The sequence below is a fragment of the Agelaius phoeniceus genome, chromosome 2 (assembly GCF_051311805.1).
Source record: "Agelaius phoeniceus isolate bAgePho1 chromosome 2, bAgePho1.hap1, whole genome shotgun sequence".
NCBI classification, from domain to species: domain Eukaryota; kingdom Metazoa; phylum Chordata; class Aves; order Passeriformes; family Icteridae; genus Agelaius; species Agelaius phoeniceus.
In genome coordinates, this window is record NC_135266.1 from 52,926,364 (window position 1) to 53,070,542 (window position 144,179).

The 144,179-nt window shown below is 34.6% G+C and overlaps 1 long non-coding RNA gene across 1 annotated transcript; it reads right to left on the reverse strand.

Moving 5' to 3' along the window:
* Positions 1 to 23,586: 23,586 nt before the first annotated feature.
* LOC143693462 (uncharacterized) lies at positions 23,587 to 91,537 on the reverse strand. Its single transcript, XR_013181157.1, has 3 exons — positions 91,520 to 91,537; positions 89,010 to 89,111; positions 23,587 to 23,640 (listed from the first exon to the last, which is right to left on the reverse strand). It is a non-coding gene; the product is annotated as an uncharacterized LOC143693462 (long non-coding RNA).
* Between the last annotated feature and the right edge of the window lie 52,642 nt (positions 91,538 to 144,179).

Below are 144,179 nucleotides of genomic sequence, written 5' to 3' on the forward strand. Positions count from 1 at the left end.
TGAAGCTCTATTGTTCTCTCGGGAAAAATGATTCTCACAGAAGTTAGGACATGATTCTTTTTTAGTTGTTAGGACACCTGCCTTGGAACTGTATACAAGAATTTAATTATTTTCTTCTTTTGTTTTTATACATTTTAAAAACAAATAATTTTGACTGCAAACCAGAAATACCCCTTCAAATTCAAAAGCATTCAAAGGAGACCAAAATATTTGGAAAAGTCTTTTTTACAAGGTGTATAAGCAATCTCCTGCCAGATTCAAAAGCATGGATAAGTAATGTACCTTTTGTGACACTTGAACTAATTTAAAAGACCATCTAGATCCTTTGCATTTACTATATGGTAGCTATTCAGTGTTAAATAGCATGGACTATTTTTCATATTTACTGTGAAACCATGAGATCCATACAGAACAAAAGACTTTTTTGTGGGATCACGCTCCCTAATTATTGCTTAATTATTGCTTATTTTTATTAATTATTTTTCTGTGTCTTCTGAGTACAGATCTTGCAAGTCCTTCAAATAAGCACAATCACATTAGAAATGCTTGGGCTGTATCAAAAGCCTGCAAAAGTAAATGCGAATATTCTTACTGATTTCAGTAGCTTTGTGTACAGTTAAAAGACATGCAAATTGAAGTCCATCATTCATTGATACAATCAATATGGGATATTTCTTTGAATGTGTAGACATATTCAGATATTTTAATGCCAGTGCTCCTGATAAATAAACCTCATCTCTTGTACATGTTACTAGACAATTTCATCAAGTCAAATCATATGTGCAGTCAGCACAAAGTGTTCTTCATTTTACTTATATAATATATTTAAGGCTAGACAATTGCTTTATGTCTTTTCAATTTTGTATGTCTCCTGTTGAACCACTGTTTGTCTTAATGCATATTGAGTCCAAAACTGCAGAATTGTCTCTGAGTCACTATAAACCAACAACTGTAAACTTGTCTCTTAAAACCCCAGCTTCTTTATTTTAGTAACACAGGAATAAGACCTGCATACCATCCCATTCTTGTCTCCTTGAGCAGCTGATTACACATGTGTAGGTTTGTTAAATTTTTAGAGAATGTATTTCAAAATAGAGTTAAAAGGTGGCTAAAACCCACAGCGAACATCTTTCTCTTATCCTTTGTGAAAACTAGTGCCATGCACTTGCATGCTCTGAAGAGCATTTTCAAATGGTACAAACTGAGTACTTTCAACTCTTGTGAACTGGTGCATCAATATTTTCCTAAGTGTTTTCTTCCCAATGTATACACTTTTTTTTTCTGGAAGTAGAGCTAAATCAAATTTTTAATCCATCAATAAATTGATTTTGTTCACACAGTTATATATTGTAAGCTTTTATTTTAGTTATTTGGTTATTATTCATTCTATTCATTCCATTAATGGGAATTCAGAAGAGGAAAAATATTCTTTCAACTCAAATCAACAGGAACACTTTTAAATATAATTTTTGCAACCCAACACCTGGCAGAATTTCTTTCAATAAATGTTTATCTAGTTCATCCTCGAGTGTTTAACATTCTAAAGTTTATTACATTTCTTCTTAAAAAGCATTTAAAATTTAAAATAAAATTTTGTGTTGCAAAAAAAAAAAAAAAGGAAAGAAAACTGAAGAAAACTGTACTTTACCAATGCCTTATTTCAAGAATTATAAAGTTTGTTTGAGGGTTGTTTTTCAGTTTTCAGAGGCTTATCTGTTTTTCACAGAATTTTGTAATATTCATATGATTAAAAGGAAACAGGTAACAGGTATATCTCTGAGAATTTTCACAAATACAGCACAGCCATAAAACTAATAAATTTCACCCAATACTTCCAGCATTACTATCTGTCTCTCTCATGCTGTATATAATGCCAGCTTCAAATTAATTTTGAACTGACTATCAAGGCATATTCATTGGCAATCTTAGTCTTAATCTGATCTACTGTTCTCATCTTTATTTCAGATTCCTACAATTTTTTCTCAATTAATCTATCAAAATTTCAGCATCATGTGGCCTTGAACATGCTATACTATTTCAATGTTTCCACGTTTCCTTTACTTTCTAATTAAAACCATATTGCTTGTTAAATTTTTCTTCATAAAGCACTTCTCTCCTCTTTCATTTTAGGAATACCGTTTTCATTATTTCCCTTTGTCTCATATAACAAAAAAAACTATTTAAATGCTCAACAGTTTCAGAATGAAAGACTTTTTAAAACTAAATATATTTCATGCCTCCTTTTTAGCTGGCTCTTGTTTTGGTTTTGTATGAAGGGTTAAGTGTTTTCTAAATGACTTACAATTATTCTCTTTGTGAGGTAACTGGCATCACCATCTCAAGGTAATTTCCTTAGTTCACAAGTACTCCAGTTAAAGTGCCACAACAATTACTCAAAATCAAGTACCAGGTCTGGCTATGGGTCCTCCTGAGAACAATTCATCTTCTCAAAAAATATGTTTGGGGGACATAAATATTCTTTTCAAGAGGCTCCCTCCCCTCTTTTTTTGTCGTTCTGTTCTGTTCTGTTGTGTTTTTGTTTTGTTTTGTTTTGTTTTGTTTTCTGCACAGAAAAGACTTGATACAATTGCTCACTCTTCAGCATGAATTGACATTTGAAATCACTGGAAAGGACTCAGTGTAGTCCTATGCTGTTCCCAGTCTTCTGTCATCTGATGCAAAAGTCTCAAACATTATTTCAATGACACTTGACACATACTTTAGGCTGTTCTATAAAGAACATAGTCCAAACACCAGCTCCAAATTGACATCTACCTCTGGTCAGGTTATTTGGCAATACTGAAATCTAGGCTCAGTTTCTGTTATCACTCCTTGATTTTTTTATTTTACAGTTCATTCTTAATTGTTCCCTTACTGCCAATATAGAGACAATATTCTTCCAATGTAGTTATAAACAACAAGAAGCTCTCACAAACTGGAAATAACATCCTGATATCATAAAAATAAATAGGGATGAGATTTATATTTCTTAAAGTTCAGCACAGAAATCAATTGCTTGAACAGAGATATCTGGTGAAGTGTGAGATAACTGAGGGTATCTAACCTGACTTGCAGTTCCTCACCAGAAGCACACAAGTTTCCCACAGATCCTGTGTGTTATATGCCAGCTGCATGCACAACACCTCAGATGTCATGTGTCATTTCAGATGGTTCTCACTATGTGTGCTTTGGAAACTTAATCACACCACTTCAGACGCGTAGGTAAAATCCACCTTCTGTGTATTTATTAAAATTCAGCCAAATCATACAAAATAAACATTAAAAATAATTCTAAGAAGTTTGTGTAAGATCTCTCTTAAAAGCAGGTACCCATAGTTCAATTATTTTTATATGCTGATGATACAAAGATTAGACTGGTCTGTGACAGAATTAAGTGATCGTGCTCTCACACTCTTCTTCCAAAGTCAGCTATTGTTAGATCTGAACATTTTGTTCTAAATCAGTACTTTTCTTATGCACTTAATCAGAGAGGAACTTGAAACAAGGGAAAGAAATTATGATTACCTTTTTTTTCAAATTTAATTAGAAATCCCATGGAGTCAGCATGTCCGTACCTTGAGGGAGGGACTCATTCATATCAGTTAGCAACAAGCCATCTGGTCTCTCTAGAAGAAATACTGATAGAGTTTCAAGTTTCCTTGGCCAGAGGAAGGGACTGTGGTCTTATTTATTTATTGAGAGGGATGCAAGTATCACTTTATCACCAGAATCATACTGTTTATGCAGCTTTTCTTAAGACTCCACTTTAAAGAAAGATTTATGAGCATTATGTATCCTAAGGTTATTCCAAGTCTGGGTATGGCCTGACAGGTGCATAAAAAGGGAAATTCACAGGAGGTAGGCCACCTCCCATACAAACACTGCCTCTGAGATTGTCACATCCACAAGGTTGTGACTGCCCCTTCACCATTCTCTGCAGGTTTGCGAGCTCTGGCAGCAAGGAGACCAGGAACCTGACTGGTGTGTGTCAAGGCAGAACTGGTGATACAGAGCTATGTCAGCTCACTGGTGCTAGCAGCCTTTGAGGCAAAGGAAAAAAAACAATTCCTTGTGATTTAATTGCTTCTATTTTTGTCTCAAGTAGAGAGAAAATTTAATTTTTTTCTCCCTAATACATCTGTGTTTATCAGGGTTTATGCATGTTATAGCATCACTGAACTCATAGGAAAAAGCAATAAAAAAAATTTGTAAATCTCATCTTTTTTTTTTTTTTTCAGAGCAAGCAAACAAATGAGCAAGAAAGATCTTATATTTTATGTAACCTGAGAAGAAAGAAGTTCTTAGAGGAACTCTGGTGACTAATCAAAGTCAGAACATTTATTGACTTTACATCTGTTAAGATATGAATTCTTAATATAACCCAGTAAAGTATTTGGTTGATGCAAAACTGAGTGCCAGATTCAAATTTCACCAAAGTCCAGGCTCCGTCCAATTTTATGGCTTAATATTGACCTCTATTTTTGTCAGAAGTAAAAGCTTCTTTTGTATGTTTAGATATTTATCCTCATGTATGACAGTATAAAATAACTATTTCACTTCATTTTTTTACTATTTCAGACTTAATTCTAGTTAAGAGAAAATTGCCAAATTTCTGCTGCAAAACCTTTTTGCCTGATGACAGTGATTATACAATAAATAATTAATCTCCTACATTCTAAGATTCTTTCCCAATATGGTAGAGGAATCAGCAATTATAAATTTTAAAAATGCAATTCTTGTGAATGCAGTGTTGGAAACAAAAGCACTTTTTAATATTTTCATGCAACTTGTTACAGAGAAGTGATCTACTGTCATACAATTAATTTGTTTTCAAACTTAGTGAATTTTTATGAAAATAGAATTTTAGTTAGCAAGGATAGATGTCGCTACAGTACGCAAAGTCATATGAATGTATTCCATGTGTCGAGCTATTAGAAAATAAGAGTGATGCAAATTCATTTTCTCATTCTATGTAATCACACAAAAAGAAAAGTAAATGCAAAATCGTTGGTGAGGGATGTCTATTTTGGAGGGTCATAAAGGTCTGTTCTTAGTGTAGTTTATGTGGAATTTCTCTTCTTGGTCCTGGCATATCAATAAATAAATATAATAATTACAAATAATAAATGCAGAAATTTTCAGGTAATTAAAAATTTATAAGTACTAAGCAGCAAAATAAAAAGTGCCAATTGTGTGGAGAAGACACGGATTTTTTGACAAAGAGGATCATATGAATAATGGATATTAAAGTGTGGTTTAACAAGTCATAAACACAGAAGTAAAGAATGCAGTCATATTCAACATTCAATTCTGAAATTTACTGAGTCTGAGGAGGATTTTGAAGTCACAGCAGAGGGCCACCTTAGCTACATATATAAGGTGCCCTTGGAAGCTGTAGTCAACAGAAATAGGATCCCAAAGGCTCTCAAATATGTACATGTTATTCAAAACAACACTAAAAATAACCTTAGAGATTTCTACTTTTAAAGTTTTTTTAAGAGGATGTGTAGAGATTGGCATACTTTAAAAAGATGTGTAGAGTGGCACACTGGAACAGTTTGGCCATACAGAAGAAGACCCCAAAGCATCTGGGCTGCATAGGGAGCCACTGCAAAGCTCTCTGGGCGTGTGCAGAAAGGATTACTAACCCACATGGGCACATTAAAACAAATAAAACCCCCAAAACAAAACAACACAACAACAACAAAAAACCCTCCAACAACAACAAAAAAACCCAAAACCCACAAAGAAAACCCAAAAAACCCCCAAAAAAACCCTAACAAAAACAAATAAATAACCCAAACAAACAAACAAACAAAACAACCCAAATAAACAAAAAAAAACCCTCATCTGTATACATCTAAGGCCCCTCAGGTCAAACACAATTTTACAGGAAGGCACACAGCCTCCGTGGGTAGACATAATCTCATTAACTAGATAGGGAACCCTTGAACAAACTAGACACACACAGTCCCATGGGCCTGTATGGATTACATCCACGAGTCCCACAAGAAGAGGCTAATGTAAGGTTCCTCTCAATTATCTTGGAATAATTATAAAAAACAGGAGAGATTCCAGAAGACTGGAAGTGAGACAACGTTACTCTTGAATTTGGTCGTGAAAAGAAAGTTCAGGATTACAGGCAGGTCTGTCTCACCGCTGTCCCTGGGAAAATGACTGGGAATATCTTTCTGGAAAGCATACAAATACAGGAAAGAAAAGCAGGGGGTAGTCAGCATAGGTTTAGAAAAGGACAATCGAGTTCAATCCACCTGATAGGCTTCTACAATGAAGTGAATAGGTTAGTGGGCACAGAGAAAACAATGGGTTAATGGGTTATACTTTCACAGCAGATGTGATATTTAACCTTCTCCACATTGTGAGGGAACCATAAGCATCACTAGTTATTTAAAGTGCTGCAATTCACTATGTAAATGTAACTTAAAATGTTGTGACTATAGATTTAGAGATAAATATTCAGAACTAAACAGTGTGTCTTTATTGCTGAGATGAAGACAATTTAATATGTGTCATATGAATGTTCCTATTTACACTCTGCTTTGAAAATTTAGGTCATTGTTGATACAACCATTGAGTGAATTACAGAAATGCTAGGATCTTACAGCAGTCCAGAGCAAAGAAAAGTCTCATATTCAAGAAAAACAAAATATCAAGAAAAATATTGAAGCTTTTCTTTACTTTGGGAGTCTGGAAATCAGAGCATTTCTCTCTAGAGTAGAAAAAATATAGAAAATATTAGAAGAAAGAGCAAACACACTGTCAGAAAATGCAAGTTGTGTCTCATAACTTCAGTTATCATTACAAGATATTAGCCTAGCAGAATTACCATAAAAATTTTAGAATTATTTGTGTTGGATGGACCGTAAAGATCATTTAGTTCCAACATCTCTGCCATAGGCAGGGACACCTTCCACTTCCAAGTTTCCCATCCAACCTGACATTTAACGCTTCCAGGAATGAGCCATCCACAACTTCTCTGGGCAACCTGTTTCAGTGTCTGACTATCCTCACCATAAAAAATTCTTCCTAATATCTAATCTCAACCTGCTGTCTTTTTCAGTGTAAAGCCATTCTTCCTTGTTCTGTCACTGCATGCCCTCATTAAAAGTCCCTCTCAGGATGTTTTGTAGGGCCTCTTTAGACACTGGAAGGTGCTCTAAGGTGTCCCCAGAGCCTTCTTTTCTCCAGGCTGAGCACTATTTAAATATTTCTGCCCTGTATGTGGGTTTCACTGCTAAATATCACAATTGTTGTTTACTTTTTCAATGTATTGCACTACAGAAATCTGAAGTATGAAAGAATATGACTTTATTAATAATCCTTAAATGGCATAAATTGTCTGTATTCTGTCTTTGCTGCATAAAGTCACAAGAAACTGTGATTGAAGATCCTCTTTGCTCCATTACAAAATTCTTCACTTGACAAGGATGAGTCCTTGCACCTGAGAGGTGTTAAGTTGCTTTGGAAGCTCACAAACACATTTGCTGTTGAATTAAGAAGCTTCATATGCTGAATACCTCAGATTAGAATCTCTCTCACAGTTAGTGCATTCAGCTTGCTGAGAAGCTTCATCACTTCCACAAATGAAAAGTAGATTCTTTACAGATTTGTTTTGTCATAATTTTTGTGGTATGATCCATACACTAAAAGGAGTACAAGGACATTTGGTTGGATAAGCAACTGAAACATTCTTTGTAGTGCATGTTACTTTTCATCAGGTAGGAGAGGATATTTCTGTTTCTTCTAACAGAGTGATAAAATAAAACACATTTGGGGGTTGAATTACATGGTCACAGACCTCACAAAAGTAATTGCCATTGAGTAGCTGTGCCACTGAGGGTCTACAGTGCTGAACAATGCAGTTTAAGAGTACACTTTTGTCTCTTGAGTTGGGCTTCTTCCATAAGCCATCAGAAGAAGATCTTTAAACAAGTTATCAAGGTCAGGGTTGTTTTGAATAATGTTCCAATGTTTCCCTGATAATTGCTTGGATTCTGCCTATCTATTCTTTAACCTAGTGACATGGCTAATAGAAAGTTATTTGTGTTTTGATGCAGAGTTGTTTCAGTAAGAGCTCCACTCATGCTTTTCTAACTCCAGGTTTATTCTACGCATGAGGGAATTGTGCTTAAAGCAAGCACCTATAAAATAAATAAAACTTCTTTTTCAGCCCATCAGACCTTTTCAATAAAGGCCTTTATGTTAGAGAATCTCTTGAATATAAAATGTTATTTAATCAGTAAATCCCAGCTTTTATTAAAGCTAGCAATTTTTGTATGATTCTTTTTTGTTGTGAATAGGTGTATTTTCTATGATAGGCAATATTTCATCTTGAAACTTGTTAGTAAAACTATGTATCAAAATAATGTCCCTTTTTCCCATTATGTTCAATATGGAGATGAAATATTTTATGAATTTTCTCTGCACCTGTCAAAATAAACAAAATATAATTTCCAGGATAATTTGTAATGAATTTTAAACTTTGTTTTTTTCTTGGCAAGTTACATTTTCATCTTTACAATGTGGAAATAAAGAAGATTCATGTATGTTTTTCTCTGGATATATAACATGTCACTTTGACTTGAAAAAATAAGTAAGCTTACAGCACTGTATATAACGTCTGCTAAGTAATGCAGAAATTATTATGATGCACATTTTGGAAATGAAATAACTTGCATATTAATTATACTCCCCCACTTATTTAAATGCTATTTTCAAAATATTTGGTTTTGTACAAAAAAAATTCCATGTAAAGCCTGTATTTTGATTTATGATGACAAAAAAGCAAAAAAAAAAAAGAATCACATGTTCCCCTCCACCTCTGACAGAAACAGCATTTTTATTCTTTATGTCAGTGTTAGAATTCTAGCTCCTTATTTGGAAGAAATCCCAGAGGTTTTTACGTGGAATGAAGATGGTATTCTATCTCTCTTGATATGAACATTTCCATTGAACTAGATGATCTGGAAAATTTCTTCCAATCTGGATGGTTCTATGATTCTGTGATTAAAAAAAAAACAACCCACAAAAAACCCAGAAAGTACAGAAAGAAAACACTTGTAATTGCAGAATTGTAGTATAAGTTCTAACTAAAATCCTTGTGGAAAACATGAAAAAGGGCATTAAAAGTGTTTGTAAAGCAGCTGAAAAAGTAAAGTTTTGGAAGACTTGTCCAAACCATAGTGATGCTAGCCAGAAATCGATGACAAATTAACAAAACCTTCTAAATATGAAACTGGGAGAGAGTTTACTGTTTGAAATACAGAGCCCAAATTAATCATTTGTGTAATTTGAATGAAGCAAGTTAGAATTATCTGAGGAATGAATATAGCCCAATTTGTTAAAGATATGGTACTGTAAATATTGCACTGTGTCAGATGTACATCTGTTCAACAACTGCCTCAGCTAAATAAATAACAGACTCTTTCCCCTTAGCTAAAAGCAACCTAAACACTCAGACTGTTCTGGTGTGCCAGGGTGCAGAAGTGGCCTTCAAACAAAGCATCTCCGTATTTTTCACTCAGAATCAAGCAGGCAGCTAAAAATGGTATAAAGAAAGAAAAGAAACAAAAATAAAAGAGAAGAAATTACCAAAGATCAGAAAGGAATAAAGGAAGGAGGGCAGCATGAAGGGGTATTCAGAATACAGCATTCAGTCACTAGCAGTCTGATCTTCAAAGGATTTCAACCAAGTCATTAAAATAGGAGGTTAGTTTTTAATGAGAAGGTATACAAGATGCCTAGTATAATTAGACAGTGGGCTCTGAGGATTTACAGGACTTCTTTTGAAAAAGAAAAAGCTGAGCAAACTACTGAGTTTAGCAAGTACTATCCCTAATATTTTGCAACCTGCACATCTGTAAATTGTTTTAATGTTATTGTTCTGCAACCCCAGCTGGCAACCAAGGCCCACACAGCCACTTGCTCACTCTCTCACCAGTGGGATGGGAGAGAGAGTGGAAAGAATAAAAGTGAGAAAACTCATGAGTTAATATAAAGATGGTTTAAGAGGCAAAGCAAGAGTTGTGTGCACACAAGCAAAGCAAGACAAGGAATTCATTCACCACTTCCCATGGGCAGGCAGGTGTTCAGCCAGGAGAGCAGGGCTCTGTCACATGTGGTTGTGACTTTGGAAGACAAACACTGCCACTTTGAGCAGTCCCCTCTCTCTTCCTCCTCCTTCCTTCCCCCTGCTTTATATGCTGAGTATTACATCATAAAATCTGGACTATCCCTTAGGTCAGCTGTCCTGGCTGTGTCCCCTCCCAGATTCTTGTGCACTCCCAGCCTTCTGCTAGTGTTGTGGAGTGAGAGACAGGAAAAACCTTGACTCTAAACCTGCTCAGCAACAGCTAAAAGATCCCTAAATTACCCACACTATTTTCAGCACAAATTCAAAACATAGCCCCATACAACTTACTGAAAAATAACTGTGCCCCAGCCAAAACCAGCACAAATACATATGCTTTGAACTTTGTGAGGCACTGTTAAAACAATTTCCTTCCTCACTAGCAGCTTAATTGGAAAATCCTACCATGGTTTGCACTGGATCCTCTCATCTTCCCTCCCCACCATTCTCACATAGTGAAAGCTATTCTTTTATTTACTAGATGATCCATCATGTGTACTTTACTTCTGTACAAAAGAGTTTAGTAGGGTCAGTAAGTGAGAGCAAGGCCGTGCTTTCATGAAGGATTTCTTTTCCCCCTTTGTTTATTGCTATGCAGTTAAAAGGCTCAAGTTTTACACAAATGCATCATTTACTTGAAATACTGATAAGTTCTCCTAATGATCAACACCTCTAAATTCTAGATAGTAACAAGCATTTAAGGTAGAGAAAAAAAGAAAAAAAGTAAGGGTTGTTATAGACAGAAAGAAACTTTAAGTTATATCTTACTCACACATATATGAAGCCTACAGAAGCATTGTTTAAAGTTATGTTTCTCTCTAGCCTAATCTAGTAAATCTAGTAGAGATGGTATTTTTTTTTCTGTCTCATGGTCCCTTTTCCTTTCCTTTGCTTTTGTTTTCCATGCCTGGTTGTGGTGGCCTCCTTCTTGAGCTCCCTACCTCTCTTTTTTTCCATATAAGAAGGCTTTTTGCATGTAAGCATTTACCAACCTTTTTTATTTTTAGGAAATAAAAGAGCTGAATGCACGTTTTAATACATTTTTAATGGCTGTTGCTGACAGACAAGAGACTTTGTTGGTATTGTCTTACATTGCTATTATGTTAAAAGACTTTTATTTTTATCAATATCTATTGTGCCGTCTGGTTAAAATGACAAAGACTCCCACGCTGAGCAAATTGAACAAGCTTTTCACTTCATTGAAGAAAAGGACCAGTTCGGGCTGCAATGGCTTTTTTTTTGGAGAGGGGGAGTTATTGTTCACATTCTATTGACTCTATAGTTCCTGTTAAATAATGTTCATGTATTATTAAGAGAATATTCATCTTTAGTGTACAAATAACTTTCTTTAAAACAGGGCTCCGTCTTGACTATTTCTTCATGAGATTTAATCTTCTGCTGCCACCTATAGCCAATATCAGGTATTGTTGCATGGAGTGTCAAATAATGCAAATCATAGGGGCAGGTTACACAGTTTCAGAGACATTCCTACAGTTTTATGTGTCAGCATAATTCCGTTTATAAAATACCTTGGAGAAAGTCATGTAGAAATACTGTAAGAGAAATCACAGAACTGGAAAAAACCATTCTCATTGACATACGGTCAAAAATGTTTTGCTGTTAGGATGAACATATCCTAACCTTTTTATTGTCTCTCTAAAAGTGAAAAGAGTTCCACGCTTTAACTACATACATCAGTTTTGTGTTTGTTCACTGTTTGTTGTGCCTCTTGTATTCAAGACAGCACTTAGTGATAACATTCTCTTGCATCTCACTCTAAGCTGGTGAAATACTCTTGTATGTCCTTCATGGTCATCATTCTTTTGCTGTATCAGATTGTCAGGAGAATTCGGGCTGGTGGTTCTCTTCTCTTCTCTTCTCTTCTCTTCTCTTCTCTTCTCTTCTCTTCTCTTCTCTTCTCTTCTCTTCTCTTCTCACAGTACAGATTAAATTCTGCCAGACTCCAGGCCTCCTGGAGCTGTAAATCTCACAACAGGCACTGCACAGATGTGTGTCAGAAGGAATACCAACCTTTGCCTCATTCTGCTGAACCTCTGTGGGCACTGTGAAAGAAACCTCTGCTAAGAAATTGTACAGCACAATGAAGTGTTAAAAAAGGTGCAAAAATGAGAAAACCTCAGTATATTGCCCTTTACTTAAACATGATGACCTAGGATCTACAGAGGCTTGAGATCAAAATTACGCTTCTTCACCTGTTCCATCACTGGGGTCTTGATCCAGCAGCAGAAACAAGTTCCTGATACACATTCAGACTGTGGTACATTGCAGCAACATAGCTGTAATGAAACCTGGAGCCAACTCTTTCCTATGCAGAAGAAAAACAATAGCTTAGGCTGCGAACACTGAAAGGCAACAAGTAGTTTTGTGTGTGTGTGTGTGTGTGTTTTGGGGAAAGGAAAGGATAAGTATCAAAACCTGATTTTTTGAATACTCAAGAGGAAGCTTGTTGTAGGCTAGTTAAGACTGGTAAAAGTTAGCTGGAATTTTCTTATTTGAATTTGACTATGCAAAAACATCACTTCCTGAATCCTCCAGTTATTAAAGAGGCACGAGACAGAACCACCAGCTGAGGCAGTAAGCAGACACTATGTTTCTGCATTTAAACTACTTAGGCTGGGAAAACTGGAGATGGAAGTTCAGGAAAAGTAAAGGAGAGGAGAAAAAAAAAAAGAGTAAGTGGCTTCAGAAACAGGAGGCAACTTGGAAAAAATAAGGTGAAAATCACTGCTGAGGACAAGTCTGAGAAGCAGCCAAAGATCCAAGTTGTCAGACAGATACATGGAGGAGGTGACATGGGAATGGTCAGAGGCCTTGTCTGATGTCCCCCAAGGTGGCTCACTGTCAGCAGCAGCATGGTGTGAAGAGGCACAACTTCATGCCTGATTTTCCCAGACCAGCCGGAACCCCAGAGTGGCACAGGGAAGTTGAAGCTGAACCTAGAGATTATAATATAGGAGAAAGTGAGCAGGTGTCATATGTGAGTGGAGTGGAAGCTCTAATACTGATTGTTCACTACTTTTGATGGTCCTTAAATAAACATCAGTTTACGTATCTACTATGGTTTTCACTCTCCCTGGTCTCCATCAGCATGACAGACCATCTCCTGTGAAGGAGTAAAAGTTACAAATACACAGAATCCCTGATAATGTCCCTACAAACTCAGTAGACCCCAGCTATGGCTTGTTCTGCTCTCTGTTTTTTTTGAAATAAAATTTAATCACAAACCAAGAAATAAATCCCTTAAGTATAAGTGTAATGCTTAAATTAAGCACTGCAAATTAAATTGGTCTCGTCACTGTGATGCTGGATCAGGGAGCTTCTGAGGAATTTAGACCTGAAGAATCTTAGGCTTAGATGTCTGTGCTTGGAGGGTACAGAGAAACTAAAAACTATTGTGAATTTACAAATATTTTAATAAAATAGAAGATGTTTTTTCCTTTTGAAAAAATAATTGGTGGTGACTCTTTTTCTATTAGACCAACATTGTTTTATTCATTAAATAGAGCTAAATTAAAAAAATAAATAAAAAATCACCCCTTACTCTCATCATAATTTTCTTTCTTGCTCACCTCCTCACTTTTATAAATTCCAAGGCCTGAAAGACCCATGAAATTTCTGATTGACCTTCTGCTTAGCACAATTTTCAACCCTGTTCAGTGCCTTCTCACAATAACACATTTGCATAACTATGTTTATCAGCTACAATGACCTTCCTCTTGCCTTCTACCAGTCATTGTAATTTAACACAAGAGGTACTTCATATACTACAGATTTTAATATGCCTTTTGCTGAAGAAGGTCTCATTTGTAAACATGGCCAGAATGTAAGTTTCATGGTTAAATTTACTCATAGATGTGCATCATGTCTATCAACTTCAATATATCCATTTGGTGATTTTTATTTCAAATGTTTTTAACTGCAGAGAAGTCAGTTTTATTTTTTTCATTTTTATTCTTAGTAGTAAAATATAAAAAAAAAGTTCAAAACCACCAATAACAGATTTGACATAGCAAACCCTTACAGGTACAGTACTGCTGTTTTCTGCTTTGTCTTACACTCAAAACCAGGAAATAGTATGCTCTCTCAAGAGTAGAAATAAATAACACCAAAGAGTTAATAGGGCAAGTATTTTCCAGATTATTTCTACATATTAAAATGCAAACTATGAAATAAAACATTGCCACATTTCATAAATCTATCCTTCGGCTTCTTTTTTTCACCCCCCAAAAAATTACACCAGTTGCTATTTATTCTCTCTCATTTTTATTAAGTGCTGATAGCAATTACAAGGGCTAATTGCTGCATACTTTCATAAACACATACACTACATATTTTGATGTTGCCATTTTGAAGTAAATTGAACTGCTAAATGAGAATGAGTAATGTGTATAAGAAGAGTCTGAACTTTTCATTTTGATGGAAAAAGCAAAACCAATGTTCCTTCCAGAGGAAATAATTATTTTGCAAATATGAAATAATTAATGTCCAGACCCTAGTTCTCTTTTCAGATAATTAATATTAATTTTTACAGACTCTTCAAAAAATATTGTGAAGTTCAACTCCAATATAATAAATACTATTTATTCCTGTGTGAATAGAGTAAATATATATTAAAAACTTTATTCCTTATGAGCCAAAATGCTCATTCATAACTCACCCCCCATTGTCTTCTTTGCCTGAGAACTTGTATCTTTATTCATCTTAATGAAGGAGCTAACAGTATTTCATTGGCATGGATTGCTACCATGAAAAAGAGTCTGAGAAATCAATCCTGGATTAAGCATTGAAGGATTTGGCCCAATCTCTATAAAGCATGAGAATATAATTCTTTTTCAAGGGAGAAGAATTATCATCATCTATTGTCTGTTGATGAACTCTGTGATGACTGCATTACATGGCACTCTTGGTAGCAGTAAATGACTATTGCACTTGAGAAGTCAGATTTATTTTGCACATGTAAGACATTATTTTCATTCTTGGTCTTCAAGGACTCTTTGTTCAGAATCTAAAATGTTTCATCAAACAATGTAGCATCTGTTAAAGTCATAATCACTTGCACCAAAATTCATATTTAAAAAATATATTGTACTTTACTTCCTTTGTATTTATTGTCCTTCCAAAATAGGTGTCTTAACAATTTGCGAGATATATAGCTGGTTTATGTGGTGGAAAAAAAGTGTTTCACTATATTTTTGGTTTTAGCTAACATTAGAAGTGCAGCAATGTTAATTTAGAGAAATAAATAGGCTTTAACTGTTTTTATGGGCCATGCAAAGACAAATGTAATAAAGCAAGCATGTGGGCTTTATTAATCTATCACGAATAGTGTTATTAGCATGATATATATTATGCAGGCTTTAGTCGATTTGCAGTGTGATTTGTAAGAAATTAAACCACAGCTTGTTAGTGTGAAGGTGAAGAGGAATCTCAAATTCTACCAGACCTTGCTGTTGAATCTTAACCGTAGGTAAAAGACTCAGGAATCCAAGAAGACATTAAAGAAAGGATCAAAGAATTTCAAAGATATCTACTGTGGCATGGTAAATGTCATTTTGGCGTACAGTAACCATTGTCTTTTTAAAACCACACTAAAGGCACGAAAATACAAATATTAGATTAATAGTAACAGCCTCATCTCTTTTGAAGTTCTGAGTCTCCTTTTTATTGTCTTTTATGTCTTTGTTCACTGTATCATTCTGTGCATATTTTTTTTTAACCCTGGGACATGCTAATAAATAACAAGGTAAGAAAGTAAAATCTGCTTTTTTTTTGTGCTATTTTCTGTTTTTCATATATATTTTCTTCTCATTTTCTCTAAGAGTCATGAAAATGCTTTAAGTTTCTGTTTCTTTATGGAGAATTAGCATAGCCTGAAAACATACTAATTTCCAAACTGGTTACTCCCTGTACATCAGGAAATATTGTCTTGAATAGTGGGAGAGACATGAGGGGAAATTTAGTCTTACAGAAAATCTTCAGGATTTGCACAGTCCCTTGATTTGACTAACAGAGCAATTTGAGACTTCTGTTTGAGAAACACCCAGTGATATCTAGGGTTGAAATCTTCTATTGTATAAACATAAGAGGGGACTTGTATGTACTTTAAAGTTCAAATTAAAGTAAAATGTTTAAGAATATTTAGTAGCCCAGTCAATCAGTACAGAAGCCATATTGTCTCTCTGGGATTTTTTTTTTCCTTAGAGGGAAAAATAAATTATTTATTGAAATGACTTTTTGAAAGAATGCTGTCATTTTGTTGGTAACCTGGGTAGGTAATAAGGCTTTTACACCTCCTAAAGAATAATCAAAAGCCTTGTTTAACAAAGATCCTGGGTTTCATTGAAGTATTATCAACAAGTGAGAGAAAATTAAGAAGAAAATGTGGGTTTGTGCCTGAACTTCAGTGCTTCATGGACATGGACAAACATGGACATGAAATACAAAACACCATTAAGGGCCTTTTGTCCTACTTGAGTATTACACAAGTGTAATTAGGCCACTCAGTTTAGAGCAAACCTAAGCATGGTACAACGAGGTTGTACATGACCCTATGAAGTGATGATCTTTTCTATTTATTTCATATTCAATTTGATTTTCAAAAATTGATGTAAATAATATTTTAAAAACTTAAGAAAAGCTTGAGTACATCAAAATCTCAAAAATAAAACATGATATAATTAAATGGTACATGTGTCATATTACAACAATTGCAAATGCATCCCAAGAGGACAAAAAAAAAATCACAAAAGATTAGGGACACGTTTCAAAATACATCACCGAAGCAATCAACAATCATTAAAATGAACAACATATCACCATAGGGAGTCCTAAATTAAAAATCCTTCATACTTCAGAAGTCAGTATAGTTAGTGTTGGCAATGGTACTCTTGGGATTATTTTAATATACTATAGGATCTAGCTGTTTGGTTGATATGCATAGTTACCCCTTTGATCAGTTATCATTTGTAATTTCCGTTTGATTTTTTTTGTTATTATTTTTCAGATAATGGTTTCAGCGATTTATCATCAGCCCTCTGTTTTAATGGAAGGGTTATTATTTATTACATGAAATAGTTTTACCTCTCAGATAGAGAGGGGATTACTTTGTAATTTTTTTTTGTAGGAAGAAGAAGAGGCAGTTTGCCATATTTCATTTTGTCCAACTTCTGTTTAATAGCGAGGACATTTACCTAAAGATACTCCTTGGTGGCTACACTTCGACTAGCCATACTGCAGAAGAAAACAAGTTTGATACAGCATTTTATTCTAGGATCTTTGAGTTCCAATATTTAGAAATATCAGCGTCATTCAGTCCTGGCTTTACCTACTTAAAAAAAATGGTTAGTGGATTCAGGATTTAATCTGTGTCTCTTTTGCAGATGTTTCAGGTGTTTCTATGACTTTCTTTTGTTTCACTTGAGCAAAGTTGAGGTAAAAAGAGGGAGGCATTTTCCACTTTATTCCCACCTGATAGAATCAGGTGAAATTTCAGGAGACTGAAATTATGTAGATATTCAGAAGAATAAATATCTACAGCATGGATAATAATGTATTTTAAAAAAAGGTGCAGATACAGACTTTATAATAAAGAGATGGTAACAGGAGAAAGATACTTTTATAAAAATAAAGTAAATGAAACTTGAGAAATATTCTGAAATTTTGTTTCCTTGTAGCCATAAATAGTGATGGAGAAGCTTTTTGAAAGGACTAAATTACATTAAAAATTATATGATTGACAGGAAATAGTTGATAATAATTTTAAGGGCTAAGATTTGGACAATTCGACCTACAGTTATTCAAGTCATCAGTGATATGTTGGTGTTGGGCCAGAAGGTTGTAGCACTCTATTTGCTGTTATAGTGCCATTAAATTTTACAGAAGAAATGCTGGAGCTGGAGGTAACTTCTGCTTGTGCTTCTGTTTTAATGTTATGAAATGCATTCCATGAAGAACAAGACTGATTGTACTAAAATAAGCATGGTGCTAGACTCTTCTGCAAAGAGCAACAATGATCTCTAGTGGCAGCAAGTTTTATTTCAAGTTTAGTGAAAATAGAAAGAATATATTCAACATCCTCATTTTATTTAGGTTGAGTGTGATGATAGTGAAAATGTTTTCTTTAAAAAAAAATTCTAGCAGCAGAAGTTAATGAAACTTGATTCAATTTATTCAATATTTCTCTCCTCTCAATATGTATTCAAGTTTTCAAATCTAGCAGCCCCTTTGAAAATAAGCCAGTTTTACACATGCAACTGCTGCATATTTTAATATCTGCTACATTTTTTCACAAATGAAAATATACTATTTTATCACAGATATACTATTTTATCACACTTTCAGCTGAGGCCTAACAATCTCTGAGTTGTTGGTATAACAACAGAAAAAAACTAATTGCTAAATTCACTCTCCCCTATACACAGAGTAGCTTTATACAGTCTATATCTTTGTAATTTATTTTCCTTCAAAAATATAAGATTTTGGCCACCCAAACCAGCAGCATTGCATTATCTAGGAACACATTGTTAACAGTATGATTAGGAATTCTTGAAAAATTTTTGTATTTAAAGGGGACTCAGGATTATAAGATATTAGGTTTCCCATTAGTTTTGAAGACAGAAAAAGAAAGGAAAAAACCCCAATCAAATATCAAAACTCTATTCTTTCCATATGCTGTTCTCATTTGGTTTTAAAAATATTCCTATGGGCCCACCTCTCAAGTTTGTCCAGGCCTCTGTGGGTGGCATCTTTTTCTTCGGGTGTGTCAACCACATTGCTCAGCTTGATGCCATCTGCAAATTTCTAAGCTATTGACCACTTCTGTCTGACTGCAACAGTCAAACCAATTCCTTATTCATCTAAGAGCCCACACATTGAACTCATCTCTCTCCAATAAATGAGAAGGATGGTGCCGGCAACTCTGCCAAAGGCTTTACAGGAGTCCAGGTGAATGACATCTGTCATCCTTCCCTTGTCCACTGATGTAGTCAGCCATTCATAGAAGGCCACTGGGTCGGTCAGGGCAGACTTGCAGGACTTGTCCCTGGTTAGGCCACACTGGCTGTCCCAAATCACCTCCGTGCTCTCCATGTGCCTTAGCAGAGCTTCTAGAAGGATCTGTTTAATGATCTTCCCACAGAACTGGACTGACAGGTCAGTAGTTCCCAGGGTCCTTGCTTCCACCTTTTGAAAGATGTGTCAAGAAAAGTAAGATATTATCTTTTCTCTCAGTACACTTATGTAGTGCAGGTATTTATGCTGGATGTATGATGGAAATCTTGACTTCTGTCAGGAACAGAGGATTCAGCTTTCTTACTCTACTTTAGTTTTCCTCTTTCTATATGCTTTTTTACTTGACTCCACTCTCCCCCTTGTTTGATTTTTGTTTGTTTATTGTGTTTGGTTTTTGGGGGGGGTTTGTTGCTTGAATTAGATTGGGTTGAGGGTTTTGCATGATACATAGATTATTATTATGTCTCAAGGAACTTAATAGTATCAGAAAGATGTTGTTGATTAATTGTTTACCTGTCTTTAAGAGCAAGGAACTCAGTGATCTAAAAGACACATGTGGTAAAACATATTAGTGAAATATATCAAATGAAATCCTACATCCTAAGACAGATATTAGGAATATGTACAATGATAGACAGAGCACTAAGTTTCCAAATTGCTTCCAAAGCAGCTTGTAATCTGAAAAATGTTTCCTAATGACATAGTCTGCTTGGAGTTAATCAGTGAAGAAGTGCTGAGAGTCAGAAAATCTTCAGTTACATTTCAAGATGAGTTCTTTTTCCTGTTTTGTGATGAGATGCTGTTCTGTAAAACCTAGAATCTTTCTCCAAAAGCAGAAATCCCTGTTTAGTTTATGACCCCTTGTTATATAGTAGAGAAATAGCCTTCTTGCCAGGATCCTGAAACAAAAACTTCTCAGGCTACAGTGCTGGAGCCTGTCTAAGCAGTTTTAATACACTATTTCCTTTCATCTTGTAAGATTTCCATAGTGCAAGCTATGTAAGAGAGAGTTTTACCTCTTACCTTTCAAAAATCCTAGTAGTTTGTTATCTTCTGAGAAAGAAAGAAAGAAAGAAAGAAAGAAAGAAAGAAAGAAAGAAAGAAAGAAAGAGAAAGAAAGAAAAAGAAAGAAAGACAGAAAGAAAGAAAGAAAGAAAGAAAGAAAGAAAGAAAGAAAGAAAGAAAGAAAGAAAGAAAGAAAGAAAGAAAGAAAGAAAGAAAGAAAGAAAGAAAGAAAGAAAGAATATGTGATAGAACGCTCTGCTATTTTAGCCTCAACAGCTTGTGACACTGTAGCAATGATGCTGTTTTGCTGCAAAAGTTTAAAAAAATAGTTTTTGTCTTGGTTATATTTTCCCTCACTGGCACTATTGGTAAGAGAAATTTGCTTCATGAAAGTTCTACTGGCTGACTGATGATTTTATTTAGATTTGTATTTATGTCACTTTGACACAAATTCTAGTAACTACTAAGTATATAAACTTGTACACAGACATCAAGATTTTCCTGGCTTTCCCACTGCATGTCCACACAATTTTTGCTACTTTGGAAAAGATGAGGAAAATATAGCCAGTTAAGAAGTTGTCTTCTTCCTTAGAAGAAGATGTAGTCAAAACTACCTCGTTCCTGCAGGGCTTCCAAGATATCACTATCTCCATATATGTGGGTACAATTCAAGGTGTTAATTTTTAATTGCTCCTTAGCATACTGCGTACTAAGAGTTTAGTTCCTTGGAAGCCTCTTTCTTTTCCTTTGTATTAATAGAACAATGGAGATCATTTAATGTAATATAATTTTAGGTCCCTGGATATACACATTTTGATGTAAAAGTAGACTTTTTCCAATAAAGATTGTTTGACTGCACATATATTTTACTGATGATCCTTCCAGCCAGGCATTTTCATTCAGTATTTAGCCTGAAGCAGACCTTGGTCTTTATCTACACAACATTTTATACTATGAGAGCAATTTGTAATACTTTTTTCTGCACGTTTCATTTTTCTTAAATAGTCTGTGCACACATAGGTTACACAAAAGGGCAACCAGAACAGAAAAGGTGTAAAGTACTTCCATTCACTCAGATAGCCTGAAGCTTCTTTTCCTTGTAATCCTTCCCTTTCACTCTAATCACCTCCTGTCACTGAAGTGGCAGGTGAATTCTTCTTTTACAGTAAAGATTTTCTCCTTTTGCTTCCTAGTGTTTCTCTCCACTCTAGCATCATCATTTCAGACTCAGTAAATTCCTTTCAGCCTTCCTCATCCACCACCTGTTTTGTCACCACTTCCTATATCACTGCAGAGCCTGGAGCTGGCTCTGCAAACAGCCTTTTGACAACAAAAATTTTATGTAAACTTCGTCATTCTTTCTAGCATAATTGCTGATCATAGCTGGTTGTGCAGGCATTAGGCACGTGTGTGCATGTATTTAATTACACATATTAGTCTAGTATTGCTTAGATCCCAAAAGAAAAATATTTGAACATGGACAACATGCTACTGTCTGGGATATAGCAAGATGGAACGTATGACATCTGTTTCCCACTGGAAGACAGTCTAACGGCCTAAAGAGTTGATAATACTTCAATTAAAATCTTTTCCTAATATAAAAAAAAAGACAGAGACCAAAAGTCAAAATTTACAGATGTTTATCCCTTTACCCTGCAGAATTCTAGAGCTACAAATCCCAGTTGGCTACATCCAAGAAAAGGCCTTCAGGTGTTGGGGAGAAGGCTCAGAGGAGAAATGGTGTGTCTCAGAGTGCTTTTGAAGTGCTTTTATTTATTTGCATGAACCATAAGATTGAGAATTTGATGTGCCTGATTTCATATGGGCTGATAAAAAGTTACTTGCAATAATCCAGCAAGAGCTCAAATCTCGGACAGTACCACAGCATCAGTCACCCTCAAGAAATTTCTTGACTTATTCAGTAACTGTATATGGTCAAATGATTTAGCTTCCATGTTAGTTTGTACAATGTTGAACCTCCTTAATTAAATAAATAATAATCAATTGCCCATGCTATGTAGACATGGAAAAGGCACTTAACTATGTCAATCATTTCTCACAAAATGCACCTGCAAGATCCAAATTAAAGTCTTTTTACTTTTGGGGAAGGGATTTAAAGACACATCTCCTAAGCTGCTCTATTATTTTAAGGTACTGTTTGTATAATCTTACAGCTGTTCCCCTCCATAAATCATAGTAATTGGGTCAATGAGACAGAAGAATGGTTCAAAATGATTTGGTGCTTCAATTCATACTTGATTATACAAAATAACCTGAATAAAACCGAGTGTACAGAGTACACTTGGGATGTGTTACAGGCATGTTCTGATAATTGCCAATCCCTATCGATAAACACATGGAGGCAAACAGAAAATGTATTTTAATTGTAAAAATATAAAATCCAGGTAGTAAATATAAATTTGATAATTCACCTCTAGTCAGGAGAAATATAGACAACTAGTGATTAAGGCATACACAGAATTAAGCAAAGTTGAGAGAGGGAGTTGTGAACTCTGTCTGGTGCCTTGTATTCAACTCAAAAGGAATTTGCCACTGAGGAAAAAATTATAAAATTATTCAGGACCTAAAGTGTACAAGCACTGTATCTCACCATAGTTTTATGAAATGCACTAAAGTTTGCAGTATCCAAGCAATATTAGAAGAAGAAAATTTATACATTAGGTGCAATAAAATCTGATCACTGCACATTAACAACTATCCTACAATTATAATTTTTTTAGTTCCTCTTGTTATTTCAGTTCATTTTAATTTTTTTGTGATGAAAGAACCCCTCTTCATGTTCTGAAATATTCTGAGATGTTATGACAATATGATCTTGTGGAAATATTTTCCAACCATATAAAGACAAATAATCTTGCAAAAGAAATATTGTAGAAAGCAACCATTTACGATGACAGTTAGTTCATGTACCTGTTTGACTAGGAAATAAAGAATATTATTGTTAATTTGGGCATTTTACTAAAATGGATAACCAGTATATCTTAACATGGGGAGCACACATTTTAAATAGGTTTTAGTAAATGAAACTTAATACAGCTTTAAATATTCCTAGCTAAGCAGCTGTTGCTATTTTTCTTGATTCTTTCCTCTAAATGCCAAAAATACACTATCATATTTGAAAAAGTGAGAAAATTATAGTCCTTTACTACTTTCTCCAACTTTGTGAAAGGCATCTTTAAAATTAAGAGATATATAAGTGAAGAAGCATGTAATTTTAGAAATTAGTATTTTCAAAAGCCATTAGATGTGTTTTGTCTGGTATCTATGGTAGCAGGTGAAAAACAGAAGAAAGAGATTCAGAGACAGACACCATATTTAGGTAGGAAAGAAGTATAAGAGAAAGCATAAATAAAAGAGAAACATGCCTTACCTGGGTTTCTAATCTGTGGATGTTGCTTAAAGTTGAACATGTGGATTGGACATATAGATTGGCTCTGCAACCAAAATGAAATTTCTTAGGTGGCAACAGGAGTGATGTGCTCTAAATTTTATATATATATATATATATATATATATTAAAATTCTTCTAAAACTTATAACAACTTAAATTATCCTATTTTCCAAAGTGCTGAGTATATGAACTTTCACTGAAGAATTTTCACTGAAGAATTTGACTGCATTGTCTTACCTTCCTTTTATTTGTCTTCTGAAAGAGGATGTCTGAAAGAAGAAATTAGGTTGATTGTTCATGTCAAGCTGATATCTATATTGGAAAATATCAATTCAACATTTACAACACAGACAGTGGAAGGTCCTCCATATATTTATATATATGTATATAAATATACAATAATAATATATAATTGTGGGAAAGTGAGTTGATCATTTATTCACCATGAAATTTGGGTTCTGGAATTATCTACTGAGAAGTCATACAGTTCTGATAATTAGAAGTAATCAGTAATTTAGTTGGAATTCAGTCTGGGTTTATGTCTACTTGGAATTGCACAGAGATGCCTGTACCTGAAATAGACATCAGCAAAAAAAAAGAAAAAACAAATTGCTAGATACTCAGAAGGGCTAAGAAGATGAGAATTAGTGTAGACAAAAGGAAACACATTCCTTTTAATCTCTGTGACCTATTTCATGATTGTTTTCATCCTGATTTTGCTAATGATATTTTTGTTGGGAAAGTATCATTATGTTAAATTTTGCAGTTCCAGTGTAGTGCAAATCACTGTCCCTGTGGAAAGTTTGTTCAGAATGTTTATGAGTGGCTTTTGACTATGCAGGAACTTCTATCTTACATTAGCTCAGAAAGCATAAACTTTCTGTTGAGAAGACAACAATATTTGTTAGGAATTTTTTAGCAAGTCACAAGCAGCAAGATCTATAGAGATACAGAAACCAGCATGCTGTCAGGTAACACTATGGCTGGGATGGCATCATAAGAATTTTTGGAAGATATGGAAGAACACTATTGAGGAACTTCCACTATTGGGACTGTGAATACTACTATAACACGTGAAACCTAATGAGTACAGGTGGAATAGAACCTCTCATAATTAAGCCAATGGAAAATATTTCAATCATCTTCATCATCAAATTGTAGAATAGTTTGGGTTGGAAGGACCTGAAAGATACCCTAGTTCAAACTCCCCTGCCATGAGCAGGCCTTCAAATATACCAGTTTTCTTTAAAGCCCACCCAAGTGTGAACAGAATAAACTAAACCCAATCCTCTAAATACTTTTGATGTGGCGTGCAGCAGAGGAATATGGATATGTAATTCCAATAAAACCATTGTGAAATTGGACATTAACTTAAACACCTGTAATGCTGGATAGAAAATTAAAGATTTTTATATATTAGTATTATTTTGTCACAGTTTGATTATTAAGAATGAAATTCACACATAAACAGAATTCATATTGTTTAAAAAAGCTGAAATATTAAGTGTTCCATTACCACGATCAATATTATGAAGTAAACAGATTAAAAATCACAAAGCTAGCCTACCACCAAAACCATGGGAAATCAAATAAAATCCCTCTTTATAACCTTGATTTATTCTTGATTATTCTTGCTGTCTTTTGTTGGTTCGTTTGCCTGAATATACTTGAATACAAGCAACTAACTGCTGGTAAATCCAGTGGTACTCAGAGAGGCAAAAAAGATTGGTTTCAGTCAACATGATTTACTTGATGTGTAAGTCTCTGAAAACCAAAACTGCCTGTAGTGGGTTGACTCTGGCTGAGTTCCAGGCCTCACCAAGACACCTTATCCCTGACCTCCTCAATTGAACAAAAAAATTATGATGGAAAGCTCATGAGTTATGGACAGGGAGTTCTTGCTCATCTATTACTATCATGGGCAAAACAGACTCACCCTGGGGAAGTTAATTTATTAGCCATCAGATTCAACAATCTAAGTGTCTGGGTTCCAGCTCCAGAGAACATGGCCTAACATTGTTTAATTTACTCATTTAGATCCATGTGTGCTAAAATGAATTCTAATGAATTTTACTATATATGTGAATGCTACATTGAGCTGAACTAGATAATTTATCTTCAAGCTTGGAAAATTCATGGCACAAAAATGTCAAAACAAGTACCAGTTACAAGGACCAAATTTGGTCCCTCTGCATCTAAAGGCTCTAGAAATACTGCTGATCAACAGAGATAAGTAGCAGATCACCAGCTTCTGAGCAGAAGCAAACAGGTAGATGACTTCTGGAAATATGGCCACAGGCATCCCCCTAGTACAATATCAACATGTTCACTGGAAATAAAGGAATACAGTTTGCATCACTTGTCAAATTTTTCCATAGTAGTGCAACAGGCAGAGCATGTCACCTTTCAGGATGCTTGTACAATTTTAGGCTCTTAAATTTTAAATATTTGGCATAAATTATTACAGATTAAGTCCATCCCATTGCAGCTATGCAATCAGAGGCACGCATCTGTTATATTATTTCTTTCTAAGACTTTCTTTCAAAGGTCTTTGTGAAGCCAAGATTAATAGGCTAAAAGAATCATGTTCTTCTCTTAGTACAGAAGTGCTCAAGGCAGTGACTCTGCAGTTCACAGTGTGAATGTTTGTTACTTACTCCAAAAAACATATAGAGCTACTGAATACATTTTTCTCAGAGACCAGTAATGTCTGAACACAAAGCTACTGTTTCTGAGTCTGGGCAGCTCATAAGAGAGAGTGTAGATACACATGTGTTTGAGTCTCTCGGGTCGGCTGTCTGTCTCTGCCCTGAGATGTGTGGGGTGGTTCTGCGGCAGCCCGCACTCTGAAGAATGAGTCTGGACTCTTCACTTTTTCAGTCTTCAGTTTGTTTATTATTTCTTATCTACAAAATTTTCTTTCTGCCCAGCTGAGGTCAGCTCAGCATGGCAGTCACAAGCACTCTCCACCACCCCCGAGGCCGTGTCGTCTTTTTATACTACAAACTACATATATGATATTTACTTTTAATTCCCAATACCTATCACCTATGTTAGACAGTGCACTTCTATTCTAAACCAATCCACAAGTGCCAACATCACAGCAGAAAATGGAGAACAAGAAGAAGAAAGAAGGACAAGACACGCCCTGATTCCTCCTTCTTGTCCCCATAACCCTTATACCAAAAATCCTAAAATCTACATAATCTACATTTTCACCCTGTGAACACCTTGTTATTACACCATTCAAACCTGTGTGGCTTTCACATCCCCATGCCAAGCTGGAAATTCACTGGAAGGATCAAAATCAAGCCACCAGCTGTTCCAGGCAGCATGACAGGGTCTCCGAGCCCCCCACGGGGTTCTCAGCAACTCTGGACGTCCAGAGGGATGTGCTGAGTTCCCACAGAGTCTAAATGAAAGAAGGCAAGGAATGACATGGAGAATTGGGCCTTAGATTATCCACGTTGCTTCGCTATCTTACTCACTAACTGCAAAATTCCTAACTGCAAAATAAGGCTCACACACAATTCCAGGACAATACTCCCTCAAGACAATATAGCCTATGTAAGGTCACCAAGACTCATTTTTTGGTTGCTGGGAAATGCAAAAGTACCATTTTATCACAATTGTCCATTAAAACACAGATCAATGTTTATTCCATTCAAATAGGCATGTGCATTACTGCATGACTAAGAAAGATGTGTTCCCTCATATGAAATATTTGAGCTCTGAAATTCACTTCCACTCATAATGTTTTACTGTCCACATTACTTCTATGATAGTTTTACTCTAGCATCTCTTCTGGAGTGAGAAACTTCTGCCCAGTGCAGCTCCAGAAATGGAGCTAAGGCAAGCTTTGACTGTATCTGTTGGATTTCCTTTCTTTTATGGTCTTATACTCTTACAGCAGCTTAGTACCCTCAAACGAATCTGTATGACCTAATGCAATATTCACCTTCAGAGCCTTACCACAAAAATGCCATTTTATGGCTTCAGTCCAAATGGGACTGACACATGTGTAGACTAAATACACTAAATACATGTAGCTGTATTTAGTACACAGGCCAGCAGTTACAATCATTTTTATTTAAAGTCACAGCCATGAATGATAGCCATTTTTTCATGAGATGTGAAAGGATTGACAAATATTTTTGGAACACTTTCCCAGACAGTGAAAAAGATGAATTCAAACCATTCCTCTTCATAAGGCTTTCCAAACCAACATCTTCCATCCCCATCTACTGAAATTGAGTCATTAGGGCAGTGTGGCAAAAATATGGGATCCATCAAGTCAGTGAGAGTACAAGAAATCCAGAATATGATTCTGTAATGTGGTAATCTGGAAAATTCCCAGTGAAAATTATTCTCAGAATTCTGGACAACTTCCAGAGCTCTACAAACATATTTTGAAATGTGTGTTTAACATGAAGTGGATGAATGCATGAAAAACCACACAAACAGAGATTAAAACATAAGATCTTTCAGTTACACAAGCCCATTGTCAGCAAGGCTATGGAATTAGGGACCTTTTCTTACTTTGTCCTAATCTTGCAGTTCTTACTATAGCTGGCAACACAGTGGCACAGCTTCAACAAGAAAGACAACAGGAAATATTCCAGGCCAGTTCTTTAAATAATACCTCATTGACAGTATGTTATTGAGGAACTGCTGTTCCTGTAAAAAAATACTGGTGTAGGTTTTTGTTTAGCTGGATTTTGTTGGTTTATTTTGTTTTCCTGGTAACAGGTTTTTTTTGTTTGGTTGGTTGATTGGAGTAAGGGGTTTTGTTTGGATTGTTGGATTTGAATCTGAGAATATTGCCTAGGTTTAGACATTTCACTCATCCAGCCACCTTGGCCTCTAGCTGTGAATTTGGGCACCACTAAAAATGTGGAAGAGAGATGAATAGGAAATGATGAAAAGAAAAACCATGAAGAAAGATGGTCACTGATAAGGAGACTGTGCTAATCAAGGTATGAGATTATAAACATTGTAGAAATACTTGATTTGGCAGCAGCTTATTCTTAAGTTTTCCTACTGGTAAATAAGGGGAAATAGCTGATTATGGAATTTTATTGAATCTCTGAAGTTGAAGGTCTTATAAAGGATACAGTAATAAAGCATAAAAATTGGTGTGCTGGATATAACTTGAAGGTTACTTTTCACAGATTCCTGCTACACACCATGACTAGGAGACCTACATTTGCTTCAGAGGACAGAAAGAAATACTGACTAAAACAATTCTCAGGAGGACTGTCACTTCAAAGTAGTGTTTACTGCCCAGTTAAGGTAGTTGTAAATTCTGAGGACATAGTTTAAAAAAACGAGTTAAAAAATAAAAACACCAAAGCATTATGGAAGCTGTTTTTGTTGTGGGAACTCAACTACACAAAATACACGATTTTTGTGCACTTTTGCTTTATTTCTTCATGCAACAGACAATTCTTTATCTACCCACAAGATGGCACCAGAAGATTGAATAAAATTTAGTCCTATGCGCATCTTCACACACCTTGACTTTTCTGTGTCTTTGCCTCCAAAGTGGCAGAAATATGCTATGTATGGCACAGACCCAGAAATTTGCACCTGCCAAACACTTTAAAATTATATATAGTTTTAATAAAGAGTAAATGCACTACTCCTCTTAGATTAATTCAAATAGGCATGTTAGATCAATACCTAAAAATATATACTTTGAAAAATACTTCAGTCATGGTGTAAAAAATAAAGGTTAATTCCTAGGTAAGAATATTTCTTCAGTAACATGATTTGCATATACTACTCAAAGTGCCTTTTAAAGGTAGATTAGCATACATTTTATTAAACAGCCCTAATTTTCATAGTATCAAAATACTTTTCAAATGTAATAGAAATTAACACAATTTTTAATAGGTTTCTGTTGAAAGGGGGAAAGGCAACCACTAGGTAACACAGAGCTGATGAAACTTTGGTTATTTTATGCATTTTTTATTCATTAAATCTTAATAAATGTTTTAGTTTCTGTACTAATAATAAGTCTATAATGAATGTTCAAATTACCCTCCTCTGGGAATCTTCAATATAAATATATGTTATTTGTAAATTGAAATAAGAATTTATTTATTCATTACTTCTGGTAACATTTTCAAAAGTGTTCTTCGAAATTTTTCAAGATGATTGAACCCTAAAACTTGCACAAAAATTGAGTTTTACAAAAGAAAATCCTCCATGTTTGTAATAACAAGACATATGATTAAGTTACAAAAATTATCTGATTTACTTCAAACTCAGGTGTGTTTCCTTTCTTCTTATTAAAGATACAGTTTACTTACATAATGAAAACATGTATAAAAGGTAATAAAAAAATGAGACTCCAAGAAGAAGAGAAAAGTAGCCAAGGAAATTTTAAACCTCATGTCACAGCAAACTGCAAATGCCAATAATGTGTAGATTATTTGCCACAGCTGCAGAAAGTAAAGAGAAGCATATAATAAATCAGAAATATATTCTAGTAAGGTCTATATGCTGAATGAGTAATTTGTCTTTTTTCTTCCCAAAACTCACAGGGAATTGGCTGATGTAGTTACCAAGTCACTCTCCACAGCAATTGTAGTCACTAGGGTGGAGTCCCTGGTCACTGGAAAAAGAGAAACACCCCACCCCATCTTTAAAAGGGTAGAATGGAGGCCACTGGGAGCTACTGACCTGTCAGCCTCACCTTGCACAGTCCCATACCTCACAAGATCCTCCTCTCTGAATCAGAGACATCCAGATTTGATGCAATTCTCTGTTCAGAGAATGGAGGATCAGTTGGATATTCCCAATCAGAAGGTAGTGGTCAATAACTGAATGTCCTAAAGGGCATCAGTGACAAGTGGTGCCCCTCAGTTGTCTGTACTGGGACCAGTACTGCTTCACATCTTCATTGATGACAGACAGAGGGAACAAGTGCACCCTCAGCAAGTTTGCAGATGACACCAAGCTGAGTGGTGTGGTTGACACACCTGACAGGATGCTACCCAGGGGGACCTGGAGAAGCTTGAGATGTGTGTCCATGGGGATGTCATGAGGTTTAACAAGGCCAAGCACAAGGTGCTGCACCTGGATCAGGGCAATCCCTGGTACCAACACAGGCTGGGGTATGAGCAGACAGAGAGCAGCCCTGCTGAGGACTTGGGGGTGCTGCTGGATGAAAGGCTGGACATGAGGCCATCAACATGCTTTGTGCAGCCCAGATGGTGTCCTGAGCTGCGTCAATAGAAGTGTGGCCTGTGGGAGAGAGTCCAGAGGAGTGCCACAAGAATGATCAGGGTGATAGAACACTTCTCATATGAGTGTAGGCTGTAAGAACTGGAGTTGTTCAACTGAGGTTGGAGAAGGCTTCTATTGAGGCCTTTCAATACTTTTTACAAGGGGCTGTTGTAATAGGATAAAGAGTAATGGCTTTAAATTACAAGAATAGACAAGTTAGAGTAGATATGAGGAAGACATTTTTTTACAGTGAAAATGGTGAAACACTGGAATAGGTTTCCCAGAAAGGTGCTAGATTGCCCAATTCAGGGTCAGATTGGGTGTCACTCTGAGCGTCCTTACCTAGCTGAAGATGACCCTGTCCATTCCAGGAAGGGTTGCACTAGAAGACATTTAAAGGTAACTTCCAACCCAACATCATTTTTTCTACATCATAGTTCATCAACATTAGATATCAGACTTCTTTTTTAATCTAAAATTGTTAAAATAGTTTTTCAGAATGAAAACAAGTCAGATACTAATCTGATTTTAACTCTGTGAATTGCAGATAATTTGACTAAACCTAGGGTAATGTGTAAATTGCACTCAGAATTAATACTAGCATAGCAGAAACCAGAAGAGAAACCTTAGAGTCAAAGTTCTCTTTTCAATATAATTTGAATGAGAATTTGAAATTGAAATTATTTAAATCCCTTTGTGAAGTCATAAAAATAATCTAACAAAATTTCCATTCTGTATTTTTGACACTCATAGTGTAGTAGTGAAGTCTGGTCTGAATATATCTTTTTTTTTAGATGAAAACATCAGCATATTTAGCAATCAAGAGAGTTCATGCATCTCAAATACGATCACTATGTAATTTACCCATGTATAATTTGCATGAATACATGCTGCTCAGCTTTTTTTTTTTTCTATTTACCACAAGATGTGTGGATTTCCCACATGGATGAGCAATCTGTGTCACCCTGTGCATGGGTGTTGTTAAAAGGTTAATTTCTGTTTCTGTGAAAGAGGGATTGGTTTTTACACCACTAACTACTTGTAGGAAATCTCAATCTTTTAATAGTTTAACTCAGCTATGAATTTCCTGAAATGTCCCACTGAAAGGGACATGTTTTAGAAAATGCTGCCACTTTTGTAGCACATTTTTAAGCAATGACATTGAATGTCTGCAGACTAATATCATAAAGAGTGTGTTTCTTAAGAGAATGCATAATTTTTTAGTTCATCAGTCTCCAGGGTCCATATAGACAAACCACAGCAAGAGCCACTTGACTCATTCTCTGTTGATATTTTAAAATAGAGGGTAATAATAATAATAATACTAAGAACAAAAGTGCTTTGACTTTCATAAACATTGTACATAACTTCAAATTCATAACCTGTATGACCTTGTGTATAAAACCTAGTGCTAAACAATGAGAATGCAAATTCAGGCATGCAAAAGCTAGGAAATAACAGAATGAAGGTTTCCTTTTGCCTTGGATGTTTCTGTTCAATAAGTGTATTAGGTGTATGCCTTTAACTGCATTCCATTTTCTTGCACTGTCCTTCCTTCCCATTTGGCACTCAGGATGGATGGCAATGACAGGCTGTCCCTATTTCCTCCTCTGTTTGAGATATACCACCATTATATAATTTCCACATTTTGTTCAAGATATATAATGAAACCAAAATGGCTTATATCCTGATATCCCCACTCATTCTTCCTGTTCTTATTGTGAGAGTATTTAAATGCTTCATATCTACTAAGAAGCAGAGTTATCCAACACCTCTCTGGTGCTTGAAGAAAAGGTTATCAACCTGCTTCAATGCTACACATACTGTACTCTAACCTCCTTTTAGAAATTTAATTTGGATGCAAAGTGCTGCAGGATTTGACACTCTGCTGTTGCTCATGATGGAAAACTTACATTTATTCTCTCTTTAAAACACAAAATAAAGTCACATTCAGAATATTTTGTTTGTGAAAAAACCTGAAATCCCAGTATTGTTTATATGTTTTTCATTTTTCAAACCTGAAATGGTTGCACCATCAGAGCTCTCTGAGCACAAGAAATTCACAAAATGTCCTTTTGTTTAAATAACAGGTACCAGATGTCACAGCAAGTAAACTATACCTCAGCTGGCTGTGGGTTAGCAAATTCCCTGTGTTCAATATTGCTTAGATTAATTAGCAGGACATTTGCTTTTGATGTGGTGCTATTTGCACTGCAGGACAGGGCACAGGCTCAACTATGTAATTACATCAAAGTCTACCAAAAAAAAACCACTTCAGCTTTAGCTACTATAGTAATTTTTAAAAAGCAACAGAAAAAGGCCCCACCAAAACAACATGCATATTTATATTCTTCAAAGATGTTTCTTCTGCATGTAGCTCATATAAATAAAAATGCCTTCAACAATTCTATCTGAAGATATTTAAAAAACTTAAACTGTTTTCAAAACTTCTGACTGTTCATTTATAAATCAGAATTGGTATTATGTAGTTTTATAGAACTTCCTGCCATCACTCAAGAGGAAAAAATGTATATGCAATAAAAATGTGAGCTGGGAATACCAATGGTAATCTGAATCAACTAGTAAAGTTTGATACCCATCTATTTATTTTGACTCAGGCTGTTCAAGGTCTAAAGGACTCAAGTAACCCTTTTTCTGCAGCATCAATCATAAAATAAGCAAGTAAAACTGTAATCCCTGTGTCCTACAAAGCATTAAATTGCTCTTCTACTGCATCCTCATGTTTGTTAGGCAGCATCACAGAGTAGAATAGCAATATTACTTTATTATTCTACAGAAATATAGGAAAATAAAAATTATATTTATTTTCAGACTCTGGATTGCATAATTTGAAGTGCAAATAACTTCAAATTTCAAGCACTGAAATACTGAACAAGCATTTAATATACTATGCTATCTCCACTCCTTTGAAACAGGGTGAAAAGGAGCATGAAACTGAAGAATTCAGTGGGGAAAAAAAGGCAGTAAACAAAGATCATTTTTTTTTCAGGAAGAAGGACCATGATTCTTTTTGAAAAATCTAAATTAATATTAATTTTTAGAATATGTATTGAAAACCAATCTGAAAATAATAATTCAGACTCCATCTCTAACAGTTTTTCTGGAAAAGTACATCTAAATGCTGTCTCCCCAACACTTCTTCATGATAAGCATGAGAAAAGACTCAGAAAAGCTTTGGAAAAGTTTTGTAGTCAGATGTTTGATAGCAGCAGCTGTCTCCAGGCTGTACAGTGCTGCAGCATGTGTTTTTCAAGCCCAATTGGGAGCTGAGGAATACAGACAATTTTGGTACAGGGGCAGCCTCACATAAGGCCAGTTCCACTCCATTGTCATGAAGCCTTCCCTCTGACTCCTCTATGCTGGGTTTGGTGCTCAGAAAGCCACACAGGAGGTGGGTGCTGGTGGTGATGTGCATCTCATGAGCCAGAGAAGCCCTGCATTCACAGGGCCTGTCAAGTGGCTGATGCTACAGTCTCTTTGCCTCTAGGCACTTGGGCTCTGGAGCTCTGATATGCCCACCAGGCCACCTGCATCTGCCCTGCCACTGACCAAAAGGAAGAAAGGAACAAGGCCTAGGACATACGCATCCCGATCAAAATCTCCCACTTCAATGCCTTTCAGAGATTCCTCTGTGATACAGGTACTAGAATGGCAAGAAGAATGCTGCTGTGTGTTCCTTCTGTCACCTCTGAGTGCTATATATACAGAGCATGGTTCATTGCATTATTCCTGATACACTGAGAAGAATGTTCCTAACCTGAGTCCTCTAGACTCAGTAAAATCCTTGTTCCACTACCACCCTCGACAGAGACATGTCCCAGAACAGAGACAAATATTCATCACATCCCTTCCCGCAACCTTGACGTGACTGTATCAAGCCCAGGGTTTGGCCAATGTGAACAGAGAAAATACATTGCCATCCTGATATGCTGACCTTTTATAGACCTCTATCATATTTCCACTAATGTTTTTAGATTAAAATTTCTTAGCATATTCAGTCATTTCTTCTACAGAAATTATTCTGTATTTCTCTGGACTGTTTCCAAGTGTATTGCATACTTTTTTAGAATCAGAGCTGCTTGCATTATTCAAGGTGTGGCAAAGTCAGATACAAGCATTATGATAGCTTGTGTCCTGTTCTGTCTCCTTCTCCTAATTGTCTCTAGCATTTTATTTGTTTTTCTGAACACTGGTATTACAAAACTGATAAAACTGGTATTTCAGGAAATGGTTTTTTACACCCCTAGATACCACTCTTGAGAGGTAATGGTTAGTTCAGAGCCTATAATTTTATATGTGAAATTAGGATTGTTTTTCTCCCATGTACATTGCCTTGTATTATTTACACTGAATTTCATTTGTCACTTTTTGCCCTTCAGTCTTACAGTCTTCTTTTAATTCCTCACAGTTAGCTTTCAAACTTACTATCTTGAATAATACAGTATTGTCAGCAGCTTTCTCTTTTCAGTAATCTCCTGCTTTCCAGGTCAGTGATGAATATGTTTTACAGCACAAGCCTCTGCTTACCAGCATTGATGACCTGTCTCCACTTCAAGGACTGACAACTTACTCCTATTTGTGTTTTCTTTCTCCTAACCAGTCATTTATCTATGCAACAAATGCCTTTGCTCGTGCCACCTAATTTACTTAAAAGCTTTGTGTGAGATACTTTGCCCAAAGGCCTTTGGAAATCTGTGAAAATGATAAATTCCCCCTCCTCTCCCACAATCACTCAGTTTCAGATAAGTCTCCTGCTGAGAGCAGCTCCCTAATGGGACTCTCCTCTCCCCTTTTTCTTCTGCAAGGTTCACCACTGAAACCTCTCAACAATGACCTTTTTCTGCTTCTTTGTTTTTACCATACCTTTTGTACTCTGATCATCAAATGGCTGTATAGACTTCGTGATCCTGATGTATGTAAAAAAAGAATATTAGTTTTGTTTCCCTTCACCACTCGCTTGTTCTTCTTAATTACTCTTTATGCATTCACATTTTATAATCCCTCCTAGTTTCATTTCACTGCAAATGTATGGCTTCAGCCTTTTTCTTAATTGTTTCTAGAAACCTCCCTTATATTGCTATTCAATTTTTGTTTTATATCTTATGTCTAACTTGTTTTACAGACATATTAAAAATATTGATTCTTTTTTATGAAACAAGTTGCATGTTGCTATATTTTTTCACCTTGGAAAACTGACTTTTCTGTTTAAAGTGGGAAATTAAGAGAAACAAAAATGACATTTACTCTCAAGTAATCCAGAGAACACTTTTCTTATGAAAACCGTCTATGCACACAATTGGAAATGGTCTTCTTACCAAGTTTATTCCTGTTTTTCTGGGGATGGCAAGGTGATAATTAGATAATTAGAATAGATTCGCTTAAGAGCATTGGTCAAATTTTTCTTGCAAAATTTAAAAAACCAACAGAGATTTGAAGTTGATAAGAGAATGAAAGCCTAGACAATAGAAATCAATCATGATTTGCATTTCTGAGCAAGTAGTTGGGGAGAAATGTTATCCCTTTGGTCATGTGCCAGGAAGTGTATATTAATTTTCTTCCTTGCTGTAGATGTTATGAGTGAAAGGCATAGACAAAATGATGTATTCTGAAAATTTCATAATCACGTCTGTGTGTTTAATATTCTTTCATGGGATCATTTTAACTACAACTTTCTTTGGATTACTTTAGTTTCCCCAGGCTTAAATTGAAGCAATTTACAGAAGATTCTGACATCTTTTTTAAAGGTTACAGAGTAAAGAGAAAAAGACCAAAAGATCAAATTCCACAAAGAACAATTAAGGAGTAAATCATGGGTGAGGAAAATAATTAAAAGTCAAGTTTTTTTCCCCAGGAAAGCCTGCATTTACAGCCTTTCATATAACAAGAACACTACCATTTTAGATCATAACTATTTATCTGAAATAATACTGTATTTAAGTATATACCACTGTAATTTTTGTCTTTTTTTGTTCTTTATTGTGCCGTTACTTCATTTTTTGAAAGTAAGCGTCACGTACATTTTTCTTGGAGTACGACTAGTGTGACAGAAAGGAAGCCATTTATTATTTCATCAGAAATTATGTATTTCTAGTGCCATGCACGTCAGCTGCTGGAAATGAGGCCCTTCCATTTGGGACCCTTTTATATTGCCACAACAAATAAAAAGAAGAAAGGAGACTGAGTAATAATGAACTACATAATGCAAGGATTAGTATTGTGTTTGTATAGTCTATATGATACACTTACTATTTTTGCACTTAGTTTTTACATTGTCCCATCAAGTATTTTACTTTACAATGTGTACGTAATAGAATAACCTTATAAGTTGTTAAAACTGTGTCAACACTTCCTCCACTCAAAAGGCTTTGACTTGAGCAGGGTCGAGGCTTTACCTGACAGGCAGGCTGGGCTCTGAATAAGCAGCTCATATAGTAGTAGAAAATGAAGTGAGATAATACAATTCTTCAGGGGCTAACAAAAGGGAATGAGTTTGGTCATCTTTCCCTCTGCTCAGAGGGGCATATTAGATGGAACCTTATTCATTGAATGCAGTTTGTTGGTCCATTCTGACACCTCTGCTCCAGTTAAAATGAGTTCAATTAACTAGAAATTCAGCTTTAAGGTCTTTCCTCACAGATAAAAAATGTTTGCAATTTGCCTCTGGCAATGTAGTGTGTCAGGGCCTCGGTAAACATTAAAAGTGAGACAATTCACATTTCTTAGTTTCTAAACCTCCAACTTGACTGCTAAGAGTTGCCACAGAGCCCTATCTTTACTCATCTACTGGTCAGGTATGTGACCTGAGATCAAAAGAACATGTCAGAATACTCCAGCCTCTCAAAGCTCTCTAAGTAAAAAAGTGTGTTGGAAAACAACAGGATTTTAAAATATTGTTTTCTCCTGTTGATATAAGTATCAATAGCAACAATAATATGAACTACTATGAGTAAAATAAAACGTAGCTTAAAATAATCAGAAAATAATTGCTAGCTTTTGTGGTGGATTAGCCTTGGCTAACACCCAGACACCCACACAACCACTCTCTTACTTCTCCTCAACACTAGGGAGAGGAAAATAGGCTGAGAAAACTCAAGGTCAAGATAAAGGTAGAGCATTTATTTACTAACTACTCTCATGGGCAAAACAGACTTGAACAGCAATTAAAAACATATAAAGAACCAGCCTTTCTGAAATTTCCAGGGCCGTTTAGAAATAGATAGATGGAACAGCCTTTTGTAAAATTTTATTTCTGTGTGTATTTGTTTGATATTTACAGACTGGTACTCAAGTAAAAAGAAAACTCCTAGATAACCAGTCAAACCTCAACACATGTACCCTTTAATCAAATTTCAAAATATTTTAGATTTTATTTTTCATTGCTAATTATTTTTTCAAATGAATAAGAAATGTTCAGAAATTTTGTGTAGAATGTCCTTAAAAATGAAGGTTCACCAGTCACTTAATAGCACTTGAAAAGAGCAGATGCATTGCACAACTCAGACTATAAAAAGCTTTTTTTTCCTCACAGGGAACAGCAAACAGTAATGCAATAAATATGTAGACAACAAAGTCTAACAAAAAGATAGTTTTGACAAATGTAATGGGAGGAATTCTAACACAAATCTATACACAATTCAATGGTTTTAATAGTGAATTCATCTTTTATTGCCCACAAATATTGAATAAGAGCATATTTAAATACAGTAAATTGTAGACTGATAGCAGGTGAAAAGAGAAACTAAAGACAACAAAGAAATCTTGTGTAACTTTTAATTTCAGCTTGTTAATCTATCTTGCTCACAATGCCCAAGAGGAAAGTCATATTCAAATTTATATTTCCTACAACATACTGGATATGAAATACAGTTCTGTGAGTTTAATTTAAATCCAATAAGAGGTCAATTATAGGGAAAAAGTTTTAGATTGACTAATTTGATATTTAGTTTTCATTTGATGCATACACTGCACTTAATTGCTTTCACATGCCCTTAGGAATGTAACAATGTAATATTTTAAATTTACTTACAATCTTATTATAATGTAGAAAGCATAATATTGAAATGGTTTAATTTATTTAATTTTCTTAAACTCCTTAATGATAAATTGAATAGGTCACTATTTATGGAAAACTGAACTCTTAAATTTGGGCTAGGCAATTTCAGGCAGGTAGAAGAAAACATTTATAAGCATTTGAGACTCTGATTAAGTTTTTCAATTCGCATATCAACTAAAGTGACAAGACTGATTTGAATTTTGAAATTTGTTTTGCACACTACTTTTAATTTGTTTACAGACAAAAATAGTTCACAAACAATATTTTCTGGACACTATAAAAGGATTAATACATTTGAGAGTGTTCTAATTTGCCCACAGAGAATTCAAGAACACAGAGAGGTGAAATTCAATGAATAAATTAGGAAAAAAAACTTTCTCAGCTTAAGTTAGAATGCAGCGATCAGCAAATTTTGTCATCTCTTTTCAGTGCTTACACTGATTAATATATCATCCCAGCATTTTTTAAACTTGCATAATCTTAGGGATGCTGTTTGTAGTTGTTAATGTGTGTCAGTCATTTCTATTGTATATTAATGGCTGTCAAACTAATTTTCTTTATTGAAATAAGGCATCACAATTAAATTTTAAGCTTATCTTGCTGATATTTTTTATATCATGAAATGTATTCTACATGTTATCTGGCTTTTTAGATATGGAACATAGAAATAATTGAAAAGAATGCTGATAAAAATAATTAGTGATCCTAATCAAGCAATTCTTGAGATTAAAGTAAAAAGCACATCTAAAAAATTGAACTGAAAAAAATAATGTAAGGAAAAAAGTAATTTTCATACCCAGATAATACTTGAAGTGTTCAATACAGGGTAGAAATCTCTTTATGCTGTGTGTAGCCAAGCACCAGTTAAGGCTCATTTTTAGGTGATAATTGGATCTTATGAAAATCCAGTGTTGAATTACTGCTCAGGTAATTATGCTTTTTAAAAGAAACAAATCTGTTTCTACTGAAACTTTTTTCAAACCCAACTAGTTCAGTGGCTTGAAATTGAGCAAATCTAAGCATAGCCACTCATTTGGGAGAAAGAACATGTCTGTTCTGTAAAAATGCAAATTTTATGAGAATGCACTACAGCTTGCAAGAATACAAGCAATTTGGGTCAACTAGCAAGCATAGATAAATAAGTTAAGAGCTAAAATGGAATTTTCCTCCTTGGTGCTATTCAAAGAGTGCTGGTGAGAACTGGTTTTTTTAATGTTTTTTCTTAGAACTCATTTTTTCATGGCTATAAACCTAGATGAAGGTGAAAAGATCTTGAGATGAAGAAATAATTTTAACAATCGAAAAAGTATTCCTCCCTAAATGCTAAGCAATGCAGCCCTTTCTTCATGATAGATGTTTAAATAATAGAAGCTATCTTTCTATGTGATTGGTAGGAGGGCCAATATCCAAATCTAATGTGAGAAATAGTTAAAATATTTGTATTAGTTTATGTATATATAAATATTGACTAATGGCAAATATTTGCTTGATTTAGCAAGATATCATACTTGTCAGATATTGCCTAGTCAGATATGAAATATGATTATGAAAGGAAACTTTATGATAAATGAAAAGATCCATTACTTGAAGAGTACATGTTATTAGAGTGAAAAAAATCATAAATTCATGGACCAAGATAGGTACTATTTTGCTTCAAATATTTATGGAAATACTGTGTTGTCTATATTTGATGATAAGTGGTTGTTGAAAAGCTGACATGTCATTCTATCCAGTTTTTGATGCAAGACTATATTAACCTTGAGTTCAGACTGATATTAATACTTCTTATACTCTCCTCACACAATACAGCAGAATGTCATCTGCAGCATGGATACTTTAAAAAATCAGCAGGAATTTTCAAGGATATTGACAAAAATGAGAAAATGAAAAAAAATTTTTGGTATTGAAATATTACAGTAAAGATGGCATGACTAGAAAATAAGCTAAAGGGTGAGATTAGATTCAATTAGTCTAATAAATAGAAATAGACTGGGTTTTGTTTTTCTGCACTTTTGTTTTTAAGAAAACAACAACTAAGGAAGACTCAGGGATATTGCTAATCATATTTTAGTTTTCATTTTAGTCAATTGAGGTCTGAATAGGACTTAATGATAAGTTCAGTTCTTATGAGCATACAATAAAAAGAAAAGATAAAAAAATCCCCCAATGCTCAAAATCAAACAAGTTGAATACTAGCTTACACGAACAGGTATTTCTTTCATTTAAACAAAAAAAGACAACTCATGAATAAAACATTTTAAATCAGAAAGTCTGTCACAACTGATCTACAGAAATTAATGAAAGTAACATGCAATTCCATTGTTGAAGAAAAAATTACAGCATGAAAATGTTGATGGACAGAAGTGGAGGGAGAGAAAGAAGGCAATATAAAGTTATATTAGAACTATTTCTAGGAGTATGTAATATAATCTCTTTTATTTTATGGACATTCTTTACAATATATGAAATTATTTTTCTGTGTTCCCTCGGAGATGTGTAAGAGTAGACAAAAGGAATTATTTAATATGAAAATGAATCTTTTTATATATGTTACTACTTTCTGGAATCAACATGTACAGGCTTCACCACAGTCCACAGACTCAATTTCATTCTACTTTTGATCATTTTGTGTTGTGCGTGGAAGATCACATCCAATGAGTTGAAGCCAACAGTTCTCTATCACACTGGACATCAGTGGTGTGTATCAAGGTTCCCTACTAGGACCAGTCCTGTCCAATGTCTTTATTAGTTACATAAACAGTGGGATTTCATATTCTCTCACCAAATTTGTGGATAACCAAGATGTGTGGTATGGCTGAATAGACGATGGATAGGATGCCATGCAGAAATGTTGTTGTTTTAAGTGCAGCAGGTAATTAAGCTTCACTCAGCCTCTCACACACTGGAGAGGAGAATCAGAAGAATAAAATTGAGAGGATTCATGGGTTGCTACAAAGACAGTTTAGCAGGCAAAGCAAAGCAGCCAAAAAAGCACCCAAAAAAGGCAAAACAAGGAATTAATTCACCACTTCTTATGGGCAGGCAGGTGTTCAGCCATCTCTGGGAAAGCAGGGCTCCATCCTGCATAGCAGTTATTTGGGAAGGCAAACACCATTAACCCCTTCCTTCTTCTTCTTCCCCCAGCTTTATATGCTGAGCACTGCGCCATATGCTATGGGATGTGACATCTGTGTGTCCTCACATCTTCTTGTGCACTCCCATCCTCCTTGCTCACAGATTGGGGTGAGAGGCAGAAAAGGCCCTGACTGTGCAAGCACTGCTCAGCAATAACAAAAATATCTCTGTATATCAACATTGTTTCCAGCCTAAAACCAATACACCTCCCCATACCAGCCAGTGTGAAGAAAATTAACCCTACTGCAGCCAAAAAAAGTACAAGAGGAATATTGGAATATTGACAGGCTTCAGAAGTGGGCAGATGTGAATCTTATGAAGCTCAGCAAGGAAAAGTGCAAAGTCCTGCATGTGGGTGGGGGTAATCCCCAACATTAATACAGGCTGGAGGCTGGTGAATAAAAAACTGGGCAGGAGCTAACAATGTTTTCTTTCAGCCCAAGACACCAATTGTGACCTGGGCTGCATAAAAAGAGCTGAATCTGCCTGTGTACTCTGCTCTGGTGAAAGCCAAATGGGAGTACTACATCTAGATTTAGGGCTTCCAGCCCAAAACATCGACTTGTTGGTGGAAGGGATTGAAAACCACTCCTGTGAAGACAGGCTAAGAGAAATGGGGCTGTTCAACCTGGAGAAGGCTTTAGGGAGACTTTATTGCAGCCTTTCAATATATAAAGGGGAGTTATGAGAGAGAAGGAGACACAGTTTTTACCAAAGTTCGTAGTGACAAGACAGAGCAATGATTTTAAACATAAAGAAGGTAGGTTTAGAGCTAAGAGGGTGGTGAGGCACAGGAACTGGTTGATCAGAGAAATGATGGATGGCCCACACCCAGCAGTGCTCAAGGCCAGGCTGGGCAGGGCTTAGAGTAACCCAATCAATTAGAAGATGTCCCATGTAGGTGAGGTTGGACAAAATGAATTTTTAAGGTCTCTTTCAACCCAAGGCATTCTATAATTCTATAATCACCATACAAAAAAGCATTGCTGTATCAGTAAAAAGCAAAAAATAGTCTATGGAGATATTAACAATAGAAGAAGAAGAATATGGTTGGCTTCAGAACCAAGGAGATGGCATTTCTTGTAGAATGTGTGTCTTAGAATCGTACAATCACGTAGTTGGGAAAGATCCTTAACGTCATTGAGCAGTTAACCTAACAGTGCCGAGCCCATCACTAAACCATGACCCTAAGCACCACATCCACACATTTAAATACCTCCAGGGGTGGTGGCACAACCACTTCCCTGGGCAGGCTGCTCCACTGCCACCATCCTGGCAGTGGGGCATAGTGACTTTGCTGACTCCGGTTTCACAGATATTTTTAGCTTTTAGTAGTTGATTAACATCATCAGTAGAAATTATTTTAGATAGCCATAAAATATTTACTGCTTTATAAATTGAATTATCTCAAAAAACCAGTGAAATTAGAGGAGAATTGTGTGATTTGCTAGCAGAAATTACAAACTCACTGTGAGTTACGTGTTCCAGCTGTTTATTAAGCATTCAAAGTACATTTGCATTTGAAGACATAAAATGTGTGGATTCATTATATATTAGATACTACTTTCTAATTTTATTTTATGTAACAACAGTTAATTTAATGTCCAGATTTAATGAACACATTCACCAACAGATTAAATTGTTCCATGAAATTTTCAGAAGCAATGTAATGAAGTCACCTTTGATCTGGTTTTCAGACCACAAATTAACATATTGAACTATCCTCATTGTTTCAGAATTAAGCATGAAAGTTTTTATTGAAATATTTGCCCTAATAACTTAAGAACTTATAAGCAATGAATGTCTTTTCTTCTAATGTAAAAAGTTAGATCAAACTATTAAAAAAAAAGTAGTTCATCATTCAGAATTCAAATAAAGTATTTAGATTTAATAAAAGAGAATATTCAGGTTCAAAGAAAACTTAGTTTTTAAGACACAATTTGAACAGAACAAACTGGACACAGAGAAATATCTGAAAAGATTAAGCACTGATAAATTATGGTCTTACCAGTGTGAAAAACACATATGCAGATTTTCTCTATGAAATTCAAACATGATTTTGTAATTAAAGTGAAAACCTATTCACTGTAGTTACAGTAATATTTATTTAATTCTAAAAATTGGACTATAATTACTAGATAATTTATTAATTATAGCAGGAAATCTATACCAAAATAAATTGAACATTGTAGTACTCTGTTATCATCTAATAAACTTTGTTGCCATTTGTCTAACAAAAATATTAGGAGTGTGGTCTGGTGTTCTGAGTAGCGGGCTGTGAAATTGGCGCCTGTATTCTCCACCCCTGGCTGTGACCTTGAATATTCCACTAAAATATAAATCTCATTGTATATCAAAAGCACATTTAATTGAGAAACAGGTTATAAATATCTCACAAACTGAATTCCATAAAAGGTTAATAAAGAAATGAGCCAACATGTTTGAAAATATGTGATGTGTGTTACCTTATTCATCAAACTACTATCAGTTTTATCTAAAAAAAAATAGGATATCAACAAAGACTTGTATAAATGCAGAGATCTAAAATGTGTTGGATGCCACACAAAATATCAGGAAAAAAATTCTGCACTTGAACATTAACATCCTTGATCTATTAACATGGTGTGAAAATTTACTGTTTGAGGTTATAAGTTCTACATCATACATCCATGTAAAATATGTTACTGTGAAAAGTTTTAATCTCCTATTTTCATTTTCTTTAACAAAAGAAATATAAAAAATCTTCTCACTGTTTTTTTTTTTTTATTTCAAAAATTAAACATCTGTGCCTTAGAGCGTTAATCCTTTTGTTCTTTGCACTTCCTCCCAATATTAAGAGCTACCTGTATTCAAGTACATCCACTGTTTACAACATTTTTATATTGCACCAGCTCAGAAATATTAGGACCACAAAGTCCAGGTAATAGCAGCAGAAAGCTCTGAACTGAATTCACATTGCTATTTGAAGCCAGATTTGTATTACCACTGGAGTAGCACCTTAGCCTTCCAGCTTCCCACTGAAATTTCACAGAACACAGCAAAGGGACTTCGTGGCTCACAAAAAGTTTTATGGGCTCACTTTAATGTGAAGGACAAAATTCTTCCAAATCTTCCTGCATTCTGGTCTATTCATAACAGATCAATAAAGGAAGTAGTAAAATGGTTTAAAAGAAGACTTCTGATATTAAGAAGGAATACAATTTTAAGAGAGTTTTAACAGTTATTATCTGTTCTAGTTAGTATCCATTCTAGTTATATATATGTGAACATTCTATGGCAAAAGAAAAAGAGAATAAACTTCCTTCTTGCTATCATAGGGACTGTGAAGAATGATTAAACATCTGGGTTGCCCAAAATAGAAAGATAGTGGATAAATATAAATTTTTCCTGGAGGAGTAAATCAAATACATCCAAAACCATTCCCCATAACTGAGGTAAAGTAATAGGAAACGGCTCATATCTGTGGTGATAATTTACTTTAGTCTGCTAGGGTGGGTAACAATGTGCAATCATATGAAATAACATCTATAATAATAAATTATTAATTTTATTATAAAAAATAACAGTATAATAAGAAATAAGCATGGAATATCATAATACCTCATATATATATATATATATATGTATTCATACACATATATATAGGAATTAATTCAAAGAAGGCTGGTTTTCTTGGGTCAGAAGTATTTAACTTATCATTACTCTTTTATTTAATTTTGGGTGTATCTGTAGTTGCCTTTACCTGTTAGAATTTGTAAAGACCTGCTATTTATACCTAAACCATTTCATACATATTTAAGCATAAAATTTCAGAAAACTGTAAGAAAGTAATTCCTATAGTGACTTATGTCACAGAATGGGAAACAAACCGTAAATACATAAATTGATATATTTAAACCATCAAAAATTTCCATCACACGGGGTTTAGACATTATTAATGTTCTTGAATTCAAAATAATGATTTAGCCTGCTCACAAGTTCAGGCTCACCTCAAGGGAATTTTAAATTGACTGGTAGCTCCTTTTCGAAGAGCACAGATCTCAAGACACCTGAACCCAGCTATTTATGTTGGTGCTCCAAACTGAATTGCTAGAATCTCAGCTCTTGCTGAAGTATCAGAGCCATGCAGAGACAACATAAAGTATTGCAAAGGTGCACAGGGGAACCTATCCCTCCTGTGTTCAGAGCTTTCCTAATGTCCAGTGACAGCCCTGAGTTCAGTAAGATGCAGAGCAGTCACAATCACTTTACAGGGCACGTCTGTTGGCACTGTCACCACCAGCTGACTTTTATACAGTGGTCTATTCTCAACATTATTTACCCAGGAGGTGTGGAACAAAGATTCTGAATCCTGCACAACATGACAATATGTATAGTCAAGCACCAAGCTCTAAGCCTCCAGACAGGCTAGACACTCTCAGATGAAGCTGCCCCATTTAGAGTTCCAAATTTCATGTCAAACTCCTGGCAGGCTTCATTGTAGATATGTGCTTCTGTTTCACAAAGAACTGAATAAAAGAAGATTGGACCTGAGAAAATAATGAATGGATTTAATCTCCAAATATATACCACATACTCAACTGAATGATCTAAATATTTCCCTAAAATTATGTCAGTGTGACTCAATGCAGTGAGACTTTCAGAAGGGTACCAAGCTAGTCTAAAAATATCTAGAGATCTCTAGTATAAAACATGCAGGCATATACTCAAGAAATTTAAGGATAAAAAACCAAAACTTGCCTCAACTTAAGACTGCAAACTGCATGAATTAATGAAGTTGTATGATGACCCTCATATTGCAAGAACTCCATCAGTGAAAGACAGCTCTTTCTACAGAGCTCCAAACCCACTTCCTGAGTATTGAAGGATATAGAAGAAAAAAAAAGTGTAAATAATTTTTAAGTTCAAATATGGGGGGGGGGGGGGGGGGAGGTGGGGTCCTACTTTTCATCCCTTAAATTATCTAGAAGTGAATTTTAAGGATATATTTTATTTCTCAGTTTAGGAAAATACCACAGTTTTTATATTTTATATTTAAAAATTCATACTATTCCTTAAGAAAGGTGATGTCTTCAGAGATTGTCTTTTCAGTTCAGAGCTCTCTTTCAAAAATTTGAAACAAAGTTGCAATATTTTTGCAGTGGATGTGTTTCACAATCTGGAAACTTTTTCTACCAATTTCATGTGGTGTTGGTTATGAAAACCTATTAAGCATCTCTTGCATCTCTGAAAATATTTCCTCCCTTTGTGTATCTTGTTTCAAAGTTTTATTAATATATTAACAGGAGACTGGGAACAAAGAGTACATTTGACCAGAATGGCGGGAAATCCCATGAGATTTCTCTCATTGCATTTTCAATTTCATTGTGCAATTTTGAGATGTGAAATCCTTTTTTTTTTAACTGCAGGTTCCTCATATAAGATATGGTTATAATAACAGGATATCCTGTTTTTTATGGCCTGAAGGCAGAAAGATATCTATGGAGTTTAAATTATTTGCACTTTTCCAGTTCATGGGGTGTTTATCTTTTCAGTAATGCTTTTAATTCTGAGTTAGAAACAATATGAAGTCCTGTTTGATTACTTGAACATACAAAAAAAAAATAAAACTTCAAGCCTCCGTAGACTTTTAAAACCTATCACCAGCTTAATTTGGAATAGTTTTACATCCCTTGAGTTTTAATTTAATAAACCTGGTTCTTGAAAACTGTTATGAAAAAGGTTCAATACAAAATGAAACTCAATAAGATGTTCAGATTCCTTATGAGGTCACCAGTGCTTATTTTGCCAGCAAATCACCACCTGTTACCTGTTTCATTTCCAAGCCAAAAAGTTTCTTCTGATTGTTGCTAAACAGCCTTTAAGAAAATGTGAATCATCAGATAAGTATTGCCGTCTTGATTCCATGAAACTCTTCATACTTCTAAACTGCCGTGTTGTAAAACCAGGGACTGAAATCTACAGTTAGTTACAAAGATACATTGAAAATACACATGAACTGTCTTTCAGTGAGTAAAAGCTAGGATGCTTTTCTTTAGGATGATTAGAAAGATTTACTTTATGCTAATATTTAGTTTGGATGAGAACTACTCTTCTGAAATAAATCTCACCGCCGTGCCCACATAATGTGCTTGCATAGTGTTTGGAGCATGTTTTAGATTGTTTTAATTTGAAACTAACCTGGAAAAGACAATCCAGGAGTTCAGAAAGTATGCTCCAGCTGTATAAGGACATAGAATCATAAAATGGAATTATTAGAATGATTACAGTAGGAAAAGATCTCTATCATCGTGTTTTATAATTTAAAACATACAGTGTCTGACTGATAATATCAAGTTAGTCTGATATTAAAAAAAAAACCTGTTTATAGCATGAATACCAGGTCCTCAGTACCACTAAGTTTACTTCTCTGATTTGTTTCTGTCTACCCCAATGTGATGATTTAGAATTAAATTATCATTAAGGCTGATCAAAGCTATGTAAAAATAATTTTAAAAATTGTGGTAATGACTGCAACAACAACAAAAAAATCTTACATATACATCACTATTTAAAAGGAAGACAACAATAAATATAAAAAATAATAGAAATGTATCAGTTTAGTTTTTTCTGAAACCTTCTAAAATATATTGACACTGGTGTAAGCCATTAACATTATATTTCCTTTAACTTTGTACCCATTTATAATCATCTTGTGCTGCCCTTCATACAATATGAGAGGATTTGATTTTGCTTTCTCCTAAAAATAGATGGTAATTTTGTATCAGAAAAAAACAGGAGAAAAAGACCACTGCACAGACTTGCAGTTCCCCACCAAAAAAAAAAAAAATAAAAAGAAAGCTAAGGAAGGCTGGAGGGGAGAAGGAAAGGAGGAAGATATAATGCTGTTTCCCTTACTCTTGAGGAATCAACCTTTTGTTCAAACTCCTACTCTTATTTAGCCACCAAAGAAAAGACTCCTGAGTTACTGTTCATGAAGCGTATTAGATGTATAAGATGAACACAGTATTTGTGTACATGTGTGTATTTTCCTCTTGCAAACTTATTAGTTACACATATCTATGGATATAAAATATAAATATACATGTATATATGAAAATATATGTGTATGTATACATATGTATACATATGTGTATATATATATATATATATATTTGTGGATTCCTTGTTATAATAGATTCACAGAGTAAGCTGAGTCGGAAAGAACTCACAAAGATCATCAAATCCAACTCCTGGCCCTGCACATCACCATCCCCAAGAGTCACACCATGTGCCTGAGAGCACTGTCCAAATGCTTCCTGATCTCTGTCAGACTTGATGCTGTGATAAATTCCCTGGGGAGCCTGTCCCGGTGCCCAGCCACCCTCTGGGTGAAGCACCTTTTCATGATATCCGACCTAAACCTCCCCTGACACGACTTCAGGCCATTCCCTTGGGTTCCTGTCACTGATAATCAGAGATAAGAAATCAGTGTCTGCCCCTCCTCTTCCCCTCATGTCAAAGTTGAAGACTACAATGAGGTCTTCCCTCAGTCTTCTCTTCTCTGGGGTGAATAAACCAAGTGACCTCAGGCACTTTTCCTAGGCCTTCTCTTATGAACTCCTCACCATCTTTGGACACTTTCTAGTAGCTTTGTTATTTCAATAGAGTTATCTGATTGATATTCTGCAGTATATTTTTATACAGAGGGTGTGAAAATCTGCAGCTGCCTCAGCAGACAGCAGTATGCAAAGATTAATCAGACAATTCCAAGCCGAGGAGTAAAATGTCTCCTGTCATCAGCCAGGTGACAGAAAGTGTGAAGGCTGGGACAGTTGGCAAGGAAGACAAGGAGGCTGCGTTCCAGGAGGCAGGCAATTTACTGTCACACATTTACACCATTTGATTCAAAGTCTATTAATATACTAATATACTGTCATTATTCATGCAATTTGAAAATCATAGTACTTAATCCTTTTTTATTTTAAATTGGATTTTATCAGGAACATCCTAACAAAAGTGGGCTGTAAGTTACTAGTCCATTAGATTTACAATGAGCAATGGCATGCAATGAATGATTTAGGAGGTATCTGTCCCAAATCATGAGCACACTTCTGATGAGACTAATTGATAATCTTCACAAGTTCCACAGTTACTGAGTTTTAGATGCTTATGCCTCACATACTTGTGAATGCATAGGAGAAAGAAAATGTAACACTGAGTGATGGGAAATACTTCCAACAGGAAAATGTAAAATGAAGATTTTGTCATATAAGAAAGTAGAATATGCCTGTTTTCTTACTGGCAAAATGCAGAAGTCTTTTTCCTGTTCCTCTACATCCGACTGTTTGTCTGATATCCCCCACCTCCCTTTCAAATCATCTCTAATGCTTGTTAAGCTACATATTAGTTCAATTTTCCAGAAATATACCTGATAAAAGAAACTGTATAGTCATTACAGAGAAAAAGTAGAATTTTATACTTCATGGCATCAAGAATATGTCAATTCACCATCATTACAATCATATCTGGTTTCACAAAGTAATTGCTCTCACAAAACAAGGACTGTTTCTCATAAACCAGAGAGAAAGTTTAGATTAATCTTGCTATAAATAGATTAGTAATCTTACTCATCAATTTCTTCTATTTTTTTCACTCGGCCAAATTTTTTGCTGTAGTTATTATCATTTTGGTATATTCTGAACAAGGCGAACATTAGTATTTCTGAACTGTTTTATTCATCTGTAGTAGCAGGAATCTGGAGGAAAAAGGACCAGCTCTAAGTCAGCTTAGCAAAGCACTAAAAATTTTATGGAACAGAGCACACAGCATGTGCTCAATTATTTTAGCACATTCTGCAGAGCATTCAAGTCTACATAGACCATTCTGAAAATTTATCCACAGGGTTAAGCTAAGAAGAGCCTCCTGCACTTGTAACCCCCAAAAATTCCTAGAATACAACAGTGTGTTGGTAGCATATTTTAATTCCCTTCCAAAAGTAAATTGTTCCCATCGGGCTCAAGAGAACCTAAAATTCATAACCTGGTATGTCTGAACAGCTGCCTTAAGCTCTGGCATTCTTGCCTCATTGGACACTTAGCTTTCGAGAATGTGCCATTCCCAAAGGAATGGCAAGGCAAGGAATGGGAAACATTTTCCAATGGTTACCTATATTGTGTCAGCCAGAACTTTCAGAGCTACCTGAAAGCCTCCATTATGCACTTAGAAAAAGAACAACGTTCTTTATTTTGTCTTGAAGAAGACAAACTTCTTCACATTCCTACTCTTCAGTGAGGGAGCACTAAATTAGATGCAAAACTTTGAGACTTCATTAAATCAAACAAATGATACATTTTGCAGATGCACAGTTTCAGAACATATTTTGTAATTTGGCAATACTTTTATTGATTAAAATATACTCAACATAGAAAAGGACATCATATTCCATGTATAAAACGATATTTATGGAACTGTTTTATGGAACTGTTTTATGGAACTTCTAAAGTCACAAGAATGTTCCTACTTTTTTCTTTTTCAGAGTGAATAGCAACTGCAGTACTTGAAGTACAGCCATTCAGATTCACACTTCCAAGTATCACTAAAACTTGTGAAAATATTCCAAGAAAAATTAATAGTATCAATAATGGTTGTAAGCACTATCAATTATAATGTTTAATGCAAAAATTAGAATAACTTGAACTTTAAACTGTAACACTCTATAGGCTTAGTCTTCTAAGAAAAAAACCACAACTCATATTCATGTTGAAAAAAATGCAGTATTCTGAAGTAATTTCTGGCTATCTAGTCTTCTTTAAGTTGCATTTCTGAAATGATGTATTTACCATTTGACAGCTGAAATCTGTCCATAACTCTTGGAATTAACCATTGTAATTGTTATTGCATTCAACCATTATTGTTGAATTATTCAACAATATGAATATTGTATTCAACCAATTGTTATTGTAATAAACCATTGTATTCTCCAGAAAAAAACTATGCAGGTAAATTTAACTCTTCTCCAGATGTTAAAATATCTTCAACTAATTTGTGCAGTTTAGTAGATATTGCATCACATGAAAAGAAAGTTTGTAGTCATCAAGATGACTAATTTTGCTATATGTCTGGTTTTATTGACAATGGTTTTTATTCTTTTAACTTTAATTGAGCATGGCAAAATAAATTGCAAGTCACGGGTTTAAATTTTTGAAAGACCATTTCATCCTTTAAAAATTCTAAATTATTCTAAAAGTTCTAAATTATTGATTTTTAAATGTCAAAACCTAACATTTCTTGTTATAACTGAAAGAATATGCATTTAACTATGGATCAGCATTAGTAATGTAACTGATCTCAGAAAAACCTTCTTCCTTCTTCCTATATTCATTATTTTACTCATGGCATCAGCCTTGCCTGTGAATATACTATAAATGATAGCAATTTTTAAATTGAAACATCCAATTGTGTATCTTTTTCCATTTGGTAGAAGTTTAATCATAGTTTTTGTTTAACCTCTGTATTTCATTACTCTGTTTACTTCTCTATTCTCTCAATATCAATGTGTATAGAGAACTGCATTTCTGCTGGAGCAGTAATAACCCATAACGTGAATGTTACATTTCAGAGGCTTTCTCTTTAGAATTATTGGAATGAAAAATGAAGGCGCTGGCATCTGACGCAGCAGCTAGAGATTAAGTTATACACTCTACCATCAATCCACAATAATGGTGGAGGGAAATTCCTCCCATTTAACTTCAATAATCTATTATGTAAATGTGTACACCTTAGGTGATATCGTTAGGCTTCTGTCAGAGCTGCTGAAGAGAAATAGCCATATTTAGTTATGATATATCCCCCATGTTAAATGTCTATGTGAGAATAAAATAGATGATACCTCATAAGTGATTATTTCTCTTCATTAACTATAAAATGAGCCTTGGGTATCTATTTGAGCTTCACACATCTGTGATATTTCCGAAGTTCAAAAAAATGTGTTGCATCCTAAATGTCAGTAAGACATTTTAAGAAATTAGCATAGCTTCAGAAAAATATCACTGGTAATATTCCATCTTCACTGTCTATTGATTCTCTACTAAAATGATACAATTTATATTTTTGGTTTTTTTAATTTCAATTTTTGTTAGTGCCAAGATTAAAATGAGACCTGAAGTTTTAGCATTCTACCTCTAATTCCAGGAGAAAGCTTGAGAAAAGGGATTTACTGTGACTCCAGCATTGCCCAGAACTGCAATTGTAAATGTCTTAATGTAGGTGTCTGCTTGTGAGCTTCACTGAATTTAGGTGAATCAAGGATTCCCATTTAAGTTGCTCAAATACATCCTTGGTTTCTAGGTGGTCCAAAAGAAAGTGGGCCTTCTATATTTCCTCTGCCCTATCTTTAGTCCTGTGAGATGTCTCAGTCATCCTAGTAAAGCTCAGATGACAACAGGTACCTAGAGGAATGTATCTGATTTGACTCAAAATAAAGGCAGGGAGATTGCTTGCCACTTGCCATCAGAAGCAAACCAGACTTGACTTTGGGAAAATTACTGTAATTTATTGCCAATTTACATGGACAGTGAGAAGCACAGACAAAACCACGCCATCCTGCCAACCTCTCCCCCTATTTTCTTCCAGGCTCCACTTCAGTCTTTCATTCCTGACTCTTCTACCTTCCACCACACCAACAGCCCTGGTTAATGTGGAGCTGAGGTCAGTCCTTAAAAGCTTCTCTCTGCCACTCCTTTCTCCTCATACTTTTCCCATTCCCTGTTGTTGACAGGCTACAGCTTACCTGTTCTGGTGTGGTCCCATTAACAGGCTGCAGGCACATCTCCTTCCCTCCTTTTTCTCTTACCTTGCTGTCTGCAACCCTATGTGAAACAGCACATTTGTGAAATGCACACATTCCTCACTTTTCTTTTTGAAGCTGTCATGCAGAATTTTTAAAAGGTTTTTAAAATATGGTTTCCTAAAGATGCTTTCCCCAAGGTCCCTCCACTTTGGCTCTGGGGCTCAGACACGCCCTGAGATGGGTTGTTTGGTGCCAGTGGAACCAGCTCTTTCCACCATGGGGCAGCCCTGACCAATCCTCATAGAGGTTCCTGAAGCCCCTGCTGCCAGCACTGGGGAATCTGAACTCAATGCATTAAAGGCGAAGAGCCAATAGTATTTCAGTCTTTTTCAGAAAACTGTGATTTTGGAAGCCTGCCTCACTATAAAGCTCTTTTTTTGGCATTGTAGTAGTCAAAAAATCCCTGTAAAGTAGGTGATGCCTGATAAGCCTAAAAACCTATTGTTATGTACATCTGAGTGGAAGTACTTTTGTATGCTACTCACATGATTTCCCAATGCAATATTTTCAAATACATGCTGTATCCCTTTTTCTGTTTAAAGTTGTCTCTAAAGTAATGATAACAGGTGGGACAGCTTGTGAAATGTGTCTGAGGAATCATGGATTTGAAAAGTGAAGAAGAATAAAAGTATCAGGCAGAAAATTGTTGACATCATATGTTCCAAATTATCCTCCAAATTATTCTTTGCTTTACGTAACTGAAGCCTCTGTGTTTGAATGAAGTGTTCTAGCATCTTAAGACTTTTTAAGGGTTGTGGAAGTTTCTTTGCTTCTTTTCCATGGAAGAAGAGAGTGCTGTATAATATGTTTATTCTCCTACCTGAAGCTTCAACTTCAGTAAAAGAATATTATACAGCACTCTCTTCAACAGTTAAAAAGTGTGGCATTTCTATTTACCTGTCGAAAAAATCTAAGTGACTTCCCATTTCAGCAGAAAAATGTCAAAGTTTTCAGCACATATAAATTTGGCAGATATGTGATATAAATATCACAGCTAACTATAAATGATGAACAACTAAAACATCCCCAGAAAGTGACTGGTTGAGATGTATAAGAGCAGCAATATATTGACCTTCTTAATGTCTGAACATCATGATAAAAAGTTTGCAGCAAATGAGAAAGTAAGAGCGATGTATTAAAATTTCAGTACATGAGAAATGAGAATGACAAAACGCTCCCAAATAAGGATGTGCAAATGTTAAAGTATAGGCAGAACTCAGGGGAGAATTTGCATTGAGTGAAAGTGATGTTGCTATTTTGACTGTGCCTGCTGCAAAGCAGGTGATTACTTCATGACAGAGAAGAATGATTCTTCTATCTCTCATCTCTCTGGGTAGTTACATAGCTGTCATCACTTCAGTACATGAATGTAGTTTTCTCTTCCTTCATTTATACAACACATCATTTATCTACTTTATGTACACCATTTAGAACTCCTTGCAGGAAGTCTCTGTGGCAAACTTTGCTTGCAATTAGGTTCTGTCAAGTTAATTTGAAAAGTTATAAGTCATCTAAGTTTCTCTTGCATTTTATCAAAACCCGTTCCCTTTAGGATACTACGATGCTCTTACAGAAAAATACTAGCTCAATGTCCATTCATCTGAAGCTATTAATTGTAACTTTCATCAACATAAGAGAAAACTGCTAAATGGATGGTTAGAAGATGTAAGATTGTTGTAATTGACAGATCTTTACTGTTTCATTTTGCAAGTGAGTCACAAACATAAAAATGATATCATTAAAAATTTTAAAATTTTTAAATAATAAAAAAAAAAAGAACTTTCAAAAGTCAATCCCAATCCTAATGTACTGATAGAATGGCTAAGAAAAAAGGAAAGGTAATAGTAACCATAACCATTTTCTGTTCCTGAGTTAATTTAGGTCATTGGTAGACACCATACTAGTCAATCTTGAGAAAAAAAATAACTACAATGTAGTAGGATTTACCATGAATTAAAGATTTCCCAGAGTTTAATATGACACAATACTTTATGACCCTTTTTCAGATTCCATGCCAAATTCATCCCCCTCTGTGAAAGGGCACAGATTTCAAGACAGTTTTATAACAGCAGAAACTAATGCACAGGATTTCCATTTGAATCTGAGGAAGAACTTCTTCACTGGGAGGGTGACCACACCCTGGGGCAGATTGCCTAGAGAGGTTGGGGAGTCTCCTTCACTGCAGATATTCAAGAACCATCTGGGTTCAATCCCCTGCCATGTGCTCTAGGATGACCCTTCTTGAGCAGACATTTTGGACCAGATGATCCACTGCGGTCCTTTTCAACCTCACGCGTTCTGTGATTCTGTGATTAAGAGAAAAATTATGACAACAATCAAGGCACCACTCCTTAGGCACAACTCCTTAGAGTTTTAATATTTTTAAAACTCAATGCCTCCAATTTTATTATTATTTAACAGAAATGCAATTATGCTTTCATTTGAGTAGATCCCCTGCATTTTCCTACAATGGTATGAGACTTTAGTTAACATATTTTTGGCAGTCATTAAAGTTTACCACCTACTCATGTCAGGCAAAATTTACAGGATGGAGCAATTAAGTTTTGCTTTCCATTTAGGTTCTGTTCTGTTGTTTATCTACCCAGGTAAAAAAAATGAAGTTGATCCAAGTGTGAACACATAATTTGTCAACAACTGGAAGCAGTATGCTTTGTAAAAATGAAAATGTTTGTTCAGTGATTTTTTTTTAAAGCATTTCCTACTTAGCAATTAGTCGTCTCTCCAGCTTTGTTGAAATCATAGTAGCTATCATTGTTTCATCAGTTTCCTGCAAGATTTCTTTTCCTATAATTACTAAATATTAGTTTAGGCAGTCATTCAAGGTCTTAAATATTTAAATATTTAAGATATTTAAAATTAATTATATTTTTGCAATGAAAAAAACCCCAAATATATATATATTTTTTTTTTCATTCTGTTTATATATCTGACATTCATGACAGAATTCATGAATATTAAAAAACTAGAATTTGTGACGAGACCAAGGAGAAAAAAGACACCTTTTTAAATGTATTGTATTATTAAGAACACTACAAACTGCTTTTTGATTAGACCACAGTAATTTATGAAACCTAGGTATGCTGGACCCGGGTGGTGAACAGCCTTCTGTTTTCTTGTACTCTGCCTTTCAACTATTAAACTGTATACAAATTTGCAGCTGCCAAGTGTCAGGTCATTGATTTTCCTTCCTACTAGGCAACAGCTGCTCTGCTCGCTCTTCAGAAATCTTCCTCTCCAGATGACATTGGGAGTGTAACAAGAGACTGCATTACTGATGAAATAAAGCCTTGGACTACTCCAAGAAAGTGATAAAAACCCCCCCCCTCCCCCCAAAATTTAGTAAAAAATATATAAATGAAATGCAGAAGAGATTGGTGGGAGCAAATGTGGTACTCATCTGGAGTCAAATCATACAAATCTCAATTTTCTTATACACCCTCTATTATACAAAAATTTTCTTTCTTTGCTAGTGAAATAAAGAGAGATTCCAGCTGTTGCGCTTACTCTTTTATTAAATTCTTACACAATATTGCTGTCCCCCATAATGTAAAAGGATGATTTTATCTGTTTAATGAAGCGTTTTTAAAAAAAAGTGAAGGTTGACACAGCTCTAACAAGTAAATACTCTTGAATTTAAAAAAGTTTTGTTATCTGGTTAAAATTTTTCTTCCATTTTCAATTTACATCAAAAATATAATAGATAAACTTAGAAATTATTAGAAAATTAATTAAGAACAGAATGGAACACATAGTCATGCACAATTGCATGATACTCATATAATTTAAACAATACATGTACTCCTGGTCACACTATTTGATAAAAGGCATGGTAAAATGAATACATAAAGAGAGAGCAGCACAAGTATAAATCACAGAATGACAGTTACAGAATCCTCCTGAATAAAATATTTTCAAAGAAAATTTCCATTTGTGTGGAACGGTTTCCATGTCTCTAATTTATCAGATTTGCACTACCCTTGGTGGAAAAGGATCAAGTCAAAGTATATTTAGGCAAACAGGACATAGACAAGTGCTTGGGTTCTCATGAGATACATTCACAAGTACTGATGTAATATCAAGGCTACTTTCAGTAATGTTTGAATGGTCATGCTGAGTGGAAGAGGTGCCCAAAGGATGGAGAGAAAAGATGCACTCTTATCTTAAAGAGGACAAGAAAGAAGAATCAGGAACCTACAGATCAGTTAGCTGCACTTTGACTCTCATAAAGGTAATGAAAGAACTAACCTGGAACCTGTTTCTAAGATCACAAAGGACAGGAAGGTGACTGGGAGCAGTCAGCATGGATTCATCAAGGGGAACTCATGCTTGAACAATGTGATAAACTTCTGTGATGAAATGGCCTGGCTTGGTAGATGCAGGGACATGCAGTGGATATTGTCTAATTACTTAAATCTTTTAACACTTTCATTCATAAGGTCCTCATGGAAAAGTTGAAACATGGGGTAGATGAGCAGACCCTAAGGTAGAATGAAAACTGTCTGAGTGACCAGAGCCAGAATGTGGCACAATGTCTAGTTCAAGGTCAGTAATTTGAAGCATTCCCCAGGGATCAATACTGAGTCTGATGCTGCTCAAGATTTTCATTAATGCAAGCATGCTAGCTTGCCGTTGAACACTAAGAACTTAAAGAATGTTGTTTGGGTTTAGTTTAGATTTTTTTCCCAATGAGAAAACTCACAGAATTATAACTCATTTGCTACCAGTTAATAATTTTTCCATTGCTCTTCTGAGTCTAGAATCCAACAATTATGTTCACCTCCGTCAGTTTTAAACACCTCTCAACGCTAGATTCAGTTTGCTTATTAAAATCAGCAGAGAGAAATAAACACCTCTCAGAGAGTCATTTCTTTGATCAGTTGAAAGAGTTTACATGAGGAGATGATCTGTATAGTGAAAGTGTTCCTTTCTCTTTACTGATTATTAAGAGAGGCAAAGGTATACATTTCAGATGCCTGTACCAAGAAGCTCCTATTTCTGGTAAAGGAACATCAATCAAAATATCTAAGTATTTAAATATTTCCTTTGACTACTCATGCAGATTCAATATTTACTATGTAATGAATAGTTTCAGAAAAAAAGTAATTTTCATGAGCTAAAAATGAAATGCACCAAAATGAAAATATGTAAGTTCTGATTAAGCGTCATTACTTTTACTATGCCAAATGATACATATCACTCATAGGTTGGAAAAATAGCCAGAAGAATAAACAAAAAATTTATGTTCCACATGCATCTAGTAGCATTAAAAGTTATTAATGAGATAATGAATTTCCTATGCCTGTTAGAATTATTCATTTCAATTTTGATATAGTCAGTTTTCAAAGCTTAAAAAAATTTCAGTACAAAATTTTTGATTAAGAATTGCAACCCCAAGACTCATTATCCTCTTAAGGACTTTTAATTTGCACTAAAATGAGACATACATATAAAGAAAAGCCAACAATCTATTAAGACTTAATATATTTTCATGATTGATGCACAGTACAGATTAATAAGCAGCAAATCTTCCAAAACTTGCTTGATCTGGGCTCAGATAAAAGTGGAAATTAGGGAAGGCAGATAAAATATACCCTTTAATAAGAATGATACATGCATCATAAGAAATATTACATGAAAATTAATTGTAATTACCTCGTACATTAGAACTGGTTCATAGATTGAAAGCTGTTTGAGAAACAGTAAATGAAGGAGAACAAAGCACAGCAGTATGAAAAATCTGGATATGCAGTGCATAATTGATAACTATTAGAGTCTGTAAGAGGCAATAAAATGCCAATTAATATCTACAAATAATTTTAAACTGGAAAATAAGGCAAATTATAAATACAGGGGAGACAGAGAATATGTTGTCAGGTAACAAATTTAGTGTGCTCTCCCTCAATAAAAAAGGATTATTTCAGAAAGTTGGAGTATGTATTTAAAGGTATTGTTTTAAGAAAGCAGTTAGACCATAAAGCCCAGAGGTACCACTGATTGAGAATTATTCTATTACCTTTAGATGGAAAAGAAGTAAATAAACAAAAGGTCCAGAACAGACTTGCTAGTGCCAAATTGCAGAAATAGAATTACAGAATCTAAGTTGCCAGGTAGAAAAAAGATACAGTCCCATTCTCAAGGTGCCTCTTGTTAAAGATCCAAATGAAATGCAATTGTGTGCAGTGAAGGATTCTTCTTAGTCCAAAATAGACATTTTTTCTCTTGCCTACTGAGATGAGATAACAGGCTTAACAAACCTATTCAGAGAAAGGTGTTGAGCGATAAATTCACAATTCATTCCAGGAAACAAATCAATTATATATTTATCAAGATGAACTCTGGCTAGAGTACCAAATACAGATTAGATTGGCCAGTCAAATAGTGATCTGAATTGAAAATAAAAAGTAAATGCTTCTCTTTATCCAAAACTCACCTAAAGAGAGGTAGGGACTAACTAAAACTGAGCCCTCACATTTCAATAGATCTTCCATCAATATAAGACAAGAAACCTCCAGAAGATACTAAAGCATATATAATTCTGACATGGGCTTGAGCACAACCTTTGTATTGAGGGCAGTCCCAAGTATAGATTGCTCTGTTCTATTCCTTCAAATTTCCTATTAATTAATGGTTACTTAATAATTACTACTGCATCTAAATTGCATGTGTATCTGTACCCCAAATGAAACCAAATTAAAACAAAAGGATCTACAGATAAAGATTCTAGTGATGAGTGAACAAATCAAGAGGACACTCAACATGTATATGGTTTACATTTTTACCCTCAGAAAAAAAGAGCATCTGTTTTCTCCTATATTTCATGAAAAAATATATCTTTTTAGTTAGTTCCAGCAATAAAGAGGCCATGCAAAAGCACCCTTGAGAAAAGATTTCCTTGAGTGACTTATTGCATGCAGTTAGACTGCAAACTTAAACAGAAAAGCTGTGTAAGGCAAGACTGACTTCTCAATCTGACTTCTCTTACTTCTCACTAAACAATCCATACTGAACATAGAGTTTTTTAAAAGGGGCATAAATTAGAGATATTGTGTCATTCTTATAAAATAGGATAATAATATTTTACAAGTACTTCTGAGGAATTTGGATGCACAATTCCAGTTCTTATTAGACCATCTCAAGAAGGGTTAACTTCCATTCCTTATTTCCCCACTTACAAATTTTCACTGACATTATAGTCAGTTTAAATCCAGTGACTGGATAAAAATATTTGTGTTTGAAACCTTTCCTTAGCTTGTATCATTCACAAAAACATTCAAAGCTTAGATGGAAAATTTTTGCCCTTTTGGCTCAAGGCTTCTTAAAAAGAAAAAAATCTAATGGAAGTTAAATGAAAAGTTGTAGTCCTCTACATAACCTCTCCAAATAGAAAGCAATAATAGGTTTACTTGAGTGATACCCTGAAATAAACACATTTAGAGAGATCTCATTAGATATAGACTTCCTTTGCCTTTAGTCCAGTCATGTACCTATACTTTTCCTTCAAGGTCAAACTGTAGGATGTTCAATCTGAAGCAAAATCACAGCATTTCTTTCCACTAAATCCTGGTTTGCTGAAGCTCTGAAGTGCTATGTGAACATTCCTAAGCTCTGATGTGCCATGAGCTGCACTATATGTTCTGTGATCATTTATGAGTCCAATTTAATGTCAGATGCTATCCTCGCAATGTTTACCTTTGGGAAGTTAACTGGAATTAGGCCATTGCCTGAGAGATTAGATGGTATCACATAGTAATAATATATTAAAAAAAAAAAAAACAAAATCAGTTTTTAAAAAAGCTACTATAAATATAGATAACAGATTTAGTAAAGGCTTATACTGAGATAAGAGAACTTAGGTCGATTTTGTAAATATAATCTAAAACCACAATATATAGCATCAGCTAAAGTTGTTAGTAAATCTTCTATACAGCTTCAGTGTCAATATTCTGCTAATGAAATGACCAGATGTTTTCTAACCTTACCATTCCCCTGAAAAGATTTTCTTCAGTAGTAGCAAGCTGTTAACCAACACTATTTGGAGCCACTACCTGAAAATGCTGCAAACACCTTGAAAAGCCTACCAAGAGACCTTGCTTTTCACACTGGCATTAGCCTTTGATAAAAGTCAAACTTGCAAATGTGTAACTTCTGAGTTACACATCAACTGCTGAGTAACACCCTTTCACAGGGTGTTAGGGTGTAGAAATCAGCAGGGACGTCAGGAAATATATCTATTATATACAAATAAGAAGAAGCTCAATATTCAGACATGACCTACATCCATATTTTTATTATATTCCCTCAAGATTTAGGAACATAGAGACAACTTAAAAGGATTTTTGAACATTTTACTTATTTTCTAAAAGAGAGCTTCTGAAACTTAAGAGAATAATATATACCCTAAAAAAAATTTGCTAGCTCTTTATAAGGATAAATGTATTAATTTAAATCATGACTTTGTTTTGAATTGTATGTCACAACCATTTTGGAAAAACTTTGTTGTATCCATATCAGCAGATATATTTAAATTTTGAGTTACTATGTTAGAAATTACTGGTGTAAGATTTCTTCATTCACAAAGTTATAAGTTGAAGCGATAGTGTCAGAATAATGTATTTACATTTAGTCTTCGTTATCCTAAATCTTTCTCTGAACATTTCAAAACTCCAATACTAAGAGACAAATAATTGAGGAAAGGGAAAATTGATCATTCATTTATATAATCTGTGCATGGCATATAGTGCTTTGAGGTAAAAATGCACACTGCATTATTTTAGAACCACTTTTATTTTAATCACATTGCATTCCAAATTGCTATAGATATATTTTTGTACTGCATTATATTTTAACATAATATTAATATTATACACACCATATATTATTATAGATATCATCTGTAGGGAAAAAAGTCTATTATTTGCTTTACTAGGAATTCCTTCTTTTTCACTTTTTAAGCTTTTCTTGTATTAGACAAGCATATCTTTTAACATTTTAGATGCTAACTCTCAAGTTATATTATTTTTACAATCAAAATGTGCTTTCAACCTGTCTCGAAACCATGTAGTAATTTACAGAGATTCATGCTGGAAAAGGACTCATATTCTTGCCCAGCATGAATTCTCTTTCCAAGATACATTTAATTAATCATATGTTGCCTTTTTTATACACTTGAACTGAACATTTTCATCTTTGCATGATTTGAAAATAGGATTTTAGAGATTTCAAAGCAACAGATGCAGAATGTTTCATGTAGGATACTTTTTTTGCATTCTTTGAACACTATTTCCAGGGATCTAGAAGACTATGAGGGTTAAAATCCTGTTTAAAGTTCATTTAATATCTGAAAGGTTTTGCTTCTCTGAAGATTTAGAATTAATCATAGTAAATAATACAAGAACACATAACCTTTAGTAGCTAGAACAGATTAAACAACATTTGTAATTAAAAAGCATTACCTCATTATTAAATGACATCAGGGATGACTGTTTGATAGCGATATTAACATTGATGGAAAATATTAAAGTGTCTAAATGTCAAGCTATTTTCCTTAGGTTTCAACCATTCTTCCATTCTAATACATAACAAATTGGTCAAGCTACAGCACTTAAATACCAGAAAGGTTATTGAAGTACCTGCATGATCCCATTCTAACCTATTGTCTACCGGGGTCAAATATTCCTGATGTTAAAAAAGTCGCAAGGCTGTATTCAGCTATAAATAGCATATCTGAGCAGCTATAGATACTATACCTGAGAACAGATTGTATAAATGCTTCTGGAGTACTCGTATAGACAATTTTCATCTCCAGAAAAAAAACCCTCACCTTACTATAAAACTTCAAATCAAATGTAAAGTTATAGAAGCTACTCATAATGGTTACATTAAATCCATCGCAACATTATTTGAGAAGATATGAAGTAATTCCTTCTTACAAACCAAGAACAATTATTGTAAAAACAAAAGAAAAAAGACAATTTCCTAAAATTTTATAATTAGTCATATGATTCTCTACTTTTTTATCTGATTGGTAAAGTTCCTTAAATGTTCAAAGCAAAGGTAGTACAATATATCAACTGGATGGATTCCTTTATCCATCACCCTCTGGCACAGAACATAATCCAATCAGCTTTTAAAGATCCTTAGAATTATCATTTATGTAGACTTATTCTTACAGAATATGGTAATCACTCCAAAAGTCATCTCCTCCAGCCTGTTCTTTTCCAGACAGCATCATTAGGACAGACTAGTATTCATCAAACCACAGTAAACTTTAAATAAATTAAATCTCCTATCCAGATTATCAGATTCTGGCACATCTCCAATTTAAGATAGTCAAATGCATTTTACGTAAAATGATAAAATGACACCATAAATAGATGCATTTAAAGGGCACATGTATTTCTTGTATACTATGAATATGCTTAAAGAAAGAACTTGATAAAGGCTTCCTAGATATGAATATGATTTTTTTTTAAGATAAATGTTTAAAAATTTAAGGGGAAATGGTCAGAGCACCAGCCTGCCATTGTTTAAGAATTGTTTGGACAGTCATACGGTGTGACTCTTGGGAATGGTGTCCAGCAAGGAGTTGGACTCAATGATCCTTGTGGGTCCCTTCCAATTCAGTATATTCTGTGATTCAAAGAGATCTAAGAATTTAATACTGTTGTAGCTCAGTATAGGTATTTTTCACAGATTTTGCATTTCCTACTGAAAAGTGTGTATAAGAATTCGTAGTGAAACAGACTCCACATTTGGTATGCAAAATTGCTCATTTTTTGAAGAGTCATTTCATCTTTATATTTTAAGTAAATATAATAATAAAAAAGGAACTGGTTTCCTGGAAAGCATCCAAGAATACAAGTCTACTGAGTACCTGTATTCTCATAGAATGTAATTGTGCCATTTATTTCACTATAAGACAAGGACATAAAATTTCAGCCTCATTAGGTTTTGGGATGTGTAACTTGTTTTCCCTGTAATACATAATAATAATAATAATAATACTCTCTTTTTAAAATTGAGAATAAGAGACAAAAATTGAATAATCATTTACAAAGGTAAATAATACTTAGTTAATCTTTCTTGGTAATACATTGAATTACCACAAAACCCTGAGGGCAAAGTTAATACTTTGCTGATTATAGCGTATTGTTGATTTTTCATAAAGGTATGAAGAAATTTGTGAGTGTACAACAGTTCTAGTCTATATATAAATAAATATATGATAAACTAACTCTGCTTAATCTGTTTGTGTTTCTATTTATAGCACCTGTTCTTTCAGATTCTTGCAGAATTTTGTGACTATCACATTGCAGTGTTAGTGTAAACTACACGAAATTTCACTGAGTTTCTAAGAGATTTATGTATCTGTTTCAATATAGAGTAGCCTACTTATGTATGTAACAGGAAACTTTACAACCTGAATGCTGTGACTGGTACTTGGAAGAGAAAGGTAGATTGAAGATCACAAACAGAGTCCAAACAAATCTTGCTTGAGATCCAAATGATAATCTGTCTGGATAGGAAAGGTAATTATTTTCTTTCCCCCAAGAAATACCATCAGAATTTTATAATTATGTAACACTGTTAGTATTGTATATTACTTGAAGATGCCTGTTCCAATTACTTGTGAACTGAAAACCAATCAACTTTGAGTATATCACTTACCCAATTAATGCCAGAGTAATTTATTTACTAACGATAAGCACTCCAAGAGCAGAATGTAGCCTACTGATAATCCTTTCCAGTTTCTTTGCTCTCACCTTGGACCATGATGGTAAAGAATATGAATCAAAATACTACAGAAATGAAGATCACATCAGACTTTCAAGGTATAATCCATAAAGAATATTTAGATTTTGGTAAAGAACTTAAGAAAAGATTTGGAATACACCAGAGAATCATAGGGTCACTTGTGTGGAAGTGAATGTGTTAAGGGAAAATGGCAAAGCTGATGAAGGTAAAGCCTGGAAGCAGCCTATTTGCTCCTGCTATACCAAATTTGTCTCTTTTATTTGTTCTTTTCCTTCACTGATCCAGTTGAAAAAGTCAGTGACACAGAAGCAGCTTTGAAATTTGTTTAACTGAGAGTGAACTGACCTAGATGAATACATGTGGGAGTCAAGCTCACACATGACATTTGAAAAGTACAGCATTAAATAAATGTCAGTCATCCATATATCATCAAGGAGCTCCTCAAAGCCAAGTTTAGAGTAATTCATATTACTCAAAGCTCCTTTGAACTGTTCCAGGACAATTAAATAGCTAGGAGCTCACAATATGCCTCATAGTGTGAATTGCCTGATAAGTCTAGTCTGAGATTATTAGAAAAAACCCTTTCCCACAAAATATGGAAGAGACATTGGAACAAATATTTTCCTCCAGCTAATCTCCTATGACAAACACCAAACTATTAACTCTACATGAATAAAAGTTATGGCAAGTCTTACAAAGATGACAGATAATTTCAAATCTAGGAGAAACATGACGCTGCAACAATAGGAAGGTCACAATGAAAACTGCAACATTTATCTTATTAATTCAATGTTTATTTGAAAACAATAATTAAATAGTACTTTACGGTTCAACAGAAGCAACTAAAACTGCCTCAGTTACACCTTTTTTTTAGCTATTCACATTTTTTTGTCCAATGTTTTCTGATGCCTCACAGCAAAGAGAAGTTGACTAAAATTTAGTTTATTATACTATAAACAATTCTTAAATACATTTTTAAGTTTTCCAATTCAGTGGTGATGCACTTCTAAAGGAAAAAAAAAACAACAGAAAACCACTTTTGGAGTCTACTTTGCTCTCCAGCATTGATAAAATGTCTTAATATCATAGAGGTTATTATAGGAGATTAGTTTAAATTAGAACCCTTTCTCTTCACTGCTTTTAAACATATAAACAGCTTATCTTGATGTAAAATCAATAAATGTTTCATTTCCACTTCTAATTACCTCTGGTCCTGCTTATAACAAATTCCCTTTAAAACAGACAACCTGACAAATTCTCTGTATGAAGTTCTGCAAAATCCTGGCAAGGCAGGGATTAAAAAAAGTGTTCTATGAAAAACCCAGTCATGCAGTGAATATTGTGTCTGTGTCCATGATTCTGTGTGACTGAAACTGTTTATCAGGCTATCCAGAGTGAGTGTAATCATGTGCAAAGTGGCAGCTGAATTGAATGCATGAAGACTTCCAACTGTAACTTTCATGTTTGTCTGCTACTGTCTAATCAATGAGACAAAATTCTAATTAAAATAAAGACTTTTTTCCATTGTATCTCCAATAACATTAAATTGTAACATACTTCAAAAATTTTACGTGAGATTGTGGGTTGGAGACAGACTCACGACACAGCACGCCGATCGTCATCGGAAAACAGCAGTGAGTTTATTATGGCTGACTTTTTCATAGGGGCTTTGAACCTCCTGGGCCCAGATGGCTGAATTGAACCTCCTGGGCAAAGACAGCTGACTGGATAGGACCTCTTTCCACCCAGCTCTCTGGCCAGTGGTGCATCTGTATCTAAGCCTGAACAGGGTTGGCTGAAGTCTCTGTTACCTCTTTTCTAGAATGAGCTTGGTAAGGCAAATTGGATTTGCTATGGCCAGATTTTTCTTGTTCAGCTACAGACTAGCCGTACAGTAACAGAGAAACATTCTAAACATTGTTTTCTAAAAAAAAAATTTAAAAAAAGTAGTGCAAATCAAGAATTATATCATGATTTATAAATTTTATTGAGGTTATGAATTCATTGCACCTTTTTTTTAACTTCTGGTACTTTTGGAGTATATTGAAACTCTGCAGTAATAAGACTAAGATTCTCTTTGAAGAAATGAGTTGGGACTAATTTTTTTAGACTTCATCCTTTCATATTCCATTATGAAGGAACAGCTTCTGCTTATGCCCAATAGCTTATTGATTGATTTTGCTAGTGTATACTGTCCATGACTCTCTAATATTTGATGCTGTCAGAAAACTGGGTAGAAAATGTGTATATGAGCTGTTTTAATGCCATTTAATCATTCTCCTTTAGTATTTGAGTTTTGGATCAGGACAATAGTTTTGAAATGTACCTCCTAATTGTCTCCTATGATTCCCACTGTGCAGTGGTTCCAGAAAGGAAATCATTAAAATCCTTTTGGCCAAAAACTAAACCCCTGCATGCATTCCAGGGGCTCATGTAGTGCACTCCAGTTTCTGAGCTCACCTCCTAGACGAAAGTAAGCTGGGCCAAAGTAAATGCCCCTGAAACACACAGAATGATTTCCATTTTCTCATGTTCATCTCTTGGCTCTATTACCTGATAAAATTGTATTTCACCACTTAGTGATGTAGATGTGGTCCTTGTAGCCATGAATCACATATCTGAATATAAGGGATAACTTTTAGCATTATTAAAATGGGAAATTATATACAAGCCTGTCATAAGAAATTCAGTAACTGCAGCATGTTGCCATAACTATTTATTTCTTACTCTCTGAACTATTAAAATCATGCTGTCTTAATCAACCAAAACAAGATTTGAGCTTTTATTAAAACAGCTGTTCAACACCGTTTCCCTCCATAGAAGCATACAAAGAGGAAGTCTCACTTACAGAATTATTAACACAATTATTGTCTCAAGGAACAAGTGAAAAATGATCATTTCAAATAGCAGTTTGTGTGAGAATATCACCTAAATTAATCACTATCTAGATTCATTTATTTCATAATTAGGAAGATCTTTTCTTCTGCATGAGAAAAGTGAGTCATTAATAGAACAGACATCCATAAAGTCAGATGGCTTTATTCAAGCATGCAGCTTTGTAGATGTATAATCTTTATCAGCATAATTCAATTTCTTGATTTAATAGACTACAATGACATGAATGTAGAGGAAAAAATCCCACAGAACCACAGAATAATTCAGGTTGGAAAAGACCCTTAACATCATCAACTCCAATCATTAACCTGATGGTACCAAGTCCACCACTAAACCATGCATTTAAATCCTACATCTACACATCTTTTAAATATCTTCAGGTAAAGGGACTCAACCACTGCCCTGAGAAGTCTGTCCTAAGGCTTGGCCACTCTTTCAGTGAAGAAATGTTTCCTAATATCCAACAAAAACCTCCCCTGGCACAACTTGAGACCTTTTCCTCTTGTCCTATCCAGATAGATTTTTTTACTTAAAGAGTGAATTTGTCCAAGCCATGAACTTCCCATTTCTCCAGGAAAATCCTGTGTCAAAGGCTTTAATAAGTCCAGGTAGATGCATCCACAGCCTTTCCCTTAGCCACTAGATAGGTCACCTTGTCATACAAAGAGATCAGGTTGGTCAAGCAGGACCTGCCTTTCAAAAATCAGTGCTAGCTGGGCCCAACAAATGGTTGTCTACATATCATGCAGAGACAATCAAACTTCAGAAGGTGGATTGGATCAGGTGAAGTACTCAGGGTTGTGACTATCTTTAAGAAATAAGACACTTTATGTAGTCTGACTACAAATGTCAGTTCTAAATTACACATCATGTTACAAATTAAAAAAAAATTATTAACAAGCTGCCACTAGTATACTAGTGTTGCATGGATTAAAAGTCTTGGTTGAGTAATTTGGATTTGACTGTTGCTTATTACTTTTTGATGCAAGAAATAAAAGGAGAAATCAATAAGAAATGTTCAGAAACTTATGAGACTAGTATAGAAAAGTTTTATTCATTGAGAGAGAGATGTTCAGTCTTTTTGAAAATGATAATTAGGTTTTTTTCATGAGCATCTTGCATTCTTAGTTACTCTTTAATATTACCTATGTATACTATTTCATGTATTAATTTTAGTTTTATTTAAATGTCAAAGACAATACAAGTTCTTTTGAATTAAAAGAGAAACAATCTCTGAAAAGAAGCCTTAGCATCCTATTATTGTGTGTATATATATGTATGTATATGTTTATAATTTTTACGTTTTCTGGATTATGATCTATTTAACATTATAAATTAAAGCCATATGGGCAAAATTCAAATATGTGAGTATCGTAATATTGTTGTTTCAGTGATCTTCTCTCATCTGAAGAATCAATGACTTCTAAGTATTTTCCAGAAATAGTATTTTAAATATCAGAATAGTATTTTAAATACCATGTCCTATGGTATCAATATGTAAAAATCTAGAAGGATAAACCTAGACAGTTGAAATGAATTTAACTTGAATTCAAATGCCATCTTTTCATCTTGATTTCATGTGAAGTACAAACTTTCCTATGAACAAAACTCAAAATGGGTTACACTATTTGAATCTTTGGCTGTAGGATATCAACCTGCTCAATGATAATTGGGAGAGGCAGTGAAATGTAGAATGTCACAGAAATGCTTCCTCATTTGCTTTGCTTCATCTCTTGCAACACTGTGCATCTCACCTGCTGTCATCAAATATAAAAATAAATTACTAGTGTTATGTTAGATCAGGTTTTGCTTCTTTTTTTTCTTAATTGTTATAAATTTAATTTTGTCACATTCCTTGCTGGTGGTTTCTAAGAAGCTGAAACACTGCAAAGATTGTTTCTAAAAGCTAATATAAAAGTGAGATTTCTTCAGTTTTGGTTTCAGAAAGGGGTGCTGGCTAATTTATAGGACAATCTTATATTCCATCACATTTTATTTGTTTAATATCTGCTTCTGATGTGGATTCTGAAAGACATTATTTTCCAATATGCATAAGTGAATCTCATTATACTGTTGCACACTTGTCATGCCAATACTTCGACTAGCACCAGGCCAAAAAAGAAACCAGTAACCAAATATTTCATTATTATGAATCATTAAATTTTTAAAAGTTCTGTAAAAATAATCAATAAAATGGATGTCATTTTTTAAGCTTAGTATTAAACATACAAACTAAAGGACAATTTAATGCATTTATAGTGCACTTATGCATTTGACATTGAACTCAACTGCATTTTTTACAGATTTGTCCCCCTGTAATAAAGTGATAAGTGAAGAATGCTGAGAACTTTCATCCCATCAGGTCTGATGTTTCAAACTATTATTGAGAGAGGAAATTATCTTCCCATTACTTCTTTCAGACCTTATGACTTTAATCCATTTAAACAAATTACATTAAGTATCTGAGAAGAATTAGACAGTCTCATCAGCTTTCACTCATGTTATTTTTGACATGGAGATGAAAACTATAATTAGTGCATTTTCTTGATAAAAGTCCAGAAAATTTGGATTCTTCTCTGAAACAAGAGAGAAAAGATTAGGAAAAATTAATTTCTATGTATGTCCCAATACTGGGAGTGCACAATCTTGTCTCATGGTGAATCTCTCTTCTTTTCCACTGAAAAGAATCTTGTCTCATGGTGAATCTCTCTTCTTTTCCACTGAAAAGAATCTTGTCTCATGGTGAATCTCTATTCTTTTCCACTCTCTTCTTTGCCCTGTAGCAAAGGTCTAAATGTGCAAAACATAAAGTGGTTTTGTTGTGTTCAACAGACAAATAATCCAGTCCTTCACCAATTTTCATTTCCATTTCCACGGTGCAGTTCCCTTTGAGTGACACAGTAGACACTGTAGGGCATTTGTTAAGGGCTGCTGAGTCATCAAGAGTGTTCACATTTGTAGATGAGATGTGAGTAATAGTAAGACAAATTGCCTGGTGCATACTCAGTTGGACCTCTGTGACACTGTGCAGGCTAATTTTTGCTCTAATTTTTGCTCATTTGCTCATAACTTTACCTTTATTTAATGTTATGCAAGAGCATAGCCCGAAACATACTAAAAGAATTGTCTGTACCTGCACCTTTTCAACTCCATGCATAAAAATGGGACTTACCCTTACTTTGTAATTAAAAAAAAAAAAAAAAGTAAAGAAAAAGTAATAGGAAATGAAGAAAAAACCAAAAAACCCAATGCAACCAAAACTCATATATATATTTCTTTCTCGTTCTGCATAAAACAGGAAAAAATAAAAAGAAATTGAAAAGTGAAGAAATGTAGAGACTAGTACAGTAGATATTTTTGTTCTTTACAGAAGACTAATACCAGGGTCTCCTAGTGATTAGGTGGTATAGTGGGGATTTTTTTGTTTTTTTGTTTTTTTTTTTAAATAAGAGTTCTTATGAGAAATTGCAATTGAGACCAGTAATTTTTAAATTCAGACTGCTATGAAATATCCAGATATTTTCGTGTCTTTACACACATCACAAAGAAGGGAATATGGGGTACCTAAAAGACCTGGGTCAGACGATAAAGGAGAAATTAAGTAGATGGTTGACATTTGATCTGTGTTTTAAAAAAGTCATGATCTAGAACCGAAGCACCTCATATGATGAGGGAATGCTTTTAAGCCTCTACTTATTACATTTCTAAACCTGTCACTGCATAAGCAAATTTCTTTTTAGTAAACAAGCCCAATTATAATGTAGAAACTAGATGAAATTCTATTTCCATTTGCCAGTCCACTGTGGTTGGCTTTTCAAAAGTGCTCTAAAGGGCTACCTGGCAATACAAAAGCTCCATAGAGGAATGTGCATGTAATTTTCAATTTCAGTTTGGGGAGAAGAAATCTCCAGTAAGAGCTAAAAAAATTATTGTAGCAGTCATTCAAGAAGTGGAAAATTTTATTCCTAACTAGGATCCTCATAGCCAAACCCTAGTCAAACTTTCATCTTCCACCAGTCAGAAGTTCTCATGCGGGGCTACAGTTTGTTTCCCCTCCTCCCACTGAGAACAAAACTGCAAACTTCCTGGTGTGAGAAAGGGAGTGTTGAATCAATGGACATGATTTCCTAAGGCATTCAGCAGGAAAGAGGTACACCTGGATTTTATCATCAACCATAAAAAATTGTATATGGTTTATGTTTAAACTACTTAATTTGAAAAAAATAAGTGATGGTAGAATAAAAAGAAAAACAACAAGAACAAAGGAAAAAAACAAAAAACCCTCAACCAGACAGAGAGAAACAAAGAAAAATATAAATAGCCACTCTGAACATATGACAGCTATCCCAGACAAGAGTTTATACATTTGTATTGCCTTAATTCAGAAACAGTGCAGTAAACCCAGACAAGCTGGTCAAAAATCACATTGGTGTATTTGGAACAAGAACTGAGGAATCTTTTATTCTTAGGATTATTAGGCTATTAACATCTTTAGGAACAGTACCTTAGTAGTACTCCAATGAATAACCTGGAACTCATGCATTGATTTCCATAATTATTTCATATTTGATTTATATATTCAATTTTAACCTATCTGAGTTAATCCCAAGGAAGTAGTGAGGATGAAGAACAAATTAAAAAAGCAAAAAAGAAAGAACAGCTGGGATCTATTTGCTTGTTGATGTCTCTAATTTTTCTCCAAGGACAAATAGCAACATTTGCTTTCACAGATCTGGAAAGAAACTAAGTCCAGTAAGGCTCAAAAGCTTTTATCTAAGACATTACATATAAGGTTTGGATAAGCCAAATTAGTCACCAAAATGCCTGATTGAGTGGATTCTGAAGGAGATTAATTTCTGTCAGAAAGGCTGAAATGCATGCTGAGACAGACTGAGTAATATGACTGAAAAAATGGCATAAAAAAAAAGATGAATATTTAGCTGTGAGAAAAAATGCACTAAAGCTTTTAAAAATATTTAAAGTGAGCGGAAGAGAATAAATAATGTTTTAGACTATTTAAATTAAATTTGAAAGGGAATTCCTTTTTCCCTGCATTATTCTGGCAGTGTGGAACCTCAATGAAAGGAAAAGATATTAATGCCAAATAGCTTCTTTCTTTGTCCTCTCCTGTACAGGAAATTATGACTTCAGTATTATTACTATCAGTGTTACCCATCTGCAAATGTAATTGTGGAATCATCATGGAATCTTAGAACGGCTGGGTTGGAGGGGACCACCTAGTTCCAATCTCCCTTCTGCAGAGAGGGACACCTTTCTGTAGACAGGTTGCTCAGAACCAATCTAACCTGGTTTTGAACAAGTCCAGGGATGGGGTAGATGGGTACTTCAGAGCTTGTTTATTTTGGGTTATTCATCCACTATGCACTTGACCTATCAGAAATTAGGTTCTACACCTAATTGAACTTAGGTCTAGGTCATGTATGAGCTGAGTTCTTTTCCCACCTTAGGTCTGCACCTCTTTCACTATTTAAACTTATCATTTATACTGTGACTGTACATTTTTCATTGCTTGGTTAATTTGTTTTGTGAGCACTTGATTGTGAAAACCTCAGTTTAACAACTATGTAATTTAAACAGCACAAAAAAAATATATAATTTTGAACCTGACTGATAACACAAGAAACTCCCATACACAGAACTCAAAATGAATTCATATTATGAAGACTTTCAGAAGCAACCTGGCTTCTGAAGAGTAATAAATACATCTAATGGCCTATTAGGCAAGGATATTCAAGGAAAAAATATCCAAATCATTCAACAAGCAGTGACTATATAGCACAATGTAAAAAATGAAATATAGAGAAGTAAATGTGTTTTGACAGGCTAAATAAATTTTACTCTTTCTTCAAAAAAAATGCTTTTTTCTTATTTATGGCTTTCCCTAAGGAAAATATGTCCTTGTTGCATATTCCTTTTTAAACACCCTGTAAAGCCGTTATGACACCTGCATTAGAACAACTTGATTGGTTTATGCCCACACAGATAAAACCATGGTGCTGTAAATTTTAGAACTTCCAAAATGTCCACGCGCACTATGCTGGAATTGCCTGTGATCTTCTATTATTTTTCTTTAAATATTTTATGCTTGTGACACAAATCCAATATTGCTTGCATGGCTGGATGATGTTTTCAGATTCCAAGGTCATTTGCTGTGGCCAGGGATCATGAACCCCATAAAAAAACCCCCAAAACATTTTCTAGCTCTGTTTCAGTTATATGCTATTATATTAAAAAAACTCCTTTTTCGCAAACATAATCTGAAGATTCTGACATGAGCAGGGAAAATGTCAACAAATGAAGGAAATAGAAACAGTCAGGTAATCCTGAATTCTTGCTCCCATTGGTAAAGCTTTTAACTTTTCTGTCTGTCACATGATTGTGAAAATCTAAAGGTCAGCAAGTGACTGTTTAGCTTTCTGTATAGGGCCCAAAAAATCACCTGCTTCGCAGGCCAATTTTCATTTATGTCACTCTAAGCTATGTTTTAATAAATCCTTAACACACAATTCCCTCCTATTCAAAATATAAAATAAATAGTTCAGTCTTATAAGATGCCAGCCATCAGAAATCAATTTTAACCCATGAACCTGAGTATAAATCTTGGCCCAATTTTCCATCTTCAAAACCCACTTTAAAATAGATTCTGAGACTCAAAAAATTGTTGATATTACAAAGGACCACTGGAGGTCATCTGGTCCCACTTCCTGTTCAAGAACCTAAAGCCCAGTACCCAGGAGAGTGTTCATATGGTCTTTGGATATCTCCAAGCATGGAGACTTCACAACCTCTCTGGACTGTCTGTGCCAGGGCTCAGACATTATCACAGTACAAAAAAAATTTCCAGATATTGTCGCTATAGGACACAAAAGAACACACGTTCACACTGTTCTCAAGGTGAAAGAGAAAAAAAGGGGTCGTTTATTTTCTGACTCTAACATTTATAGTTTTCCAAAAGTGACAGTGGATTGGAGGGTGACAGTGGCACCTCTCCAATTCCACTGGTTAAACCAACAGTTTATCAACTCTCTCTTCTTCTATAAAAGAATGTAAAACAATGAGTTATTTATAGAAAGTGTGTGAGAAAATTCACTATAAGAATGTTAACATCAGAAAGCTTAGAAAATCTTAAAAACTCAGGGTGACAAGATATTCCTCAGGAAACTTGTGTTTCCCTTTGTATCCATTGCCTTTTGTTCTGTTATTGGGAACTACTCAAAAGATGCTGACTTTATCCTCCCTCATGTATTTATATAACATTAATAAGATCTCCTCACAAGCCTTCTCTTCTGGCTGAACTGTCCTAGAGATCTCAGCCTTTATTCATAGGAGATATGGTCCTGTTCCTTAATGACCTTTTTGTCCCTTTCCTGGATTCTGAAGTACATCCATGCCTCTCTGGTATTGAGGGGTCCTGAACTGGGCAGTCCACTGTGACATCACCAGAGCTGAGTAGAGTGGAAGGATCATCTTCCTTGACTAATGCCAGTGTTTTATCTAATGTGTCCCAGAATACCATTGTCCTTTTTGTCAAGGGAACCTGGTCTTGCTCAGAGTACTGTCCATCAGGACTTCAAAGTGCAAATTTACTTTACAGCTAATTGGTCCCCAGCTTATACATGTGCATGGGGCTGGTCTTTCCTGTGTGCAGGACTTTCCCATGTTGAACCTTGTAAGATTCCTGTTAGCCCATTTCTTCAGGCTGCTGAAGTTTTTCTGGACAGTCACAAGTCCCTCTTGTGTATGAGGAACTCATTCCCAGTTTTGTGTCATTAGCCAACTACTTAAGGGTTCACTGTGCCCCAGCATCCAAGTCCCTAATGAAGATTTAAAACAACATTTACCCTTGGGGTACACCACTTGATTAGTCATCTCCAACTAGACTTCTTGCTACTGATTATTACTCTGGGCACAGCTGTTCAGCTAATTTTCAATCCACCATGAGGTTCTGCTCATCCAGTCGCTATTTCTGCAGCTCCTCCATGAAGAACATGTCAAAAGCCTTTCTTAATTCAAGATGGATAGTAATCAGTGTTGTTCCTTCCTCTATCAAGGTAGCATGGTCAAAGGTCATCAGGTTGAAAGGTGTACTGAATTCATTAGGAAATGCTTTTGCATCTGGCTGCAGCAGGAGTAAAATCCTGGGGAAGATGTCAGCGTTTTTCTTTTCCAAGACATTGCCAGTTCCAGCAGGGTCTGCAATGGACCCAACCTCAGAGGACTTGGTGGGGCCTTTGTAAAATATATTTAAGAAAGGTCAGAAAATACTGGGTAGAAAGGAGGAGGAAAAAAACCAACAAGGGGAGCACCAAGATAGAGCAGGAGGCTCTATCAGCATGTCTGCATGACAGGGTAGGCATACCTTCCAAAGGCATGTCAACTCATGGGTGAGCCCACACTGGAACACCCCAGATGGACTGAATCCTGTGGAGCACATGTGCTGGAGCATAGGAAAAGAATGGGAAGGAAGGAGATGTCATGAGAAGCTGCTGCATCCTGATTACAACCCCCACCAACCACCCCAGTGCCACCTGCTGACTCACTGAAGTTACTGAATAACTGAGTGCAATCCATGATGACGACAGGGTGCAGAGGACAGGTGCTTGGAGTGAAGTTGAGCCTTTTGTGTTATTTAGCAAATATATTCTTTTGGTACAAAAGGGGATAAAAAGTGTAAATACAGTTTCTTTTTTTCCTGTGTTTTTTAGGGGCTTTTTGTTGTTTTTTTTGGTTTTTTTCCCCCACTATTCAAATCAGTAATTAAATATTTATTTTAGTTTGCAATAAATAGTGTTAATATCTGCATGTTGCCTGTTTTGCTCACTACAGCAACTGGTAAGTGAGATGCTTGTCTTAGTCTTGACTCCACAGCTTTCTTGTTCCTATTCTTTTTATTTTTTTCTACTTGCTGCACTACTTATTTTCTCCAATTAACTAGAATACAGTGGTTTTTTTGAACTGTTTTATGGAAAACTTGGAGCACTTTAAAAAAAAAAGATAAGTGTGCTTGCTCCAAACTGCTTATCTCAGTGTGCATCACTACACCTACATGGCATGAGAGTCAAGTACCATCCTATATTTTGTAAATGAAGTAATTGAACTCTATCTTTATACCACTTAATATATTTTTCTTCACTAATGCATCTTTATTAATCAGCAGGCCAAAAAACTTGATTTTTTTTTATATGACACCAATTTTGGGAATAATTTGTAGCTCAGATTTGTTGAATTATTACAAGGTATTCTTTAGGAGAAAAATACAAACTAAAATATTTCACATAATACATGCAAAGGCATGGTATTGTATATATTAAAGCTTACAAAATGGAACATAATTATTACCTAGCAGCAGTGTAAATAATCTGATTTGTTTTCAGAAGTATCACCTTCATAAATGGTTAGCAATTTTAAGTAATTAATCAATTCTAATGGGAAATCCTAATGACATCATAAAACATGACAGAACGTTGTAGGTGGTTATTTAATCACTATCCTCCACAGGTGAAATTTTACAGTGAAGGAGATGTGATAGAAGAGAGGAGCTAGAAATCGTGAGTGAGGAAGAGTACAATGTCTCTATGTATTGCTCCTGGAGAGAGTTGAATGAAATAGGGTCCTCCAAGGAGAGTTAAATATTATTTTATACTATTTTTTGTTTCATTACATCATTGATTTTAGAAGAAGACCAGGGATATGTCTAAATATTTTGGCCCAATTTTGTATTCAATCCACTGATTGTTCCCATTAACTATGTTCCATTCATGGAAAAGTTTTGATGCATATAAATCAATTCCTTTTAGAGGAAATGGAACTGCAAGCTCTTCTCTAAAATGTGCTGCTCACCTCAATGCAGAAAAGTGACCTTTTAACCAATGACTGGATTTTTCAACATCTATGGCCAAGTGTTTGAGGGATGTTCAGTCCTACAAATTAGACTACACCTGGTGTGACAAATAAACACTAAAGTAAAAATTGTGTGAATATAAGTAGCTTAAGAGCAATCATTTAAATCTTCTGGGCTGTTTCTATTGAGCCAAATTGCTTGGCACTATAGGCTTTGCCTGCAATGAATACAACAGTAGGCTAAAGGTACCATGTAATCTGAAAATTACAGACCATAAGGGTACAGTTCCATACTCCTAATCTTTTCCTGTAGCTACCACAACCCATAAAGTACTCCACTTTCCATGCTCCCCCCAAATATTCTGACAAAATTGTTTTTCTTAGTTGTCTAATCACTCAGCAGTAACCGTGTTAATATTTCTGCCAAGAATTTCTAGTAGAAACAGACTTTTATGAAGTATTATTTCCCTCTTCTTGAGCCCTTTTCACCTGTCATTTTAAAGACTCCTGCCTTGCAGAGTGGCTGCCTGACATCTGTTTTCAGGGAAGAAGAAAGTATTTAATAATTCATCGGGTAGATGAAAAATACTGTTTGACTTTTTCCTCTGATTGCAATATAGTCAAGAAAATATTTTGTCTGTAAAAACGATTCTATCATTCAGTGGGTAGGAGAGTTTCATTTGTCCCTCAAATAATCCAGAGGCTAGAAGATCTATGGAACAGCAGCTTTTCTAAAGCTGTTGTGGGTTTTTTAGCATCAACTGCCCTATTATTTCTACTAGTGGTTAACATTTTCAATTAATAATTAAACTCAATCAAACTTCACATAAATTATGAGAGTCCTAATGATATGCTATGATCAAGCTCAAATATACAGATATTCAGTGCAATGAAGGGTTCATTTTCATAAACGGATTTTCATAAATCTGATTTCTTTTATTTAGCAGTAGACTTGAATAGAAAACACACTTAAATAGAAAACAAATTCAAGTGAAAATAGTGCTTTTCAAATTCAAGCCTGTGGAAATGAACTAGGATATTAAATTTCAGTAATTTTTCAGATCTAGGCATAGATCACATCTTCCAATGGCTGTCAAATAATTGTGAAAATTCAAAAAGCCGGATAATGCAAAAAGAGTCTTGTTGGGATAGGAGGTGAAATTTAACTATAGGACCATATCTCATATATTTGCCTGACTTATTAAAAAATTTTTCCTGTTACCATTAAAATTCACTTTTGCAAATGTTTGTTCAGGAGAATTTCTCTAGATCTTCTGAGGATCTGTGTCTCTTCAGTTAGCAAGAGGCGAAGTGACTTGAAATAGCTACAGTAAATTGTTCCAAGCTTCATCTTTTGATTCTTCATTCAAAAGTCGCTTGTTTACATAGAGAAAAGAAATAATTTTTATACTCACCATTGCAAAATAAAATGCTTCATATATACTAGCTCTTAAATTAATTATCTTTCCTGTCTTGAAGTGTGTATTCATATTATTTGAAAAAAATAGGAAAAAAAGGACAAATTGTATGCAAGTAAAAGCACATTTACATCATATTGTCATCTAGCATATAGAAAATTAAAAGTTCATTTGTTATATTTTGTATTTAATTTATGACTGAGTTGTAGACAGTAATCAACTAATCAATATATCCAAAACCCTACAGAATACTAACTCTGAGTAAAAGTGGATAGGAGACTCACAGATTTTCAAAAACAACAAGGACCAGTAGAACAAAATTTTAACTTGTCAAACTCAACCATTTCAAATGCTTTTTAATCTTTTATTTAAAGATTAGGTGAAATGTTTAAGTGCTTTCAGATAGATTGGCTGCCAAACACTACCATAATCTTTCACTGTCATTTCTGTTAGGAGCCTCTCAGTGATTTTACTCAAAAGATGATAATCCAAAGTTGTTTCTGGAGTTTTTTTATGTTTTTATTACAAAAACATTATTACCACCTAAATATAGCTGACTTTCTTTAAAATGCTCTAAGATTATTTTTAATTTCTTGCTTAATAAACATAGTTGAGCTATATTTTCAAACGTCATATTAGAATAACATTCATAGGAGTTCTGAAATAGTTCATTATTTCTGGCACAAAGATTGCTTAAATTGTGAAATTGTACATATGAGTAACGTTATAAGAAATTAATACACTGCTTTGTTTTGAAACACGCCATTAAAAAAATCTATTTTTAAGCAATCCCATTTATTTGCCTATAATGTTTTCCAGAAAATATCCACACATGTGATTTTTTTACTGTTTAATATCTTTGCATTTAAACCTTTTTATTTATAATACCATTATTTGGTTTGCCTACTGAAATACCTAAAAAATTACTACTGCTTTTCAGTTTAAATCAGAATCTATTTCTATGGCACAATTTTGTCTGTGTTGTTTAAATTATGCCAGCTGAGTTGCAGTGTTTATGACCATATAATCTATAATGACAATTGTTCAGAATAGGACAGCAGGCATGAGCTTGCATAAAGACAGAGCAAATAGTAGGCTCAAAATTATTTTTTTTTTGTTGCTGGATGATTATGGGGAAAAATATTTAGTCATACATCAAAACACAGGGGTTTCCACTGAGGATTAAGTGATAGATCATCTTCCTGCTGGAAAAACTTTAAAATCACTAAAAGTCAGCTGTCTTCCACATCACTTGAAAAGGACAACTCACTTGACAAAAAGTATTTCTAGAAAAAAGGGCAGATGAAGAATTTTTTGTTTGTTTTCTTTGTAGTTGTTTTTATTAATTTTAGCTGGGTCATGCAAAGAAATAAATTTAAGCAGAGGAACTGCAAATTTTCTCATTTTCTGCATCATCCAAGGCACTTCATTTTGAAGACAAAATAATTGCATTTTAGGAATACAAACTAGATGTTAAATGTTCAAGATTAACAAGATTTCCTTTCTTCAAAGTTTTTGAGGGCTTTTTCACTCTTTGGGGGATTTGCCTTTCATCTTGAAGCAACCTGCTTAGAATGCATTTCCAAAGCTGGAAATGTGATAATGAAGTTAACTGAGTAGAATCCACTTTTGAAATCCCATTAACCAACCTCTGTTCCTCATATTCTTCACTGAAAGCATGTATTGTTTCTTATATTTTAATTGCACCATATTCTACTCCAGTGGATTTGAATATTATTTCAGAACAGACTTTCTGTGTTATGTACCTTAATAAAACCTGAAATCTTAATGGTACCATTAGTTCTAATTTTCATTAGGAAGTTTCAGATAAGGGAATGACAGATACATGAAAAATTTAGTTTCCTTCTAAAAGAAGTAAATAGAAGATCCGTTTTATTTTCACATAATACAAACACATTATTATAGTTTCCTTTACATTCCATGGGTTTCTATGTTGCCCAAAAAACATGCAAGTAAGTATCAAAAATATCCCAGGTTTCTGAGCACACAAAAAGTTAGTTTGAACTGACCTTGATTTCTTTTTCTTCTCAACCTTATAATCTATATCAATCATACTCTGTCATTTCTTTTTCCTTCCAGTCTTCGTATTCCAGTTCATCATATTTACCTTGGCATTAATCACTACTAACCCATAGTTTGCTCAGATTGTAAATATTTTTTATGTCCTTTATAATGATACCTTTCCACCCTTCTTTTATATAAATTGTACTAATCTGTATTGACATCCCAGTTATAAGAATCTTCTCACCAGGTTTCAGTTATGCCTACAAGATCACAATCATCATCATTTAGCAATCTATTTTTTTCAGTTTTCTTTGCTTGTCTCTCATTCTTCTAGAATTGTGCAAAGGCACTCTGATACAGATGTCTTTTGATTCTTCAAGTTTCATTCTTTTAGCAAATGCATTTTCTGATTTATTACTGTGGTACTAAAGGTGCCAAAAGCCTAGGAGAACTCAAAGGACTAGATTTTTATAACAGATATTATCTGACAGATAATAAAATCTCCAGTTTTGTAATGCACAAAAAAACCCTACAAATCTTCTTGCTTCAGGGTTTAATCAGGTGCTAGCTACATCTTTTTACAAATAAAATTTTCTTAACATAGAAGTACTTCTTGGGGAATTTAAAATTCACTATTACTCCTAATAAAAGGTGTGGAATATAAGGTATGGGAATACCTTGGCACTTTTGAAGCTAAGATCTATTTGGGTCCCTAACCAGGCACCTATTTTTAAGGATTTTCACTTACAAGCTAAGTGCTGTTCTGAAGTTTTGCAGTAAAACATATTGACAACATTACAAGTTATGTTGTGGAGTGTAAATAAGAGGAATTTGACACTGGAACTTTTCTTCTCAAAAATATTTTTGGTAGCATTGTTGATGCTCCATGTAATTTAACAGTAAAAGATAAGGAAAAAAAAAGAAATTTGGAAATCCAAATTCTGTATTAGCAGAAGTTATTCCTGAACAACACCAAAATTGCTTCTACTCAGTGATAAGGACAAAACTCTTGTTTATATTCAGTCCTTTTTTTGCTTACAGGTTTCATTTGTCTTCTCAGATACAGTATGGGAGTATTTACTTATTCAAATATGACTCTACCATATATGGGTACTTATATCCATATCTTGCCTGTCTCTGTAATTTTTTATTCCACATTAGTAAACTATTTTTATATTTAGAGCTTCTAGTCACTGTAGATTTTTTGCTTCTTACTATGGATGCAATTTTAATCAAAAATAGTTTTTAGCTGAAAGTTGTGGTTTGTTTCATAGTTAATACATAGTAGCCATTCAAACAAAGAAAAAATTTTCTCTGTAAAATTTATTTAATTTCCATCCTTTATTATATTTAAAATAATTTCATTTACAGACAAAAGTTTCAGAGATAACAGTAAAATATTTTTAGTATAAACCTATGCTTATTTTTTGAGTGTTTGGACATTTCTACATTAGTCTTAAATGTCTCAAAATTCTGAACCAGAATTCTTAATTTAATATGGATTGGAACTTGTAAATTATTGAGGGATTAAGCTACATATAGATAAGAGGATCCATTTTGTCCTTCCATTATAAGATAGCTATTAAACTGTCTTGCACATCTTTCCACTGAATAGACAGTGGTGTGTGGTCATTCATCATCCTGTATTAGATTGAAGTCAGTGCTACCCTTTTCATTTTCCAAATTTGTATTGGTCACTCATCCTAAACAGACACAAAAGACCAAATCTTAAACATACTCTATGTATACATAGAAAATAAATGAACAGATATTATTAAAATGCCTGAGAGAATTTTGAAAGTCATCTATGAATACAAATTCTGGAAAACCAGGATAACTCAGGCAAAGACTTTTACTGAGCACAGGAAGATGTTAAGGTAGCTAAGCTGCTATATTTGTTAGCTTTAGATAGTTATCAAAGCTGAAAGGTGATAGAACGGGTGAAATGCATATATTAATGGGTAAGTTAAATTAATAACAATAATGTGATATAAATCCAAAGTGCACAAAGTGATGACATTTTTTAAGTACTTTAGGCAAGATAAAACTTCAAACTGTGTGTCTATGTCTCTGAATACATAGATATCCATACAGAAATACTTGCCTACCTTCTCACTTGGATTAATCCTGCTGATAAATTACCGAATGCAAATTGACTCCTATTAAAAAAATTACTAAGGTTAATGCCTCCCTTGGCCCAGGTTTAGGATAGCACTACGAAACTTCCTAGCATGGTTTGGCCTTCAACTATTTCCCATTATTGCTCTTCCACGTGGGTGGTGATGAAGTTACAGTGTGTAGTCCAAGGGCAATCAAAAGACACTTTAGTGCCTTGGGATGGTTGGTAAAGGAATCTGGAGAACAAGTAATTGTTCCAGTTGCATGCAATGACATATGAAGAAAGATATTAACTCAGTATATTAATGACTCTATTGCTGGTGTCACCACCACACTTTTGGGGTTTTTCAGTAATGGGATGGCACCAGGCCTGCTGACATTTGGTTGGATGTCTTTCACCTTTCTCAAAGGGAGAAGAGGGTCTTTGACAGAGCTTTAAACTAGACTTGAAGTAGGACGGGGATAATATCAGTCTTGACAATGATAAATGGAAATTAATACGTTGACCCAAATGGATTTGCTTTCTTTTGCTGCACTTACACTTAGATGTCTTACAGTATTCACAACACAGTAAGTTTTTTTCTTTTTTTTTTGTTTTGTTTTGTTTATTTCTTCTTTTAAGGAATCTGCTAAATAGAGTGAGAAATATCTACTAATTTGAAATGGTGTTTTTACCAATCACACACAGTGGAGGAAATCCACATTCTGTGTGTTTCCAGTACTGGAAATTAGAGAATACAGTGATCTTCCATCTTGTGGTATACATTTGTTCACCAAAATCCTATAGATAGCAAAAAGCTGACATTTTCTTTGCTCCAGTTAGCAATATTAAATTGGTTTTAGTGTTTATGCCCACTGATATTTTGCAGCTGATAATATTAGTGATCATGTCCCCAGTTCTGTGGAATCGTAAAATAAAAGAAAATGAATTTGAGTTCTTTCTTGAAATAAAAAAATAAATAAATAAATTACTAGCACCCCCAAGAAACCCCAAGAAAGGAGGAGCAAACTATTGACTGTTTTAGGTATCACTTTTTATTCCTTTATAAAAATCTACACTCTGTCAGAAATGAAATAACTTCTTTCTCTGGGAGAAAGCAATTTTTTTCCTGTTTTCTTTTTTTCTTGCCATTGACTATTTTCATCTGAGATAGTCTGTGCATGACTAATTTTGCAGTCATTCTTAGGATCATAACCTTAGGATCAAAACCTGCATTTTGCTCTGCTGATTTCAAATCATACAGAGAAGAGCTCAAGCATTGAAAACAATACATTTTCATAAAAACACTTAAATCTTTCCAGCACCAAGAACTCTGCATCAATTTTTACAAATAATTCTGATCAAGTCTACTAAAAAGTATTAAAGAAATTAACTGCTTTAACTTCTTTTGCCAAGAAAGCAAATAATAAGATTAAAATATTATGTTCTCTTTGGCTCCCTGTAAAAAGCTTTGTGTATACCCATCAGAGATAATCATCATTCACTAATTTCAGTTGTGTTGTGTTCTAGTTGATTTCAGGCATTAAAATAAGGAAATATCACAGAACCAAAACCATAGAACAATCTGGCTGTGAAGACCTCAGGAGGTCTCTAATCCAACCTCCTGGTCCTAGCAGACTTAACTGAGGTCACACAGACAGCTCTGGGCTTCATTTAGTAGGATTTTGAAAATCTCTAGGGATAGAAACTGTATATCCTCTCCCAGGAGCCTGTTTCACTGCTTGACTCTTCATTGTTGCATTAAGGGCATGGCAATTTAGAAGAAAATAAATGCTCTTGTGGTCCATCTGATCCAGAGAGATCAGAGGGGCTGGATGTGACTGAGCTTAGTTTCTCATTACAGCAAATTTAAGACTAGAAGTCTGGTGGAGTTCAAAAGGCCTTGCAAATGAACAGGTGCCCAAATAATGCAATGTACCAATCCAGCCCTAGAGGTCTGGTCACATTCAATAAGGACTTGCACAATCCAGACTCAGGAATACTTGAAGCCACAGGCAATCAGGTTCAGCATTCCGAAAACACAGATTTAATATGTGTTGTGACAAAAAGTATACCAAGAGAGATTCTAATAGCACTGTGTATGTCTAAATGGATATTCCTGGGTGTGTTCCTCTGTAGTTGGAGGTACAAAACTAGTCTAAAGGCATTCCTTCAGGGGATGAGAAGAGACACAGTCCATTGACTGATCCTGAACTGGCAGGGATGTTTTCCCCTTTCAGTCTTTTCTGCCCCAAAGCACTCCTTTTATTCTGTAAATTTTGGCCCATCCCGATGTGACTCAGCAATCACATGTTATAGGTGGGGTTTAGTGACTTTGGTCACATGTGCATTGTATATCCCATGCTCTCCCTCATTTGCATCCCAAGGGTTTATGTAAGTTAATAGTGTGACTATGTGCTAGTTAGAAAACGTGTAAATCCGCTCTCCATTATCAATCCGTTGCAGATGCTCCTTCTAATCTCACAGAAATTCAACAGCAATTTTACATCTGTGCTTTACTAACTTAAAAAAAAGAACACTGGTCCTGTTTAAAATTGAATTATGTTATTAATTCAGGAAAACACAGAGGGAGGAAGGGTTAGTGTGGGGTGGTTACAGAAGAGAATTACCTGTAAAACCCCACAGATTTAACTGAACATAGTCCTGCCATAAAGTATTGCAGTAAAGGTTCTGGATGATGAGAGAAGAGATATGATACAGAGAAAGCTGAATACTGACATAATTTGTCACAGACATAGTGGGGGATGTTAGTTTAATTGCTTGATTTCTGTTGAGGACACTAAGTTTTCAACTATTTCTTGTCAGGAATTATCATCTTTCAGAAGACATTCCAACCCTTCACAGTCATGGAATTTTTAATGGTTAACTGTGCCTTGAGTTTTTGTTCCCACCAATATCTGTAATTCAAGGTGAAGTGCAGATGTAGTTCCCAAATAGCATTCTGATGTATAAAGTCATTGGAATATTTTAGTAGCATTCTTTATCATTTTAAGCCATCCAAAATCCTTATAGGCTTTTTTAACTGTTCATGCACACTTCGGGCAGCCACTGGTTAAGGAAGCAAATAAGCTATTTGGGTATCATAAAAAAAGCAGTGGAAGGTAATATAGAGAAGGTTATTTTAATACTGCTTTACATTTTTAAAGCAGCTAAGCATCACACTTCGTAAATGCTTATGTATTCTGCATAGCCACTAGTTGAAATAGCAAATATGATACCTTTTTCCTGTAGAAAGCAATAGCACAAATACATCACATTTTGTATGCTGTCGTGCTACCTAATCCATGAAAGTAAATAACTGCTCACATTTATCCGTGGTATTTATTCACTGAAGCAACTTAGAATCTCATTCACCTTTCTTTACCCCTGAAGCACTACTTGTGAATTAGTATACTTTAGCATAAGAAGAGATGTCAGAGGCAAAGAATACAATCCTCTTTTAAGTATTTTAAAGTATTTTATAAACATGTTTTTTCAGCTGAAGGAGGGAGGGAAAGCATGTTGTTTCATGTATTTTCATTTAGGCCTTTGCACAGTTCTAGTCTTGAACAGAATCTCTGGGATAATAGGTTAGTAGCAACAATGGCTGCAGTAAGCAGTAAAATTCATATGATTTTACTATCATACTATTATGTGATAGTAAAATTCAGAATGTTGAGAGAAGGAACCACAGCAAAAAAGTAAGGTCATAACCTTGTGTTTCAAGAGAAGGTTTTCCCCAGAGATTAGTTTGAAAGTATTGGGGAGCAACAAGGCTGCCCAACAAGGAAAGTTGAGTCAGAAGAATTATGTGATAAAAAGGCAGATGAAAGAAGTGACCACACCAAGGAGGACTCAGGGTGGGGAATGGCAAATCAGGGTCAGGATCAGAGCCAGAGAGTGTAGTCAAAGTCAAATATAGTTCAGTGGTCTCTCAACTAGATAGGAGCTCTGCATGAACAATTCAAGACTGATTGGAACAATTTTGGATGGGCATAGTCTGTTTTGAGTTTGAACAGAAGAAAACCCTTCTCTTATGACAATAGTTTATGATATCCGAACATAAATTTTTATGATACCCTAACAGTTAGAAATTACAAAACACATAAAACAACCTAGTAGCATGAAGGTGAGATTTTATCTCAAAATTAATGGGGACAGAGGTAAGAGAACACTTTCTCATTATTATTTTCTGATTATTTTGTGATGAAAATGTGTTGTCAGCCAGAGTTTCAGTCTAATGCAGGGAACAAGTAATTTGTATACAGGAGCCATAATCCATGTCACTTTGGAAGGGTACAGGTTGTCTTCCTCAGCCACTGCTGACCATTCATTCAGTCTTTATCCTCAAGTCTGGATCTTGCTCCTAGCAGAGAATGCTTCAAACTGCTTGTTTACTGACAGGGTGCTGAAGGATGCTGAAATAATTGAAATGAACTTTGCTTTTTGGATCAACTGCTAAGGAGGCAAGATGACATAAAAGTGACACTTTGGAGGCAGAGAAACCCTCTTTGAATACATATTAGAAGCCAGTATTGCTTATATAAGTGTAACTATAGTGCAGATTTTGAACTACATTTTTTTATATGGCAGTAATGAAAGAATAGAAACATAATTACAAAATCAGACATCTTTTGTATGTATATTTGGTTATTCGTTTCTTTTACCAGCTCTGCTGCTGTTGTTTTTCCCTAAATTTGTGACATTCTGTAGTATTTATCATGCACTAACTGTTCTCCTAGGAGAAAACAAAACCAAAAAACAAAATTGTATTTTACATTTTAAGGTGGGTTTGCTAATGCCTATTTATAGTTTACAGATATATCAAGATCTGATATTAAACTGTTTAGTATTTCTTAAAATACAGAAATAAAGCTGGGGGGTTTTGTTTCATTTGTTTTGTTTGTCAGGGAAAAGCAAAAGCCGACACGTAGAAAAGAGGAGAATGAGTTATACAAGATAGTGGATAACCTTGCTCTACTATAATTTCAAATTAAAAGGACACATATTTCCCATTTAAAAACAAACAAACAAAAATCAAAATACATAGTCAATATCACGCACTAACCTGCTACTCTTTTTCAGTGTAGTTACATTTGATTTAAGGAAGGCAAAAATTCAGTGGATCTTGCACAGTCTGCTTCTACTTTGGAGGGGCAGTGGGCTTCTGCTGTGGATATTGGGTGGAAAAAAATATTATGATAAATATGATAGAAGGAAGTTCTACAAAGAACATTCTGACTATCATTAAACCAGATGATAAGCCCAAAGTCATCTTATTTTCTAAAGTATTTAAACTCCCAAGGTCAGCTTTGTTCTTAGGCAATTACAGAATCAGGGCAAGGGAGAAAGTCTGATCCCTAAATACTTCCCACAGTGCTTTATTTATCCATTTACCTTTTTCTTAACGGAAGTACATGTGGAAATATTAAAAAAAAAAATCAAACTCTGAGGATTAACTGTACATGTATAGCAAACAGTACTGATTACAACATAAAAAAGGACAAAAGGACAGTTTGTGGGCTTATAGGCCCAAAAATAGGATATCTATCTTTGACCAACATGAACAGTGTCACTGGAAAAGTCATATTCAAGGTAATTACTTTAACTACTACTTGGAGACAATTGGAAAAAAGCTATTTCAACTTCCTCTTGTTTTTAATTGCCCCTAGTCCAAGGTTAAAAGCAGAAATAGCTGAATTAAATTAAAAAGATTGCCTCTTAAAGTTACCTGTTATTAAGCTTTTGCAGAACACATCAAGTAACAATGTAATACCACACCGTATATTATACTTTGTTCAACAAAGTTGTTCAGGTGAGTTAATAACAGACAATAAATCACATTTAATTAATAGATCATTTCACACACTTCTCAAACATATAAGGTTTAGCAAAAAATAGAAAATAATTTTGTAATAAGATTTAGAGTCTTGTAGCTGGGTAGAAGCTTTTTAAATATATGAAAGAATTTTCAAAATGCTATTTTCAGATAAGCTCTTTACCTATATCTAAGTGATAAAGACAATCTCATGGTTAATAAATGTCATGTTTTGCATTACCTTTATTTAATGCCAAATTAGTGAAGCCAGACATTTTACTCCAGGAAAATTAAATTAATCACATTGTATGATAAAAACCCTAAAATAAATGTCTCAAAAGGCAGGATAATTTTTAAAAGGAATTTCATGTTATCCTGTCAAGGTAAGTATATGTCTTCCATATTATGCATCAATGACATACATCAAAGCTAGACTTAAGGAAAATTCGTAACATAATTCATAAGAGAACAGATAAATTCTAGGTTGAGTAAAACTCTCCAAGACTGACCAAATTATTCAATATTTACGTGTTTCTAATTCCATGTATAGTTTACATCCAGCTTTTGTTATTTCCTGGATTATGTAGAGATACTGAGTTTCTTTACAGAAATCAAATTCTACTTCTACATCACTCATAAATACTCATTGATTACTAATTCCTATTATTCATGCCTCAAACTAGTAATTTTCTGCCAAAGTATGTTTGACAAGACTGCTACATCTGCCCTGGGAGATTAAAGTTCAGAGATTTGTGTTCCACAGATCCTCTAAGTGGAGGATTGTGTCTTTTAGCACAACAGTTGAGAATTTGGAGTGTAAATAGCAAAAAGTATTGGTCTTAACAGGACGTCTGCACACATTTTAAATTTGCAGGACAAATTATCAGAATTTAATTGTATAATTCTCAGTACCTTACAGATCAATCTATTGCCAAAATCTGGTGAATACTAACATTGCTTTATACCACTAAAAGTCTTGAAAAGAATATTTGAAAATAGCAGGCACATTTGCATTAGAAATTAACACTGAAAATGCAATATGCATTCACACTCCCATGTGGACTTTAACACATGCAGAATTAAAACTGAAAGAAATTGCAGAAGGTATTTTCAGCTTAATGGCTTAGTCTGTGGACAAGCCTTAATTTTCTAGAACAAGAGTTTCACAAACAAATAAATCATCAGGGACAAGAGATGCCTGGTATTGTAATTTAATTGTGCTCCAAAGAGAACTTGCACTAGCATGTCTTAGGCCAAGAGTCTGCTTACTAGGTAGGTTCCATAAAATGACAGTCCCAAATGATTTTAGGACATATATCCAAATATCCATATATCCGTAGATCTCAGTTTTGATGAGGCTAGTAATGTCTGATATATCAGTGTTTATTTAATCAGTGTATATATTAAATTAACACTGATATATCAGTGTTAATTTAATCACACATATTTATATGAAATTTATAAATTTTATTCAGACTATTTTATCAACAATAGAAAGACAGAAAAATGCATGTGTATAAAATTGTATGCAGTTGATAGTAATACCTTTAGATTACTGACTACTAGATAAGGTAAACTTTAACAGTATCAGGTTTGTCAGCAATACAAATACATTTCCTCTTCTGCAAAATTTATCTTTGATGCACTAATATAAATAAAACAAGATAAGTATATGTAATCTAAAAGCATTTTGCAGATATGAGCATTATTTTTCACCTATAAAAAATCAGTGAACAGCTGATAGCTTGAGTATTACTCACTGCATCACTTCAGATGATGCAGATGATTCCTCTCCTTTGAGTTGTTTTGATGGTTTGGGTTGGGGGTTTTTTGTTTGGTTGCTTTTTTTTTCCTGTATTCAGAAAATCAGAAATTAATAGGCAATATCTTATGAAACAAGAAAGATGACAAATTACTGTAGCCATGGTGACAGCATTACAACTCAGAATTAGATTAGTGAGTTATGAAAAAATACCACATGCACACACTCTGTATCTTTTCATTTACACTTTCACAAATTCAGAAATCAAATCAACTGTTAAAGCTTAGATATTTATATAACTGAGCACATATGAGTCTAAAGTGGAAAGAATTCACTTCCTCATTTTTATAATAACTATTTGTGGATGACAAAATATTATATCAGTTATGCTAAGTTATAGAGAGAATGATTGCCTAACAGAGGCTGATATTTGAACATACAGGCTTCTACAAACTTTCTCATTCTTTTGGATTCAGAAGGAAGAACCACATCAGGTTTGCCAGCCTTTGCATATTTTCATTACATATACTACAGTGCAATAAATCATAACATAATGCTTCTCAGATGCCTTTCATTCATTTAGTTTATGTCTGTGTTGGCTTGCAAACCACATTTCTGAAAAACAAAATTCAGGATATTTATATTAAAAATCTCAATGTGGTGATGTTAAAAGAAACACTGGACATAAACAGACAGATACATTTCATTCTGTGTCACATATATGTTGTTTTTTCTTATTAAGGCAAGGTATCCATTTTCAGATATATCCAGATGTTTAGGTTTATCTGTTGATACTCAAATTCCTCAAAATATGTTAAAAAAAGAGAAGGAAAGGGAAAGGGAAGAAAAAAGAAAAAAGAAAAAAGAAAAGAAAAGAAAAGAAAAGAAAAGAAAAAAGAAAAGAAAAGAAAAGAAAAGAAAAGAAAAGAAAAGAAAAGAAAAGAAAAGAAAAGAAAAGAAAAGAAAAGAAAAGAAAAGAAAAGAAAAGAAAAGAAAAGAAAGAAGACTGAGTATAAACTAAGGCATAAATAGTCTTCTTAGGTACCTTGTCCTGTTGAAATAGCAGCTTGAATCAATAGCCTATTTACTCAGTCTGAACATTATTTCATCTTCTTCTATTTTTATATCAGTACCAGCATGTGCCATAGTTTACTTCCTCCTAGCAAATAATTCATTATTTTATTATAAGCAAAAAGCAGAAATTGTCCAGAATGTTATTAAAACATGATTCATCAGTTCTGTGATGTTCTCTTTCTAATAAGACAGCAGTGGCTCTAGACAGTTCATTAGTGTAAATGATTGGAGTGTTGCATGTCATTTTCCAAGTTCTACTATAGTAACTGTTTATATCAGTCTGGCATTTGATACAGAGGGTCAGCAGTGACATTTCAAGCAGAAGAGCTTGAATATCATAGTCTTGGAGTTCAGAATTTTATTTGCCATCCAAGAGTCTCAAACTCTGACATTTTTCTCCAAGACTTCAATTGTTTTCTGAAGAGACAATATAAAATATATTTCCCTCTATGTACCATTGAATGCTGAAGTGCTAAAAGCACCCTATTTCGAGAAATATGGGTCTCATTCTTCTGTAACTAGCTTGCAAAGACAGACAAAATAATATGATCCTTCAATTGAAAAAGAAATATAAACTCAGCATTAAATATTAAATCTGTTAATACTCTACATCTATCCTATGCAGTTTATACCGATGGTAAAGATCCAGGTGTTATTTGGTGCTGCCTTATTAAATCTCTAATGGCTTTTTTAAAATTACTAATTCAACAGCACAGATGAAATATTAAAAAAAAAAAAAATTCGGAAAAAACAGTTGTAGAGGAACTCTAATAATTTCCCTGAGTTCAATATGGCTCATAAACTATTTACCACTGCTCAGAGACACTACATTCTCTATATACAAACTCCTAAGGGAATGGAGAAGTAGAAATAGGTAAATGTGGAACACTCCATCCCAGTGGGGATGAAGTGTTCATCCCATAAGGGAATTGCTAAAGATTCAAAAGAAAATATTTTATTTTCTGCAGACACAATGCAGCTATTTGATGGGACAGCTGAGCTGTGGTATGTGCCTGGAAGTCTAGGCATGTTCTCTGCCATAACTATATTTTTGACTATGTGTCTGGGGATATCTTCAATGTAAAATTCATTGTTACTGTAACAAAAAGCACATAAAAATGACCAGTAAATCTTGCTCAACTCAAATGCTTGGTAGGAGAAAATATCTGAAGGTATATTTCAATAATTGTCCTGCCATGGTAGTATTCCTGGTCCACTTTGAAGATGTTTTCCAAGTAGAAAATAACCTGTCTTGTTTGTTTCATGTCACATTTAGTAGTTCACAGATTAGAGACAGCAGGGAGCTAGACAGTTAGAAGTAAGTGTGGTGGTGTGGTCACATCTCCTGTTCTGTGCTTGTCACCATCCTTAGAGAGGGAGTGTCTCTTCTCAGTCTTTATTAGTGTGGTTCAAAGAGTAATGGAGTCTAACAACACATTACAAATCAAGCTTTATGGAGGCAGTAAGAAAGATAAGCAATAACATTCCCATGCAGTACCAAAATCATAGAATCATAGAATGGCTTGGGTTAGAAGGAGACCTTGAAAGTTCATCTTGTTCCAACCTCCCTGCCATGGACAGACACTTTCAATTAGATGAGGTTGGTCAGAGCCCCATTCAGCTTTGCTTTGAACACTTCCAGGGATAGGGCATCCACAACTTCCTTGGGCAACCTGTTCCAATATCTTGCCACCATCACAGTAAAGACTTTTTTCTAATATCTAATCTAGATCTACTTGCCATCAATTTGAACCCACCCATTCACCTTTTCCTCATCATTACATATTATTGTAAATAATCTTGCCACATCATTTCTGAAAGTTCCCTTCAGGTACTGGAAGGCCGCAATTAGGTTGTCCCAAAACCTTCCCTTTTCCAGGCTCAACAATGCCAGTTCTCAGCCTTTTGTCATGGGGAAGGTGCTCCAGCCCTCTGACCAATTCTGTGGCCCTCCTGTGGACTCACTCCCACAGATCCATGTCCTTGCTGTGCTGGGACCCCAGAGCTGATGCAGCCCTGCAGGTGGGGTCAGAGCAGAGCAGAGGGGCAGAGTCCCCTCCCTGTCCCTGCTGCCCACGCTGCTTTGGATGCAGCCCAGGAAACATTTGGCTCTCTGGGCTGTGAGTGCCCATGGCTGGGTCATGTCCAGCCTCTCACCCACTCAGTGAGTCAAACAGTGATTCACCTGACCACAGATAACAGGTACAGGATGATTGGGGTGACATCATGGCTCTGCTGGAATGGGCAGACCCTTAATGTATAGATGAGCCAACAGTAAAAGCCAGTGGCACAAATGCTTTTCAGATTAAGAGTTGTGCTATGCCTTAGGTCCACCAAGGATTGCAACTGGAGAAAATCAGACCTTACACAGCAGTAGTGTGCCCTGCATGTCAACGGGTTGATGTGGGCCTGCCTATGTAATGATATTGGTCAAGGGGCAGGGTGTCAGTTACTTTGGCCCTCCTGGAAATTTCTACGTCCCTGCTCCTGCAAGTATTTTCTGGCCTTCCTTACTCTAAATGAGTTGAGTTGGTAAGTTTCAACTGTTTAAACCACTGAGGATAACCTTGCTTGTTTTGATTGCACCAGGTTCACTCTGTCTGTCAACCTGTCTGCCTTTCCAGAGTGCAGCAAAGAAAGGCTACCATATATAATTGAGAGAGAGAAAGTACAGGCTAGGCTGACTTGATAGCCTCTTTAGCTCTATACCTCTGCAGCAAAGCAGAGTACATAAACACCAATTAAGAATTTTAGACAGATTATGGGAGTTTTCAAAGTATTCAGCACTGACCTAATTTTCTTTAAGCTGTCATTTTACCATCAGAGAATTAGATCTGGACTTTCAGAACTAGTTTAGAACTTATTTGTTCTGATAAGCCTCCCCTACAATATTTAACATATTAACAGCAAGAAATGTCATTTGAGAGAATGAAATAGTTAGTTTACCTAAAGCTCCAGTCTTTGTGGACATATGCTATTAATCAAACTTCTTTTGCTAGCAGTCATCAAGAAAATGCTGTTGGCATACCAAGAAATGTTAAACTATGTGAATATTTTGAATAGAATGAGTTTAAATGAGAGCAAACAAAGAAGCCTTAAAATTATGAGTAATGTCAAGTAACTTAAAAGGCCTAAAGGGTATTTATGAATTGAAATAGCTATAGAGCTACCTAGTGGACAAGTTCTGAACTGTGAAACCGATGTAATTTAAAAATGTGCTTCCAAAATTTTCACAAAAAATAAACGAGCTTGGCTCTTTTTAAACCCAAACATTATTTTAATAAAACATGTTAATAGGAACCAACTAACACAAGATGTCAGCTTTGGGGGCTGAAGACCATTTTTGTCCCTAGGGACATCATATCACCTAATTATAGACTTTACTTCAAGTTTGTACAATTATCATTCCTAAGACTTTCTGAGCTTTAGAAATTTGTACCAGGGCACAATTTTTTTCTAAGACGTTGTGGTGAGCTGACGGGCCAGTAACTAAGCCACTCACTCTTTTCTCTGCTCCCATTGGGGTGGAGGAGAGAAGAGGAAGAACATAAACATGGAAACTCATGAATAAATATACACTGTTTGATAAGTGAAAGAAAGACATTTCAGCCTTTGGATATCTCCCATATCAGAAAACTACAGAAAAATAGATTACTATGAAGGAAAAAAGTGAGGAAATGGTGCCAAAAATCAAAACAAAAACCTCCTAACTAAACTACTTTAAAAATACAGCAAAACAGCAGAAAGGGCAGTCTCATTAGCATTACATACTGCCAGGAATTACCATACCACATTCAGCTGGGGACAAAATGGAAACAAAGCTGATAGAGATTATAAAAATATTTTCCCCAAATGTACTTTTCCTGTCCTCTGGGTAGTACACACTAAGGATTAAAAAGTAGAAGGATTATATTGCTCCATTCCACAGCTGGATAGGATAAATTTGTTTTTTTCATTTTTGTTTGGGTTTTTTTTGTTTTGGTTTTGGTTTGGTTGGTTAGATTGTTTGGGTTGTTTTTGTTTGTTTGTTTATTTAGTGGTTTGGTTGCTTTTTTTTTGGGGGGGGGGTTATGTGATGGAGTTGAAAATCAGAACTCAAAAGTGAATTCTGGAGGTGACTTCAGTGAATTCAGGATACCAACACAAGTATTGAGCCCCTGTCCTGAACTTTGTTTACTTCAAAGAAGTGAAAGACAACTGCTAAAAGAGAGGATCTTGCTACATAATACTGCTAACAAAGATGTCAAAAGTACTAATTTGTAATAGGAGTCACCAGCTAAAAATATCTTGCCTTTGCAAATTATTTTAAATATATTATATGCTTGTATGTGTGTATGAAGATAGAAAAATGTCAATGTAAAAATAAAGCAGTAATCTTTAATTTTTTTTCCTCAAAGTTATATTAATTCCCAGAAATTCACTTCTTTTTTTTTCCTGAAATTTGATAATTCTAAATACTTGAAGAATTATTTTGCATCTGTTTTTCTTATTTTATTTAGAAACTTAAAAAACTATAGATTATGCAAAGTCAGAAGAGAATTCCCAAACCAGTATATTTTTAGTATCAAATATCCTACACAACAATTTCTCTGTGCAGTAATAGCACTTTGACAGGGCTATGCAAACTTTAAATCCCAAAAACATAAGCACTAAAATGGCACTATAAGCTGCAATTTTAAAGAAAAATGTTTAAATTGATTACATATGATGTAGCTATGAAAGAACCGATTGCTTAGAAAAACTTTACAAAAATAACATAACTTGAAAACTTATATGCATACTGTAAAGAACACAGTATGGTAACTTGTATGGAATTGTGAAGCTCTGACAAATTCTTTTATTTTGTAGTTATAAAAGCTCTACTTCACTGCAATCTGTGAGGCCATTTTTTAAATGTATATTTATTTCAAAGTTGAAGCTGAACTGTTGATTCTCATGCATCTCAGCTGACCACAAAGAATGTGATTGATTCCTAATAACAAAAGAACTGTAATGTTACTTGTCCAGATGGTATTTGTGGACCATAAAATGAAGTCAAAGAAAAAACTAAGGAAACTTAAATCATCATGGAGGAAATATTACAATATCTGTGCTCAGTAAGACAGGTTTACTGCAGTCAGGAGAGATGCTGGGGCATAGAACATCAGATTTCATAAGTTTGACTGCTCTTGAAGCAAGACTATAATTGTTTTTAGGATAATGCATACAGTTTTAGAATTAAGACAAACTTCTAGACATATGTATTCTAATCATATTAAACACAACTCCAAATTATTTTCCTGAAATACTACTATTTGTTAAATTAGTTTAATAAAAATCTAAGTTAAAATCTTGTTTTGATAGGTTTCCAAAAGCAACAAAATATCAAACCTTTTGTGTGCTTAGTGTAAGGATGTTTAAGAGTTTCTATAACTAGAAGTTATACAATCTAATTTACAGCTAACTCAGTTTTAAATTATCAGGGGACTGAATTATTTGTAGGAATTTGTCTTTGGTTATTGCTAGTGCGTAGTGTAGAGCTGAAATATCAAAGCAGAAGTTGGCTGTAAGTGCTGGTGTGGTACTTCTTTTTTGTCTCATTGTCTACTAGTTTGCAAGACAGGGATGGCAAAGTGATTGCTACAAAAACAAAACAAAACAAACCCCTTTCTTTTTAAGTTAAAAATGGTAAAATCCATGAAAACCAAGTACATAAGCAGATTAAACCAAATCTTGAAAGCAGTTGAGGATTTTCTCTAAGATAAGCATATGGATGTTCAAAGGTATGACAACCAAATTTTTCAGTATTTCATCATTATTTCCTGAATTTAGAATGAATGCTGAGAAAAAAATTTTAAAAAATAATTTATGACAAAATCATTATATATGGAATTCACATTTATCTACATGTGTGCACACATGTGCATATGTGACTGTTTGATCATGAATATGTATATAGACCAACATTTTTTTTAATGCCTGTTGTGAGGGAATATCATGGCATTCTTCTCCTGTTTTTGTTAGGAGCTCTAAGGTTCCTTTCATTCTGTACAGACTCACTTTGAAAAATGGTTTCCTTGAGAGTGTGTTGTGTACCCTCTTTCATTCTTTCAGCTAGTGAGATCATCACCTTGCAGAGTTTGTCAAACTGACTGCAGCTCCCTGTAAAAGGTCAATGTCGTCGTGTCCAGAGTAAATGAGATATTTCTTCTCCTTGTAATAACTTCTATTCTTTTTATAACACTGCACTATAAGACTGCTGTCATCCATACTGAAACCTAAAAGTCAAGGTTTCAGACCACAGCTGCTGATTTTTGGGTTTTTTATGATCTGATTTAGATCTTGTACTCTTGTCCTACTTTCCATATTCTAGTCAACAGCTATAATTTTTTCATGCTCCTTCATGCTCCTAGAAACTAATTTTGGGAGTCCATTAGTTTTCACTACTGGAGATAAACAAATTCTCTTTTTTTTTAAGCAAAAACCTGTCTGTATAAATGGAAAATATACAGTATTATAGTCAAATTAAATACTTTATATTTTGTTCAGTTCTTCAAAGGCATCTGACTTTAGGTGTGTGATTTTATGAAAGGTGCAAATAATGTACTATAGATTATCCTGAGTTAGAAGGAATCCACAGGATCATTGAACCCAATTGCTGAATCAACACAGGGCGACCTAAAAATTATATGAAATATTTAATAGTTGTCCAAATGCTTATTGAAGACTGACAGTCTTTGGATGATGACCACATCCTTGAGGATCTTGTGCCTGACTACCGCCCAATAATGTAAATATTGTAAATTCTGAAAGTGACTAGATGACTATATGACCCCTAAAACTATCCACAGTCATTTTTAGTGATTGAGTAAATACAAATATATGCCACATCAGACTTTTTCCTTGTATTTCAGAACTGATAAAAATCAATCCATGGTAATTCATGCTTCACGATTTTAATGCTTTCTTTAATATAGACTTTGGTCCTTTAATAAATCATCTTTTTAATATGTATTTAGATAATATTACAGAACAGAGATAAGTATTCTGGAATTCTAATCCATGTTTATTTTGCTTACTCTTCTACTGAAAACAACATTATGTATAAAGTATGGTTTTCAAAACCATTCTTCATAAATATCACTTTAGTTATTACAGTTTGAAATAAACTAAGTCACCTAGCCTGTTTCTCTGTACACTTACATTAAATAATTTCACGTGTTGTTGAAAAAATGACATATTTTCTGACCTGAAACGACCTCATTTAGAATGCCTTCTTGAAATCACTGACAAGTCCATGGTAGCTGCAGCTTTGAAAAATTTCTATATCATTTTATGCAGAAAGTAATCTGAAATTCAGCTTTTTATATAAATATCCAGCAAATGAATATAGTTTTCAAAACTGAGATTTTTAAAATGTATTTATTTTTCTGATGTTATATAAAAATCAGATTGACTGGAGAATTTTATTTACACTACTTGAAGGTAGTATATCTCAGGTTATTCAACAATATCAGAGAAATACACTGGAGAGTGTCACATAATGATAAATTAACTGGGAATAAGTGAACTGTTTCCTTTGTATTTTGTTTTATTTTAAATAAATAGGGTGACTGAATAAATGTTCCTTTAATCTCCTCTATGTTTTAATATATGAAAATAAACAGGATTATGTAATATGTGTTCGGCTTCAAAGAATAATTAATATACAAGATTTTTGGGGAACTACTTGGTCTCTAGAAACCAGTTATCACACATCTGTAAGTTAATGACTCACTAAATGTGATAGCCACTTATGTCACCTTTCACTAACATAAGCACACATATCTTTTCATGAAGGGACAGCAGTTTTTATGCAAACAGCAGAAATTATTTTTCTCTCTCAAAGCAAATTTTTTATATTTTATATATATAATAGACATATGTTATATTTTATATAGATTTTATAGACAAAATATTTCCTCCAATCAATAAAGAGTGTGGTCAGTGACACTTGTTTATCAACCTGTGAGTGCAATATATGACTTATATTTCATGAAGAGACAACAGATAATCTGATCTTTGTTGTCTTAAAATTATTCCAGTTGTCTTCTAAAAAAGAATAAAATATATGAGAAGTGAAGAATTTTATCTTCAATAATCAAGTCTAAAACAAAACTCTTGCCTTAAAAATGTGAGTTATAGCATTAGACTAAGAGCCTGGGAGATTTTTCCACTCTACTTGGTCGAAAACCATAAAGGATTGAGTTATGGATTATTAGAAACTTATTTTTATGGTGCAGAGTGTATACCAAATTAGAGATCTTTGCACAATAATTCTTTATTTAAATCAGTCTTATATGCTGATGCTATTGCCATGGGTTTTTTTCTTTTTTTTCCTCCTGCAACAGGCTGCTGGCAAAATGAAAATGAAGAAGTATCCTGACACTGACATTTAAAAAACAAAATTGTATTATTTGGAGGAAATATCTGTACTAAAATAACACTGTTAGAATGAAATTAAATTTAAATATGGTTTATTATACAGTTACAGACCTGAAACCATAGGCTCATGAAGAACCACTGCATTTTCAGGCTTTTCTCATTAAGGCAATGTATTACTCAAGGAATGTGTGTGGCAAAGTTTCATAGCAGTAAAATAATTTTATCACCTTTTGTAGTTCTGGTCTCCAAGTTCTAAGAAGGCCTTAGGATAGATAGAGAAAGGATATAAAATAACAACATGAGAAGATGTTGTGAGGAAGTGCTGTGTAGGACAGTACTCCTCAATTCAGAGAGGAAAGAAATGAAGAGAATTATGACAAACGTTTAAAAAGCATTAAGAAACTTGATTAGCTGTTCTCAACCAAAATTGGAAGCATTCTGTTAAAGTACCAATAGTTGGATTTGAATAAGTATGACTGAGCACTTTACACAGTGGGAATGAGCTAGTAGTAGTTTGCTGCTGGAGGACACTATGAAAGCAGGCAGTATCCTAAATTAAAAAAAAAAATAAAAATTGGTCATTCAATCCATTGGACAACAAGTTCATGAAGAGATCATAAAAAAAGGTCCAAAACAGAAGTTGTACTGGGAGCATGAGGTAAATCTACTTCAGAAAGTGATCAAACTGAACAGTGTATGTCACTACCATTGTCAGACACTCCAGTCTGGGCAAAAGGGAGCATTAGTTTGGCCCAGCAGGGCTTTTCTTCTGTTCTTCCAGCCTCTCCTGGACACCTGTGAGTTTCCAATTCTTCATAGAAAATACCTATAATTATTTTTCACAATTTAAAAAATAGCACAATAGAGAAAATTGGTGAAGTTACAGACAATCCTAAAGGTGTCTATAGGCTTTTATTTATCTTCCAGATCAATTCAATACTTTTAGTAATTAAAGGGGTTTGTACGTCTGTTTCTTTTTTATTTTACAGTGTACTGTCTCTTCTCAATATGGGTCATGGCAGCACCACAGGCAACAAAAGTTGCAGAATAATAATGTCTTCCTGCTGTTAAATAAATGATGAGAGATTCTTACACTGAGTTTGAACAGAAACTTCTGAGAGCTCCTGATCATCTGGCAACTAGTCCCAAATACCTTCATGTGGGAAAAAAGTATGAGAATGTTTTACAGAGATTCAGGTAATAGTTACAAGGTGATTAGAGAACTCTTTCTTAAGAATAAGAATATAGTACTTACTTTGCCTTTTGCCTTTTGTTTTTCTACTTGTAAAATTTAAAACATGGAAAAATATTTGAATTTACAAAACATTAATTTAGATTGAATTAATTTGAAGTCAAATTTCTAAGACATTACTTCAATCCAGAAAACTCATATCAGAAGATTAAAACGTGTAGCTAGATGAGTTTGTGTTTACTTTAAATCTTCTTTATTTTTTCAGTAGCAGTAATTTCAAAACAGAAAAACAGAATTCACATAATATATATATAAAATTAAACAATAAGTACTTACTTAGGAACTTCTGTCTTCGCAACTCAAATTCATTGGGGTCATCAACCATCTTTAATCTTAACTAGCCAATTTTGACTCTGTTTTTGTTTTTATTTTCCAAGAACATGTTTATAAATGTTTAAGATATCTGATCCTAAACTTTTTCAAAACGTGATTTTTTTGTTTAGAGGAAACATATTTGTACAAACCATACAGGTGGTAGGATACAAATTAAAAACAAAAACAAAAGAGATAGATAATTCAGAAAATAAACACAAAAATATACAAATTTGGAGCAGACACTCCAGAGGAAGACGTGTAATAGCCACATCTTTTATTAAGAAACCTTGTATAACTTTTAGGCAGAAAGAAGCAACCACAGACTTTAACTATCAAAATTGTGTGGTGTCTACAGGTAAAGTATACTTGCAGACAATGAAGAATATTTTTGAGGACTAATGTTTTTTATGTGCCGTAATGATGGTGAATATTGTGTATGAACACAGATTTTGTTAAAATACATTGTTAAAGAATGTAGCAGTGTGGGTTTAAGGTTTGAAACCAGCCTGATTTGTTAGTCTTTCAATCTGATCTCTCACTATCTCTGTATTTGGTTGCAATAGTGAAGTAAGACTGCATGAATATTTTATATTTGTAAACCTAAATATGAATCACTTATTAATGGTTGTGTCTACTTTAGCATTTCGATTCAGAGTGTGATTCTTTTTAAATTGAATTTACAGATCATCTCCATTTACTTAATTTCCCTATGGTTTTTTTGAAGTTTTTTGTGTCCAGAGACTAGATTCTTCTTGAGAGCAAACTAAAGCACAAGTTCTCATTAAAGTGCGTACTGTATGTTGGAACAGTTAGTGAGCCCATGCAGGTGTTTATGGACATCTTTGAACCACAGATGTGCTGAGGACATTTGGTTCAAGGAACCAGATGATGATGATAAGAAGTACAAATCTGAACTATATAGTCAGCACAAAACTGAATGCATACACTCCTATTCCAATCAAATATCTTACTTAAACAGTAGGTAATATGTAATTAAATTGCAAGCTAATATTGTAGAAGTTTCAATGATAAATATAGATAATATACCACTAGTCAAAATCTTCCCAAATGAAAGTCATTTATTCATCTATGTATGTTTTGAATATTTCAGTAAGCATATTGTTATTGTGAAAGTACCTCTGAATTGAAAATCAATAATGCAGGTTAAACAGAGTGTATTTTCTTGTTAAGGGTGGATAGAAAAAGACTTGTGAACATTGCATACACAGAAATAGAAAAACAATCTGCCATGTTCACCAAAGCTGCAGTATGAAGCTGGGTTCTGCTACCTAGCACAAGGCAAAATAAATGAATAATGTGGCTTGGGTTGGATGTGGCTTTTTGTTTTTTGCGGTTCTTTTTGTTGTTTTTTTGTTTTGGTTTTTTTTTATGCTAGTATGTACTACTGCATCACGTAGAAAAGTGTGAGAGTAAATGGGATATAATTGTGAGGAAAAATAACTTGGAAACTTTGATTCTTTTGCTTGTACTAGACTGTCGTAGAATAGTGGGACAGAAAAAAAAAAATCATGTGGTGTGAGAATACCCTACATATGTGTTAAGAGAATGTATTTTAAACAAACTCTTTTTTGTTAAAAAGCACACACTGGAATATTCCACTGAATTTTAAGGGTCAAGAATTCACCAATGCATAAAAATACTGTTTCAGTGATATGAATCAAACTCTATACTAAAGTTCCCTGAAACTAAAATGTCAAAGCAGGGAATGTGTAATGAATCCTAGAAACAGATTAGTATATAGAAATCAGCAGAGAGCTACATATCTTAGCATCTGAGAGAGCAGATGTCATGGTATGATGCACAAACACCAAACTGAGCTGCTTTGATTTAAAAAAAATGATTTTAAAATTAACAGATAGAGTAGGAAAAAGTAAAGAAACTAGATATTCACTGAACATCCGCTATTTCAGTGTCATTCAGATGACTCATATACCTGCATTTTCCCTGGGGATGCCAAGTTGTTAAAACCAGCCTCTACTACAAGATTCGTGCCAGTTGAAAATGTGCATAAATTTGATTTCAGTGAAGTGTCATTTCAGTGTATTTCTTTTGCTGAAGCCCTAATACAATGTTGCAATCCATCTCCTTTACATTTTTTTTTAAATTAACCCATTACCACTGGTATTTCAGGCAAAATAAAAATTTTAATTACTGGCTATGTTCAGAAAATCTCCACTCTTGGGCAGATCATGTAAGGTAAAGATATGATCTGGATTCTTTGAGTTACTCATAAATGGTTCAGCCCTGTGATGTGCTACATGTAGCATATTTGAATACACTTCTCTTCAGGCATCCAGTGCCACCTGACACATTCAACCTTTCCCAAATTTCCCTTCTGCACGGTTTAAAAGGTGACATAGAAGTATGGTCAGCAACCAGCTGACTCAAAAAATAAGTCAAGACTGATGTCTTGCTTTCTTCCATTTGTTGCCTCAGTGTTTTGAAAGTGGTTTCCCTATCAGCAATGAACACAGAGGGCTTCACGTTGCCCTAGTTAAGAGAATAATGGCAACTGCTTTACATTACAAAGTGTTCATCTTGTATACTTTCAATGTTCTTTTGGTTTTCTTTATTCCAAAAATGGAAAGCTCTCCAGTCCTTATGGCTTCCTCTTTCACGCTTTTCATGTGGCCAATGATGGATTTAGCAGTCACTCATATGGGAATGATGATGAGATTTAATTGTCTGCCTGTTTGATTTCTGAATATCTAAATATTCTTTCATACTAACTGAAGTAATCATAAATTTTTACCAAGCTCTATAATAATTAGCCCACTGCAGAAAATTATATATATCTTAGATATATATTTGTATAACTAGACAGCACTGGCTATGAATCAGCAGACTGTAATTGTAGAACCTTTTCCCTGAATTAAGCCTTAGTCATTAAAGTTTTTGGAAATAAATAAGATTTTATCAATATAATCTCTGAATAAAGCAGATAGAGTTCTTTAGTTGCAGAATATATTTTAGTACAAAAAATCTTACTTCAAAACGATAGCTCTTCATTAAGCAACGGTTATGAACTATTATTTATTAGATCTTCTCTTTCATGTCAGAAAGAAATATTATCACAGAGATACAGAAAACAACTTTCCAATAAAATTCTGGTGTCACCAAAGTGAATGACAAAATTACCATTAACTTCAATAGGTTCAAGAAAAGTCTTTACATGGATTTGCTGGCAATTAGTTACACAACTGTATCTATGCACTCAAGCTAAATAATTAATCTTCTCAAAAAGTTATGCAAAAAAAAATTGTATATCATTTATACAAGAGCAGAAGGTTCATAGAACAGAAGAACAGAAAAGCGATAAATAGAAAGTGTGCCATTGCCTGACACAGAAGGAGATATATCGATGACAGAGAAAGTTGTTTCACTAAAATCTCACCTACCAAAGAAAGTAAGATGCAGTGAGAAAGGCATTTCTAGCTTGACTCATAAGGAAAAGTGTGAGAAAGATTTATATTGTAAAACAATACCAAAAAGCAAGGCTTAGATATGGAGGAAAGAAATAGTGTCATCTAATTCATTTTTCCTGTATTATCAGAAACTGGATTTTATTGTGTTCTTGTAAATATACCAAAGAAACACTTTATCCTTGTTTTTCTAATCCTGAAAGCAGATGGCCAAGATACCTTTGATTTACAACTATAGTCCAAACAAGAATCACAGTTTTGAATCTAGAGAATATAATTATAAATACAATGATTTTTCCTATTTAGATAATTTTCACACAATCATTTTGCATAAGGCAAATAAAAGCTTCCAAGATAGTAGTCCTGCACAGCTCTGATGATGCACTGAACAAAGTAACTCTACATATAGATAGATTTTACGAAGTAAACATAGTCTGCAATTATTTTGTTGAAGTCTATCCCTCAGAGAACAAATAAAAAAAACTTAAGAAAATGCTTAAGGCTATATCTCACCTTGACAAGTCTCTCTTTTGTTTGTTTGTTTGTTTTTTTTATTAATGTGGTATTTTGTGGAAACATGTATTACAAACTATTAACCTATGACAGTAGCTAGAGGAATGAGACCTCACTAAGGTATTTAACACTTATTAAGCATTCTTTGTATGAAAAGTCTCCCACCTACCACCCTTTGGCAGTTGTGTTTTGGAAGACTAGGAGCTTAGACACAATGTTTGCTAAAGGGTAAAGGAATGCAATTAAATTAATATTTGAATGTACCTGAGGGGAAAAAAAAATATTCAGCTCTTCTGTTCCATTATTCTTTGTTTATAGCAGTAACTGTATATATCTAACAAGACTGTGACCCTAATCCCTTCCTCTAAGAACACATTTATAATGTTACCTTCAGAATACTTTACTGTAAATACAAGTAATTCAGACAAGCTTATTTGAAATTCTGACTCAGCTTCCCAATCACCAGAAAGGGACAAAATAATGATGGTTGGTGCTACTTTGTGGTCAGCTGTATGTAAGTCTGAAGTCAATAATTTATAATTATTATTAATCCATCTATTGATGGATGATTAGCAATCATTACTCATAAAATGTATAAAAACTAGGCACCTACTCCAAGTTTTAGAAACCTCATGTTACAGACATGCAATTATTTATTCCATCTTGCAGTAGCGACTTCAGATAATTTAAATGTATGTAATTAAATCTTTCAGAAATGTGTCTACAGTTTACAAATTTTAACACACACAAGACGTTAGTGCTTTTAAATTTACTCCTTCAAATTAATAGGAAAAATTAATTCTCTTATATCATGGCAAACACTGGTGGGGTGGTTTTCCTGTAAAGACTCAGCTTTGTCATGAAACAAGGACTGTCTAGATTATTTTAGTGCTACCAAAGCAAGCATTTCATGATGACCATTATCTTTTCACTTTCCTACATGTTCAGGCTCACCACAGTGAAAGAAAAGGCAGAAAATGATTTCTCCAATTTATTATTGCATTTGTCTGGAGGCAATTTTCTGACTGAAATGACAAAAAATCCACTGGGAAACAAGAGCTATGGACCTTATAAATATGCAGCCATCACTTCTATGATCAAGCTTTTGACTCCGTTGCTATGGCTGTCATAATAAGATGGAATGCTATGAGAAAAATAAAAAGGTTTTTTGTTTGAAATTCTTTGGTGCATTCCTAGCACCCACAAAATTGCTGCCTATTGTAGGCACCACAGAGTCTAAAAAATTATTACACACACTGTTGGCATCTGCTGTCGGCTGAGATGGTAGCTGTCATTCCCTTCAGCATGTCAGTATTTTAAAAAATCATTACAGCTGCCTATTCTTCAGTGTATTATGTTAATGTGGATGATTTGGGCAATTGTTTTTCTTCTGCTGCTTATCAGAATCTTCTGGTATACTTTAGCATCCCTCTTTCCATTTCCTCTTTATCAAACAAAAACAAGAAGAAATTTATGGAAGGAATGACATAAAAATTGTTTTCCTGGACAGAACACCATCAATATTATCTTCTCCTAACTGTAGGCCTATCATTACTATATTTCCATGTATCCAGTTACAATTTCTGTAACTCAGGAGCCTCAGATTCTGCTTGCAATGTACTGCAGCTGGCACACTGCTTCTCCTCATCAGGTGTGACTGGGTTTTGCAGGTATACATTCTTATCATTCTGATTTAACAGGAGTATGATGTGGTTAAAAAAATCTCTGACAGTCAAAAAATGGCAGAGTACTTATACGGCCTTTTGCCTTCATTTTCTGATCCAGCTGGGCAGGACTACAGCTGACTACAGAAATATCTGTCTGCTCTGTTGGGTGGCAGAAGATTAAACAGTGAACCCCAATCAGGCTGGGAAGAGATACGTGCTTAGTATGAACAGACAGCTGTGTGGAGGTTGGTAACTAGGGCTGTGATTCATGCATGGAGCTCAGGAAGAGCTAAATAAGAATTGGCTCAGTCCTAGGGAAGAAGTATTTTGTTTCTGCTGTTATTGTCTTCATGATCTAAGAAGCAGTGAGTATGGATGGAGGCTGTATTGAAAGTGAAGTTTAGGAAAATACAATATATTCAATTTCCTACTGTTTAGTGAGAAGCAGAAGTTGACAAAGAGGTCCTGAAGTCAACAAGCAACACTGTAACTTCTGCAGAATGTGTGAGTCCAGGAGCAAAAAATTCAAATTCTGAGGGTCTGAGAGCTCCCTAGACCCTCAGAAGCTCACCTGTACATAAATAATAATTATGTTTCTAGCTCCTGCAGGTGCTGAACTTCACAAACTCAAAAACAGCAGCTGGGTCCTGATTTGCCAGCTGGGCTGAAAGAGCACTAGTTCTCTATTTGTTTTCATTTGAACTGTTCCCCACAGGAAACTTGGAATTTTTTTTCCTCTCCCTACATATATTGCTTTTGAAACAGAAGTCTACTTCTATTCCTAGGAGTGGAATTCATAATTATAGAAAGGGCATCATAATTTCAGATTTGAGCATCTTAGTTTGCATATTTGTGTATTCAAGAAATCTATCCAAACAAGAAGCATAAATTATATTATTATATTTTACTTAGTACCAAGGGTCAAACACTCCTCTTTGATTAGCTGATATCTTCTTTTTATCTCTCAGATCAATAGAAAAAGGTGGAAGGTGGGAAAAAAAGGCTGAGATTTTTATTCTTCTCAAGCCTTCCTTGTGTATACTGAGTAGCAGTTGAACAAAGACAGAAGCTATACTGAGAATAGTAATACAGTCTGCAAAAGCCACTCACCAAATAAGAAGCTGATAAAACAGAAGTGACAAGCCAAAGCGAACAAAGTATTATCTGACTTGCATATTCAAATGTATAGAAGCAAATTTTATAAGTCTAGTTCTATTCTGCTGTGAACCACCCTTCAGCATGTGAACTTGGAATTATGATAAACTTTGACAACTCCATTATGATAAACTTTGACAAAGACTCCATTTGTGCTGTTTCTAATTGCACATTTCTTTCCTTAAATATAAACATTTCTCTAATTTATCTATTTCCTTTGTATACCCATGTTGATGGAATTTTCTCCTCTGTGTTTTCTGCCCAGCATATTTTTTTCCTCTTTCATTTTCTTTTTTATTCTTTTCTTTGCACAGACTCCTGAATTCCCCCATCTGCCCCACACAATAATTTTTTTTTTTTTTTTTTTCCTTTCTGGCTTAGTGAGAAAACACTAAGAACAGTCAGGAAACTGCAGTTCCAGTAGAACAGAATTCCCAACAGAGAGCTGGCACTGCCTTCATAATTTTTTGGAGAGCTTTCCTTACCTTCCACGAATATCATGTATCATAAATACTTCAAATACTTGAGGTGGCTGAAAGGCATATTTTCAGCTCATTAGAGGAGCAAAAAGTTGAAGAAGAGATACTGTCATAGATTTTTTGGATAAAATCCAACTTAGCTCTTGCTTCTTCATCTGATTTATTAAAGAACAAGAGCAACAATAGAGAGATGGAAAAAAAATGTTCCAGAAATGCAACTTCTGTGATGCAAAGGAGTTATTGAGTTTCTAATTACTTACCAGAGGCTTTTATAAATTTTTCTGACTCTCTGTGACGTACATTTTTTTCTATGATACAGTCAACCTGTTCAACTCCTACACTGATCTTTTGAATTGTGACTGTGTTTGCAGCTTATGATCAAAGGTATGACATGAAAGATAGGTCAGCTGGGAAACAACAAATGTAATCACCAGTAGCATGCAAGTCAGCAGTTTTGCAAAATTAAAATATTTTTACAAAAATTAAAGACTTCTATTACATGACTAATGAAAGCTTGAATTTAGACTTAAAACCAAAACTGATCCATTTTGACAAGAATTTTGAAAGAAATCCTGAGGAAAATTTTTAAGTTATCTCTTTAAAGCAGGCAATACATTCTTTCCTATGACTTTTTGACTTGTTTTTATTTCTTTTTTTTCTTTCTCTTCCCATCAGTAGAACAAATGGAAGAAATAGGATGTAAGACTCATGGGTTGAGATAAGGAGAGGAAGATCACTTATCAATTATGATCCTGGGCAAAACAGAAGCAACTTGAAGAAGGTTAAGTTAATTATTTCTAATTAATAAGAGTGTAGTTGGTGAGAAATAAACTCAAAACTTCCTCCCACCTCAATTCTCCCCAGGCTTAATGTCTCTCCTGATTCTTTTGCTTCCTCCCCCTGAGCAGTGTAGAAGAGGAATGGAGGTTGCAGTCAATCCATAACACATTTTCTGTTGCCCCTCCCTCCTCACACTGTTCTCCTGTTCCAGTGTGGGTTTCCTCCCATAGGATGTGGTCCTTCAGGAACAGGCTGCTGCAGCATGGGGTCCTCCATGGGCTGCAGTGTGCATATCTGCTCCAACACAGTCCTGCATGGGCTGCATCTCTACCCAATGTGTGAACGTGTGACTGCAACCTGTAGAGAAGCATAGGCTAGGGCAAAAATCCATCTGACTAAGTAATGTTAAACAATGTATAAAATTAAATTATTTAGAAATAAAACCTGAATTTTGGGCTTGGATTAATTAACATAGTCTAAAATTCTGCTCCTATTACATAAGTAACTGTTGTAATTTTGACTTTAAGCCTCATCTAATTTATCAGTAATATGCAGTGAGGAGAATACAGTATGACTGTGGGTAGAAAATACAGTGTGAATACAGGTGAAAAAGGATCATTGAAATTAATTTGGATTATTAGGCTTCAGGATTACAGCAGCATCAGTGTCAAGAGTGGACTCCTCATAAAAATAAAATTTTTAAAAGTATCTTAGAAAGATAAGTTGACTTCAAGCTGTCATGTTATTTTCAGCTGCTATCTCAAACATGGCTTCCCAAGAGACAGGAGCTTATTCCAGTCTGTGAATCAGGTGTGCCTCTGAAGATGAGCACAAAGAAGATAAGCCTGTAGTTGTGGCTTTCCAGTTTCTCTGCTGTCAGACTTTTTTTTAACTGAAATTTTGTAGAGATTTTAATCTCTTTCTCTGGCAGTTACAGATTTATAAATAGAAGAATCTGATTTTCTCAGACAGTCTCTTTGTTACCCTTGGCTCTTAGTCTCATTTGGGTAATATCTGATACCCTATGAAACATGAGGAAGGCCAAGGGGAATCTCCAATCTTTTCTGGATGTAGGGGGAAACATAATGACAAAGGATGAGAAAAGGCTGAGAAACTTAATATCTTCTTTACCTCACTTTTTAATAACAAGACTAAGATCAGTTGTTGTCAAGGTACCTAGCTCCCTTAGTTGGAAAACAGACAGGGAGGAGAATGAAGGCACATAATGCAAGAGGAAATGATCAGAGAACTCTCTTAACACCCTCCCTTTCAGATCCTTACTGACATTGATGAGGTCACTTCTCAGTCCGTTTCTTCTAAAGGCTGAACAAACCTGGCTCCCTCAGCCTTTCCTCGTCAGAGAGATGTTCCAGTTCTTTAATTATCTTTGTGTTCCTCTGCTGGACCTGCTCCAGGAGCTCCATGGATGTCTCGCACTGAAGAGTCCAGAACTGGGCACGGCACTCCAGATGTGACCTCACCAGGGCTGACTATAGGGGCAGGATCACCTAATTTTTGGGCCATTCACTCCAAGAAGGACACTGAGGTGCTGGAGTGTGTCCAGAGAAGGGCAACAGAACTCGAGCACAATGAGGAACAGCTGAGGGTGCTGAAGTTCTTCAGTCTGGAGAAGAGGAGGCCCAGAGGTGACATCACTCTCCATAATTACATGAAAGGAGGTTGTAGTGAGGTCGGTGTTTGTCCTTTCTGCCAATTAAAAACTAACAGAATGAGAGAAAATAGCTTCAAGTTGCACCAGAGGAGTATTGTATTAGAAATTAGAATTTTTTTTTTCATGGAATGGCAAAGTAATGGAACAGACTGACCAGGGAAGTGGTAGAGTCCAACACCTGTTGTACTTGAGGATGGTGGTAGTGCTAGGTTGACAGTTTGATTTAGTGATCTTAAAGGTTTTTTCCAGCCTTAATGATTCTATGAAACTCTGATTATACATCTATTTTAACTCAAAGTGTACAAAACACTGGCAGTGCTGCACTGTTACCTAACTGGTAGGTCAATGTTTTTTATAACTCTGATGAATTTGTTGCATGCCTTTGGGTTCTAAAGCCTGGAATGGAGACCTTTGGACTACTTTGTAGGTAATAAAGGGAACCTAAACTTGAAGCAGTTTTCATCCATACTGACTTTGGGAGAATTTACAATTAAGTAGCCCCTCAAGTTATGCTCAGTCTTTCTCCTGGAAACATCTAGATGTGGTGGTCCAAAACAGATACAGGGATAAAATTAGGTAAATGCATGGTCAGGAAATGATACTCTGGCCTACTTTACAGCACTCTTACTTATAGCAGAGACATTAATGGAAAAAGAGAGTGATTTATTTGCTAGACAAAGATACGTTTTCTTGTCTTTATTCCGTTTTTTGTCTTTTGCTTTTGAATCTCAATGAGAAGTAAACTGACAAGTCTGGGCTCATTCACTTGTAAATTAATGAAAATATGTTAAGAAATTTCATCTTCATTCTAAGTTGAGACAGAACAGGAATGTTCTGTATATCACCATGCAGAAGAGAGGAAAGACTGTTAGGTGCAGGCATGGCAAAAGATCAATGCATTCAGTGTATAATTTAATGCTCATAGGAAATGAGTTTATTCTTTATAATAGAAAGGTCTACTGTTTCAGCTTTGTTAATGACGAAGAGTCACAAAAGAGATAGAATCTCAAATGAGAGAGAGATCTAAAAGAGGACAAAAATCCTGATATACATTTAATTGGGATATCAGACAATACAATTCATTCCCAGTAGAGAAAATTATTCACATGTATTGTATCAAAGTCTGCATGAAAAGAGAGCCATGTATCTCTCTATGCCATGGTGACTAACTGCTTCGATAATTTTCCTTTTCCATTTTACACATTTTTGCAGCTGGATATAGTTGCAATCTAAAAATAAAAAAATTATCCTTATTTCCTTTTTACCATTTCAGCACAAATATAGCATTAAAAAAAATATTTTCCCAAGTGTAAGGATTTCAAGATCCCAGTTGCCTGTCTCAAGCACTGTAAAGACACAGAAGGAATTTGCCATGAGATAAGCTCAGAAGGGAGTGACAGGATGGTGCTAACTCCAGACCTGGCAGAGGTGAGATCTGGTTAGCACATCCTGGGTCATGCATTCAGACAAAAAATCACACCATGTAAAGAATCAACTGCTCATACACATATTTCTGATCAAACAAAGATCACCCCAAGTTATGAGGCCCATGTCATCTGAGACCAACAAAAAACAAGGTGGCTCCCCCAAATATCCTTCCCTGAACATCTGGAACTTGGACAGGAAGATAAGCCACAACAGCCGGGAACTTGAGATAAGATAAAGGTGTTGCAATTGTCTAGGTTTTATCTCAGACCTAGGTGGAGGCTGAGGGAGAAGCTGGGAGAGAAGAGTGGACCACTGAAAATGGACAACAAAAATGCAGAATTTATGGGCCACAAAAAAAGTCAGCTCAGGAACTATTGTGAAATCAACTCAGAATGAAGAGCAATCCAGCAAGGGAGATCACAACCACTAACAACTCAGGAGCCACCAACCAAAGAAATACACCAACTCAATGGGAAAGAAAGAATGGGAATGGGAATAATTAGCATTAGAAGTGAGGGAATTATTTAACCAATAGAATAAGCAAGCTGTGCAGCCAATGAACATTAGTTCTTTTGTTTGCTAAAATGTCTAAATAGTAAAAAATTTTGAATTACCCTCTCCACCTAGAAGCCCAAGGAAAAGAAGGACCAATTGGACACTGCTGGTGGTGGCTGTCTTCTGCTTGAACTCTATCTACCTTTTCTATTTCTTCCTGTCTTTCTGCCTCACATTCATTGTAAAATAAATTGTGGAGTATTGACTTTGGCATATGGTCTAGTTTGATTTAATTTGGGCTGAGACATCTCTCAATAATTGGATTCTAACACTAAGTGTTTAAGTTTTGGTAGTTTTTGACATAACAGGTGGTGTTAATTTAATCTTAGACTGAACAAATTAAACTACCCTACTAGTAACTAATCAAACTCAGCTAGCTCTCCTAGTTTTTCTTCCTGAGGATTAAGAAAAGAGACCTTACTAACATGTAATTCACACTATCCTCAAAATATTTCAAAATTATGTTGAAAATTTGTAGATGTCTCCAATATCCACATAATCTAAATCTTTGTCTAAATCTTTGAGATGTATCATATGTCCCTAATCCTTGCACATGAGATAATATAAAAATAAGACAAAATATGAGAAGCATGTTATCTAACTCATCTCATCAAATATCAAGATATTTTAGGATTAAATAAGCCATATTTTTTCTCTTCTCTAACTAGGAAGGCAGCCTAATTATACTACTTCAGATATAAGACATCCTCATTTGATCGATATCACACAACCATTATTATTTGTAAGAATTAAGACGTTAATAAAACAGCTTGTTGGAAGAAATTAGGGTGTTTTGGTTTGATTTGGTTGAGTTGGATTTTTTGGGGTTTTTGTTTTGTTTTGGGGTTTTGTTTGTTTTTGTTTGTTTGTTTGTTTTATTTTGTTTGGTTGTTTTTTTGGTTTGGTTTTTTATTTACATGGAGTCTTAGCTTCATTCACTGACTTTCCGCTGTGATCCTTCTGGAGGCAATGCAGCATGTAATGCTGCAGCTTCTATCACAATGGTAATCTATCAGAGGCAACAGTGATTTAGTGATGAAAGAAAGAAAGAAAGAAAGAAAGAAAGAAAGAAAGAAAGAAAGAAAGAAAGAAAGAAAGAAAGAAAGAAAGAAAGAAAGAAAGAAAGAAAGAAAGAAAGAAAGAAAGAAAGAAAGAAAGAAAGAAAGAAAGAAAGAAAGAAAGAAAGAAAGACCCAGAAAACCAGAAAGGTCATTATTTTAGCTTTCTAGGTTCATTCTCATTTTCCCCCTCAGTATCCCTGTCAGACATGTAGACTTTGCTCTTTTCTAATTTCTTCACAGATAAAATGTTTTAAATTTCCTTACTGAGTATGGAAGCACCAGACAATACATAAATCAGCCAGATCCTCCATTGAAATTCTACAGAATCAGTCTTCACAGAAATGAAAGACAAAGAATGTTCTGTGGCTAATATTATTTAGCCTTACAAGAGTCTTGTCATAGATAATAATAACAATATTCCCCAGCCTTGCCAGGGATTATGAGGGAATATTGTTTTTCTTTGCACCTTGTTTGGTTTTTTTTTTTTTTTGTCAGGTCAGTTAAGCACAGCTAATCAATTTCTAAGATCCTTTGAGTCAGAAAGTAAACAATGTTGTACCCTCATCCCAATAAATCTTTATCATCCCAGTTACTGGATTCTTCCTTCCCTTGGGTATAATTTGCTTTCTTGCAGCAATTTTTTGCTCTAACATTTCATCACATGCTTTGATTTTGCACATTTATTAAAAAGCTTTTTTATTAGAATGAAAGTTAGAAACCTGTCTGCAACTAACCTAGCAAATACTTAACTGGCAGTTAATTTCACTTCCTACTTCACTTCCTACTATTATTCAAGACAGACCTTTTTTTACTTGTTTGCTTATATGCTTTTAACATTTTTAACTATCATGTCTATATTCCCCATGATCACCAAAAAAATATGTTCAATCACATAAAATCTTATATTTCTCTCAATGCTTTCTTACTATTTACAGGTCTATTAGAAAAGCTACTTGCTTTCTGTAATCTACTAAAACATTTTTTTCTCCCATATAGTTGTTTGTGGACATAGATATTGTTTGGAGTTTTGGGATAGAATCTTTTATTAGTGGAAAATAGTTCTCTCTGTTTTTGGAGCATCCAATTCCTTTGGACTTGGTATCTAGTGGCAGATGTCTTTCAAGAAGAAGCTGTTTCTTAAAGGTATTCAGTAGAATGGAATTCTGATAGTCATTGCAGGCTAAGTCAAAATAAATGGAAAAAAACCAATTAATTCTTCAGTATCTTTTATATTTCCATCCTAAATATCCCAACGGCACACCATTTTTCTTCCTAAATAAAATAAAATTAATATGTTTTAGCTAGAGATGAAAAATTAAATGTTAGATTTGCATGGTATTATTAAGCATGGCCCTGCAGCATTACAGTCATTGCAAATTTTGACGCCAGCTCTCGTGAGCATTCACATGAGGCCATCTGTCTTTGAAAAGGAAAAGCCTTTGTAAGTGCAAGGTGACAGCTGGAGGTGAGTTGTCCTTTGACAGGTTGAAGATGTGTTTTGAGAGCAAGCAGATATGCCTCTAATCAAACACTCTGTAAATACGTTTATCTCTATATGGCATACATATTGGGAATAGACAATGCATTGTATACATTTTATGTATTAGTAAAATACCCTCTTAAGACCTCACCTGCCATCATCTTACTCCCTTTGTCAGTCTATCAATTAATTTCCAAGAGGAAAATAAGTCCTTTAAATAATACATATATTTTAGGGTGGCATAAATCACTAAATTTATTATAACAAAATCTCCTTGCTTGGAAACAAAGCCATGCTTTTCCACAGTGGAAGCTGACATTATGATCAGCATGTGAAAAAGAGACACCTAGTCTTAATAACATTTAAACAAATTTAAAAGCACTTGTTTTTAGGATTGCCAACTTCTCTTTCCTGCTGCCCGTAGAAACAAAAGGCCAGAAATATTTCCACTGAAACACATCAGACAGGAGCCTGAAAAACTTTTCAAAGCCTAGTAAAATGACTTAATGCAGACCTCTGCAAAGTACATGCAATGGAATTTTTCTACTATCATTCTTTTTCCTGGATTTACATCATAGTTATCCCACACGTTATTGCTTAATTTCTAAAGGTGCACTTTTCACAGTATGCTAGTGTGCAGTTCTTATTATTAAAGTATTACAAAACAATGAATATGCAACTGTGGGTTACTGATACTCCCCAAATCATACATGCAATAACCTTCCTATCTCTTTAATGCATCAACTGTATCATCTTTCAAAACATTCAAGAGTGCATCCCAAGTTTTGGGGATGGAATTTTTTGGCTTTCATTATGACCTATCTTTTGACTTTATGAAAACCTTTCTTTAAGTCAATCAAATGTAATGTAAAGAAAACCACAATAAAGACAATAAAGTTGTTCAGAAGATAAACCACATAGAAATATTTAGGTCAAACACAATATTTAAGAGTAATTACTATAATCTCAGGATTGTTATAACTTTTCAGTTGAATTCTATTTCTCCCTAATTAGCAATTACTCTGGTTATTATATTTAACCTATTATTTCAGAAACTACTCCTACAAAATAATTAAAGGGTCAATAGAAAAATATTCAAAAAATATAGAAAATATCAAAATCGAATATTTGAAACATGAAGGACAAGTTTTTCTAAGCTACTTGATTCCTGGTTATTCAGAAAGGACACTGTGTTTTAGACCTTACAATCATTGCTAAAAATTGCATTCAGATTTGAGCCATCATAAATTACAGCACAGAAGGTCCTTTCATCCTTTCTTGTTATCAGAGTCAGCCCAGTCTTTAAAAAAAAAAGTGATCAATGGACAGGCTCTGATTGATTTTGGATAAAATCAGATAAATAAATAAGGTGTAGAGTCAAAAGACCATCTGGTCTAGCCTTTCATAGAAAAGAGAACCTAGATAAGACTATCAGAAGGGGAACCCCAGATGAGATTATTGGGAGCTAAAATGAGAATAGCACAGTTTTGCTTAGTTTATTGAACATGTTTTGGAGAAGTATCTTGTCAAATTTCTTTTGGAAATCTTCATAGACTTTATCAGATCAATCACACATTTATCAGTAGGATTTATCAGTAGGATTAACAGGTCCTACAGCAATAAAGACTCTAAACGTCTTTTCCTATGTAATTTTGGGTATAACTTTTATAGATATAATTTCACTCAAGACTACTTAATGTGTGCGTGCATTTTCAAATTACAGTTGTCACAAAAATCCTAATTACATAGCTGTAAGAAGAACTATGCTTAGAGATTCTCTGCTGGCGTCTCAGAGCACTTTTCTAGAATTTTTCTTGGTTCTGTTAAAAAATTCAGCTTTCTGATTATAAGTACATGAACAACTTCTTAAGTAATATTGAGAAGAAAATTAGAGTGAGCTGCTTTGAGTCAGAACTGGGCCTCTTGGCCCTGCTTATGCTGCTACTTTCGAGATGAGCCTTGTCTTCACTGTCCCCTGTTCATGCTTCTCCCTAAAATGTCTCAAGTGGATACACAAAACAGACAGACTATAGAGTGGGAGGGACATTGGGTGCCAAAACTGGTCCAACCTTCCAGGTCAAACTTTGAAGTCTGGATGGATTCCCCAGGTCGTATTCACCAGAGATTTAAAAAAAATCATAGCCTCCTTGGGAAACAAGTTCCAGTTTCTTTTTGTTTTGGTTTGGATTTTTGTTTTAGGTTTTTTTGGGGGGTGGTTTTTTGTTAGTTTTTGTTTGGTTGGTTTGGTTTGTGATTTTTTTGTTGTTTGTTTTTTGGGTTTTTGGACGTTGTTTTTGTTGTTGTTTTCTAGGGATTTTTTTTCCTCAAACTTCTACAGCTCTCTGAGTTTTATGTTCCAGGGTCTTTTGTTGGACAGGTACATAATACAATGTATTATTTGTATAGACCACATCTGCTTAACAGCTCTATAAATTCCACTGGTTTGGACTAGTGACCAACAAGTAATAACCTAATGTCAAAATATGCCTTAAAGTTATCGACATCAACTACGTAGACTGACAGTTTTCTCAGAGGACATATATAAGATCTATATTCACTTTTAATGGCAGCTACAAGAGAGGTAAATAACCAAGGTGCCCTCAAGTGACAATCAGTACCTTGTGTGTGCATAACAGAATCAAGTCCATTAACTGTATTGTTGTTTTTCCTTTGACTATACTCAGCTTTTTGTCACAGAGCTCACTTAAGAAAACAGAAAACAGAGATTTAGATGAGATCTGTAGGCAGTTGTGCACACCTGAGAGCTGAATCCCAGCTTCAAAGACAGATGTCTGAAATCTGAAATATAGTCCTATTCTAGCCATCTGATTTCCCAACTACTTTCTATTTTGCCCAAAAATAATATTCTTTTTAAAGTCAAGGTGAATATAAACTCTGCCAGTAATCTGGCATCTTGGAAAGCATTGACAGAAAATGTGGGGACTTTGCCTCTTAGAAGTAAATTGCACTTCCTAAATATCTCTTTCTGAAGTTCTCATTGCTTCAGGTAAACAAAATTTCAAAATGACTTTTGAAACAAAGAATGAGACAGCTTGAAATAAACATGAGGAAGAAATTGAAGCATGCAGAGCTATGCTCTGTTGAGTGAGGTGGCACTGCAGGGTGCAATCCTCAGGGTGACAAGGCAGGGACCACACTTTGGCTGTGTGAGCACGAGCCCATGAAGTGCTTTCTCAGCCGTGCATTTGCCAGCAAGGTGCACTCAAAGTCAGGGCACCCTCATCTCATCTCCCACAAAAGATTGGACACAGAGGGACTTCCCCACTCCCAGACAATGGTTCTACACTGGTGACCTCCATGACCTGTATCTTTGTGTGAATGAGTGTGTGTGTGAGACAGAGAGACAGAGAGAAGGTCGTTGGCTACAGAAGGGTGTTTAGAAATATGTGTTTATTGACTTTTTAAAATGTCTGGTACAGTGTTTTATCTTCTGTATTGTTGTTATTGATTTTGACTGTGTATTCACAAATCGCTTGTTAATTACTTGTCACCAATAAATCAATAAGTCACTTAGATCATGATTATGTTTAAATTACCTGAACTTAGGAATTTTTACCTGTGATAGATATTTGGAAGTTCAGATTTTTGTAGTGGATAGCTGGAAAACCTACTTATTGTTGTGCCTCTAAAAATTGTCTTTTATTTCATAGGATGCAAACATAAATATTGCCTACCATGTCAGACACGAATATTTTAAAGTGCAACTCTTGACATTTCTGAGAACATTAGTTCCACAGATTTGTGTTTCAATATAGTTTAAAAAGAATGCTATTCATTACAGACCCTATTTAATAGCTTACCCAATGGCATACTACCCAGCCTCCAAACAATCCAGAAGCGTCATAAGTTATAGCTCTATTTGCACCTCTTGGAAAAAAAAACCCACTGTGGCATTTTAAATAATATTATGCATCCCCATTTGGACAACTCACCAAGCTCTCTATCAACACTTAAAATAGGACCATTTACGCACAATGAGAAAGATTCCTGCAGAATGAGAGCTCTCAGCTGGGTACAGATTCATGTAAAGAATTACTGAAAAATTGATTCAAAATGTGTTGTGGAAATACCAGGAACAAAATCAGCACAACCAAACCAATGTGTGGAAAAAAAATGCTACTGATGTTGAGAAAGAAAGAGCAATAAAACTGGAAGATTGTGATAAACACTGAATGAATTGTACATGTACTTAATGTTTTTCTTCCTGTAGTGATGTACTTTATGAGATAAATTTCAAAAAAGAAAACTTTTAATTTAATATATGATAAAATTTGATAGGTTTAAAAATCACAGAAGTATGTCATAACCCCTGAAAAATTAAGATCCTAATTACTCACTATGAGAAAACCCACAAGATATTATCACATCAGCAACTTTTTCAAAACCCTTTTAATAGCAACAAGCTCTTTTATTAGGAATAGGCATTTATTGAGCTCAAACCTAAATTTATCAAAGCTTGCTTGTCAAATTGCAGAATCAATATGTAAGTATTTAGTCAGCATTTGAGATACAATTCATTAGGTTTCATTTTGTATAAGAGACCTAAAAAATATATATATAGTAGTAGTAGTATAAGAAAATGGTTTCAATTACATGGCAATATCTTTGTTTTTATTAAAGGTATTTGAATATTCATTTATCAGACTCTGTACTCACATCACATACTTTCATAAGTGCAAATGTTTCTCCAATCTGAAATACTAAAAATACACTTCATGTCATGTATTTGACAATGGGATATATTTTGTATTGCTTCTTCAAGGCACAAGATGCAGAAAAAGTCAACAGAGGGGAAGAAGAGGCAACAGATTTTACTTTCTTCAGCCAGCAGCTTTGCATTTCAGACTTGCTTTACAGTAAAGCACTTCAGCTACACTTCTTCCACCCTTCCCATACAATTCTGGGCAAGAGAAACTATAGTGAGAAGAACATAAAGTTTCTCCCCTCTATCTCAAAGATAAAGATTTTATAAATTTACTGTTTCATCAATAAAATATCCATTCATGTTTGCTATCCTATTTGAAATGACAAATGAAATAGTTTCTTTAATTAATTAATAGGTAAAGTATTTAGTAGCATAGAAATGGACAATAATAAATAAATAATAAAACTTTTTGTTGCTCTGAACAGATGACAAACTTAAAAAGTCTTTTTTGAAAGCTGTAGCTCAGCTGATACGTACTATTGGGACTTTGTTTTTATTCATTGTATGCAGGGGTTTAGATTGGGTAGGGCTTTCTCAGTTGGTGGAGCCTCAGGTGTCACCCTAGGACAATTTCTTTTTCGTTCTTTCTTTCTTTCTTTCTTTCTTTCTTTCTTTCTTTCTTTCTTTCTTTCTTTCTTTCTTTCTTTCTTTCTTTCTTCCTTTCTTTCTTTCTTTCTTTCTTTCTTTCTTTCTTCCTTCCTTCCTTCCTTCCTTCCTTCCTTCCTTCCTGCCTTCCTTCCTTCCTGCCTTCCTTCCTGCCTTCCTTCTGCCCCTTCCTCCCTTCCACCCCTTCCTTCTTTCTTTTCTTTTCTTTTTTCTTTTCTTTTCTTTTCTTTTCTTTTCTTTTCTTTTCTTTTCTTTTCTTTTCTTTTCTTTTCTTTTCTCTTTTCTTTTCTCTTCTTTTTTCTTTCACTGATAACACATTAAAACAGCAGTAAAGTTTAATAAAAACAGTAGTAAAAATCAGCATTGAATTGAGGTATTTATATGATCAGTTGTGAAATACTGATTTATGTAGGACATTATAACCCTCTACTGCTAAAAGTAGTTTTTTTTAACTGCTATGTTCAGGACACAGCTTCAAAACATTGGCATCTTGAAAATAAAGAAGAATATAAATTCTGCATGAGTCCTAAACAGGCTTTCTGCATATGGTGATTTTCTCCTTTGATGCACTTCTGTTTAAATTGCTTTGGCTGTGGCAAGTGTGTGATAGACTGATTTTGCACAAAAAATTTCCAGTAATGAAAAAAAATTATAAGGTTTGCCCAATTTAAGTCAATAAATGTGTGATCTAAGCTGAAAGGGGTCTTCTTTTTCCTTCCATTGGTGTATGACAGGAAAAGAAAAATAGTATTTATTTCATTTTATTTATAGTTATAGCATGAAAAGAAACTTCTGTAGTGCTCAAAATATTGTATAACATAAAAAGAAACTTCTGTAGTGCTCAAAATATTGAAGATAACATTTATACAATAAAATTGTACTGATTTCTATTGTTAAAATAAAATTTAATAAAAGTAAACAAAAATTAAATTAGCATTAATTTTATTAATTTTGGCTTCGGGTATTTTTATACATTCCTGCATAAAATTAGTTAGAGAAGGTAATTTGGCTCCAAATTTATTTTGATATTTTTGCCATTGGAAGTGTTTGAGATGGAGATTAGAGGTACTATTTTTATTAGGTGAGTTGACAGAAAATGGTACAAATATGAAGAATAAAAGCCTGAAAGCTACAGAGATATTAAAATAAAAGGACTAATTAAAAAAATGAAAAATAATTAGTTTAAGAAAACTAAAATGCCTATAAGTAAGCTTTATAAAAAATAAAAATGTTTATAAGTATTCAGCAGCTCCAGAACTTGACACTAAGCATCAATTTACTCCTGATCCACTAGTGATGTAACCTTAATAATGCATTTTCATTAGAATAAAAAACACTAGCTCTTCTCACAAAATGCTTTCCAATCCAGGTATTTCAAAGGACATGATTTTAAGCAAATGGCCACAGGTGAATTCCTTAATATTATTTGAGATTCTGTTTTTCTGTCTTTCCCTTTTTCTATGTCCCCTTCACTGAGTCAGGAAATTTTGCAGCCGGCAAATTTTATGTCTATTTGCTACAGACATTCTGCTTCATTACTCCTTCCATACTTTTTACCTTCCTCCAAATTGCCCACTTTATTTTTTCTGTGTCTCATGTCTCTCTTTAAATCTTCATTCCTTCAGAAATATATAATTTTTTATATTAGGTACACACAGCAGAGAGGAGTTATATATTTTTTTAAGAAGGGATTTAGATAGTCTGCTGTTGAAGAACAGAGTAAAACAATGTGATATGGTAAGGTTGTTTATAATTAGATTACAGATATATTGTTTCACTGACATCATACTTAATACTTAATGAAATAATTAATTACTGCAACTAATACTTTTAATGATCCAAATGAGATCTTATTTGAATAAACCATCCCACCTAAATATTTCAGAATATTTGGAACATTTGATTTTTTAAAGCACTCTATTTTTACCAACGGAAATATCATCTTCATTGACGTTGCACTGAGAGGTTTTTCACCAACATATGAATTAATTCCAATAACCAATTTTGTATCTGGATCATTTCAATTGCCTCCATGTTTGCATTGGAAAAGAGTGAGGTGAACTTAGGAATCAAAGTGAGGAATGTGAATCATGACTGCTAGACTACAGCTTATATTTTCAAATATTCCTGACAGGCTTTCCCGTAACAAAAAGATGTGTACATAGTTGCATCAAGAAAAGAATTCACAGTATCTCTTCTAAAATGTGTATTCATAACAAATGTCATGTCTTTATAAAACACTGTACCTCATTTCTTCCTTCCCTGTTTTCCTTCACTGTTATTGCTGTTGGAAGTGGAAATCCAGTGGGAATTAGTAAGGGATGATAAAAACAGTAATAGCAAAACAAAGTTGCTCATTGGTCACAAAATTCAACAGAAATTATTCTTAAGGCAAAATAAAAAAATACAATATCCTGAGAGGCAAAAAGCTCAGAGGAGGGATGTAGGAAGATATAAGATACATTTATAGAAAATTGAAGTGTAGATTTCCCATTCTGCTACTGTTGGTTTCTGAGTTTGACAAAAAAAATAGAAACTCAACAACCAACAAACAAAACCAAACAAGAAGGTGAATTTCAGCCACATTGCTGAAAAGAGCAAAGAAGATTGACTCTGGACATCCTGATATGGCAAAGAACCATTCACAGAGACAGCAAAAGGTGGCAGACTAGGTGAATCATGTGGACAGATTGCTTCCTCTGTCAGTTAAGAGATGCTCAAACCCTTTTCATTTTAAGTACGTGGTGCCCCTTGAATTCAGGAATAGGAATGGATCCTTGGGTGCTTTCTATTAAGCTGCACTGCTGACTTTGTTCCTCCAGTAGCTTCCTGTATGGGTTTTCATTTTGCATGCTAATAAATAAAATTGATGAGGAAACATTCTCTGGTGCTGAGAATCAAGTGCCATGGAGCACTTTATTTCATGCGTTTCAGACTCTGTACCCCTCAGTGTGCTTTACTCTGCTGTACTATTCCCTTTGGTAAGGATCCCTGCAATTTTGTATCCCACACCATGGGGAGGTAGCTTTGGAAAATGTAGGAAAAACATAGGCTATCTTGATAAAATGTGTGTACATGGTCCCTAGTGCATTAAGTTTCCTTAATGGTATTGACATAGCCTTAAGGCACTTCTAGTCATGATTTTCACCTTCTATATGTTTTCTCCTGTGTAATATAAAAGCTGGTGAAAGTGAGGACCAGGACTTAAAAATGCGTAATTGGGAGGCTGAATGATCTGAATTGAATGCAGAGAAAAAAAAAAGGAAGAGCAAACAAAGTTATTTCAAGTGAATTTTCTGACTCTTCCTTACAGGGAGACAAGGCTGAACTCAAGGACAAAACAGTCATGGGGTTGCTCCAAGCTTTATCAGCATCCTTTATAGACATTTTGTTCAGCCAGGAACTTATGAAGCACAGGAGCAAGCAAGAAAGGACTATATATCCTGGTACAGTTTTAATATTAAGGCTGGAATAAGAGATCTGGGAAGTAAATAAGTTCAAATTTTGCATGACTTTGGGTTTTTTTCTTGATTAACTGGCTTCTGTTAGTCATTTATTGGTGGTGCATGCTAGAGGAAAACACCAATTTCTCATCTAATAAGAACTTCATAATTCTTCTTCAGGTATATCACAAGTTTCTAAGGACATTTAGCTTGGCAATACCAAAGTTAGCTTTTAATTACAGATTTCAGCAGCATGTACAGTAAAATAACATCTTTATGCTGACATATGTACTTAAATCCTTTCCTGTTATAGGAAAAAAAACTACAACCTGTTTTCTTGTCTAGTTTCAGTGAGGTGTTTCTTTAAAAATGTAAATTTTGGAGCAGCTTGTCCTTTAATAAACCAGAACCTTGACATTATTGGGAGAACAAGTGACTGGTGTAATCTAAAGGTGCCTATAATTTCAATTACTCAATCTGCATTTATCAGAAGAAAAAATAAATACAAACTGATTTCTTTTACCATGTGTAAATATATATTGGGCTGGACTAAGCATTATTTTGCACATTGCTGTCAATCTTTCTATTAAAAGCATAAAGTATTCTGAGACATATCATGCCGTATGGCTCTGTAGCTGCAGAGCAGCTGGGCTAAATTATCAAAGGAGGATGCACAATTAAGCAGGATCTTACTAGTACAATTGAGGTCTGTAATTAAGCTTCTGTCTCCATAGACACATCTGGTCCCTGCTTCCTCACTGTGCTCTGGAATCTGAAATTTACTCTTGTTTGGCAGTAACACGTCTGTTGGGGAGAGTGGGGGAGTTGTGTATACACTAGGTGCTATACACCTCAGAAACTGAATTTCAGAGACATCATTTAACTTTTTACAAAGGTCTAAAATTTCCATTAGTCACATATTTACCTATATCTACTCTACTTGTTTTTGAAAAAAACACAGATCTCTGAAAACATTGGCATCAATTACTGCATCGCACTTAAAATAATAACACACAGTTGTCTGTAAAACTGTTTGGCCTTTTTAAAAATTCTATGCATTATATAAGTAATGTGGTAATGCCTAAAGGGTAAAAAGATTTTACATTTCTATTCTATACTTTATTATTATTTAGAATTGATTGAAAATGTGTTATTCAGTGCTGCATATACAAAATTTAAAAAAACATGTTATAGAACATATATTAAGGATTGAAATCACATGACTCTAAATTAAAAGTAAACAGATTTTAAATTGTCTCTGTGCTATTCTCATGCCTCTATCAATACAATCAGAGATGATGTCTCTGAGGTGAGATGACAAAAAATGGTACAAATATGAAGAATAAAAGCCTGAAAACTACATAGATCTTCAAATAAAGGGACTAATTAAAAAAAAGAAAAATAATTAGTTTAAGAAAACTAAAATGCCTATAAGTTTTATAGGCATATAAAACTCATATCTGCAATCACTGAATTGTGGAATGCTTTGGGTTGGAAGGAACCTGTAAAGAATTTCTAGTTCTAAGCATGTGCCTTGGGCAAAGACACTTGACCTTAGATGTGGTTGCTCAAAGCCCCCTCTAACCCGGCCTTGAATATTTCCACTAATGGGCAATCTACAACATCTATGACAGCCTATTCCAATGTTTCACCATCCTCTTCTTTGTTCTTCCTTGCATACAATCTAAACCTTTATTTTCTCAGTTTAAAACCATTGCTCCTCCTCCTATCAGTACTGATGTATGGTAAAAAGTCTTCCTCCATCTTTCTTATAGGCTGCATTTATATATATGGAAAGGCCCCAATAAGGTGTCTCCACAGTCTTCTCCAGGCTGAAAACCACCAACTCTCTCAGTTTTTCCTCATAAGAGAGGTGTTCCATTTCTCTGATGATTTTCATGTCTCTCCTCTCAGCTCTCTCCAAAGAGTCCCCTTCTTTCCTTTACCAAAGACCCCAGAGCTGGATGTAATCCTCAAGATGTAGACTCAGAACAGCAGATTAGAAGGGCAAAATCACCTTCCCCAACCTGATGGCCATACTTGTCTTGGTGCAGTTGGCTTTTGGGTCTGCAAGTGCATAATGAAAGTTCATGACCCATTTTTCATCACCAACTCCTTCTCTCTGTTTGGCTGCTTTCAACACTTTCGTCACCCAGTCTGTACTGACACTTTGCCTTGCTGACTTTAGTATATTTACATGGGCTTACTCCTCCAGCCTGTCCAGTCTCTGGATGGCATCCCATTCATCAGATATGTCAACTGCACTACTCAGCTTGGTGTCATCTGCAAGTCTGCTAAGGGTGCTCTCAATCCCCCGTCTACATCATCAATAAATACATTAAATAATATTGATCCCAGTGCAGACACCTGTGGGAGACCTCTTGTTACTGGTTTCCACTTTCATGTTGAGCCATTGACTGTAACTCTTTAAACATCCGTCCACCCATCCATCCATCCATCCATCCATCCATCCATCCATCCATCCATCCATCCATCCATTCAATTCTTTATCTATCTGAAAGTCCACTCAACAAATCCATACCTCTCCAATACAGAAGTAAGAATGTTGTGTGGGACCTTATCAAAAGTCTGGATAGATGACATTTATAGCTTTTCCTCTGTTCACTGATGCAATAGGAGGCTGCTGGTTAGCAAGGCAAACACATTCAATTAAAAGCTGAATAGAAGTGTAATGAGAAGTGAGGGCACAGAAAAAAATCAGTCAGCACATACATTGTCATTGCAAACATGCGCACATACATATTTAATTAAAAAGAAGCATGTTTTCAGTCTTGAAGGATATATGGGTTGCACTGAGTTAGTTCCTGTTGAGTCACAGTGGCATGAGTATAAACAAGTCTCTACAAGTGTCACAAATGTGAGAAAAGATAATTATATCTGTACTGCAGATATTTCTTGCTGACAATCAGATTTAAATAAAGCCTATTGGAAACAGGAAAAAAGTTGTTCACTTGTTTTTTTTTATTAAACACCATGTGAAGAGTTTGTTTACAATATAGAAAGTAGATTTTGCATTTAAATAAAGTGCTAATTTTATTTATCCAAAATAAGGAATTTTTGCTAATTTTAGTGGATAAATGAAAAAATCCAATGCCTGTGCAACTAACATTTATAAAATTAAAGTGTGAGATTGATCTTTTCTGTCTAGATCTCATATTCTGTTGTATTTATGTAATGAATGTATACTAATATACAAATAGATGAACTCACCTCTTCTCTGAACTGGAGCAGGAATAAAATTATTACTATAGTCTAATGAAAATAACTTGTACAGTGTAATAGCCAGAAGTTTGCATATCAAGGCCAGAGACACACTGCTGGTTCTACACTCTTGCTACAATGCAGACAGTAGCTGACCTGCGCGGGTAAGGAAGATGATATTAAAACTAAAAACATGGACTTACCTGTCACAGACAACTTTAATGAAAAATTCTTTCCTTAGGATTTTTCCTCCTGAGAAGCTGAGAGACCCCAGGAACAAAATGTAAACATTGATTATTTGCTGCTGCGGAATGCAAGTGGTGGATCTTTGATTGGCCCATGTTGGATGTTTGTAATTCATGGCCAATCACAGCCCAGCTGGCTCAGACAGAGAGCCGAGCCACAAAACCTTTGTTCTCATTCTTTTCTTTCTATTCTTAGCTGGCCTTCTGATGAAACCTTTTCTTCTATTCTTTTAGTATAGTTTTAATGTAATATGTATCATAAAATAATAAATCAAGCCTTCTGAAACATGGAGTCAGATCCTCCTCTCTTCCCTTGTCCAAGAACCCCTGTGAATACCGCCACAACTTACCCTGTGTGGTTTTTTTCCCCACTCTACTCTGCAGATTTTATGAATAAAATCTTCAGGACATTTTTTGAGCCCTTTTATGGGTTTTGTTAGGACTGAAAGACACTCATAACTTGAAGGTTTAGTTATTTAGTAATTTCTCTGGCCCATGAGAGACAGCTATGATGTACTATACAGACATTTCTTTTCAGAAAAAGAAAAAAACAACTTAAAATGATGATGCCTGCTCAACAGTAGGCATTGGGAGTTTTGAAAACTGCATCTTTGAATTTGATCCTATTTTGCTGGCAGAAGTCTTGAACTACATTTTGTTACTTGACTCTATCTCAGTAAATATGAAGTATGTGGTGTTCTTGTTACTGAGGAAACGTTGCAAATGTCCTACCCTTGTTGCCTTATAAATGGTGGCACAGTATCCTTGTGCTGTTCAGAATAAAAGGAATGAAAGGAATGGAGAGCCAGAAATCAAAGGATTGCAGCTGGCAGGCACTCACCATTAAACTGTTGAGAAATGTTAGAACTATTTAAGTCACCATTTCTAAGATTTTCTTTCTGTGTCCAGAATACACCTGTGGAATACACAGTCATTCCTTGAATATGGGAGAAGAGGAACAAAACCACATGAAACATTAAGAATTTCACTTTGTAGCTTTGAATATTGTATTAAGTTAACAAACCATCTTATTTATTTCTATTTAATTAATTTTATAAACATCTGTTTTATGAACTTCAAATCTGGGATTATTTAATATTAACTGTATGAGTCATAGGTTATAGAATTGTAAGAAATGGTTTTATTATTATTCATTATTATGTATGTACAAGGATTTTTCCTAGCACAAATCAGATTTGGACTTCTCATACTAGCGGTTTGTTTACCATAAGGGAAGTAATATCAGCAAAAAAAAAAGGCAGCTGGAATGGATCTATGCTTTTCTAGAAACCTTACCCTTCAGCTAATATATAATAACTGTTATATATTATCTATATATTGAATATATTATGTATTATATATATATATATATATATTATATATATATATTGAATAACTGTTACCCTGAAGCAGGACAAAATAATTTGAACTGGTTTTACCTTTATGGAGGGATAAAACCCAACCCCAAAAGTTTTTGCTAATATTTTGGGAAACTGCAGTGAAGTATTTGCATTCACAGAATCTACTGTTCAATGAACTAGATGATGATGTCAGTTCAGTACTTTTCCATATCTTGAGAGGCTGGACCTCCAACCATCTACTTTTCTATAATAAAAAGGAGAAGAATAACTTGTTGTATTTGTTCTATACTACAGTGAAAGAGCAGCCTATGTTCTAAACATAAATTTTACAGATAGTGCGGTTTGGACTGAAATGAGGCTTTAAAAATAATAAAAAAGATGTCATTTCACAGGGACAAAAATTTTCAACCAAATGGCAGAGACAAAATCATTGAAACAGCATGGCAACCAAGTCAGATGCACTTTAAGATGAAAAGTAGAAACTTCATTTTGTCATTCACTATGTCTGAAATTAAGTAAAAGTTGATACTATATGGCATTATTTCATGACTGATACAGGACATTCTAAATATCAAGAAGGGATGCATTTGATTTCAATAAAAATTTCAAAAGCAACAAGGTTTGGGTCCAGTGTAGATACTGGTCTGTACCTAGCAGTACAGTTTGTCCTACAGATGTAATGAAACGTTTGACCCTCTGAAATTCAAGGAAATTTTGTCAGTGCAATCTAAGAACTGTGGGAAGTAAGATAACTCTATAGACAAACACATTGATTCATGGTTAAAGATACAGCAGTTTCAAAGAAATCAATTTTGATGCAGTTACATGTTATTTTCTGCAAGGGACACTTCTTTGATCCCAGGCTTAGGTGGCAAAGCCTTATTGTGTACTCTTGCTTAAACTCATCACCACACAGGGTTTGTTCTTCTGTACTGCCTGGGGGGATGTGCTGTCCAAGCCTAGACGCTTCCTGGGGAAGAGCTGGCATACAGAAAGCAACATTGTAGATGGTGCTGGCAATTAAGCATGAATAATGGCAAACCTTCTTCCTGTCCCTGTGCTACTTTTACACACAGAAATAGCCTCAGTGTCTTGCAGATGTTTATTAATGTCACTGGTGTCAGCATTATCCTTTACTTAAATGTAAGGCACACTCTCAATGCTTTTGTTTTGAAAGTCAAGGTGCATGGCAAATATTTTCTCTATATATAAAATTAATTCCTTGTAGTTTACAGTCTATACCTGGAAGAAAATAGGTTGTATAAAATTAAAATATGCACTTGGGAACAAAGACTCCTGTACTCTCATACTGCAGGCAGGTTTTACCTATTTAGCAAGTCACTGAGCTGTTTATGCTTCATAAATCCCATCTACAAAAAAAGGTGTATTCTAGTCATTAACTCTAGAAAAATACTAATAACCTACAGTAAAAAAAAAACCAAAAAACAATGGGACGCGGGGGGAAGAGGTTAAATAATAGTGATTTTTATGCTTTTTTAAATATCAGTGAATTTTGTCTTTGAAGAAATCACACATTTTGATTAAAAAAAGAAAACATAAAGATATGTGTGGGTAAAGATTCAAAGTAGTCTATCAAAAAAGGAAGAGACTAGCTCGGTCCAATAGATAACCTGACAGGATGCATATGATAATGTTATTCCGTCTGACTGAAAATCATAATTGAATTTTAAAATTAATGGGAAGTATTAATATTTAGGAATATATGCTCCCATCTTATACTCACTAGAGATTAATGAGCATTCAAAGAATGAACAAAATCTGCAATTAGAAATTATTTATCATTTGGAAGGTGTCATTGATCAACATCAGCTTTCAGTAGCATATTTGATTTCTATTAAAATTATTTATTTTCTGTTCTTATTAAGTATCCACAGAAAGATCTTTCAGCTCCCATTCGTGTGCAGATCCTATGAATATAGACCTGACAGGGGTTGTCCATTTCTGAGGCTCTTTTTTCACAAAATTCGCATAAGCATGCTTAATAATGGTGAGAAAACAGTATATGCTTGGTGTCCTAAAAACATTTTATCTAAAAGTGCAGGCTGCCCAATACTTCTGTAGCCAACAGAGAATTCCTAGTTTATTAATCAGATATGCTAGTTTGTCTCCTTTGATTCTTCTAGGGAGCCAGCTTTGATCATGTTTCCAGATATTCCAGGTGCCTAAAGTGAGACTGAAGGTTTCTACATTAGGAAACACTGCAGCTACAACAAACAGAAAGATGTTAATGTCACTAATGCTTTTCCACTCTTTTTGGAAGAAGCAAGTTTTAGTAAGTAGTAATAATAGTCAGAAAACATTCTGTCCCAGTCCTCACGGAAGGGAGTTGGAATTTTTATGCAGGTTTTTCATCTTCATATGACTTATGAATTGATGGAAAATTATACATTGCCTCACTGCATTATCACAAAGCATATTTATCATGGTTTAGTTTGAATGACAAGTTTGACATTTATTTCTCTGTTACTAAGATTAAAAAAAATACAAAACCCAAACTAAAATCAAAATAAAGAGATAAACTATGTGAAACAAGAAAAGTAGTGTAATTAGTTGTACTGTTTAAAGAGATGGTATATTCACTGAAGCAATGCAATTATGTTACTTGAGAAGAATATAAATATTTTCCCATTAAACTGCCATTTCTGTTATTAACATTCAATAGGACTCAGCCAAAGAAGCACAGGAGCCATATTGAGATCTTCAGTGTCATGGAGGAGTCTTCACTGTACTTTCTTGGAGCTGTACACCAAAAGAAAATATAAAAGTCGTCTTGTCCCATGAGCATATATCTGAGTTGTCAGTGGATTCCTTCATTGAATTCTGAAGTCAGAAGGCTGAGAGTATTACTAGAAAAAAATATCACAGAATAATCACTAGAATGTAGTGATTATTAATCAAGATAGAGTAAAACTTTACAATAGAAGAAGCAGATGCAAGTAGTGTTCTGAAAAATTTGAAGATAATAGAACTATTATACATAATAAATAGTAGGGTTATAAAGAATCAGCTAATATATATCACCACAGGAAAAATATCCTTTTTTTTCTTTAAGGAAGAATCTAGGTTTGCATTTATGAATTTAAAACATCACAAGTCTATATTAATTCATTGACATTTCTCTCTGAGTTTGGCAATTGGTTTATGGGTTCCCTTCCTTATGATTTATGATTTATCATTTATATCATATCACTTTTAATATATTTTTCTCATTTAAGTTATATTTCTATACTGTGTGGTAATTAAAACAATTACTTTTATTAAATGATGCATTGTGTTGAAATGTCATTTTGCTTTATGAATTCATATAGACTTGTTTGTTGTTTTTAAAATACTTTTTCTTTGCAGCATTAGCATTCTGTGGTGCAGTTGCATTTTAAACTAACAGAGCTAGGCAGGCATTCAACCAAAAGACTTCAGTTATACGATGCTCAAAATTGTGAAATGTAACTGCTCAGTTCCAGCAGTAGAATTTACAATGCAGATGATTAAGTTTGCATAAACTGTGATTCCCATAAACCTCTGAATACTGGAGTACTCCACACGGAAAACAGAAAATAAGAAAGGGATAGACTCAAGTGGGTTGCCTAAACTGAACTGCTGTGGTCTGGGAATCGCAAGACATGAAAGATGTGAACCCATTGGAACAGAGGAGGCCATGAGGATGATCAGAGGTCTAGAACACCTCTCCTGTGAAGGTAGGCTGAGAGAGTTGGGTCTGTTAGCCTGGAGAAGAGAAGGCACTGAGGAGAACTTACAGCACTCTTCAAGTATCCAAAGGGGGTCTACAAGAAACCTAGACAGGAACTTTTTCCAAATGCATGTAGTGGCAGAACAATGGGGAATATATAGCAAATTACAGATCCATCTACTTTATATTGATCTTATAAGACTAATCATCTCAGCTAGCATTTATGCCTCTAAAAGTTATGGGAGTTTGAGAGAAGATGCAGCCAAAGAAAAGACAGCTTTGGGAAAGAATGCAAATTAAGAAAATGGCATCCATATGCATATATTGCACAACTATGTTCACTATGGCTCAATTTGTTCAGCAGAGAGCTTTTTTTAGTGTCAACTGACACTTTTTATGGCTTGTAACTTGGGTTTCAGTGCTGTGCTAATCAGATCTTGGTGTCATAAATACTTTGCAGAGTGTGACATATCTGACTTTGACAGAATAGGGTACTGTTCACCTTGACACTTCATCCACCTCACATATATATGTCCTGATACTGCCTTAAATTTAGCAGGGGAATCTGAATATTACAAGGAAGTTGGAACAGATGAAACTGATGAGGCTATACAAAGGATACCAAAAATATCTTTATATTTTATGTAATATGCTATATTTTCAGAAATTTTTAAAAATATCCTGTAACTAGCAATTATATTCTCTTCCACAGTTCAACAGGCTACATTAAGTTATTATTTCCATTGTTCAAATTCTATTTCTTGAAGAAACATGCTGATTACTTTGTATCTACAAGGTTATTCTTTTCTAATCACCTATTGCACAAATAGTAGTCGGTTGTGCTGCACTGCAGCATCAGTTCAGTGCATCAAAAATCTGTGCATAAGGGGGAGACAAGCCTCCAATCTTGAGGACTTCTGATAGCTTTTATCATGTCTATATTGCTTCATAATTCATATTATTTCTGATTTCTTAGAAATTTATAAAGAAGAATACACAAACTATTTAAGTAATAGAAGTGTAGAACCATTCTTTATAAATTAGCTGCTGAAAAAGTTACATTTCCCATCTTATTAATGCTGTCTAAATCCCAGTTTCCAAACATACCCTCCATCAAGACACTGGACATCTCCTTCATTTCACCTCTATCTGCTGTTGTCAATTCACATGTTTCCTCCAATTAAGAACTCAAAAAACAACATTCAAAAGCTTTTCTCTGGACAGGAGCATACTGAAAATATTGCTGTTACAGTAGGAAATAAATAAATAAATACATACATGCATACATATTTTATCTCATTTGCATGGCAACAAAATCTTCTACCTGGGAAAAATATTACTATCAGAGTGTAAAATATATTCAAAATATTCACATAGAAAAGAAGAAGTTCTGGAATCGTCTCTCGATTAAAAGAATTTATATTCACCTTCACTGATTCCCTTCTGAAACACATTTAACTTCATTCTTCCTTTACGTGTCAATTTGTCTACTCCAGCAGAAGCAGAGTGGCATTCCTGTTCTGCAAAGCCTCCAAAGTTAGAGGCTCTGAAGACTTGCTATGGACTTTTCTAATGTCCTCTATCCATTAGAAAATTAAAATAATAATTTGTTCCATTATTTCTTATGTAGTTCACTATGTATACAGGATACAGGTTTTTGCATTTGCAGGACATTTGCATGGATTAGAAAAGTATCCTCATACCAGAGCCACAAGAACATCCCCATACCCTTTTTAATCACCAAACTCAGCAATTCTCACAATAACCTAACTCATAAATGACTTACAAATGACTTGAAGAAACATGGCAATTATAAGCAGTATTAAACTGCAGAGAATTGTTTAGGGACACCACGCCCTAATATTTTAAATTAGTAAGCATGGATGGAACAATTTTTTTTTCTTAGTTGAATAAAGAACTGATGGTACTTCAAAGGAGGGTGTTTGGATTCAAGATGACACTGGAAACTAAGAGCATGACTACATAGAAAGTGCTACTTTTAGACCAGAACATTCAACTACTTAAAGGTAGATAGGAGAACAGCTGACTAGTGACAGCTCTGACAGGAAGAGTCTGAGGATTACCCTGTGGGAACAGTATTAACACATTTCAATTTAAAAAAATCATTAATTTCAGAGGACCAAGCATCAGTAAAAATAAAAAGTTAAGTAAAGACAGCCTACTGCTCTTCTTATCAGAAGCGTATTCCTCCGTATAAGAGTATTTAGGTAAGGACAGTGCCTTCATAAGGAAAGGTATGCTAGGTAGAAAACCTGTAGAACAATGCAAGACAAACTTACACAATGTACATCATAACATGCAAAATAATAATTTCAATCTTCCATGGAATCAATTACATATTATTTGTTATTTTACCTTCTGCTTGCTAAAAAAAATATTTTTTTAGAATGAATTTTATTAATCCAGCAAAGCTATCCTTTTGAATGTCTTCATACCCACACTGAACACTGAGGTGACAAAGAGAAGGGCAGTGGAAGGAAACCTGCTCCATCTCCCCCTCCTTATAGCTTCAGGTCTGTGAGTGATTAGAAGTTGGTCACTTTGTTTGAGATAAATAGCTTTACCAAGAGAGAATATTATCCAGCCTTTATGTTTCCTCTTGGAGCTGTTCCATTTTGTAGTAATAAATTATTGACTCAGTTGGTGAGAAACAATGGCGTTACAGCCATGGATGTTAGAGTGCACTGATGGGAAAAGAAATTTTCATGTTCAGGTCCTTGCTTCAGTGGATATTCAAAATTCATCAGAAAGAAAGTCCAAAGACCAGTAATCCCCACTCAAATGACCTAATTAGAATAGCCTGTATGCATAAGAGACATCGAGCAGGTGCCCTCATCTGCTAGGGGAATACCCAGCTAGTACATTATTGTCTAGTTAGGAGACAGTAATTGCTGAAATAATTTAATTTTTTATATTGCAAGTGAATGGTCAATACATTTTATTACTGGATAAGGTAAAATAATGTCTTCTGGGTCCTTTCAGAGGGGAAGGCTACCTGGACATATAGCTGCTCAGCATAATAGGATGCTTTGTCTTAAGAGGGAAGTCAATTTTTTGTCCTGCTTCCATAGCTTTTCACTCACTCTTCAAGTACCTGTTAATACATCCTATTATCCCATGCAAATATTATGGGCATAGTCACTGAATTCATAAGTATTCCATTAAGTCCACGGGCCCTGTTGAGATGGATCCATAGGTCCCAAGGGTGCCAGAAGATATTATTCTGAGGCCACTCTTAATAATGTTTGATGTATCATGGTAACTGAGAAAAGTGCTCAAAGACTGGATGAAAGCAAATGTCACCCATCTTCAAGAAAGGCAACTAGGAGGACTCAGAAAAGTACAAGCCAGCCTGCTTGCCTCATTTTTATCCCTAGGAAGTTTATGGAGCAGCTATTCCTGGAAAACATTGCCAGGCACATTAAGGAGGAGAAAATAATGCAGTCAGCATGGATTCACCAGGGGAAATTCATGTTTGACAACCTTTTAAACTCCTATGAGGAATCAACTTGCCTGCTAGATGAAAGAAATATTGTCTACCTGGGCTTCAGGGAGGTTTTTGACATTTATCTACATTGCAGCGCACTTACTTACCTGAAGGAATAGTGCAAAAAGGAGAGAACCGGAGTCTTTTAAATGATGCTCAGTGAAAAGACACAAGGCAGTGGGCACACACTGAAATACAAGAGACTGCCTCTGAACATCAGGAAGCGATTTTTAATGTGAGGGTAATGAACCATGGCACAGACTGCCCAGAAAGGTTGAGGAGTCTGGATCTTTTAAAACATTAAAAGAATGCCCAGATATGATCCTGGGCAATAGGCTCTGGGTGTCCTGGTTTAAGCAGTGGGGTTGGACCTGATGACCCCTGCAGACCCCTTCCACTCTCATTCATTCTGTGTTAGTGAATCCTCTTAGAGATGCATTTCAAGTACTGGCATCACAAATTTCCATGCAGAGATAGATCTGAATGGACATGGGATTTAAGTTCCTTAAGTAGTGTTTAAGAAGAATGTAAAACTCTGGGATAATTATCTCTTCCATAACTGAATCCTTTCATGGGAAAATTCCTCAGGTATCTAAGGATCATCTGATACACATGCAGACACTGGCTGAGTAAATTTCTCCTTATTTCTCCCTAGGATCTTCACAGAAAGTATTGTAAACATAGTTATAGAAGGTAAATTGTTAAGTGACAACTTACATCATAATGGCAAATATTGGTCCACAAAATGTATTACTGTATGGGAATTATCTACCTGTGTTCAAAATAAAAATAAAGAATTGGTCTTTACTTAACACTTTCATTGCAATATTCATAAGGGAAGAAAAAGACCTAAGTCCTTAGCTTTCTTAACTCTAACAAAGATTTTAAAAATTCCTTGTAAAAACTGTGTCATAATTATCGGACTATGAAACAATTTTAGTTGGGAAAAAAGTTTTAATATTGTGTATAGAGTAGCAAAGAAGCCAAGAAAATAGGGAAGAAACAAAAACAGAGAAAAGGAGAGAGCTTGAGTCTGCAAGCTAGTTCTATAAGTAGTCTGCTAGAACAAGGAAACACAAGTTGCATTTCAAATGTAATCATACACTTTATTCAGTAACTGGTCAATGTAAAACCCAGTCCTTTTGTACAACTTTTCCCAGCAACAAAAACTCCAACAGGTTGACACCACCATCATGACTGTCCCAGATGTATTTGAAATGGAAATGATGATTTTCTTGAAAATCTATTTGTGTAAAAGTTGCAAGGCATTTCAGGGATTCTCCATATTTTATTTCCCCATGTGACTTGAAAATATATTTGATAAAATATGCAACAAAGCATAATATTTATAAGGCAGACTAAAATGGATTATTTGGGAATTGATCTCTTGTTGATATTAAATTTGGTCTCCACTCTCTGTGAAGTTTCTAAAAAAAATTATGGAGCTGAAACATGAATCTGCCACTACAGGAGTTTTCACACAACATTAATACTCCTTTTGGAAGTAACACCTCTCCTAAAACATTCAAAGCCATGTTTTCACTAACTCTCCTTTTCAAGTGTATTGATACTTTCACAGATGCAAGAGCGAGGGAGAGTTTAATGTATCTATTTGGAAATATGTCATAAAATGTAGTATTAGCAACATAAAATTCTACCAATCATACAGAATGATATTGAAGAATGAATAATATTCCAACTAAAGTAAAAGAATCTAAAATTATAGACAATGTATTTTAGGAAAAGAAAACCAGTGCTTTTACAAATACATGCCCATATTTTGTTTTTTTATTTTTATTTCATTGCAGAATGCAAATAAAATAAGAGTAATAAATTTGTCACATTACAAATACATACAACATTCCAGTAGAAAATAGGATAGGCAGAACTAATTAGTTGGAATATGTAGAACAAAGAATTACCCTTTAAATATTTAGAGCATTAGTTTTGATATTCCCTTTGAATGGTTTACTTGCTTAAATTAATTAAAGTTTTACAGGAGCTTTCAAAAGGATAGCTGCAATCTGAAATCTTAAACATCATATTTTCCATGTATTAGAATTGACTGCCTATAGTTTAAATGATTAAGAAAACAAAGGAAATGAATTGAAGGTATGTTAAATAAAAGATGTTAATTTATAAATCATTGCCTCATAAATATGTCACTTTTAAAACTAATTAGAGACAATACTGATAAATGAAAATAAATGAGCAGGGTTTAAGAATTGTGCAAGAAGTATTATGAACAAAAGAATGGATCAATCTTTAAATTTTCAACCTCCAAGGTCTAGGTCAATAACCATCACATACTGAAGTTAGAAAAGCAAATTTCAACTTCCAAAATTGACATTCAAGTAAACATTCATCTCAGAAGATTGATATCATATTACATGTTTTTCAGTACACAAGAGGTAGATGAGAATTCATATTGACGCAGCACAGTAAATGGAAGATGAAGAAAATTTAAAGGGATTAAATAAAATTAAGTGTGCAAAGAGATGTAAATGATTTTAAAGGTTTAGTTACTTTTCCTATAACCTTATAGTATATTTCTTTAAAGAAAAAATATAGCTATGTATTTTTTTAAGTATAGATGTTTCCTCAGTGTAAAATTTTGGACAGTAAACTGAAACTGGCATAATTATAACTCTAGAAAGATTTTTATTCATGCTCTACTCTTTACCTGAGATCAAATAGACAGTGTAATCATCCTGTCTGAAGATAAAATATTTTAACATATATTTATATTGTTAAGTCAGACATCTAATAGACCCATCTATGTATTTGTTATTCCATTAACTAGATTAACAACATATGGTATGAACATACCTCATAAACCAGTTATATTGCTTTGTACATCTGATGCATAGCTGCTGATAAATGGGGCAATAACACATTAACAATGCTGAAGCTGTATATAACATGCCTTGAAAGTTTTTTTTCATCATTAATATTTAATAAATTAATTAATGTGTTGAAGTAATAAACTTAAAGCTTACTTTGTGTTATAGCAGTGGAGCAATATATTTTGGTTACTAACAATAAAGTCACAAATAAAGGCTTTTAGTTGGCAGCCTCAAAGAAAACTATTTACACAATGCTTGCACAGCACTTTTAAGAAAAAGCATTAAGCATTCCACATTGAGTTGATAAAAAACACCTTAATAGGGTAAAGATAGGGAAAACTTCTCCTTTATTCATGAGTTTACTTCCTATCACTATTCCACTAATTGATGAGGATTTTAACTTCATGGAATAAACTAGCACAAAATAATAGGGAAAAGAATTTTTCAAAAAAGTACCTTACTATTATTTTCTGTAGGAAAAAAAATTCTCTGGCTATCAATGATTTAAAATAATTTATTTGTTTAAGTTTCTTGACATTTATAGAAGTTCTGCAAGTGTTCGATACCTGTATAGTAGAATGTGAAAACTACTAAATTTTTAATCCATGCAAGAAAATTCTGAGTATTTAAGGAACATAAAAATGTCTGTATAGGAAGAGACCAAAGAATTATCTGGCACAAAAGCCTGACAATAGTCAACAATGGATGTTTAGGAAAGAATATAACAAAAACAAATTAAGAGGCAGCAAATCTGATTGAGCAACTTACATTACATACAATTTTGCAGGGTATTAGTGAATAAAAAATCTATAGTCCTGATTTGCAATTACTTACATATAGATAATAAGAAATAAGACAGTGACTTAAATTGCTGAGAGTGTCAAGTTTTATGAAGATTACAGAAATCACTCATCAGCCTCAGTGGGCATTTGTTTTCTCCAAATTTCCTGTCAATAGTAGAATGAACTTGCAGTGTGCAAAATTTAAAATAAGTATACACTTCTTCACATTTAACCTTGAAATGTCTCATGCTAAGGGAGCAGTGCTGTACAGTGGTGTGGGAACACTACTCATGTAAGAAATAGAGGACCAAACAGAATCAGTTTAGATGCTGACTTTGTGTACATCTGGCTACAGGTCTGAATATAAATCAATACAGATTCATTTCCATTGACATTATGTCAGCTACTAAATTTCTCTGAGGAGATGATAGCATTTTTGTTTACTGACAGTGGAATGATATTCAAACAAAACAAAACAAAACAAGAAAAACCTAGTTCAGCTGTTTTGTTAGAAACTGTGAAAAGTGTCAATGCTTAGGTCTTTTGCAGTAACTCTGTGATTGGACTAAATTGGGCCAGTGACATTTTGAAATAAAGGCAAGTTACAGCTTCTGTCTGTAGGCACTGAATTTATTTGCAAATATAAAAGTAACCACTGCCATACTGTGACATTCTAGCTTCTGGCTTTGTGTTTCTCCATGTTCTTTCCAAGTGTCCTGCCCACATGCTGTATTTAGCATCACACAGTATAGCAACTCAGGTCTGGTTTCTTTTTCTTCTTCAATTTAGACTGCATGTTTGCCACATCCTGCTTTACCTTTTCTGCAGTAGTTCAGTTCAGTTCAGTTCAGTTCAATTCAGTCTTTACAAGTTACTTAGGAAATGAACTTACATAGTGTAGGGGGATAGAATATAAGAAAATAAAGGTAGTATAGAAAGTAATCTTACCCCTAAGGAGTTGCAGCTGAGCTAATTATTAAAGATTAGGACTTTAACAGACCACAGCTGTAACTAATAAGAAAAATAGTGCTATAAAAGAGTGGATTGGTTGGTTGAGGGGAACAGGGATTAGTTGGCTGCTGTGAGAAGAAGGAAGAAACAGCTCTTAGAGGAGATGCCTATGAGAAATATCAAGGAGGTATGAAACTCTTGCAATAAGGCGACAACAATATGAAACCTTTGCAGTATAATGACGACAGCATAGCATAAGATGTATGAAGCATCAGTGAGCTCAAAATGTGAATACAGTGAGAACAAGTGCTTAGTAGCTATTGATACTAGCAATATTTTTTAATGCTGATTAAAAATTACTTTAAATACACAAAACAAGAAGCTTTGCAAATAAGACAGTGCAGCAAATGGGTGAAATTGCCCTTTGGGACAGATGTGGAATTCTTCCTGCTTAGTAAAATAAACATTATTGGATAGCCAAATAATCTAAAATTGATTATCACAAGTTGAAAGTAAAAGAAGTTCTTAAGTGAACTACCGTTAAAGATCAATGCTCTGAGGAAAGAGTGAACTTTCCAGAAGGACTTTTGACCAGAAAGTTTAAACTTTTCCTTAATGTCCTGAGTATAGCAGAAGGTGCCTTTGCCAAACTTCCTGCCATTTGTGACAGGCATCCAATGAAAAAATTTGTGATAACCAATGTTAATAAATAAATATTTTTAAAGACTGCTGATCAATACATACACACACACATTGTACTTCAGGATGTGAATAGTTTGACCAACAAAGGGACAAAGAAGTATGCCACTTTCTCTGGGAGGCATACCAAAACTTGCAGACAGTGACACAAGTAACAGATATGGCAGACAGAGAACATAAACAATAAGATTAGCATAAGGGGCTGAAAATCAGCAAAACATCCTGATAAATGTGTGAGAAGGATGAAAGGAAAATGAAAACCAGGATAGTCAGCAGTGGGAACAGATGAGATTCCCCATCTTTTAAGATGGATAAGCAGCATGAAAACATAGTCTTGAATGAGGGAATCCAGGTAAAAAGAATAATTCTGCTTTATTCTGATTTTCTTTGTTCTCAATAATGGTACCCTACATCTTAGTAATTAAGAATAACCAAGGACCACAGGCCTCAGTGCTATTTATAAGACATCAATTGTGTATACAGGTTATTTGGGATATATTTTTCAAAGACTAACAGCTGTGTATATGAACTTCCTAGTAATAGCAGTAACTTTCAAACTGTGCTCCTAACAAAATTCATTCAAGTATTTAAAAGAAGCCAAGTGAATCAGACAATTGTCACAGTGATTCCTGTATCTCAGACATAACATGTGTAGGTGAATAGAAATATTTACATATGTATGTGTGTGTTAGTTTATTTGTGTTCTCTATATACATGCATGTATAAAGATATTCAGCTTGAGTAATATGTATTTACTAACTCCATTCAATTGTGATTTTCATGGACAAACCAGATCAAAATAAGTTTTTGAATAGTTATTGCAGTTCTTTCACAAGGGGTCAGCTAAAATCAATGGAGCCTTTCCACTGACCTCCAATGAGTCCCATGTCAGGATGCAATCTCTGTGAGTTCACATTGTGATAGTAATTGCTGTTGAAAAAAAAATAATCAAAGCATGTTGAGGTGTTCCAGTTTTAAAGTAAACTTTTTGACATTGATTCAGACTTTCAGGTCTAGTAATGAACCTCAGAGGGAAAACATTACCAGATTCCTGGCCTGTTCCACATGGTAACATCAGCTACATCAAGATAGTACAGTCTGCTAATGGACATGAAGCAAGGTACATCACTTCAGCACCACTTCAAGTCCCAACAGTTACAACCAACCAATCAGCCAAAACCCCACTCTGTACTCCATATATATATGTATTGAAAAGGTAAGCACACGTTAGGTCAAAATGTATTATGTTATAACAGAGATAAAATTAGTAGTAAGGAATTACT